Source organism: Pleurodeles waltl, chromosome 5 (genome assembly GCF_031143425.1).
Source record: "Pleurodeles waltl isolate 20211129_DDA chromosome 5, aPleWal1.hap1.20221129, whole genome shotgun sequence".
Lineage (NCBI taxonomy): Eukaryota > Metazoa > Chordata > Amphibia > Caudata > Salamandridae > Pleurodeles > Pleurodeles waltl.
The window spans coordinates 759641424-759785602 of NC_090444.1; the positions used below are offsets into that span (position 1 = coordinate 759641424).

At 43.6% G+C, this 144179-nt stretch overlaps 1 protein-coding gene across 1 annotated transcript; it reads left to right on the forward strand.

Annotated features, from left to right (window-relative positions):
- Positions 1 to 13012: 13012 nt before the first annotated feature.
- Positions 13013 to 74742, forward strand: VIP (vasoactive intestinal peptide). Its single transcript, XM_069234724.1, has 7 exons — positions 13013 to 13262; positions 15112 to 15228; positions 31002 to 31142; positions 35177 to 35281; positions 42036 to 42167; positions 62961 to 63075; positions 72534 to 74742. Exons 2-7 carry the CDS (start codon positions 15122 to 15124, stop codon positions 72540 to 72542), a joined length of 609 nt encoding a protein of 202 aa, XP_069090825.1. The 5' UTR covers positions 13013 to 13262; positions 15112 to 15121; the 3' UTR covers positions 72543 to 74742.
- The last annotated feature ends 69437 nt before the right edge of the window (positions 74743 to 144179 follow it).

Consider the following 144179-nt stretch of genomic DNA (forward strand, 5'->3'; position numbering starts at 1 on the left):
GTGATAAAATTCTCATGCAGTGAAGTAGCAGAATGATGCAGTGAAATGTTGTAAATTTCACTGCATCAGTTCTGTGTGTTATTTCCGTAGGAATGCCTACCTTGCATACATTATACCTGGGTCAGGTATAATGTGACACAAGGCTTTACAATGTGGCGCATTGGGCCCTATGCGTCAGTTTGTAAATGTGAAGCATCGAACACTGCTTGCGCCACCACTGCTTAAAAATAAATTACACAACGGTGGCACATCTAACAACTATGATCTAGCTCTCTGCCACATTTGGGGCAATTCCATACAGCAAGTTTTTGCTGTAGCACTTTTCAAAAATCACTATGGAAATTGCATGGGGAAACTGCATTTTTTGGCACAGAGACATATAGATATAGGAAGAGAAAGAGATGCACGGATAGATGAAAAGTGAGGCACTTTATACTATGACAGACAGAAAGACATTGCTAACTGATTGATACACAGATTCCTAGATACCGAGAGTGAATGAGAGAGAAATAGCTCAAGGACCATGGCCTTAACAAGTAGAAAGCATTAAGCCATCTGCTGCCTCCTACACAGTAGAGAAGACAGGTTTTAGCTCCAGATGAGGCAAAAGGCCACTCATAGGGACCACATCACTGGGCCTATTTACAAGACCCTTGCGCCACCTTGTGCCACATTAGCGTCATTTTTTTTTTACACTAATGTGGCATTAAAGAGGCATTTTTGCAACGCCATATTTACAAAGTGGCACAATGCATGCACTGCACCACTTTGTGTAACCCCCTGCACCACATTATGCCTGCGCCAGGCACAATGTATGCAAGGGGAGCGTTCCAGCATTAGGAGCCCTGCAAAAAAGGCGCAGTGAAATTTACAAGATTTCACTGTGCCGTTTTTTGCATCATTTTTAATACCTGCTCAAAGCAGGCGTTAAAATGATGCACCCATAACCTATAGGCCTTCTTGCACTTTACTACACTAACGTCAACATTTTTGACGAAAGTGCAGCAAAGTGCCACAATAGCAGCAAAAATTCTGACTCTATTGGCCTAACGACCGCCATGGTGCGCCAAATCATAAACATGGTGCTGCCATGGTGTTTTTGATGAGGGATTGAGGGGGGGCAAGAAAAGTGGTGCATCATCTATGATGTGCCACTTTCTTGTAAATATGCCCCTATATCCTTAAGATGTGCAAATGCAAAATTATATATACAATTATTGATGGATAATAGTGATTTACAGAAACATTTTTCACTGAGGTGCTCTGAGTGTCATCAAATAGACAATGAGATTTAAGCTCATATTGTCTATGAAGCCACTCATAACTCCAAGGTGAAATACATGCCGATAATTTTCATTTTACCCATCAATAGTTGTATGTTATGTATGCCCTGCAAAATCATCTGTCCCTGCTTTCAGCTACTGCCTAAGGGCAGAGGAGTAATGGCACAGCCATTCACAACATGATGTCTCCTCCCTGAACGAAATGTGAAACAATACCTGCCTGCTACCCTTAACCAACCCCATTACCTATATTGTCTTTCTTCCCTCTCCTGCAGCTGTACTAGCTGGTTTCACGCAAAGCAGACAATTATCAATGTGCTGACAGGCTCTTGGAGAACCCTGCCAGCCCTGCCTAGAAGGCCTTTATGATGTAGCAACAATGCATAACAAGTTTTGTTATGAATGGTGCCTTGTCATAGCAGTGAGTTATCAGACTTAGAATCTGATGTAAACAACAGAGGATTCCTTGGGAAGCCATGCATGACAAATCGAATTACAGCTGGATAACATTAAATTACAAGGATGTTACTAACCAAGGTGTGTAGACCTTGGCGAGGTGGCAAAACAAAGTAGAAGCAAATGCTTCCCCTATGTGGTATCACAACAGTGCTAAACTGCTTTGGTTGACAACTGTTGTGACATCACAGTAGTGAATAATTGAATTCTGACCTGGTAATTCACATTAAAGGTTCCCAAAAGAAGCCACATACTACAATACAAATATGCATACTAGGGTTGGACACGTTTTTCTCTAGATTATTTGTGTCTGATGCAATGTCAGATTGCGTCCTTTTTAAAAGGCTCACAAACCACAGTATTTGTACCAAATAGCATGCAAAGTAATTATGTGCATCCACACAAAAGAGTAACTTGGTAATAATAGCAGATGTTTTTTGGATCCAGGATTGAATAGACCATTCTGCCACTATGGCATTTCCCCACTAGGTAGCAGTTTGGAGCTGTTTCCAGAGGAGAATGGGCTGCCTTGACCCAAACATACCTCCATGGCCCCATTCTAGGTGTGCCTCCTGCAGAGCATGCTGGTTTGAACATATTTGTAAGGCTACTTTTGGTTTCCAGTATGGCCTTGATTGTTATCCAACCCAATTTCACTTATTTTATCGGCATCAGAGGATGAAAGGCTGAGTAGATCTTTTGGGCTTTGTACTTCTAGTCATGTGGTCAAGCACTGATCTCTGCAAAGAATGCATTGGTCAATTTTCAAGCTCTTCATTCTCAGTTTTGTATGTGCATCTGTTGGAAATGGCCCTTTCTTCAGGGTTATCTCCAGACTTTTTGCCTTTACCTACAGTTTTGTTGCTGTGTCTTTGTTGGCCTCAGGACGCCGAGCACTTTACCACTGCTGATCAGTGCTAAAGTGCATGTGCTTTTCCCCTAAAACATAGTAACATTGGTGTACCCAGCAATGGATTATTTAATTTACCTGTAAGTCCCTTATAGAATGACATACCATATACCCAGGACGTGTAAATGAAATGTTGCTAGTGGCCCTGCAGCACTGATTGTGCCACCCACTTAAGAAGCCCTGTTAACATGCCTCAGGCCTGCCACTGCAGGGCATGTGTGTGCAGTCTAACTGGCACTCTGACGTGGCACTTAAAACCTCTTGCCAAATCCAGAACTCCCCATTTCTTACATGTGTCACACCTAAAGGCGGCCCTAGTTAGCCCATAGTACTCGGTGCAATGTAAGCAATAGGCAGGACATATACTTTTAAGTTCCCATGTCCTGGTAATGAAAAACTCCCCAAATTCATTTTTCACGACTGTGAGGCCTGCCCCTTACACAGGCCAGCATTGGTAATTCCTTGCAACACATTTAATTCCTGATTTGAGAGGAGTAGCTGCAACAACTTTAGTACCATTGGAATAGTAATAATGAACCCTCTTTACTGGGAAAATTGGATTTATTAATACTATTTTAGAAATGCTACTTTTAGAAAATAGGCATTTCTCTGCACTCACTGCTGTGTGCCCACAGCCTATCTCCAATACACGTCTGGCTTGAGCTAGGTTACAGCTACACTTGTGCATTCCCTTCAGGCACCCACAACACAGGACACTCAACTGCATCTACAAACACTTCCATGCCGATGGGTCTTCCTGGGGAGGAGGTTGGGAAGAGCTCACACTTATACATCAAAGGGTGGTGTCTAGAGTCCACACAAAGTGGCTGATTACCTTCTACTGATAGTCTGGAGCTGAGGCTGACCTGAAAGGAAGACCTGTGCAGTTCACAAGAACTCTTTGTAATCACCCTCCCCCACATCAAATGCATTTTCTAGTATAAGTACTGAGTCCAACACTTCTGGACTCAAGGAAACTCTGCTGGAGTAAAGACTGCTGTGTGCCAGGATTGCCACTCTGTCAGGATTGACTTCTCTCAGGAACTGCTTCCCTGTGCCACCCTGCTTACTGCTGATCTCTGCCCACTACCCTAAGACTCATCCACAAACCCAGAGTGGCTCCGAGCAGCTTTTGCTTCCCTTTGTCGTTCGCCCTAAATTTAATCCCAAGTGGCTTTTGCCAAATTTCACTGCTCATAAATATACCCTGCGCAGAGTGGGCCTGCTTTCCTTAGCATCTCACCTTCAATTTCAACCAGAGCGGCCTTTGCCAAACTTCGGCGCTCACATCTGTAACCTGCCCGGAGTGGCCCTACACTCACTTGCCGCTCGCCTTTAATTTCAACCTCAGCTGCTTTTGCCAAACTACCTGCTCACATCTGTGTTAGGCCCAGAGTGGCCCTGCCTTTCCTTGCCGCCTGCTTTCAATTTCGACCTGAGTGGCTTTTGCCATACTTCGCCACTTGCATCTGTGACCTGCCTGGAGTGGCCTTCCTTTCCTTTGCTTCTCGTCTCCAATTTTAACTCAAATGGCTTTTGCTAAACGGTGCCATTCGCATCTGTGACCTGCCTGGAGTGGCCCCGCTTTCCCCTGCCGTCCACTTTCAAACTCAACCCAAGCAGCTTTGTCAACCTTTGCTACTTACACCTAGGAACCTTCTGGAGTGTCCTTGCGTTCCTTCACCACTCACTGCTCTCAGTCACACCAAGCAGTTATTCCCAGCCTAGCCACACACTGCTCCATGAGAGGAGTGCAACCAGGACCAAACTAGAGTCCATCAGGTCATTGCACACCCGTGCCGAGGAGTCATCAGCCCTACCCTTTTGATCTATCACATTTGCTTTTTAACCTTACTATTTTTGAGTCTACAAAGCCTATACTTTACTTTTTGTGAATTCTATCTGTATCGCTCTGAACCTAAAAGTAACCAAATAAACAAGCTTTATTTTTCTACATCCGTGTGAGGTATTTTTCTGTGGTGTGTCTCATAAGGTTATTATGTGTGTGTTGGACAAGTACTTTACACATTGTCTTCTAAATTAGGCCTGCCTGCTCTGTGCCAAGCTACCAGAGGGTGAGCAGAGGCTAATTTATATTGTGTTATTGATTTTCCCCGACTAGGATTGTGGTGCCTACATTGGACAGGGGGCACACCTCTGCCAACTAAAGACACAATTTATAACCTCTTACTAATCGCTACTATAACCACCCCATCTGTCCCTCTTCTATCTTATATGGCTATTTTGAATGCCATGCCTATCTTATAGATTCCATCCCTTTAGACTTCTTGACCAATAAACTCTGGAACGCCAATAGGATGGGTGAGTGGTGTAACTTCTCACCACTGAGATATGCGTTGAAGATCAGACAACACATCACAAGTTTAAATTCCAGAAACGTGTGCTCATCCTTTCATTCTTTGGTGGGGAGTTATTCAGGTAAAGGTAGATTGGAAAATCTTAAACACACATATTTCACTTATCTTCAGAATTTCTCCAAAATGCAATATGATATAGCAATATAGTTATAACTTTTGTTAGCCTCCTTCTACAGTTATACTTCTTATTTGAAGGCAACTGTCTAAAACAAGAGAAAGGTTCTTTAACACTAGTGTAGCCTGAGGTAGAAACCCCGTAATGCTATTCGAACCTTCTTTTCACTTAAGGTAGTATACTCTAAAATAAAAAGGGAGAAACAGTTAAACAAGCTATGAAATGTTGGAGCATATAGGGAGCGCTGTAGGTGCAAGGGCTTCTTCTGGTTAGACAAATAATTCCATTCTCCTAAAGAGCCAGGTGACACACAACTGTTGAGGCTCCTCCCTTTGATTTTGCTGAAAGAGAAGCTCTGTAATGTTTTGCCGCTTTGTTGAGCATGGCTAATCACTCTTGAGGGTATACAGGTGCTCAGTAGGGCCGACCGAGGTGGAAGAATGAGATCATGCCTGTTTCATCTAGAAGGGACAATCTTGAGGTTCCTTGGGAAGTCCATTAGGGAGTGGGAGGTTCTGAGGTGTTGTGGGAGGTAATTCCAGGTCTTGGATGTGAGGTATGAGACGCAGCATCCTCCACTTCTGGGCTTCTTGATGCAAGGGAGCAGTGCTCTTTCCTGGGACACAGACCAAAGGTTTCTGGTGGGTTAGTAGAAGTTGAGGCGGTGATTGAGGCACGCTGGACCAGTGTTTTGGAGCACTTTGTAGGCTTTGCAAAGCTCTATAAGTTAAACAAGTAGGTAAAAAATATAAAAAGAGCTCTGGGCTCCCAGGGCCCACAGCATGTTGAATGGAGACTGAGAAATGGTTGCCCAAAATGCTCCCCTTTACGGGCATGTAACAGTACCCAAATGCCACAAAGAGAGTATTCAGATTGGCGGCAAGGTTGCAATGTTCAAGACAGGGTGGTGGTAAAGCATTTTTCGGTTATGCTTTAAACAAGGTCAATAAATCTTTTCACCCAGCATGAAGGAGTGGAGAAATAGAGCAACAAACTCAAACAGTGCAATTCAAAATGACAGTATGACCCATGTGGCCACACAAGGAAAACTCCAGTCTGAAATAAAGCAAATGGTTTTATTACATATTCAGGCTCAGATTTATGTAAATGATTCTCAAAACAAGGTTACAAAGAAACAGAATCACCATGGATTGATCAAGGCGATGAAAAATATTCAAACTAACTAACTTCAAAAGGACTAAACATTCAACATTAGCAATGCAAAACATTAAAAGTATGATCTAATTGGTAGAAAAGAAGCACTGTTCAGTTCCTTTAAGCATTAAGGCAATTTAAAAGTGAATATAAGCTTAGCTAGCTAGGGAAAGGAAAATTCTTACAGATTAACAAGTCACAAGTTAAAATGTGCTGGGCTAAACCACATATGACAGAAAGTGAAAATAAAAAGGACAAAAATAATTTGGGGCAAAAGGTGGAAGTTGGCAAAAAGCAGGTAAACGGGAAGGTATCAGCATTTCAGAAGATCAGTCAAGAGTCTTCTTCTCCGGTCAAGGGACAAATCTCTAATTTCAGCAAAGTATTGAGAAGAAGGGCAAGGGTAGAGAGTTCTGTACCTCTCAGAGTCCAAAGGGTCTGCTCCTACAGGTGAAGGTGATAAGAATGCTGCAAATATAGATGGGGAATGGTATACTGAAGTCCAAAGTGCGAGATGAGTTGCTCAGCCATCACTCCAAATGACTCCGAAGGCATAACTGTCCAATCAAAGTCCATCATACGAAATGGCATTGAAGCATCATGAAAGATTCCTATTACCAACAAGGAAAAAAGGCATCCATCATCTATATGGGTTTAAACCAGTGTATGTAGTCCATTTCAACAGTTTTTTGATATACTGGGCTCAAGGTTATTTCCTCAGGCTCACTGTGAGTAACGCAATAGGACATCTATTTCCATGCTAACGTTTCATGGAAATGAGGTGTGAAACGAATGACACGTTAGCGAGAATGATTAAACATTTTTCTACACATATTATGACACTGGGCCTTGTAGGCCTCACTTAGGCTAACTAAAGTGAATTAAAATGGCACATTCATATATGCAAAATACTGCATATGTAACCTTCAAAATATTAATTCATCATTAATAAGCTTTGTCATTGTCCATGTTAAAGTAACTTTAAAAATAACTTTGTTAATACATTTCATTAAGTATAATGCAGGTCTTCATTTTCCACATTTCCATGTAACATTGAAAGCACTACTTTTCAGAAAAACATTATTGTTTTAGGGCAAAGTACTAATTAACTTCATAAAGAATCATATGGAATTGAATTAATTGGTTAAACATAAAGGCCCGTATTTATACTCCGTTTGCGCCGAATTAGCGTCGTTTTTTTCGACGCAAATTCGGCGCAAAACTAACGCCATATTTATACTTTGGCGTTAGACGCGTCTAGCGCCAAAGTATTGGCAAATAGCGTCATTTTTTTGCGTGAACGCCTTCCTTGTGTTAATGAGATGCAAGGAAGGCGTTCCCGTCTAAAAAAATGACGGTGACGCAAATGCGTCGTATTTATACTCCCGGGCAAAAATCACGCCCGGGAGTTGGCGGGTCAAAAAACCCCGCATTTGCGCCACTATTTAACGCCTGGGTCAGGGTAGGCGTTAAGGGGCCTGTGGGCTCAAAATGAGCCCACAGGTGCCCTCCCCTGCCCCCAGGGACCCCCCCTGCTACCCCTGCCCACCCCAGGAGGACACCCAAGGATGGAGGGACCCACCCCAGGGACATTCAGGTAAGTTCAGGTAAGTATAATTTTTTATATTTTTTAATTTTTTTTGGGTGGCATAGGGGGGCCTTATTTGTGCCCCCCTACATGCCACTATGCCCAATGACCATGCCCAGGGGACACAAGTCCCCTGGGCATGGCCATTGGGCAAGGGGGCATGACTCCTGTCTTTACTAAGACAGGAGTCATGAAATGGCGTCTGGGCGTCGTAAAAAAATGGCGCAAATCGGGTTGAGGCGATTTTTTTGCCTCAACCTGACTTGCCCCATTTTAAGACGCCCTAACGTCATTTTTTCCCAACGCCGGCGCTGCCTGGTCTACGTGGTTTTTTTCCACGCACACCAGGCAGCGCCGGTCTGCTTGCGCCGGCTAACGCCATTCCATAAATACGGCGCCCGCATGGCGCTTCAGAATGGCGTTAGACGGCGCTAAATTTTTTGACGCTAAACTGCGTTAGCGCAGTTTAGCGTCAAAAAGTATAAATATGGGCCAAAATTTGAGGGCTATACCACAACAGTTAAAATCAGTGCCCTGCAGTGAATGTACACTAACATAGACGTTCAGGTCATCACTTCACAGTCAATCTATTAGTGTTTCAGATAATAAAATGCAAAGATTGTCAAGTACTGATGATCACCGTGTCACTGGGACATCAAGAGTAATGACAACATTTCTACTACATCAGTGGTATCATTAATGCTTTTTTTCAACATTACTCTTGTTCCATCATTCACGCCCTTTATTATTTGAATCAAAGGGTTACTCAGAACATTTGGCTTCAATTACATTCTTCTGCTATAGCCTGAAGGCCTGATCTAAGTGCAAAAATATTGGGCTAAAACAATGGTAGACTTTAAAAAGATGTTTATGATGCACTTGTAGCTTCTCAAATAATATGCCCATTTGAAGAAACCGCAATGACCTAATTAAAATGCGCCAATCTCCCCATGTTTCACATATTTGGTGGGGGCGGAGCTACACACCTCTCTCGTTGCCCAGGCTTACTCGTTGCACTTACGCTCTGTGCAACGAAGGGAAGAATTTGACAGATTGCAAGGGCTGATTTTGGCCCCGCTCGAACCGAAAGACATTACTTTCACCAGGGTTAACATAGAATAAAAGTTATTTCTAATGTGACAACTGCAAAAGCGGCAGACAAAAAAAAAAAAAAAACAGGATAGAAACCGTGCTCAGCAGAGCATGAAATTGTATTCTTTCACAAAAAGAGGACGCACAGTCTGCTCAAGTCCTCGAGTGTATTCGTCATATCACTATATCTGGAAACAAATATCAAGAAGAAAAAATCGTCAATATGTCTTCGGTTATCTTGTTCAATTATTTTTTTGTATATCAAATTGGGCATAGTCATTTCAAAGCTGGTACGTCACCACTTACACTGCCCAGACAGTGTTAGGATTTTTTTTTTGCTTTTAACAAGATTGAAAATAAAGCGTTGCCTCTTTTCCATCGAGTAAACGTGTCGTAAGAAAAGAATCTCTATAGATGCTTTTGCTAAAAAATCAAACATTTTTTTAAACGTTCGCTAAAAAAACTACCCTATGCACCTCCAGGAGAAAAGCTAACGAGTTGAGCTGCGGGTGCAGAAGCCAGGTCGCGCATGGTTTAGGAATTGTGTTGGCTTAAAAAAATAGTACTCCGGTGTTGACCAGTAGGTGGCGCACTGGTCAACGCGCTGTAAAACGCTGTTGGACAACTTACTACATCCGATATCCGGAGAACACGCCACTATTCCTGTATCACGTTAAGGTACAGCACTGGAAATTCACTGACGTTCACTCGGACACTGGTTTAACGCTCTTGAACGCCCGCTTCTGGACTGAGACTTATCTCACCGCGTCTGTTCAACCTTTTCTGTCTAACTTTCACTAGAGTATTTATAAAGAATGTCTTAAAGTAGGCCTTTCTATTATTTATTTAAAGACTGCTTTGCCAGTCCTGCCATAAACAGCCATACACATATAAAATCATATTTTGAATGGGTATTGCTGCGTACACTTTTTTCATTGGCATGCGCCTTCCAACTGAGCTTCTTGCATAGAAACCAGCAACAGAAAAGAGCCCCTGCATTCAGCTTGTACACTGTGCAGCTGTAGGTAACGGTGGTTGAGGAGATTATTCACATGGAGGCTCGAATAAGTCCTCGGCCGCTTACTCCATTGCAAGTCCACAGAGCTGCCTTCTTCACTTCCAGTCAGCTCGGTAACAAGCAGAGGATTTCCTGGAATTAGGCCACGGCAGGAACTCTGGCTTAAGTCACAGCCGTCATCCCAGAAACAAATTTCCAGACATTTTACATATAATTTCTCTAATTTTTGTATAACTAGGTTAGGCAATGTGATTAAGAGCTGCATAACGTTCGCCGAGCGTATGATGCCTTAAAAGGCATGGAACAACAGCAACTATAGCAAACTACAGTCAAGAAACACAATAGATTTGCCTTCAAATTTATTTGGGAAAAATCACTCGATGAACAAACGTTTCAAGAGCACACATCCAATAAGCGTGTAAAAATCAAAGTAGTACAGTTTTGTCAAATTCATTGAGTAAACTCGGCTACAGTTTTACAGGAGTGGCAAAGATTTGCAGGTAAAATAATTTGTCAGGAAACCTGTTATGCTTCCACAAAACACTGCCTCAGTTTTGACGCATCAGGAAGCGCTTTGGGTGCCGAGATAACCCCGTGTGGCCAATTGACAAGTCCTTGTAGGAGTAGAGTTTGCAGTTTATTAATCATGGTTTAGTTAATTAAAACCTTTACATGATGTAAAAAGCACAATATTAGCGAGTACACACTCAGATAAAAGAGAAAAAAAGACACATGATGAAACCAAGGTCACCTCAATGGATGTCCTAGGTAATTCAATTGTACACCAGGTAAAATAATAGTTCATAAATTCTTCAATAATTGACCTTGCTGCTACTAAATAAAACTGAAGTAAGGATCACACTTTGCCAGAATAAGGCCTCTTAGTAAATATCCTGATAATTCAAGCATTCACATGGTAGAAATGCTGGTGTGTAAACTCTTTGATATTTAACCTTAGAACTACTTGAAAAGTTAATGCACAACAGGTAAAACTGTCAAAAGTGTTACGATTTGACAGGTTAATGTCACCTCAGTAAAAGTTCTATATAAACACATGCTGTAACATATGGTCACTTCAGTAAATGTCCTGATTCATTCAAATATACATAAAATAAAATGCTAGCACGTAAGCTCTTTGACAATAAATCTTAATGCCACTTAAAACCTAATGCACAGCAAATGAAGCTGGAGATGGGGGGAGCTATAACAGAATAAGGCAACTTCAGTAGATGTCCCAATAGAATCAGGTACATACAATGCACAGTGTCAGTGCGTGCGCTGTTCGATAATTGTTCTTAATAATATGCACAGCAAATGAGACTATGGAAAAGGTTGCAATTTAGCAGAATAGAGCGAATTAAAAGTGCAATTTGAATGCTATTCCCTTAAGGACTCTCCATTAGGTGTCCTTGGTTGAAACACACAAACACACAATGAAGTGTCGGTGCATGGAAGGTGCAGATGGATAAATAGGCAAGTCTCGTTAGGGTACAGTTCCTCATTTTATTGTATGACCGTGATACAGTTTACCAAGCATGCTATTACTTGGGGGTTCTGGCTTTGAAAGCAGAACAAGGCTTGGTGGCATGTTCTTACTCCATTAACAATATTGCTCAGAAGCTTTCTGCGACCAGTTGCAAAATGGGGCGTACGCACAGTATGTGCAGGTAAGATTCATCTGACCCCTGACACGGCCTCCTTGACAATGAAGTTGGTTCTGGGGTCCATGATGGTGCTGCGTCCTTTGTTAGTAACGAGTCCTTGTAGCATTGTCCCATATTATGCGATGTACATTTTTGGTAGAATTCCCCAACTCAGTTCTTCTAAGTAAAAGTGGGCTTCTTTACTATACAGTCTTACCTTGAGCACTACCTGATGTTGTTTTCTTCTAAGATGCATATTTCCCCCCATCATCCATCACCTGTGCCCCCTTTCTCCATTCATCTGCAAGGTGCACACTGGTATAAAATTCCAGCTGATGTCTACATAATGCACTGAAATGTCTACTTGTGTCAATTTGCCACTTTGAAACGTAAAATTTTCTTGGTTGACACCTGAAGTCATTTTGATTGAAAGGTGTTGATGCAAAATCACTTTTCACCCGAGAACATGTAAGATGCCCCCGAATGCAATCTCTAATGGCTGGAAGAAATAGGCAACCACATCGGCAACGTTTTTTGCAGCGACCTTCGGTCTACTGACAATTGACACCCGACTTCTACGAAACCCGTCCAAACTGTTAATTAAATTAGCACACATTGCATGGAGAAATACAAATGTGAGTGGAAGCTCGAGTTACGTACTTCTTAAACGACTTCTTACTATATCCGTGAAAACGTTGCACGTGGTTTATTTGGTGTTTCGGTCGATAACTATACCAATGCGGATATAACGTTACACCCAGAGCATGGTTTGCCAAAGGTTTTACAACTAATATAAAAGGGAAGCAGACTAACTGTTCATTATAACACAAATCAGAATGCAAAACAACACGTTCCGGTCTTCCACGCACCTGACCCAACTGAAAGGATAAACGTCCAGTTAATAAATATTAGTAATAACAATAACTCATGCTTCCACTGCCCTTGGCACCCAGGTAGTTTCATGGCGCTGCAGCGAAGGTGAGTATTTGAACCCTCTCAAAAGGATGGAAGTCTGAACACCCTCGCCAGCTTTGGAACCAGCGACTTTCATTACGTAACTGCACCTCTCCATTGGTTTATTAACCCATTGAACCATCTTGGCCTTGAGCTTTGTCGCCCCACCTGCTGCTACCGCTCACTCAGATGTACAACCTTGTTCACTGTGGAATTTGGGACTTGTTCGCCCAAGGACGGAAGACACCCACCGTCCTAAGTCAATATTAAAAGAAATACCCCCAATAAGTGCACGCGGGAGTTGATGACGTACGGAGCACTCCCTTGGGAGCAGCAGTGACGTCTCCTTGCTCAGTAACCTGATTGCCTTTTGTGAGGCAGATCCTGGCTCTATAAAACAAGCCCCCGCCATGGATGAGCAGAGCAGTGTAGGGAAGAGGGCTGGCGCACCAGAGACGCGAGACTTCGGTACAGGGACCTGCGGCAAGAGGGGCCTCCTGCGCTGTCACCGCCGCCCAGATTCTCACCACCCACCGAGGGCGGGTTCAGCACCGCGGAGCCCGGACAGTTCCCTGCTTGAGAGCACGGGGTAGAGGCAGTCCCCTTCCCAGCCTCTCAAAGGTGGTGGCGGATCCAACCCACAGGGAACCAGGAGACCCACACTGACATTGTGAGTAGCTTATTCAAACTTTTTATTCACACAAACTACGATGAACAAATAAGAGCTGTTCGCGAACTTTTTTGAAAAAAATAGAAAGTCTGCTTTGGGTATTCCTTAGTAGGTAATAAGTCAGATCTTGAAAAGAGACCTCCACATTGACGCCTCTTTCAATACCTCGCTCGACTTGACTTGTGGCTTCACATGAAATTTCGCGCGAATCTGTGCACTGCACGAGACATTTTAAGATATATCCAGTGCTTTAAATGGACCGGTACTGAGTACCGGCACTTTTTTTATTTCAAAGGGGAGACTGAGTACCGGCACGTTTTTCCTTCAAGGGGGAGAGTACCTGCACTTCTTAAGGAAAACGTAATACTTTTAATTGGAGAGTACCGGCACGTCTCAGAAACTAGCAGGTACTCTGGTACAGATTATCTTGTCTTCTATATATTCCATTTCAAGCAATGAATATATCTACTCATGTTGAAGTGAATGTCACTTTTCGACGCGGTTGCACATCTAAGTTTTGTGCAGAGCACGGTTTTCATTATCCTCCACCACCAAGAATAAACGTTGGCAGTTTGAGATTTAGACACAGTGCTTAGCTTTTATGCGTAGAGAACTAAGCGCACCTTATTAACAATGTTATCTAGCTGCTTTATGACACTTTTTCACCCACTCCTCAAAGCGCTGTAACAACAAGTGTTACAGCTGAGCGTGCTGAAAGCTCGCTGATAGCACGTGTGGTGATCGGTCGAGCATGATTTGGAATCCAAGCTAGACAAACTCTGACTTCTATCTCTCCAAGTGGGTGCAATGCAGTGGATAGTAGTAACATGTCTTAGTTCCATAGCCAAAACGGCAGGAGTGTGGTACTAGAAACTATACGAAGACTTATTGTTATTACATTGTTAATAGCCACGTGCCTCCTAAACGTTAAAGAACAGTCGCTTTGCTGCTGGGCACAAAAATGGTTTAATTGAAAGGCTACCAGTATCATCCTCGCAGATGCTGGAATTTGAACTTTCTGGCCAGGCGGGCGCCTGTTTTGTGAAGAAGCACAGTCAAAGTTTACACATTGCGCTTTTTTCAGATTTAACTATAAAACACAACTCTGGTTCGATGACATTGTTGCACTTAGCAAGGGCGTGTGTCGCCTTCTATTGTATTGTGATAAACAAGGTCTGTGAGCGATGGGGAGCGTGAGTGTATGGGGGCATCACGCGGACTTAGACAGCATCCTCGCTTTTATACGTGAAATATTAAAGTTTCTTAGGCACACTACACCGATAGCATGTTTTCATTGATTAATTCTGCGAGTGGCGCTTGCGTACAACTGTGGGGTGGAGTGAGACTTTGATCCCCTCGCCCTACGGTACACGGACACCGCCCTCCGTTTCTACCCCTTCGCGTTCCCACCCCTCAACATGTCTCTCACTCCCCCATCTGTTTTGTTGCGTTTTGTTCCCACCTATAAGCACTCTGCCCACTCTCTTCTGTTCTATTTTGTCCGAACCTTTAAGCGCGCGCGCCTTGCCCTGTCCCACCACCAGGAAGTCTTCTGCGCATCTCACTTCGAGCGCTTAAAGGTGCAGCCGTGCATCTTCTCACGCCGCAGCGGCGCCCCAGACAGTGCATTACACGTGTGCGCTTATTGCATGAATTCTGGCTTTTGACTGCACATGGGAAGATGCGGGGGCTTGCAGGGTCAAAACGTAAACATTACGCTGCGCTGTGCTTTCCCCTGCTGCTTACAGCTGCTAAAACCGACACACATTCAAAGATTTGCTTTGATTCTTTTCAACAACTGATGCCATCAAAAAGCCTGACGTGCCCTGTTTCTCCTTTTCTCTGTTAGACCCTCAGCGATGGAGCACCGGAGCAGCGCGCAGTTGCTGTTGTCTTTCGCTCTCTTTAGCTTCCTTTACTTCCGGGCTCACGCGCTGCCGGCGCTGGGGACGTACTCAGCCATGAGGTAAATGTTACAACCAATACTGCAACATCTTGCCAACAGTGACCACGACCAAACTTCCCTGTTACGAGGAAATCTAGTTTTATGGCTAAATGTCAGCTTCAATTTAGATACTCTTCGAAAAAGTAAGGCGTCTGCAGTTTAGTTTGTAAAAATGAATAAATAAACGGGTCAAACTTTTCCGAGAGGCTGCCTCCCTAATGCCAGGATTGGCGAATACCAATGCTGTTTTGGCATGAATTCCAGGTTATGTCTCCTTCGTCCACCACTATACACTTGTGTCTTTATCTCTCTGAAGTTTCTTTTTCATCCATGTTTTCTCCCTTTGCCACTGTCTCACTAACGTTCTCTTTCTCCTCCCTCCTCCTCCACCCTATTCTGCCCATCGCTTTCTTGCTCTGGGCCAACGTCTTATAATGAAAAATAACTCCCTTTCCATAATAATGAGTGACAGTGCCATCCATTTGCAGCCACTGGCAACAATTAAGCACTGTATGCCCGCAACCTCTCTCAAGCAGAAATGACCAAATGTTCACAGCTAAGATGTAATTGTCACAACAAAAACTAAGGGGCAGATTTAGAGTTTGGGGAATTGATTGCTCCTTCACATTGTAATGGATATCCTGTCTGCCGTATTTCAAGTGCAATTGGATATAATGCTCTCATAATTAGGCGAACAGGATATCTGTCACTTTTGTGACAGAGTAACCTGCCCACCAAATTCCAAAGGAGGCTCTAAGTAGTCTTGTTTTGGAAACTTCTAAAGTGCTTGTTAAAGAAGCACAGTACTGTCTGGTGACACAGCCTTATAAGAATTTAGGTCTAACCTAGAATTTAGTCATATGCCAAAGTTCTCCAGCATTTGAAATACAATCTAATGATTGAATAAAATGCACCAGCTGAATTCCCTCTTCGTTACTGTCCCTACAACACAGGAAATTTAGCTCGTGTTTTGTTCCCTACATCATGTTTCCTATACAAAATGGGTTATAGTCAGCCACTGTCTATCTGCAATAGAGGACCTGAGATCTACAAACATATTCCCTAACCCCAAAAGGCAGTGATAACTGCAAACCTCTGGAGGTTTGAAAACACCTTAACTTTTGCTTTCTCACATTGGTGATCTATTTTGTTTTATTTAACATTCTTTCATCTATGTCATAACTCACTGCCTACCCAAAACATCATGGTGTCGCCTACCTCATATTGACATCTGTTATTAAACCTAGAGTTGAAGGCGCTAGGTAATAAAATGAGGACAAGCAGGTACTCTTTAGCCAAGTTTCACACAATCTTTTTGACTTTTTAGTTATTTTTTTTCCTCAAAATTAAATACGAATCCCTTCAAATGTAAAGATAATACACAGAATGCAAAAGTACATTGTAATATTTAATTTCAAGGTTTATAAGGGATGCAAGCGTAATAAATAGTTTTGTAGATCAGTGGTTCTTACATTTTCAACTCCTGTGGACCCCCACATAATCATTACTGTAACCCAGGGACCCTCATTAAATCATTATTGGAATCTTGAGACCTTCACTGTGCCATTACAGTAAGCTGGGGACACCAGTATGCATTTTGAATAAATTAAAACGCAAAACAATACACACAGTTTATTATCGGAATATAGCAATTAGCACCTGACAGGTGACATGGTAGCTTTTGCGCAGAGCAATGTGTGGCCCTTTTCAAAAGTTATGCTTGATCTATTTGAGCCAGTAACCATGTTCCTTTTGTTGGAATTTTCAAATTATGCAGCAGATGGTGGATTATGTAACAAATGTGGTAAATCCATAACTATGCTGACAGCCACCGGATGGCATACTTCCAGGGGTCTTGTGAAGAGGTAATTCACAAGACTTTGTACATTATTGTCTTATCATAAACTCAAGGAAGTGGACGCCAGAATGTTGTTGGTTCCCTGATCCTTCAGACCCTGAAAAATACATGCTGCAGAATTAAAACCGAAATCAGAGAACATCAAAATACTTATAGGAAAGTGATTAAACCAAACCAGTTGTAAAGCCTTACTCAAACATACCATTATTACTATGACTTTCTATAATGAATGGTAAGTTCCAGTAAAATCATAATTTAACCCAACTGCTGCGAACACTCCTTAGCATGGTACACAAATTAGCTAACTTACTCCAGTAACTGAAGCTGAATCTTCCTCAGTCTTTTACCCAAATCCTGGCAATACTTTTCAAGAGTAAATTTTTCTAGAATAGCATGGAATGCTCTCTTCCAGCTCACTCAATCATCTGTTTGCTCATATGCTTGCTCATAAAAAAGTTTTATTCCAATTGAACCCACATCAAACATCCACCTTTCTAGTATGAAGTTGCAACATATTTCCACATAAACATTGGGCTGTTTTTTGTTTCAAAAAATCCAAAATTTGCACGTTTTGTGAAGTTCATATTTCAAGAAAAAAATCACAAAAATAACTTTGAAGAATAAAATCCCAGCAAAACCTCACTTTTCATAGAAATATTGATGCACAATTGTTTTTACAGGACACTTCTTCCAAAAAGCAATGATTGTAAACTTAGCAGAATTTTACTGGTGACATTTAATTAAATTTAATCCACCCTTATCATAAAATATTCTTTGTCCAAGAAACTTAAACTCGCCCCAATGTTTACATATTGAAATTAAACACAAGACTTCATGCTTCACTGAAAGGAAACTACAACTTAAGAGCAACGTTTAGCAAGAAATCTGAGACAACTAAAGAGGATATTTAGAGTTTGCCACACGTGGGGCATTGTCTGCTGATATGAGATCAACACTTGGGTGAGGTACCCTGGTATGTGCAGATTAGATTCTCTACATGCAAGGCAGAAACGTTTGAATTGTAACTGTTACGTGAGCATGAGTTGTGTAGAGACATTGTAGATTTGGGGATGGGTCTCACTTTTAACAAGAGGAAGGCGAGGTAACCAATAGGAATTTGAGCTCCTTGGAGTTTGAAAAAGTTGTAGGATGGAACTCTATCATAAATGATCATACAGTTGCAGTATTCAGGGGAAGAGGAATCCTCTTCATCATGATATCAATAGTTAATGCATTGATTCAGAGAAAGCTGAGCCCTGTCTCTTTATTGATGCGAGTGAAGCCGACCACTAATTATCAGTGATCCTCGGCACCATCTTGTAGTTTGAGATTGATCTGGATATCATTGTATTCCCCCTAATAAAAAAGAATGTAGCTATTGAGAATGTTCTCATGGTACATCATGTAGATTTTGTAGAACAGCAACAGGTTTTATATATAGCAGGCAGGGGTCAGTTCTCTATCCTGATAGTACTTTAAATGTTGTCTACAGCCTTTACTAATATCAAATTTAAGTTAAATAGCGTTTACTGTTCACAGAAACGCACAAAACATAATTTAAACAAGAAAATAAGATTAAAAACAAAATAGAACTTTTTTACAATACTTTCAATCTTGTTGCACAGTTTTTACCTCGGCACACTTACACCACCTCTCTTTGTTGCTGGCAGGTTTGTATTTTCCTGCTTGTAATACGTATAGTTTATTTTAAGCAAACAAATCAAGTAAACCTATCCAACACCAATGCCAGTCAGGCACATGACCGTACACACCTCCCCATGGTTGCCATCTTTCTTATCTTTTAAAGCATATATTATGCAAAATATGGCTAACTACAGTTATTTGCTGAAGAAACACAATTGTATCTTGAGGTAACACAAATCCAAAAAGAATGTGATAAGCTCCACTACAGGAGATTCACATTGGTTTGTATCAAGTTTGTCCTTTAACCTTTAAAAATCCCTTCTCTATTTCTATCATTGCAGTATTAATGTAGCAATTATATATTGCACAGCTCTCCTGCTGCATGACAACTGTTGGTTTCAATGATCCACACTGTTCTATTGCAATGCAACATGGTCACTGAGGTTGTCATGTTTGCTCCAGTGAATCTTCTGGTAGGTATTTCACTCTGGAGATACTCAGGAGATTGTGGTACCGCTAGTTTGAGATCATTTTGAAAGTCATATGTCATAATGTTTCAGAACTTGTTCCAATATCAGTCTGTGAAGAAAGGTATCATCTCTTTTCGTGCATACCCATCTACTCATAGTAGGGGGACAACTAGAATGAGAAATGTGTCTAGGGGACACACTCTAAAGGACAAGCAGCACTGTCTACACTGAATAAAGTACACAGAGAAAGAAACAAGCACAATTACAGCTCCTAAAGTATAGACTCCTGAATCTTGCAGAGCTTAAGCTCACTAACGGATCACCAAACCATACCATGTTCCCAGGCTTAGATAAAAAGCCTGAAACAGCGCTCCCAGTTGTTGATATATTCCCACTTTTAGGGAGCAATAACTATACAGCAAGGAAAATAAAAACAACAGAAAGCAATGTAATACACTTTTCATACGGTACAAGCACATTGAAAAAGTACTTTAGTTTATAAATGCTTCTTTAGGATTGCCCCCGCCAGCCAGTCTTTCCGGGTTGTCTCCCCAGACAAAAAAAGGATAGTGAATTCACTACCGGCAATAGGCAACCTAATTACTGTAACACAGTCTATAACAATAGCCCCCAGCAGAAAGACACCACCACCTCAAACAAATACACAACACTGCAGCTCGACAAGACACCATACAATCTAACTGAAATATAGAACCTCTCAATTCATTTCCACACATGATGCCCATGTCAGTTACTGCTGAACATGTTTATACTTAACCTGTCAACAGTGGGGGACGCCATACATTATGACTGTCCAATATATTTTATCATGCAATTGTATTCTTGTGGAAAACCTGATAAATGAGTTTCAAATATTTTGTATGCTTTCAGTTTTTTTGCCTCTACACTGTGGATGAACATTTTATTTGTAGAAGCCTTTGTTCGAGCAGAACGTCCTGAGTCAGCGCACCACTTTAGAAATTGTATGGAGAATGGAAAATACTCTGACATGTTATCCTGAATGGTTTTGCACACAGAGGCATATTTCATGTATAATTTTCACGCAGACAAGGCTCCAGTGGTTATTCGCCTGATACTCATTACCCTTACAAGTATTTAGTATGGGAAATATTTTTGCAGTTGTGTATATTATATTTTACACTAAAACGACTTTGCTTCTGGAACCCACTCAACTTACTACTGAGATCATTTACTGTCCTGCTATAATTTCAGAAAGAATTAAAAATACAGCGATTTTAGATGTGTTGTGGCATGGTTCACCGCTAATACATATTTAGTATGGCAGTTGGAGAAGCACACATAGCAACTTCTGTTGTTTGTGCACTATGGAATGTTTAAAACAATAAATAAATACATATAAATGTTAAATACAGTGAGTGGCCTTCAAAACATTCCTTCATTGGCATCTGCCTCTTGCTGAAAAAATAATGGGAGTCAGCTGAAATAACACATCCTCTTTGAGTGAACAATTGGTTCTGCTTCATACACTTGACCTGCTGGATAACACATAACATAACATGCAACTGATTAATGCATCTATCTTGTCGATGGAAATGCCCCAATATTTGTCAAAATGTTATGTGAAGTAGGGCTAGTAGTCTTCTTTTGCAGGGTCATAAATCTCTATTAAAGTGCAGTTAATATTTTCTGCAGTGTTGTATGTTGTGAAACCTTTTATTTGTACTAAAGAAATGAACACAACATGCAATACACCGAGCAGCATATTTACCAATGTTTCATGTAAAGCAGGGCAGTAAGCAAAGTTACTGCATTGCATGAAATGGAGAAAGCAGTAATGTGCCACATCTCCTAAGGTACGGCACACATCTGCTCCCTCTTATCGTTTGCAAGTGTGTGCTGTCTAGTGCCTACGCAGGCACCCTGGTGCCATGCCTCTAGGGTGCACTCATTAAGGCCTGGGTGTATGTTGATCAGTAAGGAATTTCTTCCGGCGCAAAACAATCCTTCGAGGAAATCTCCTCGATCTATGTGGGCTGCAGATTGCAGAACAGGTGAATAGAGAAAATAATGAGTTGAAATAAATATATTTTTCCTCGTTTGACTCTCTGTGCTAGGTGCATCATTTTGGTGGATCCCCAGGTTAACTGTCTTTAGAAATTCTGGGGTTGCATCAAATTCCATGGGTGGATGCACAAAAATGCCCATGTTACAACCATGGAATGCCTACCACAACAAATTGCAACACATCGAAGTTTCAGAGTTTCTCTTTTTTCTTACAAAGTCATGCAAGCCGGCACAAATAGCTCCTTGTATTGCTTTGTAATTACCATTTAAGGACCTGTGTTGTCTTGCAATAACTGCTGCCATGCAAGGACAACAGAAGTCCTTTATGAATCTGACACAGAATTTTGAGACTTCACGTCTTTACATGTCCCTTCTACTGGTGTAAAAACGTTTCTTGGTCTAAAACAGAGGCTTGCAAACTTTAATGACAATTGAGCACATGACTGAGCACACTAATCATCAACTACAATAGAACACAAAGGGCCTTTGTATTAACTTTTTTTTCAGTAATAAAAAAAAATCCAAATTAAGGTTTGCAACCACAAAACAGGGTTTTCCTTTGTATCAGTTCTATTTTAGAAACTGGTAAAGTTTTACCGACTTCTAAAATGGGATTAATTCTAGATACCGATTCAGTATTTGGAAGGAGCATTTTCACGTCACTTTGAAATATGGAATTTGTAGGCAATGTGTCTATATTTTGTGACCCTAAGTCTAGTTGCAAACTATTGAATCATTGCCTGATTTGGGGTGGTAGCTCTTCTGCAAGAGGTCCTGAGGCCTCTTTGGACCTCTTCTACCTTGTGAATTGTGGAAAAAAGTTTCTGTGAAAGTAGACAGTGATCCAGGGGACTGGGGCCAACTCTCAGAGAAATTTGTAAAAACTGATAACTTTATATATTTTTTTTAAGCAGCCTTTTATCTTTGATGCTGCTTAACAGTTGCTTCTTCATTTAAACACAATCACAGACATGATGGTCTGCTGACCTTTGCAGGACACCATCTCTGTGATTGTAACCAATCAGAGTGAGTCTCAAATTGTGACCTACCTAATGAATATTAATAAGGTGGGTTGAATTGCGAAGCAGTTCATTTCAGAATTTAGCAAGCTGACCTCTTACTACATAGGGTGGATCGCAACATGAAGTACTGCTTGACCAGTGTGATGATACCTCTGCCCAACGTTCCTGCCTTTCTCTTTCTAATCCTTTTTATTGCCAATTCAGAAATGGCTGCATGGGTTAACTAGTCACAGATTTAATCAACAATGATGTCTCATACTGAATCTCAGAGCTTTACTTCGGACTCCACATTGAACCTCAAACTTTCTGTTATGAAACTTCATCAATCCTATTTTTTCCACCTTCACTAGTTAAAACATTCTAGTTGTACACGCTATCAAGGATCTGAAAACAGTTGTCCAGGCATATTTCATCTCAGTCATAGACAATGAGAATGCTCTACTCTGGTGAAGTTAGGCAAGTCCTCCTTGTCCTGTTTAAATGCTTTGCTATATTCAACTCCTCCATCAGGCTGGTCATAGTCACCCATTATAATGACCACATACCCCTGCAATCTGTCTTGGTAGTCTGGGTTATCTAGCTCAAAGGGTGGTTGTCCTTGGAGGGCAGATGTTCTCCTTCTTTGCTAGATATAGACTTCTGCACAAATGGACACTTTTGGCTCAGAATTCTACAAGAGTCTGCCACCACATAGTAGAACTCTCATCTAGTGAAACTCATTCTGTCTGTTTTCACTTTAGGAAGCCGTTGAAAGCTGTTGTTGAGCTTTTCACTGAACCTATACATACGCATAATTGAACAGCTTATTTATGTGTTCTACACATTATTGTTAAGATGAGGAGTATTATTATTAATATTATTACCCTTAATATTATTATTATTATTATCATCATCATAATCTGTATTTTCGCTTCCTTTTTTGCAATTTTGAAAGTTCGTAAAGGGCTCTGACTCCTATGGCATAGTATGTACTCATATGCTCTAAATAAAAGTGAAGAGTCATTTTTTAAATTTATTTTAGTACTGACTAACAAACACTGAAAATTAAAGTCATGTGATCTCCTTCCTATTTTAAAATGTATTCTCATATTCACATGAAATAGTTTTACTGGTGTTATGAGCATTTTAGGAGAAACATACTTATAAGACTTGTATGCATACATAGTAGTCAGATAATAAGTTAATTCCTACTCTATACATGGAGTGCTGGAACTGTAGTTAAAGCAGATGCCTAGAATACTTCTTCATCACAACACTTAAATACCATGTTCGTTATGTTTATTTTTGGTTATCTATTTAAAATAAGATTGTATCCATGACTCCAATTTCTAACCTAAAAACGGCACTTACCACATTTTTGTTGGACATGCCCCTCTCTGCAGGGTCACCCCAAACATTTTGTTTTCAACCCTCATTTTTTCTGAACCCATTTTTTCTGGCCCTTGGGACTCTGTGCACTTTACCACTGCTAACCAGATCTAAAATGCTTATGCTCACTCCTTAAAACAAGGTAAAACTGTCCTAAACCTGATTGGCACATGTCATTTATTTATATATTCCTATAAAGTGGTACAACATTAACCAGGGTCTGTAAATTGAATGTTACTAGTGGGCATTCTACACTTGTTTTCCTTCAACATAAGTAGCCTTTTAAAACATGTTTTAAACAGACAACATAACCTGAGAAAAATAAACCTAAACCTCCCTTTTTTATACGTATAAGTCACCACTAAGGCACACCCTAAAATGCCCAATGTGCAGAGTGCAGTCTCTTTAAAAAGTTGGACACATACTTTTAGGTTTTACCTGTCTTGGAAGTGAAGAACTCCAAAATGTGTTTTTTGCTACTGTGAGGCCTACCTCATCCATAAAACATGGTACCTTATTATATTTAATAAGTGATAACCTTTGTTTGGAAATAGGTAGAAAAGTCATATTTGGTGTCTAAAGAATTGTAATTTAAAATCCTGCTAATCATAAAGCCAGATTTTGTGTCACAATCCTGAAAATGCCACTTTTAGAAAGTTGACATTTTCTTGTCCTAAACATTTGGTGCCAGAAGCCTATTGACTCTGATTAGAGTGACAGTTGATATTTGTATATTCCACCTAGACAGTGTAACAATGGGGGACTAGATGTTGGCAGGATGGACCATCCTACCAGGGTGGGAGAGTCAGAGCTGTCCCCCTGTCCCATTTACATTTCACAGAGGCTGCCTCAGCACACTCACAAAGAACTTCACACTAGTCTTTTGTGACCCCATATTTGTTGGAGCCAGGGCAGGGAGGAAGGAAATTCCAGAACCATCTGTGTTGGCAAAACCCTGGAAGTTTCTTCTACTTTAAAACTAGCATCAGGCATAAAAATAGGACTCTGAGACTCATTATTTTTCTCTCCTGGACTGCGGAGGACCCTCAGAAGGACTGTCTTGTACTTCACAGGACTGTCCTACTGCTTGAGACCTGCTTTGTACATCAGAGGACTGCCCTGCTGCTAGCAGAGGGCTGCCCTGCTGATTGAGGCCTGCATTGTAACCTCCGAGAACTACCCTGCTGATTTAGAACTGCCTTGTTGCTTAATCCCAGGACTTCTGGATGGACTCCAAGGGACAGTTGGTTGTCCTCTGTTCTGAGCTACAGGGACACAAGAATCTTGAGAGGCCTCCCTGCAACTGCCCAGCTGACCTGCTACAACTGGCCCTTCCTGGACCTACAACTGGAACTGCATGGACCAATAACTGGACCTGCATGAGCCCTGCTGGCCCATGCTGGAGTGAGTCCCCAATCTCCAAGAGGTGCCGCACCAGGACACGTACCATTGGGTGGCATCACTTGAGCTCCTCCTGTGAAAACCTGAAGTTTTTAACTTTGTAATTCAGACTTTTTAAAGGTAACCTTTATAGGGGGCTAACCTGGTCCCTGTATCCAGTCCACATTCCATGGTGGTTTACCTGAACCTGTGATTTTGTCCCAGTCTTGCTTGACCAAATTCCCACAGTTAGCACTTTCTACTTCTTGTGCTATTTTTACTTAACCTTTAAGACTGCATATCTTTGGTTCCACTGATTAGAAGTAGTTCGTTTTGGTGTCATCTTATTTATGACATTGCACTTTATTTGTCTGAATTAGTGTGGGATTTTCCATGTGTTGTGTTTTCAATTTCTTACCATTTGTGTGCTGCATAAATACTTAACTCGGTGCCTCTAAGGTGAGACTGACGGCTTTTGTGCTAAGCTACTTTGAGGGTTTAGCACAGGTTAATTTAGTGACTTTTGTGGTTCATCATAACAAGTATTGTGGTTGCTTCTTGAGAAGGGTTTTAACACTTTTCAATCAGTAACCCAATTCCTTGCAGTTTTTAAGCAGGTGAGTTATTGATTCTGCTCTGTTTATGAGAAATAATTTTATGAACAAATTGGTGCATGTATTCAGACTTATGGATATTAAGACACATAGGGGGTCATTCCAGTATTGGCGGGCGGCGGGCGCCGCCTGCCAAGCGGAAACCGCCAATTGGCCGCTCTGCGGTCAAAAGACCGCGGAGGCCATTCTGGCTTTCCCGCTGGGCCGGCGGGCGCCCGCCAAGGGAGCGCCCGCCGGCCCAGCGGGAAAGGCCCTGCAACCCAGAAGCCGGCTTGCAGGGGTGCAGGGGCAGTTGCACCCGTCGCGATTTTCACTGTCTGCTAAGCAGACAGTGAAAATCATGCTGGGGCCCTATTAGGGGGCCCCTGCACTGCCCATGGCAGTGGCATGGGCAGTGCAGGGGCCCCCAGGGGCCCCACGACACCCGTTCCCGCCATCCTGTTCCTGGCGGTAAAAACCGCCAGAAACAGGGTGGCGGGAAGGGGGTCGCAGCGCCGCCATGGAGATTCAGCCCAGACAGGGGAAATCCGGCGGGAAACCGCCGGATCCCCTTTTCTGACCGCAGCTTTACCGCTGCGGTCAGAATGGGCAGGGAAGCACCGCCAGCCTGTTGGCGGTGCTTCCGTGGTCATCCACCCTGGCGGTCGATGACCGCCATGGTTGGAATGACCCCCAAAGTACCCGATTCACAAAGTTTTAGTGTGACAGAATTCTGGTGGCACACCTCAATTCCAGTAATAAGCCAAGAGTGAACCAGTAGTACTCTTGGTTTACTCCTGAGATTTATGAGTAACCTGGGAGTACTATAAGAATAAATTGGATCTACTCATGCACCAAAATGCGATAAAATATTTTTTCCAACGTTTTTGGGAACTTCGGTTTGGAGGTTCTAAAACGTACATGGCTAGCCCCAAGAGATTGGATGGCCGTGACTACTCTGGTTACACTGTTGTGATACTTTCAATTGTTCTCTTCTTTAACACTGCTGTAAATAAATTCTGTTCTATGATCTTAAAAGATGTTCCTGCTATTGAACACTTAAATATTTCTTATTACCTTTATACAATGCCATCCACTGTATTTATGCACTGTGGACTATCTTTTTGACGCTTTCCTAATAAAAAAAATGGCAAAAACACCCCACCAGTCCATTTATATACAATTTGTGTACTGAATTAATACAGACAGACTAAACGGAAGTTTAAAAAACAGATTCTTTAAATTTATTACTTTATATTCTGCTCCGATTAAAACTGCATCTGGTATAATCAAATAACTTGTCTACATCCACAATGCCAGCCATTCAGGAATGGCCCTCTTCAATGGCATGATCAGTAAGTGTGAGCTGATGAAATACATTTTCTTTAATCTTTTAACCACTAATAAATCCTTTCTGAGCATCATAATTTACTGAAGGTAGGATTTCCTGCTCATGTTTACTTGCTCTTTCCCAAAATATGCTTGCGGATCCTCCGAATCTTTCAGATAAAGAGTTTAAAAAAAGCAAGAAGTAATTCCTGTCAGAAGGTTGGTATTAATACTCTGCTACCTGGTCTTAAATCAGAATTTAAGATGCATACTCTTTAGAGGATTGTTCTGCTCCTATAGAGCCAAGCCTTACAGGATTCCCATTAGCCACACCCTTAATGATTCCATTCATCTTTAAGTCCAGAGGTCTCTGAAAAGGTGAACACTTTTTGTAATACAAAAACTATCTATTAACCTGTCTCTTAAATCTGTAAATCAATCTTTAAAAACATATAGCTGTGAGTAGAAACTCCATTAATGATAAAATGCAGCCTTTGGGAACGATGTCCTATATTCCTTTAATCAAGACAAAGGGCCTGATTTGGAGTTTGGTGGTTTGTACCCCATCTGCTAAGCTCAGGATCCACCTGAGCATCAGATGTCTATTGGTGGTACCACCTTTGGCTCTTTTGGTGGAAGGTTTAGTCCGATTGTCTGACTGAGTTCTGCACATTGCGTGAGGGTATGACTCTACTGTCTTTTTTTAGTGCTGAGGTCTGATGTTCTTTTCTATTGTTCATCACAACCAGCGTAAACCAGAGAATGAGTAATAATGAATCCCACACCCAAAGAAAACACCTGTTGGGTGAAGAGGTTCTCAGCTATTTATTTTTCAAAAATAAAGTCCCACTTTGGGATCTTGTTCTTGAAAAACAAAACATTTAACTCATGTCCATTCAAACCAAATGCGGCTATCCACTCAACAGAGATTACCACAGGAAGAACGATGATTTCTAAATATGGTGGTACTCTATCTGGCAGGGTGGTGGATATAATGTCCTCCACCACCAAAGGGGACAGACTACATACCACCAAATTATAAATCTTTCTGGTATGTTTCAAGACCTTTTATCCCACCTCTGCTTTGCTGATCTACAAAACTTCAAAACATCTGCTAAATGCTTAGCCGTTAGTTTGTGCAAAGAAAATATTCCTTAACTTGTCCTGTTTTATGTTGTTGAGATTCATGTGGTGCTTGTGCCTGCTTGAGACCAATGGTATGATAAAGGATTCATGAAGATCTGTATTCACCTGCTTCAGCTCCGTGATTTTCCCCCACATTGGTTCTCTTCCTTCTTGCATCTTCCTTCATAACAAAATCCATGATAAAAGCTCTATGTAGGTCCAAGGAAATGCCTGGAGTTTTATCAAGTGTTATTTGTCGGCAGAAGCTCAATACATTGAGTTTTGAAATAAGAAGCAAAATAACTTGTGGGCAAAATAGAATGATTCAAAGGGTGTCACATTTATTTTATACTTCCCTCATTTGATGCTGTTAAACAAACTTCCATATAAATGTGTCTCTTTCTGTTTATGTCAACTACGAGAATAACTTGACATTCCAAACTATAAGCTTTTAGTGCATATTTTTATGAAAATAAGAAAGTGTGTTCAAAACACACAACCACTACCAGGGGTGACTCTAACAATCCGGGGATTCATAGACAGCATAAAAATGACAGAGACAAGAAGTGGTGTTCTGTGATATTAAGTGCAGTCTTAGGCATATAAAAGAGAAAAGTTTTACTTTTACATCACTTCATTTACTCCTATTTCAGCACTGATAAAAGTACAAAAAATGCACATTGTTTAGTTTCTTATGTATTTCATTTTGTTCCCCTGTCTTAGTAGATAGCAGCGTATTTGACAAGGTATATATTCCCAAGTCTTTGTTAGAGGAGTATACAAGGCAGCCTTTCTGACAAAGTAAATATTCATAAGATGTAACCATCAAGAAACAAGAAAAACATAGCATGAATTTGAGTATAGATTGTAACAGGAGAGAATGGCGCCTACGAAGTTATGGTTTTCTTAGCTTTTCAATTGAAAGTGCATTTTTTGTTTTTCTTATAACATTGGGACCATTTGAAAAATGTGCCCAAACCTTTCCAAAAAAGATTATCCATTTTGACTTCTTCATGGCAAGATTTATGCAGAACTGTTAAGCTGGGGCCAAAAAGAGGAGAGGAGATGGTCTCAAAAGTGACAATTCCTATTTTAACTCCAAAAGGATTGTTTAATCCTTGAAACAGAAAGTATGACTGAATGGAAATTCCACTAAACCTGATATGAAAAGAGATGTTAAGTCAAGGGAGTGCCTTTCCTTAGTTTGGTATACATCCAATCAGTAGGGTTTGAGAAAATAGCTTTTATAACGTGCAGTCTGGGAATGAAGAAGTTACATTTTGGAGATATCTGGACCGTTAATCAGCAGATTTGCAAATTAATGGAGGATTCATGGATTCAGTGAAAAAATAAAGGCACACCATTGGACTTGGGAGCTTTTTATCTCATTGTCCATTGTGGATTTGTGAATCTGCTCTTTGATTGGCTGACTATCACAGAAGTATTTGTTCTAAGGCTGCTTTTACCCAACATGGTCAACTGAGCACTGTGGTGAGGAAAATCAAATCAAAAGACGGCATAAGGGGGCACGGTGAGCGTACCCTGAACCCAAGGCCCACGTGTTTTCCTCTCATTGCAAACATTGGCTTGTAACATTAAGACAGAAGTTTGCATCCTTATAGAGTTTGATTACATTTTTCATTCAAATATATGATGTGGCTAGAGAAGTGCATCTTTGTTTCTGCTGATGGAACTTGAGTCTGCAGAACTGAGTCAGCATGTAGCTGAGTCATTGCTCTCAGGCAGGTCCCAAGTAAGAAATGAAAGAATTTATTGCTTGTCTTTGAAGTGAGGCATTTGCAGCTAGACACTGGACGGAGAAAGAAAGTTTGTCCCAATTCAAAAATATTTAGCTATGAGCAGGTTTGACTTACTCTTGTAGTACTCTTGACTTATTCTTAATTTTAAAATGAAGTCAGCAGAACTGTTGGCTCACTCAGGGGAATTAGTAGCAAGCCAGTAGTACTACAAGCACAATCTTTGTGAATCTGTCCCTTGCACATCCAAGAGTGTTGCTGAACGTGTTGTGTGTCCACATTCAGGACCAGAACACAATGGTACGGTGTGGAAGGATTGGTTTGTAGGTCGTTTCTGGCATAAAATAACTGCCTTAAGTAAAAACTGGGTTGTTTTTACCCTATGCCAGCACTGATGACAGAATTAACTTTTTTTTCTTGAATTTTGTGAATCTTCTATATTCTTCTGGAAAAGAAAAGCTAAGGTGATATTGGTATTGTTAGCTGTTCAGCTCTCAAAGAAATTTATGTGATTTCTAAAATCTTGAAGCTGTTTAAGGCATCTAGGAGTGAAAAAAGACATGAATGAGTATATTTTTAACACACGTGAAATTACAGTTGTCCCATAGTGAGTAATTCAATCACTGGGTACCTAAGCAAATTAAAAAAACTCACCCTTTACCATTTACTTTCACAAAGCTTTTCGGCTAATATTGGTATCTAGATAAGGGAACGTTTGTTTTTTATTCAGAAAAACACCAAAGAGAAGCGTATGTTTTTTTAGGGTAGTGATTGTTTACTGCCTGGCTGTGAGTTTAGCCCGCTAACAATCTGTCAGCGTTTTCCCACTTCCTCACTCTCCCTAAGTAAAATTTTCAGCAAGTATGTGTGATGACAAAGTCAGTGAGGATTCCAGACTCTTTTTGTGATCAAAGCATTTTTAATTGTGGTGAGCGTTGTCTTGGATAACTCCACAGGGTCTGCATTTCTAATCTGAATTCCAAGTTATCAACAAAAATCAGCATTTGCTGCTTGCCTGTGTTGTCAACGATAAATAGAACAGCCCTGAATGTCGTGTTATTTGAAAAGTATTTATCCAAAAAAACACCACGTAAAAATTAGATTACCCTTAGCCCCTTTTAAGAAGCATTGTGAGCTAATTGGTCAATAGTTTGTACTGGTGTCAAGACTAATAGATGTTTTTCCCGTCTGTGCTTCAATAGGTTGGGGAATAGAATACCTTTCGATGGAGGAAATGAAGCTGACCAGTCCCCAGGTTCACTGAAAGCTGATGCAGATATTTTGCAAAATACTTTGCCAGAAAATGATAAACTATATTTTGATATGTCAAGAGCAATAGGCAGGTGCGTATTTTGACATACTGCAATACAATATATGATTTTCTATTAAATCTATCTATCTATCTATCTATCTATCTATCTATCTATCTATCTATCTATCTATCGAATCTAGCTATCTCTGTCTATCTTTTTATCTACTTGTCTGTAATGTGATTGATTGATAGCTGTCTATTTTTATAGCCAAGGCCATAATTCATAAATCACCATCATATCCATCTATCCATTCCTTGTTCCATCTATCCGCCCATCCGTCCTCTGAATCCCAGCTGTTGACCTATTCCAAATCTCAGTTGCCATTGCATCCAGAACTATGGATACAATAGAACAAGATGTCTAGAAAGCTTCTCAGAACTAGCACAAAATCAAGAGGCATTGGTTCAGAACTCCTAAACCTCAAGATTCAGTCAAGGGAATGATTGCTCAAAAACTATTGACTTGATTATTATTTGCATTTTTAGGATGATTAATGTTCTTAGTTCCAGGTTGTTATATAAAACTGTATTTTGCATTTAATACCCTTTGTAATATGCAGAGAATCCAACAGTATTACTGGAGAAGCACTTCATTTTTAAATTATGACCTGCTCCATAACTGTCCGATAGACAGACAGTCACACTGCAAAAGGCCATACTTATATGTATAAGGACCGGCCATTGACCATAATGAACTACACACTTATTATTTTCACTCCACACTTGCCTTGATCCTGAGGTAGGATGTACCGCACATCACATATAACTGCACTTTTAAATTTTTGATTCACTCGCTTGAAAGTAGCTATACACGGTACTGGGACCTGTTCCCTTTGTGCAATTATCCTTGCAGAAATGGTGCTTGTCTGGCTTTTCTCATGTGTTACAAATACTGTGTAGGAAAGATATGTTTGTAAGCACTTATACATTTTGGAGTTATGATCAAGCGAATGTATAAATTAAGTATGTCATAGGGTGTCAGAAATGGAAAACATTTACTCAGGAAACCCACTAAATCCCACTAAAGGGGAAGAGCCTTGAATGACAAATACAAGGGACTAAACCATAACCAACTTTCCTGGGGAGCTAAGTCCCTAAGGTGTGTGTTAAACATGCATTTACACACACACAAACACACTTTTCAGAGTTTCAAATGGTGTAGAAGAGATACAGCACTCTGGGATGTTATGTGGTCCCATAGCATCTCCTTTATTGCAATTCTTGCAGGCACAAAATCATTATAGCCATATGCACACAAGCTTTCAGTATACCATTCAATTTCTCAACTGATTCTTCCTCTTGGGAATCTTTAAAAACGTCACCTCTATGTCCTTTGTGAGCCCACACACATTTCCTTACAGACTAGCTGAACTCCATTGTTTCTTACTATGGTTTTTGGTATTTCTTTTCTTTCAAACTCCTCTGCCAAACAAATTAGTCACCACCCAGGTATTAATCACACTCACACATTGCCTTCTAATCCATTTGTGTAGTCCACCCAATTAAACATTTACAAAATGTCTTGAAAGGCCCTACTTTATCTAAAATGAACTTTTTGCATGGTTTCACCTGTATGTCCTCCACAGACAAAGGAACATTTTAAGTAGCCTTACTCTTACTCTGTACACTAATCCCCAGAATGTTCTTACTAACTATGGGAAGTGGAGAAAGATTTCAATGGTAAACAGGATACTTTCTCCTTGGTTACTACATATCACTATAGGGCTGTCCTAGAACCCATTTTAACTAGTCAGCATTTGGCTACACTCAAGATCTTAAAGGTAAGACCTCAGGTTTTGTTCACCATCACATACCCTATTGGTATCATGCTTCATCATCAGGTCACATCCTGGTTTCCATTAAACAGGATGGGCTCAACCACATTCCAAGGAGCACTTCTGACATTATATTCAATGGGATCTCCTAGTGGGAAGTTAACACCCCAGTATCCCTTTAATATTGGGTGCCTCTTGTATGGTTGAAATATTAGGTGAATGTTAAAGGAATTTAGTATCTCTACACTGTAATATATGTTGACATGTTTCAGCCCTCGTGTTTAGGCCCTCAAGGGGGTCAGGGCCTTTGTCAGGTGCAATGTGGATGCCTGCTATTCAATTGTCACAGTGTCTAATGTCCTAGTTTTAAAATTAAAGGTCTTTGTCAGACAACACAAGGACATATATCATATATGCAGGCCAGAGCAGGATGAGAATAGGTACTGCCAGTGGCACAGTACCCTTGGAGTGAGTGTGGATCTTGGAGTGAGTGTGACTATAGAGGATATATCCCTATAGGCATCCTAACAAGCAAGCCCATCTTGGCTCCACATCTTCTACTTAAAGCAAAAAGGAGATGTAGATGATCAGTTCTATATCTTGTAGTTATCAGATCTACCTCTGAGCAAATACAAAAACATGGAGCAGCCTGCTACATATTCCTTGCAAATATATCTAGGAGTATTCGATGTGCTGGATTTAAGTATCATACATGAACCTACTTAAGAGTAGAGGACCTGCCCTTGTCTGGCAGGTTTTAAATATAGAAAAAAAGTTTGACAAGTTCATCTAATTTTGTATGCAGATGAGCACACAAAACAATGGAATAGAAAGAGTATAGACCAATTGCCCATAGTTCTGACTGTGTGAGTATTCTCTTTTATTCGCTTTGTACTGCCTCAGTGAAATGCCCTAAGCAGCATATGTGTGCTCAGGCATGGCTCTCAAACTCACATTCCACCATGGCTCAATCTACACTTCCCCAAATAGATCCAAAAATGATGAAAACTATGCTTAAACTTCAATCTGCTGTGCCTTTGCGACTCAGTATTCTCTAGCTGCACCTCACTGTCGAGTCACAACGAGGCTAATGTCATTGGACTGAAATGTGTTTGAATTAATTAGTGTTCGTCTCAGATTTATTTTTTTGGTAAAAATTGCCAGATCCGTTTTTTTCATGAGTTAGGTCCATGCCCGAGAGCACACAGATGAGCTCAATATAATAAACTGGCATACGTTGAGTGCAATTACCTTATTAGTAGTTTCAGACGGACTCACACATTTCTGTCCACCACTTCTGTTCTGTCTACTTGATCTAATGAAATCAACCTTTTAAAGAAAATTGTAACTTCTCCTGCGCATATGTTAACTCTGCAAGCGCATGCTTGCTAACACTGCTCAATGCCTATGCACCCGGGACATACTTTGCAGGAGGTGAGGATTCTGACAAGGGCATGCGATAGCAGCTTACTCACTAGTGTGCAGTGGATCACTGAGGCCCGCAATACCCCCTCTAAAATAGCGCATTCATCAGGTCCACCAAAGGGGTACCATTTTCTAGTCAATTACAGTTAGTGTGCTCCTGAGGGACGATTTGCCCATGTGCCTACATCTGTATTATGAAGCGAGCATAGGGGCACATACTTTCAATTGCATGAGGTCATGTGCCCAAGCAAATGAGACGAACACACTTCCTATTGCACTGGTGCTACTTGTGGTCCCATGCAATTAAGAGTACAGAAGTTGCCACGAAAGTGTCTGGGCCACTTCTAGTGCTTAATTTGTAAACAGGTGAGTGCTGGTCCCCAAGGTTCTATTGAAAAGTTGGGAATTTAAATATAGGCGTGCCGAACAGCAAGGTTTTGTGGTCTTACTTCCACTTCATGCCTCTTTGATTTACTGCCAGACACTCCCTGCTCCTTTATCTCATTCTTGCAGGTTCCTGCTTTATCCCTTGTGACAGTTTGTCCGTCTTTCTCTTCCTCACTTAAATGTCTGATGTAGAACAATAAGTTGCTGTCCCCAAAAGCTAGAGAAGGTACACCCACCGGCAACCACCAGCTCAAATTTAGCACTGGCCACTTCTGTGATACCTAACAGCCTGGGAACATACAGAATAAGTGTAAATGCCTACATTGCTCACAGGACAAATTTGCAGAATGGACCATTTTGTCACCAAAAGTGAAAACCTAGAAGAAACAATCAATTAAAGTAAACTACGAGATTTCAATTTAGTCATGATTAAGAAAATTTACTGTTTTCGTCATTTTGCTTCTGTTCTATGACTTAGAAATTCAAGACATGCTGATGGGCTTTTTACCAGCGGTTACAGCAAACTCTTGGGCCAACTGTCTGCGAGAAGATACCTAGAGTCTCTCATTGGAAAACGAGTGAGGTAAAGACCTTCTCACTACCATAATATTAGAAAGTTAGATATTTCAGCGTTAAACCTAAAAGCATCTCAGACGATGATGGGTTAAGCATGGGGGGAGGGCTTTATTGTGTGTAGGACTTAATATGTACTTACATTTTTACATAGGAAATAGAGAACTGATAATAGCTGCGAAATATCACTGGGTAGCTACATGCTTGTCAGCATATTGCACGGTTGTATAAATTACTTTTAATCAGAGTTTGTTGTAAGAGAGCACAATGTGTTCAGGGGACGGATCCTTACGTGTTCCACTTCACAAACATTACTGTTATGGGATTCTATCTCATGTCATATGATTGCACTCCAGGACTAAAGCAATCTAAAATTGCATATTGTAGAGTCTGACTGCACCACACATTCTAAACACATTTGATGGGTTTTCAGTGTCCTCATGACTTTTAATAAGTTAGGTGTTCCTCTGCAGGGGCAACTGAGATGCTTGCCGTTGATATTATTGAACTGCACACAAGTATTTAACTGCTGTATTTATCTGTTGAGTTTAAGGAAAATTGAAACACATCAGGGATTATAGTAACGGAATTGAATGAATGGATAACTGATAGATTGCAAGCATCAAAATACCAAGGAAGACATGAATCAAAAAGAGGAAACACGTGTCTAGTGCCACTGAGGTGTTAAATCGAACACGATTGTTCCAGGAAATCAATGACCAAATGACACATTCAAGGGTACATTTTTGTTACAGCATGTTGAAAGCTCTGCAGGATTCACCAATTCCTGCTGCTAGGATAGAATAAGGTCTCTGTGGCTCTCATTTCAGGGCACTGAATCAGTGCAGATAATCCTTTTGAAAATGTGCCTGGAGTGGCAGGAACAGTTGAACAGCATGCTATTATAGATAAATATGGACTTGCAGATGTCTCCAGATCAAAATCACACAGTTGTAGATTATTTGTAACACCCACATTAAGTCCACTCAAGCCTTGGGAATTTTTTTAAATATGCGAGTGAAAGTTGTGAGTTACGCAAAAACTGAATATTGCAAAAGTTCACAAATGCAACGTTTCTCACTTTTTTTTTTATATTGGTCAGTGGCGTGAGCAAAAAATTATCTTGTTGCAAACGTTGTTTGCGCAAATCAGTCTCATTCCTGGTATTTTGATTGAGGTATGAACATGGGATAAGCCCTTGCATTCAATTTTCATATAAGTAATAGCTACTGATTATGTTATCATTTCACACTGGATTGTTTGGTTTTCTGAGACCTCAAGAAAGTACTGCTAGTGCAGGCATTTACAGCATGGGGTCAATTTCAACAAGGAGCATTCCATGAAACCCAGATAATTCTGAGATGTAAAGATCATATTTTTTGTGTATGAGCCATAACATCTAATTTCCTATGGCTCACATACTTCAGGTTACCTATAAGTATAACAAAAGGGTAATATCCACAACAGATATTGTACAATTTGAATCTATGCAAATTGGGAAATAGAAAAAAGATTCATCAGACCAATGAATCGTATATACAGTCCAATGCCTTGTTACCAGTTCTAGGGTTTTGTTATGTCTTTTGAGGTGAGACCTAGTAGGGGGGGAATGTCCCTAATGCCCTAATTACTTTCAGTTAGGTAAGTTTACTTCAGAATAAAGACAGGTAAGATTTCACCGAGGAATATTCATTCTTCCGTTTCAACAGTTATAAAAATACTCATTTATGTGTGTAGAATGTATGTGGAAAGGGATTTGGATAGCGCATGCCTAGTTACAAAGAAATAGAGTGCAGTACAAGAGGGAAGCCATAAGAATATTAGTATTAAGAGGTGTAGAAAGTTGGAGGAGCAGAAAAGGCGACGAGCGGCACCAGGTCACAAAACATACGAGATATTGTTTGAAGAGAACGGGAATCTTATAATTTAGGGCTGTTCAGCTAAGAACACAGAAAAAACGATTCATAAAACGGACGAGAAAAGTCAAAGGTCTGCTCGCATGTTTACTCGTACAACTGGAGTAAATGTACTGCTTTATTTTGATTTGTGAAATAATATCTACGTATCTGGTGGGTATTCGTGTGCACTCAAGACATATCTGCTGCCTTATATGGAAATTTACCATATCTATCTTTCTGCAAACTAAACTTTCACCTATAAATACAATTGGAGAAAATCCTTTTTTTCCATTATTTTCTTTATTGTAACATGTTTTGATCGTTGGAAACCCCTTTCACATCCACCCACGTGATTTGGAAGAAGGCTGTTCCATCCCAATTGACAACCTGAAAACACAATAAATCCTGCTCTTAACATAAGCAAATCTGCAAGTGTTCCAGAGTGGGAAAAAGGCTACACAACTTTGGTAAATATCCACAAATGAATGTGTTTGTAGGTGTTTGCCAACTCGCATAAGTGTAACCATCCAGAAATGTCAACAAACCTAATCCTGCATCCAAATTTGCTGACAACTAAATTCCGCCTTTCTGCCAGAATTTTTCAAAATGCAAAACCTATTTGCTTGAATAAAATCCTACCAATCGTGAGTTTACAAATCAGATGTGCAAATACTAATATTTCCTAGAGCAATATCCCACATCTAAGTAGCAGCTGTGCAAAAACATTAAATAATTAGACTCAGACTACTTCATCAACGGAAGATGTCTTCAAGGTGGACATTTCAAACTATGAGATTTGCCTGTGTTTCGCAGGTAACATTCCCTGAAAGTTACAGCTTGACATGGTGGATGCAACCACAATGTATTACTCCACTGATATATTAAACACAGAGATTCTGTAGTACAGTGGTGGCAAATCACGGCCTAAGAGTAGTTTCAGATTAAAATTGGCGCGTAAGTGAGTGGTGGGGGAACATTTTGACCTATGGGAACACTAGCTAAAAAGACTGACCTTAAGATTGCTCCCACAGTTTAAGCCCCTTCCATCCTGGCCTCTAATATTAGCCACATTTTCTTTAGGAAAAAAATTGTTGGAATAATTGAGGTAAAGTGAGTGTGAAACAGAAAGCAAGAGCACAGAGAATGCATTGATGTGGCTGGCATCTTCCAGCAAGAAAGCATGATCAGAGAGGGGCTCTTGTTAGAGGTACACCAGAATAGGTGGGATACAAAAGACTGGAGCAACCAACCAATTACTAGTGAGTCTGCCAACACCCATAGCAGACAGAATGGTGCCAATACACCAGTTCCTGTGCCCGTCCTCCTTTTGATCTCACAAGGCTCTGTTTTATCAACCCCGCTTCGTTGTACTCCCTCCTTCCCCACCTGCATTCCTTGCTCCGTCAAGCAGCAGGTAGGCCCCATCTCCCTCTCCATCATCTTATTACACCCTCACACTCTGCCAAAGGGGCCAGGCTATAACTATTTATGCCTTTCCTTTTGACAACTTTATGCACTGTAAGCTGTGCATTCCATATTTGTGTTGGAGTTGGGTGCAGAAGACATTCTAGACAGAAGTTGGTTGTGCACTGTACACTATGCATTCCATATTTGTGCTTCTGGAATTGGGCTTTGGTGCAGAAGACATTGTAGACGGAACCTGGTTGTGCGCTGTACGCTATACATTCCATATCTGTGCCTGTAGAGTTGGGGTTGAGTGGAGAAGACATTCTAGACAGAATTTGGTTGGCAGAGCTAGGTGATGTATTTTAGATTTTAAGTATGATCTTCACGCAAATGCATGTCTTTAAGTCTTATTTTCCACTCAAGTAATAGTGCTTGTCGATCTTAAAGAGTGTGATGGATGATAGAGGGCAAGTTCGTTCTTTAGGAAATAATGGCTGATCCTTTGAATGTTATGATGGGCAATACAGAGCACTTTAAATGAGACTATAGCTGCTATTGGCCAGTCCCACAAAGAAAGTTCTGCATGTTAATAGGAAAAGTGAGGGAAGAGATTCCAAAAGCCGATAATTTCAGGCATAGCTCTGTTGCAAAGTTTTTGACAATGCAGAATAACTTCTTTATTTCTTTGCCCATAACTATCGATTATAGTGCTAGTGCCAGAGAGCCCATTGATCTCTGTGCACATTCTAAAAGCTTAATATAGCAAAATGTGTTTGTGTACGTGTGTTTGTGCTTTGGCATTATGTATGATCAAATGTCTACACACCTCAGGTTATAGTAGCTGTCTCAGAGATATGTGACATCACCGCGAACTTCTGTCTTTTGCATTATCCTTTGTGAAGTGAGGGAATTCATTAGCGAGAATGTAGATTGACATTGAGCAATTAAGTGTAAATCACTCCGTGGCTGCGTGATCATTTATTTCTCCTTAAATTCCTGTGTTTCATTCTCTTATTTCTTGTATGTTGAAGCATGTTTGGATATTTGACCATGTCTGTAGTTAGAAAATTAAGTTGGTACTCACCTGTGATCTTTTATTGAAAACTAGTAGTGACATCACAGCATTTACTCCTTTCTGCACTGGTGTGGAGGGCTTTCTATTTCCTCCATATATGATCTCACCTGAGATGTTCCACAATGTCCTTAAGGGCACGAAAAGACCTATAGGAAGAATGATAGGGGGCTTTGTTACTACCTGTCCACATTTGCCGGGGCTAGAATCAAAAAGTGTTTGGACTGAGAACAGTGCACTCAAGTTAAAAGGTATCAAACATGAACAGTGTATGTGGGACTATTTTTGGGCCTCGCATTACCAAAAACCATTTGATTTTCGTGTATATATATATATATATATACACACAACTCTTACTTTTATTGGCTTCTGGTCAGCCCATTTCATTCACTGGCCTTTTGTGTAATTCACATTTTTGTTCAACTCCTCATAGCATACAGCACGTGGTACAGTGTCTGCCTATTTCAACCTCAATCTGAGTGATGACATTCTACTCTTGCACACTATGCACTTACGTACTAAAGTGGTCCCATTCCATGCCATGTTCTTGTGTGCCAAAGAATCCTTTTTGAAACAATACAGTTAAGTTCTGTTTGATATTTTTTAAACTTTGTGAGTGCCTGGCTGATACCTAGACAATGGTACTGGATTCTCATCCCGCTTTGCAGTTCTCCATATACAATGTAGGAATTCCTATTATTGAATGGGCTTTAGAACCAATCAAAGATGGCTGCTGAAATGTGTGCGTGGTATGTCTAGGTGACCATATTTAATTATAAATACCAGTTCAAGATAGCCGCCTGTGTATACACGCATGGTCACCCATTTTTCATTATTTTTTGTGATAAACGTTTACAAACCCATTTCTAAATAAAACAAGCATTTGTAAAGTTAAAAGATTAGCAGCAATTGACAGACCAATTAAGGTTGCAAAGACTTATTATCAGCGCATTCTGGGTCGTGCAGGCTTGTGTTTGTAGCAGAAGATACACATCTAGAAGTTCTAGAATGCAAGGAAAAATCCAGCACTTAGTTGGATACTTTGTCTAGCTTAGTAAATTCCAGTTAAGGACTTAAGTTGCTTTGCGACAGCTTGCGTCACACAAGAGCAATGCATACTCTTAGTAAATCTGCCCCTTGGACTCCAGCTATGTGTCTCTGGGGCAATATAACACCTCAGTGGCTTTCTGTATGCACAATTAGGGGGCAGATGAATCCCTCCTGGTCATGGACCACTGTCCTGTACACATGAAACTCATTGAAGTTATTTTTAAAATCTTCTCTGCACTTCCTCACATTATGATTACAAAGTCTCTACAAATGTGTTCTGGCAGCAATCATCTGCAATTAGTAAATGGAACGAAATTGAAATGCTCTCAGGGAATGAATAAGTGTCACACAGTCACATGCCATGTTATCATCATTCTTATATGTTTTCTCTCTCATCTCACCCTGTACATTCATAAAATTATACAAAATTGGCAACTTGATATGGTGCTTGTCTTCCCTCCTTGACGAAAGGATGTCCACTATAGCAAGCATATAAAGAACAAGTAATGCCAAACCCAAATGGTCTGGAGATGGCTGTAAGCCTTAAGGCTGTATCTAGGTTTGGTTTGCTCTCGGATGGTTTTTGTAAAACTTTATTGTTAGGTGTGCTTATGGGCACTCAATGTTAAAAAAGCATTGGCTAAAAGCAAATTAAAACACATTGCATTAGTAGGCCCTGGACTAAAGGAAACTACTTTGTGGAGGGATATGCTCCTTGTCAGACAGAAGAATGCTGTGAGTCACCTTGAAGTTAACAAATATCTGAAGTTGCATGACTCATTGCCCTTCACAGTATGCTTTAAGGCCAGGGGCGGAAGAAAAATGTTAGTGACACAACTGATTAATGTATGAAGAGGGCTGGCTAAAAGTATATATTTACTTGTATTTTTATTAAAATCAAAAGGTAAGATGCGAAAGTACCTCGATGGGGGATGGTCCGATCTCAATAGGGCACTTAGAGGGAGATCATACAGGAATGCAAGTGAAGAGTTTCCCACTTATTGTATATTTTTGTTTTCATTGACTGTCCGACTGGTGTTAAATGCAGGTTATATGTTATAAATGAAAACCAAAATACAATAAATCTTGATAAAAACAAAGTTTGTTTTAGAGTTACATATATTTAATTAATTATTACACTTCAAATGAGTTTACAATCTGACGTTTTTCATAAAGTAACATATGTAAATTACTTGACAAATTACATCTCATGTCTTCTGCTGCATCAGAAATAATTGCAAAGTACTTATTTTAACTCAACGCTACACATCTCACTGTGCACAGGAAATGTTAAATATTAAATTCGTATATTTTCTCATATGTTCTCTACAAAACAGCAACAATGCCTTAGAAGACACGATGCCAGTGAAACGCCATTCTGACGCTGTGTTTACTGACAATTATAGCCGCTTTCGGAAGCAAATGGCAGTAAAGAAGTATTTGAATTCTGTGCTTACAGGAAAACGAAGGTATTGGATCTCTATAACAAAGAAACACACTGTTTTTATTAAAAACAGATATTTTCAAAAGTTAACATGTTGATTTCGCTTGTATATTACATTTTTGGTTATTAGAAGTCCTTGCAATGTATTTATTTATGCATTTTAATTGTATTTAAATTCTCGAGCTCACAGAGTCTTCCTGTTACTGCAGCTTTAAGCTCACAAATGAATTAAAAGGAGCCTTAACCCGTTTTCAGATATTTCCTAAAATTCAAAATGTTTGACTTCTCTTACAGCCGCAGTCGAAATGGGCATTCTCATTTCTGCTTAAACCAGCCCTGTTTTGGCTTTAATTAAAACGTATCCTGGTAATTCCACGGGCATTTGAAATAGATAACGGCAGGGGAAATATAAGCCTGCAAATGAACCCCTAAGGCGCAGACAGCAAGCGGAAATCGTCGTGGTTACTGTGTTTTCGTCCTGCTGTTTCACCTTACAGATGTTAAAACGTGTATTCGAACATCTGATTGTTGGGAGCTCCATTGGAAATAATGTAGTGCTCTGGGCTGCTAATGGCAGGTAGAAGCCCCAAGCTCCCTCCAACATTCCAATGTTAGCAAACAAAGGCCTCACAGTAGTTTTGTGTTTGTGCTAAATGGAGAGTCAAGTGAGTACAGGAAGCCATAGGCTGGGCAAAATGAAAGGAGAGCATTTCATGTGCGCAAAAGCTTTTTCTGAGATGCTATGTGTGTAGGAAAGTACCATCTTGCCTGGCATGTTACCCCCATATTTCACTGTATATATGTTGTTTTAGTGTATGTGTCACAGGGACCCTGCCAGCCAGGGCCCCAGTGCTCATAAGTGTGCCCTGTATGTGTTCCCTGTGTGATGACTAACTGTCTCACTGAGGCTCTGCTAACCAGAACCTCAGTGGTTATGGTCTCTCTGCTTTCTAAATTGTCACTAGCAGGCTAGTGACCAATTTTACTAATTCACATTGGCATACTGGAACACCCTTATAATTCCCTAGTATATGGTACTGAGGTACCCAGGGTATTGGGGTTCCAGGAGATCCCTATGGGCTGCAGCATTTCTTTTACCAACCATAGGGAGCTCTGACAATTCTTAAACAGGCCTGCCACTGCAGCCTGAGTGAAATAGCATCTACGTTATTTCACAGCCATTTACCACTGCACTTCAGTAACTTATAAGTCACCTATATGTCTAACCTTCACGTGGTGAAGGTTGGGTGCTAAGTTACTTAGTGTGTGGTGTCCCCATATCGTTCAGGGCAAATTCCCCGGACTTTGTGAGTGCGGGGACACCATTACACGCGTGCACTATACATAGGTCACTACCTATGTATTGCGTCACAATGGTAACTCCGAACATGGCCATGTAACATGTCTAAGATCATGGAATTGTCACCCGAATGCCATTATGGCATTGGGGAGACAATTCCATGATCCCCCGAGTCTCTAGCACAGACCTGGGTACTGTCAAACTACCTTTCCCGGGGTTTCACTGCAGCTGCTGCTGCTGCCAACCCCTCAGACAGGTTTCTGCCCTCCTGGGGTCCAGCCAGGCCTGGCCCAGGAAGGCAGAACAAAGGACTTCCTCAGAGAGAGGGTGTTACACCCTCTCCCTTTGGAAAAAGGTGTCAGGGCTGGGGAGGAGTTTCCTGGTGGTGTATGCTCTGGGGGTAGACTGCCTCCTTCTTGCACCAGGAGCTCTGAAGAAATCTCCCGTGGGACGACGGAATCCTCCCCCTGCAACCGCAGGCAACAAAAGACTGCATCACCGGTCCTCTGGGTCCCCTCTCAGCACGACGAGCGTGGTCCCTGGAACTCAGCAACTCTGTCCAAGTGACTCCCACTGTCCAGTGACTCTTCAGTCCAAGTTTGGTGGAGGTAAGTCCTTGCCTCCCCACGCTAGACTGCATTGCTGGGTACCGCGTGATTTGCAGCTGCTCCGGCTCCTGTGCACTCTTCCAGGATTTCCTTTGTGCACAGCCAAGCCTGGGTCCCGACACTCTAACCTGCAGTGCACAACCTCCTGAGTTGTCCTTCGGTGTCGTGGGACTCCCTTTTGTGTCTTTGGGTGAGCTCTGGTTCACTCCTCTTCCAAGTGCCTGTTCCGGTACTCCTGCGGGTGCTACCTGCTTCTGTGAGGGCTCCCTGACTTGCTGGGCGCCCCCTCTGTCTCCTCATCCAAGTGGCGACATTCTGGTCCCTCCTGGGCCACAGCAGCATCCAAAAACCCTAACAGCGACCCTTGCAGCTAGCAAGGCTTGTTTGCGGTCTTTCTGCGTGGAAACACCTCTGCAAACTTCCTCACGATGTGGGACATCCATCCTCCAAAGGGGAAGTTCCTAGTCCTCTTCGTTCTTGCAGAATCCACAGCTTCTACCATCCGGTGCCAGCTTCTTTGCACCCTCAGCTGGCATTTCCTGGGCATCTGCCCACTCTCGACTTTGTCGCGACTCTTGGACTTGGTCCCCTTGTTCCACAGGTACTCTCGTCCGGAAATCCACTTTGGTTGCTTTGCTGGTGTTGGTCTTCCTTGCAGAATTTCCCTATCACAACTTCTGTGCTCTCTGGGGAATATAGGTGCCCTTTACACCTACTTTTCAGGATCTTGGGGTGGGCTATTTTTCTAACCCTCACTGTTTTCTTACAGTCTCAAGCTCACATAGGTTTGGGGTCCATTCGTGGTTCGCATTCCACTTTTGGAGTATATGGTTTGTGTTGCCCCTATACCTGTGTGCTCCTATTGCAATCTACTGTAACTTTACATTGCTTGCATTACTTCCTTTTGCTATTACTGCATATTGTTGGTATTGTGTACATATATCTTGTGTATATTTGGCATCCTCATACTGAGGGTACTCACTGAGATACTTTTGGCATATTGTCATGAAAATAAAGTACCTTTATTTTTAGTATATCTGTGTATTGTGTTTTCTTATGATATTGTGCATATGACGCCAGTGGTATAGTAGGAGCTTTGCATGTCTCCTAGTTCAGCCTAAGCTGCTCTGCTATAGCTACCTTCTACCATCTTAAGCTGCTAGAAACACCTCTTCTTCACTAATAAGGGATAACTGGACCTGGTACAGAGTGTAAGTACCCCTTGGTACCCACTACAAGCCTGGCCAGCCTCCTACATTGTTTGTGCAGCGATGGGATAAGTACTTGCAACTACTTACCACTTTGTCATTTTGTACTTTTCATAAGAGAAAAATATACAAAACAAGTTCAGTGTATGTACACCTAACCAAAAAGTTTTGCTTTTCTTCTCTTACACTATCTGCTAAGTGCTGAAAAGTACTCCTAAACTTTCTAAAAGTTTCTAAAAAGTTGAAAAAGTTTTTTTTCTGTTTCCTTAAAAAAAAGTACTGAAACTTTTTCTCTCTTTTATCTGTCCCTAAACTTTTTCTATCATGTCTGATGTAGGAACTTCTACTAACTTGGTCAGCTCAGCTTATGACCACCTTAACTGGAAGGGTTTAAGGAGTCTCTGCATTGATAGAGGTTTAGGGGTGGGAAAGAATCCCTCTAGAGAATTGTTATCTAACATGCTTATTGAGAATGATAAGGCCTTAGCTGGCACATCCATTGAGAAGTTAGGAGATGGTTCACACTCTGACTCAGGGGCACCCCCAGTAAGAGTGTTAGACGGTGACCTTCCCAACCTGCCCCTTAGCAGACCACCTAGCATAGCTGGCACTAATGTGAGATCACATCACAGTAGGGATGAATTAATTCCTGCAGGCCAGGTTGTTAGGGTGCCAACTGTTAGGGGCAGATCTCCCTCGGAGCATTCTCAACATTCTTCTGTGTCAAAGCATGCCCAACCCACCCACCGTGATGACAGATTGTTAGAAAGGGAACTCAATACATTGGGAGTGGAAGAGTCCAGGCTGAAGCTTAAACAGCAACAGCTGGCTCTAGACAGGGAATCTTTAGACATAGAAAAAGAGAGACAGAGGTTGGGGTTAGGACCCCGTGGTGGCAGCAGCAGTTTTCCTGATAGTAATCCTGTGAAAGAGCATGATTCTAGGAATCTGCATAAGATAGTTCCCCCTTACAAGGAGGGGGATGACATTAACAAGTGGTTTGCTGCACTTGAGAGGGCCTGTGTTGTACAGGGGGTCCCTCAAAGGCAGTGGACTGCTATCCTATGGCTATCTTTCAGTGGAAAGGGTAGGGATAGGCTCCTTACTGTGAAGGAAAGTGATGCCAATAATTTTACAGTTTTGAAGAATGCACTCTTGGATGGATTTGGCTTAACCACTGAACAATACAGGATTAAGTTCAGAGAAACCAGAAAAGAGTCCTCACAAGACTGGGTAGACTTTGTTGACTATTCAGTGAAGGCATTGGAGGGGTGGTTACATGGCAGTAAAGTTTCTGACTATGAAAGCCTGTATAATCTGATCCTGAGAGAGCATATTCTGAATAACTGTGTGTCTGATTTGTTACACCAATATCTAGTGGACTCAGATCTGACCTCTCCCCAAGAATTGGGAAAGAAGGCAGACAAATGGGTCAGAACAAGAGTGAACAGAAAAGTTCATACGGGGGTGATAAGGATGGCAAGAAGAAGGATGGTAAGTCTTCAGACAAGGGTGGGGACAAATCTAAAAATGAGTCTTCATCAGGCCCACAAAAACACTCTGGTGGGGGTAGCAGGTCCAAATCCTCTTCTAATCAAGTAAAGAAACCATGGTGCTAGTTATGTAAAGTAAAAGGCCATTGGACAACTGATGCCAGTTGTCCAAAGAAAAGCACCAAGCCTCCCACTACCACAACCCCTACTGCTACACCTAGTGCCCCTAATAATAGCAGTGGTGGTGGGAACAAACCTACTAATAGCCAATCCAAGGGAGTAGCTGGGCTCACTTTTGGTAATTTAGTTGGGGTTAGTCTTGTTAGGGAGACCACAGAGGCTGGGCTAGTCTCTGAAGGTGCCATTGATTTGACCACCTTGGTTGCTTGTCCCCTTAATATGGATAAGTACAAGCAACTTCCCCTAATAAATGGCGTTGAGGTTCAGGCCTACAGGGACACAGGTGCCAGTGTTACCATGGTAATAGAGAAACTGGTACACCCTGAACAACACCTACTTGGTCACCAGTACCAAGTGACAGACGCTCATAACAACACTCTTAGCCACCCCATGGCTGTTGTGAATCTCAACTGGGGGGGGGGGGTTTACAGGTCCAAAGAAAGTTGTGGTTACCTCAGATTTACCTGTAGACTGTCTACTAGGGAATGATTTAGAGACATCAGCTTGGGCAGAAGTGGAGTTAGAGGCTCATGCAGCAATGCTGGGCATTCCTGGGCATATTTTTGCTTTAACCAGGGCTCAGGCCAAAAAGCAAAAAGGACAGGGTAACTTGGATCCTGGAACAATGGACCAAGTTCTCCCAAAAGCTAGGGTTAGTAAGGGTAAATCCCTACCCACTATCCCTCCCTCTACAGATGATTCTACTTCTGAGGAAGAATAATTCCCCCCCTGTGCAGAACCTTCACCAGAGGAGCTGGCATCAGACACTGCTGAGCTTTTGGGTGGAGGGGGGCCTGCCAGGGAGGAGCTGAGTGTGGCACAGCAAACCTGCCCCACATTAGAGGGTCTAAGACAGCAAGCTGTCAAACAGCAAAATGGGGATGTCAGTGACTCACATAGAGTTTACTGGGAGGACAACCTCTTGTATACAGAGGCAAGGGACCCAAAACCTGGAGCAGCCAGGAGATTGGTCATTCCCCTGCAATAAAGAGAGTTCCTCCTAACTCTGGCACACAACATTCCCTTGGCTGGACATTGAGGGCAAATTAAAACATGGGAAAGGCTTGTCCCCCTGTTTCATTGGCCTAGGATGTCAGAGGACACAAAAGACTTTTGTAAGTCCTGTGTGACCTGCCAAGCCAGTGGAAAGACTGGTGGCACTCCAAAGGCACCCCTTAATCCACTATCTGTGGTTGGGGTTCCCTTTGAAAGGGTAGGGGTTGACAAAGTTGGCCCCCTTGACCCTCCTACTGCTTCAGGCAATAGGTTTATCTTTGTGGTAGTGGACCATGCCACAAGATATCCTAAAGCAATTCCTCTAAGGACCACTACAGCACCTGCAGTGGCAAAGGCCCTCCTGGGAATCTTTTCCAGAGCGGGTTTCCCAAAAGAGGTGGTATCAGACAGGGGTAGCAACTTTATGTCTGCATGCTTGAAGGCCATGTGGAAGGAATGTGGTGTAACATACAAATTCACCACACCTTATCATCCACAAACAAATGGACTGGTAGAGAGGTTTAATAGAACTCTCAAAGGAATGATAATGGGACTCCCTGAAAAACTCAGGAGTAGATGGGATGTCCTGTTACCTTGCTTCCTTTTTGCTTACAGGGAGGTACCCCAGAAAGGAGTGGGCTTCAGCCCCCTTGAACTCCTATTTGGACACCCTGTAAGAGGTCCTCTAACACTTGTAAAGGAGGGTCGGGAAAAAACTTTAAAAGCTCCTAAGCAAGACATAGTGGACTATGTACTTGGCCTAAGATCCAGAATGGCTGAGTACATGAAAAAGGCCAGTAAAAACCTTCAGGCCAGCCAAGAGCTCCAAAAGCAATGGCATGACCAGAAGGCTGTTCTGATTCAGTACCAACCAGGACAGAAGGTGTGGGTCTTGGAGCCTGTCGCCCCAAGAGCACTCCAAGACAAATGGAGTGGACCCCACATCATTGTTGAAAAGAAGGGAGAAGTCACCTAGTTGGTTGACTTGGGCACTGCCAGGAGTCCCCTTAGGGTGCTCCATGTCAATCGCCTAAAACCCTACTATGACAGGGCTGATCTCACCCTGCTCATGGCAACAGATGAAGGACAGGAAGAAGAGAGTGACCCTTTCCCTGATCTCTTCTCTTCCACAGAACAAGATGCTCTAGTGGAAGGTGTAGTTTTGGCAGACTGTCTTACTGCTGAGCAGAAAGACCACTGCATAAATCTCCTGGGTCAGTTTTCTGAACTCTTTTCTACTGTGTCAAGCACCACTTCTTGGTGTGAGCACACTATAGATACTGGAGACAGCATGCCTGCTAAAAGTAAGATCTATAGGCAGCCTGACCATGTCAGGGACTGCATAAAACAAGAGGTTCAGAAAATGTTTGAATGGGAGTGGTTGAACATTCTGAAAGCCCATGGGCCTCTCCTGTGGAGCTTGTACCAAAACCTCACTCAAAAGATGGGAAAAAAGAAATGAGGTTTTGTGTAGATTACAGAGGTCTCAACCAGGTAACAAAAACTGATGCTCACCCTATACCCAGGGCAGATGAGCTCATAGATACACTGGCATCTGCCAAGTATCTAAGCACCTTTGATTTGACTGCAGGGTATTGGCAGATCAAGTTATCAGAGGATGCTAAAGCAAAAACTGCATTTTCGACTATTGGAGGGCACTGCCAATTCACAGTAAGGCCCTTTGGTTTGAAAAATGCACCTGCCACTTTTCAGAGGTTGGTGAATACAGTCCTGCAAGGATTGGAGGCTTTTAGTGCAGCATATCTGGACGATATAGTTGTCTTTAGCTCCACCTGGGATGATCACCTAGTCCACCTGTGGAAAGTTTTGGAGGCCCTGCAAAAGGCAGGCCTCACTATCAGGGCTTCAAAGTGCCAGATAGGCAGGGGAAAGTGGTTTATCTGGGACACCTGGTAAGTGGAGAACAGATTTCACCACTTCAGGGGAAAATCCAAACTATCATAGATTGGGTTCCCCCTACAACTCAGACCCAGGTGAGAGCCTTCTTAGGCCTCACTGGGTATTACAGGAGGTTCATTAAGAACTATGCCTCCATTGCAGCCCCACTTAATGACCTCACCTCCAAGAAAATGCCTAAAAAGGTATTGTGGACAGCTAGCTGTCAGAAAGCTTTTGAGGAGCTGAAACAGGCCATGTGCACTGCACCTGTCCTAAAAAGCCCATGTTACTCCAAGAAATTCATTGTTCAAACTGATGCATCTGAATTAGGGGTAGGGGCAGTCTTATCACAACTCAATTCTGAGGGCCAGGATCAACCTGTTGCTTTTATCAGCAGGAGGTTGACCCCTAGAGAAAAGCGTTGGTCTGGCATAGAGAGGGAGGCCTTTGCTGTGGTCTGGGCACTGAAGAAGTTGAGGCCATACCTGTTTGGCACTCACTTCATTGTTCAGACAGACCACAAACCTCTACTTTGGCTAAAACAAATGAAAGGTGAAAACCCTAAATTGTTGAGGTGGTCCATATCTCTACAGGGAATGGACTATACAGTGGAACATAGACCTGGGAGTACCCACTCCAATGCAGATGGACTCTCCAGATATTTCCACTTAGACAATGAAGACTCATCAGGTCATGGCTAGTCTTATTGTCCTTCGTTTGGGGGGGGGGTTGTGTAGGAAAGTACCATCTTGCCTGGCATGTTACCCCCATATTTCACTGTATATATGTTGTTTTAGTGTATGTGTCACTGGGACCCTGCCAGCCAGGGCCCCAGTGCTCATAAGTGTGCCCTGTATGTGGTCCCTGTGTGATGTCTAACTGTCTCACTGAGGCTCTGCTAACCAGAACCTCAGTGGTTATGCTCTCTCTGCTTTCTAAATTGTCACTAGCAGGCTAGTGACCAATTTTACCAACATTGGCATACTGGAACACCCTTATAATTCCCTAGTATATGGTACTGAGGTACCCAGGGTATTGGGGTTCCAGGAGATCCCTATGGGCTGCAGCATTTCTTTTGCCACCCATAGGGAGCTCTGACAATTCTTACACAGGCCTGACACTGCAGCCTGAGTGAAATAACGTCCACGTTATTTCACAGCCATTTACCACTGCACTTAAGTAACTTATAAGTCACCTATATGTCTAACCTTCACCTGGTGAAGGTTGGGTGCTAAGTTACTTAGTGTGTGGGCACCCTGGCACTAGCTCCACTTTGTGAGTGCGGGGACACCATTACACGCGTGCACTATACATAGGTCACTACGTATGTATAGCGTCACAATGGTATTTCCGAACATGGCCATGTAACATGTCTAAGATCATGGAATTGTCACTGGCATTGGGGAGACAATTCCATGATCCCCTGAGTCTCTAGCACAGACCCGGGTACTACCTTTCCCGGGGTTTCACTGCAGCTGCTGCTGCTGCCAACCCCTCATACAGGTTTCTGCCCTCCTGGGGTCCAGCCAGGCCTGGCCCAGGAAGGCAGAACAAAGGATGTCCTCAGAGAGAGGGTGTTACACCCTCTCCCTTTGGAAAAAGGTGTCAGGGCTGGGGAGGAGTATCCTCCCCCAGCCTCTGGAAATGCTTTGATGGGCACAGATGGTGCCCATCTCTGCATAAGCCAGTCTACACCGGTTCAGGGATCCCCCAGCCCTGCTCTGGCGCGAAACTGGACAAAGGAAAGGGGAGTGAACACTCCCCTGACCTGCACCTCCCAGGGGAGGTGCCCAGAGCTCCTCCAGTGTTCTCCAGACCTTTGCCATCTTGGAAACAGAGGTGCTGCTGGCACACTGGACTGCTCTGAGTGGCCAGTGCCAGCAGGTGACGTCAGAGACTCCTTCTGATAGGCTCTTACCTGTGTTGCTAGCCTATACTCCTTCCTAGGTAGCCAAACCTCCTTTTCTGGCTATTTAGGGTCTCTGCTTTGGGGAATTCATTAGATAACGAATGCAAGAGCTCATCAGAGTTCCTCTGCATCTCTCTCTTCACCTTCTGCCAAAGGATCGACCGCTGACTGCTCAGGACGCCTGCAAAACTGCAACAAAGTAGCAAAGACGACTACTGCAACCTTGTATCGCTGATCCTGCCGCTTTCTCACCTGTTTCCTGGTGGTGCATGCTCTGGGGGTAGCCTGCCTCTTTCTTGCACCAGGAGCTCTGAAGAAATCTCCCGTGGGATGACGGAATCCTCCCCCTGCAACCGCAGGCAACAAAAGACTGCATCACCGGTCCTCTGGGTCCCCTCTCAGCATGACGAGCGTGGTCCCTGGTACTCAGCAACTCTGTCCAAGTGACTCCCACAGTCCAGTGCCTCTTCAGTCCAAGTTTGGTGGAGGTAAGTCCTTGCCTCCCCACGCTAGACTGCATTGCTGGGTACCGCGTGATTTTCAGCTGCTCCGGCTCCTGTGCACTCTTCCAGGATTTCCTTTGTGCACAGCCAAGCCTGGGTCCCTGACACTCTAACCTGCAGTGCACAACCTCCTGAGTTGTCCTCCGGCGTCGTGGGACTCCCTTTTGTGTCCTCGGGTGAGCTCTGGTTCACTCCTCCCCGGTACTTCTGCGGGTGCTGCCTGCTTCTGTGAGGGCTCCCTACCTTGCTGGGTGCCCCCTCTGTCTCCTCATCCAAGTGGCGACATCCTGGTCCCTCCTGGGCCACAGCAGCATCCAAAAACCCTAACCGCAACCCTTGCAGCCAGCAAGGCTTGTTTGCGGTCTTTCTGCGTGGGAACACCTCTGCAAGCTTTTTCACGACGTGGGACATCAATCCTCCAAAGGGGAAGTTCCAAGTCCTCTTCGTTCTTGCAGAATCCACAGCTTCTACCATCCGGTGGCAGCTTCTTTGCACCCTCAGCTGGCATTTCCTGGGCATCTGCCCACTCTCGACTTTGTCGCGACTCTTGGACTTGGTCCCCTTGTTCCACAGGTACTCTTGTCCAGAAAACCACTGTGGTTGCTTTGCTGGTGTTGGTCTTCCTTGCAGAATTCCCCTATCCCGACTTCTGTGCTCTCTGGGGAATATAGGTGCCCTTTACACCTACTTTTCAGGGTCTTGGGGTGGGCTATTTTTCTAACCCTCACTGTTTTCTTACAGTCCCAGCGACCATCTACAAGCTCACATAGGTTTGGGGTCCATTCGTGGTTCGCATTCCACTTTTGGAGTATATGGTTTGTGTTGCCATTATACCTATGTGCTCCTATTGCAATCTACTGTAACTTTACATTGCTTGCATTACTTCCTTTTGCTATTACTGCATATTTTTAGTATTGTGTACATATATCTTGTGTATATTTGGCATCCTCAAACTGAGGGTACTCACTGAGATACTTTTGGCATATTGTCATAAAAATAAAGTACCTTTATTTTTAGTATATCTGTGTATTGTGTTTTCTTATGATAGTGTGCATATGACACCAGTGGTATAGTAGGAGCTTTGCATGTCTCCTAGTTCAGCCTAAGCTGCTCTGCTATAGTTACCTTCTATCAGCCTAAGCTGGTAGAAACACCTCTTCTACACTAATAAGGGATAACTGGACCTGGTACAGAGTGTAAGTACCCCTTGGTACCCACTACTAGCCAGGCCAGCCTCCTACAATGTGTTAAACTTGTCAGCCTAAGGGCAGTCTTCCCTCAAACTTTTTGCCTCACCTACTCCTGGTTTGACTGAATTTTGTTTTGTTGGTCTTAGGCCTCTGCACTTTACCACTGCTAACCAGTGCTAAAGGGCTTGTACTCCTCCCCTAAAACATTACATTGTCTTATACCCAACTGGAAAGCTTAATTTACATCTAAATCCCATGTGGAGTGGTATACCATACACCCTGGGCCTGTGAATTGAATGCTAATAATGGGCCTGCAGCACTGATTGTGCCTCCCACTTAAGTAGCACTCTAAAACCTATCCCAGGTCTGCACTGCAGCCTGAATGCAGTTTTAAAATGCCATATTGACTTGGCATGTAAACCCTCTTGCCAACTCGTAAACTCCCCTGTTATTACAAATACGTAATCTCTAAGGCAGGCTCTAGGCAGGGAAGGGTGCTGGGTAATTAAAATGTTGGGCATGTACTTTTAAGATTTACATATCCTGGTACTGAAAATTCCTAAATTAGTTCTCCACCACTGTGAGGCCTACCCATCCCATAGGATGACACTGGGGACTCCTTATTACATTTAATGAGCTGTAATTTCCAATTAGGAGCTGATAGCAATGTCTTATTGTGTGCTTTTGGAATTGTGGTGAAGAGCCATTTTTAATGGTAAAGTAAGTCTTTTGATCACAATTTAAAAATGCCACTTTTAGAAAGTTGCCATTTTTCTGCCCTTAGCCATTTTTCACCCGTAGTCTTGCCTGGGTCACATGGCTTGTTGTAACTGGAAGTTAGACTTTGTGAACTTCTCCCAGTCACACAAAAGAGGGATTAGAAGATTCTCAAAGGGCCATTTACTGGCAGGATGGGGCGGGTGCGAGATGAGTGCAGCCCCACTTACAACTGAATAGTCTGTGCTCTGCCTTCACAAAAAAGAGCCTAACAACCCTGCACTGTCACTGCAGTCAGATTGGAACCACAGCATGGGATTCAGAAAAAAATCCATGCACTTGGAAGCCAGGATCTAGAATCATCTCCCACCTGCCAGAACCAGGGCACAGGGGTATAACAGTAGGACCTAAGATGCCAACTCTTCAGTTCACTTGTAGACTTGTGAATAGTCTGCCAGAAAGAAGGACTGCTGTGCTGCTGGAAGGATTGCCATTCTGCTGTCTTGCTGGGTTGCTGCTCTATTTGTCCTTTTGCTCTTGTATATTCTGTCTGGGGACAAGGACTGGATGTTTAACTGTTCTAGGACTCCCAACTTGGCTCACAAGGGCTAGTTCACAGGCCTCCCGTTCAGAGCCACAGGGACAAAAAAGCTTCCATCCATCTTGAACTCACACCTGGACCAAGCCTGAGTGAGTCCTGAGCGTCCAAGTCGTGCCTCTCCAGTCCTGGACCCTTGGACATGGTGCAAAAGGTGCCCAAATAGCCAAAATCCAAAAAGTAGGGACTTAAAATATTTTCAGCTAAAAATTACACTGAGAAGTGAGAACCAGTAGGGGACTGGGACCAACCCGATCACCTATCTGCCAGAGGTGCATCGACAGTAGGATTGACTTTGCAGCTTCTCCTGCTACATTTTTCTCCTCAGCAGCAAGTCCATTTCAGTGGTTCTTTGCCAAAGGAGTATGCAACCTCATGAATTGTCTGCAGCCACAGCCCTCTGTCTCATCCCAATGAAGATTTTGAACTTCTGTTTTGATGACTGTCAGAGCGTAGAAATCCTCACCACTGCCTCAACCCAAGGCTATCCGTCAAGAATGCTCCTTCATTGAACACCCCTCAGTCTTTCTCTGCTGAATTTTACCTTCTCAGAACATTTTTCTCAAGAATCTTTCTAAGCCCGAAAGTAAGGGCTGACCAGGCCCAATAGACTTCTTGTATTCGAACTGTGCTCCATCACGGTCAACCATATTTTTCATCTTGGACCCGGTCTCGTGCAACTTGCAATGATCGATTTAATCTTTTGATCTCAATTTTGTCAAATAACATTAAAATGTACTATATTTTTCTAAATTGATGTGAGATTTTTCTTATGTTGTGTTTTCACGTTATTACTATTTGTGTGCTGCATAAATACTTTACATATTACCTTTAAGTTCAGCCTGACTCCTCTTTGTGCCAAGCTACCAAGGGATAAGCACAGGTTAATTTCGAGACGTTTTGTAGTTCACCCTGCAAGAGATTGTGGCTATTGCTTGACCAGGGTTCACCTCCCAGTCAACCAACAACCCAATTTATGACACTGTGTTCAGCATGTTTTTGGGCATCCACATCTTACTGTCAGTTCTGAGGTTTCTGGTCTGAGGTGTCGACCTGAGGGGTGTTCCGCAAGTTATTTATGTGCAGAATAGGAATAGCAGGGGCCAGAATTTCAGAGTTCGGTGCTGGGCCAAAGATGTAACCTGTGGCTTCCTCTTTGTTTGTGAGGAAGATGACCCAAAATTCAAACTGGGGCAAGAGCACACTTTTTAATCTGCCTTGCTTTGGATCGTATGTTAACTGAGTTCTCAATACAAGGTGAAGCAGAAACCTTTCCTCTCAGAAGCATATATAACAAGGCTCTTCCTGGAGAAAGGTGCATTGGAATGCATTTGCTCCCTTGCTTCAATCTTTATTCCTGATTTTAGCTGCTCTCAGTTTGATCTTTTAATGGATTCTACCTCTGGATTTTGCAAGCTCCTTTCTCTTTTCTGATGCCAGTAGGACTCCTTGTGTGCAGCTAATAATCTCTTCTCTATTGAGCTTCATCTTTATTCAAGACTTATATGATTGCCAAGGGGTTTTTTCACCACTTGTGAATTTTGCCTCCTAACTCTGACCCTCTTAAAGGGACACTTAACACTTTTAGTGTAAGTAATTCTATGTAGTTTCACACCATGGCTACAGAGAGGAGTTGCCATACCTTCAGGTAATCCATGATGGGACTCTTCTGACCATCCCACCATTCAACCTTTTACTGTTAGGCACCATCTACAGCTTATAAGTGTCGAGCAAATTGCAAATATTCTTAACATTTTGATATGCAAGATACATTAACTGCATAACACATGTGTATCAAGGTGGCAATATTATGTGGTATGACTGGGGAGTCTTACCATGCAATACTAGCACGTTACCCAGTGGTGGACCTCGGGTACACACGAGTAAACCTTACCTCAGTCCCGGTAATGTGGAAAAGAGCAGACAGGCTAATTAGAGGAACATGTGTAAAGCATTAAACAATACCAACATGGACAATAAGTAAATGACATGACTTGAAAAAAATCCAAATCCAATTTAGGGAAATTAAGATTATTTTATAGACATTTAGACACCAAAACAAACTTTTTTAAAGTTCTACACAAACAGAGTTATACGTTTAGAAGCTTGGTATTTTCACTGTTTAAATGGATCCCATTGAAGTCAATGGAAAAAAATCAAAGTGTGCACTCGGGCACTTTCAGGGTGAGTTCCAGGGACTTAAGGTTCTGCGGCACCCTAGACCAAGAGCCAACAGTCAATTTCCTATTTTCTTGCTGGGAGTTTGGGTGCAGAGATGCTTCAGCTGTACTTGGTGGTGATGGGTCTGTGGCTGCCCCACTTGGCAAATGGGTACTTGGGGGTAGATACAAACTCTAAGCTTTGGATATGGGGAACCAGGACCAGGTATCAACAGTTGGAATTTTGCCACAATGTCTGATGGCTCAGGGTGCAGAGGTGGCTTATGGCTGTCAATCACAGGAGCTGGTTGTGACAAAGATGCTTTGCTGCTCCTCTCGAGGTCACTCTCTTCAGGATCCAGACCCACAGGAGAGAGGTCATTGTAGTTGTTGGTCTCTCTGCTGGGGATCTGCTCTGGATGTCTGAGTGGCCATCGGTTTCCAGTTTGGTGACAAACAAGCCTTGGAAGCTGTAAAGGTGGTCCACTAGTACTTTGTCGGCTGGAGGTCGTCCGACCAGAGTATAGGCTTGAAACTTGGCAGAGACCTCAATTCCACTCTTTGGATGCTGGACATTAAGTTTCTTTATGCTCACTCACACAAAGTCTGTCAGGTTCTTTGACTTCAGCACAGCGTTTACTCATGCAGTTTACAGGGGAGTGGGACTACCAGTCAGGGGAGTCTTTTTTGCTTGTTTGGGTTCACTGGGGTTCCTCTTGCCGGGACCAGCAAGCTTTCACCTTGTGCACACCTTGGTCACTTGGTTCCAGTGATGGTCTCCATAGGTCACTTCGGTGTTCTCACTCCGGGCTGCAGCAGGATTCCAGGTCCTGTTGTTGGGGACAATGTCTTCTTTGTGCTTCTTCTTCATTGCAAGTAAGACTAACTTTTTGGTGCCAGGGGAGCACCTTAAAACCTGGTTTTAGGGCGCTTTAAGATTGAGGGGGACAGTGGCCAGTGGTCTGCTAGTCCCTGCTGCTAGCCTGCCCCTGTAGTGACCACTTCCTGTGGGAGCGGGTCACTTTCCTACACAGAATCCACAAGACCTAAGGGTTACTAATATGGCAGAACCATTCCTTGACTGTAATGACCCCTTAGCCTACCCTAAAGGTGTGGCTTTCCTTTTGGGGTGTACAACTCCTGCATAGCTAATTTTCCCACCGGTGTGGCTGGACAGGGTGGGAAGGGCTTTGTTCTCCTCTGGGGACAAATAATTACACCTTAAGGGTGGGTAAAGCCTTTGAAGCTCACCACGTTGATTACCTTTTCATACTAGCCAGCCGGAGAGGGAGGAGGTGTGACCTGCTGCCGACCCAGGCCCTTTGTCTCCGTACTGTAGAGGTGCTAGCAAATGCAGCAGGAGGGCAGACTCATGTCTGGGGTGGCAGAGGATTGAGAGAGCCAGCTAAAACAGCAGAGAGCTTGGTAACTCGGTGAGCTCCCTGTAATGGTGCCACCTGAACACATGCTAATTAATCCTGAGCAGTGGCATCATGCTTATGGTCAAAAAGCAAGATGTTTGATACCAAGCAGGGGAGGAATCAGCCAGGCCATCACAGAGTTGAACATCTGGGAACTGCCCAGATGCCAGTCCCTGTTATCCTATGGACCGCCGGTTACTCCCGGTAGTGTTTCATTTTAAATGCTATCACAGGGATATATACTCATGCATATATGTCCTCACTCATAGTACAGTGCACCCTGCGTGGTACAATCAGTGCTGCTACCCTAGTGACCCCTTTAACATCCTTGCCTGGGTACCACTGGTACCAATTACTAGGGACGTAGAGGGGTGGGAAGGTCTTTGCCAATTAGCCTATACAATTTGACATACAGTTTAAGGGAAAGAGCATACGTACTGAGGTCTGGTTAGCAGGCTTCAGTCACCAACAGGTCAAAAACAGCAGCATCAAACAGCAAAAATGGGGGCAAAATGTGGGGGCATCTGAAAAAAAGCCGGGTTTGCTACAGCCTAGGTCTGAGGTATCACAGACACTATTATCAAACTAGAAACCCTGACTGAAATACTCTTTCAGTCTTTTACAATTACTTCATTGTCTTCGGTTCAATACATGGGAACATTGGGTGGTTGGAAATTTGTAGATCCCAATAGATTCCTGAACTTTCTCTCACAGAAATCAGGGGAAAATGCATGTCCTTAGCCAAAATTTTAGATCTGTACACCATATGGGTAAGAAAAAGTCATAGGATACTCTGGAGTCAAACCACCCTGGACTCTCCTGGATGTCTAGTATATTGAAATATCTGTGTTTGGTGGTTTCCCTCTGTTGCAGCCGGGTCCACGTTCTGCAGCTACTCTCATCCCCAAACGGGTTATTTTTCTCTCAAATTTTATATTTCCATGTTGATCCTTTGGGTGTTTTGTGTTGTGGGCACTAGGCATAGCCACATAAGTGGGGCACAGTTTTATCTAGACAATTGTGGGAATGCTGAGTGGTAGTACATTTGTGGCTCCCTGCAGCTTCTACATCATTCTTTCACAGGAATGTGAGGAAAATGTGTGATTTAGGAAAGGTTTGGAGTGTGCAGGGCCTTATTCGTAAGAAAGGTTAATTAGAGCCATACAAGTCACACCACCTTGGCCTCTTCATTACGTTTAGGGCCTCATTTACAAACATTTGGAATAGGGAAGTGTGGCAAGCCTTATAGCTGCACTGCCCTTCGCCAAATCGAAAGGGCAGGAAGGCATTGTAATTACATGATGCAGTGCATTCCTGTCCTTTCAGCCAGTACCTGGGCAGAAATTGCTGTTGTGCACCAACGCAGGCACCCTTGCACCTGTTGCAAGGATGTCGACGCTAATGGCACAGTTGTTTTTTGTGCAAAAAGGGACACCTTCCTGCACAAAAACAATAAATGGAGGTGTTTCCTCTTTTTATGTGTGCTGCAGGATGCAGCACACATAGAAAGATGACATTCCCAGGTTTACAGATTCTTGTAAATCTGGTAATGTGTCAAAACCAACGGATGTTGCATAGGAAAGCCCATCACAATGCCCAAGGAATGCCCCCTTGATGTAGAGTAAGGCAACATAGCAGTTTGTACTGGTTTGCCTTACTCCATATCTATAAGGCCATGCAAAGTCACACACAGCATCATTAAAAGTGATGCTCTGATGGCGGAGGCCTCTTGTACATGGCTTTCTGTGGCTCTCTGCTCAAATGTGCACTAAGAAACAGATTTTGGATCTACTACTTTGACTCCATTTGTCAATTCTACAACTCAAATTGATACATGTTATAATATGGGATTCCTACGTATTGAATACATTGTGGGTTTCTCAATCCTTTATACTTCCAAGATATTGACTGGAAGAAGATTGGTCCATACCCTCATTTGACAACCCACAATTGGATTAAAATGGCATTTCAAAGGATGAGAGAGTTGGACCATAGCAGCACTGCTTCTTGAACTCTTGTAAATGAGGCCCTAAGTTTCCAAAAATGTCTGATTTATGTAGGTTTCTCTGGGTGATAGCTAAGCTAGGGCCCAAATTCTGAAGCAACACATATTTTTTAAAAAGTGTTGATTTTGCTGGGTGAAATGTGATGTGTCCAGGCTATGTTTTGGGGCCTTTTGTTTTGCCTGTGCTAGGCCCTGCCACTCAAGTGGCTGTTTTGATCAAGAGATGAGTAAGAATACAGAATGGTAGAACATTCTTTAATACTAATTAGATTTCTCTGCAATTTTGGCTTCCAAATGTAAGTGAATGTACAAGAAAGAACGCATTTTGCAAATTGCCCTTATTGACATGAAAGCAACGTTAGCCGGCAATTTAAAGGTATTCAAATAACCATTGTTATTCCCCAACTCAGTTGCTTGTGTACATTTCAGAGATATGTAGATTTAGTTCATACCCATTTAATTTATTTCATTTTACCATATGAATTGCTGCATTGGTCAGTACACAATGAAAACAATTAGGAAATGTTTACTTCATCTTGAAAAAATGCAAAAACTGTGGTGCAAAGTGTTTTTTTTACATCTCTGCTTCTGGTTGAAAGCTGGGAAGATGTTGATCCCATCACAGCAAGCCTTTTGTCTATGCCATTTTTTGAAAAAAACATGCTTTCTAGCACAGCACCTTTCCCAATTTGTCCCATAAAAACCAACATTTACCTATATTCCGACTATTTTCTCGGTTCCCTCTGCAGAATCTAGAAACCCTGGATATCTTTAGAAGCCCAATAATGTTGAAAAAAAGGATGCAGATTTGCAGCAGAAACATTTTGTGGAAAAACGTTTTAAAGAGTTAAGCACAAACTACATTAAATATCAGAAAAGGTCTTAGCATTGGGTGCGGGTAGTGCCAGTGAAATCCACAGCAGCCAAAAGGGTAACAGAGGCAGAAAATGTTGAGTGCACAAATGATGTTAATATCCTTTTTGGGAAATAAAGCCACATTGTACAAATGAGCCTGTGAACTACCCTCAAAGTAGAGGATAAAAGTGTTTGTAGATTTGACCTCCTCTGTGAACAACAAGCATATGATGGCTGGTGTAGCAAGAAAACCAGCATTGTATGAAAAAGTGCTAAATTATAACATGTCACTGCTATCTACCGGCAAAGAAAATAATGTAACAATAATCCGGATAATGTGAACATTTCACAAAATAAAAGCTTCTGTAGCAAGTTAAATTACCATAGTTTAAATTAACAGGAACAATTATGCATAAAAATAACTATGGCCATGACAGAGGGAAGCTGTCTCCACTTTAAAAAAGAAGACATAACAATTTGCAGCAGTATGGGTTTTGTGTTTTCCTCTTTTGATGGAACATGTTGATTCTGCAATACCAGAGTCCACTGAAGACAGACATTTTCAACCCCCATTTTTATCTGTTGTACAATCTTGCACAGTACTGCAGAACTTGCTGGAGTAGGCCAAGAACCAGGTGAACTAAAACTCCTGCCCTTGCCACCTGTGAGAAGGACCTGAGGAATTTGGACCTCCTTCCACTTGAAATCCAAGAACAGAAAGATATCCAAGGAACATAAGACTAATCCCCTGACTCCAGGATTATAAAAAAAAAACTTAAGACATTCCTGTGAAAACCTGGAACCTGGACTTAAACGTTGCTGTCGCCTATGGCCTGACTTAATGAGAGTCTCTAAGTGTTCCCCCTGAGCACCTGCTGGCACTGGAAGAATACAATTGTGGTTGTTTGGGGATCTAAACAAGTTTGAGAACTTTTTGAAAATGTTTGCTCCAGAGGTTGATGGGGACTGACCCCAAAAAGTATCTGATTGGCAGTTCAGTGACTTCAGAATTAATTTCAATTTTACCCCGCATGGATGGAGAATGAAGAGTTTTTTTCTCAGAAAACAACAAAATCCCTTTTCAGATTTGAATCTAAAAACGTATTTCAACTTCCCTACTTTCAGGCCAATCAACTTTTTGCACCCAACCAGGGCCCGATGTCGGTCGGTCTAAAATTACACCTTAGTGTCAGTCAGACCATTGACCACAAGTAGCAATTGTGTGCTTTTTCTTGGTATGTTTCCTTAAATCTTTAAACATCCATCTCTCTGATCTCCTTTATTGGAGTTGTGTTTTTTTATGTTATTTTATAATTAAAGTTCACTATAATTTTATAACTTGGATTGAAAGCTTTATTGTGTTTTCAACTTTTTAATTGTTTTGGTACTTACGAATGATTTTTGCTTTTTCTCAAAGTTAAGCCTGTTTCCTCTATGCAAGAGCTAGCAGGGGTTCACCTCAGGTTTACACTTCTGGAACTTTTACCTGGACCTAACAAATTACTGGCTTTAATATTGTTTGTGATGGACTAACATCCACTCCCAATTAATATTTCACTTTCTCATGGTGTTGTTGTCAGTGAAGACCTGACCATACAGTTCACATAAAAGCAGTGTCTTTAAAGTATTCTGTAAATATGCACTTTCTAAAAAATTTTCAAGCATTCAACAAAATGTTGTAACAAATAGATATTTTTCTTATCATTAAAGAAAGTGTATTATATGGTTATAAAACTTTGATGCAGAAATTAAAATCTATGTTTTTTCCCTGCAACAGTCAGGAAGAAATCAACCCAGCAAACCTTCGTGATGACACAGATCTCAGTGAGCCACCCTATTCGGAGAGTTATGATGATGGCATGGTAGATGACCTGCTGAACCACCTTCCATTGGTGTGTCTCATTTCATACTTAAAATTTTCCTCTTGGTGTGATTTATCATCATAAATGAGTGAATAATTTCCTTTTTGTGACACACGCTGCCAGTGCATTCATGGTGCTTGAGAATTTACCCAAAGCGGGATGAAACAATCACAACACATTTTCAGTTAATGTTTGTATTCACTGAGATACAAAGCAAGGCACTGGAAATGAAAGAGGTGGAGGAGAAATTGATAAATATACATATTAAGGGAGTTGAAGAAAAATAAAAAGGTTTCCAAGTAAAGAAGTAGCTGAACTGCAGAAATGGACATTCTAAAGTGTTTTATGTATGACTAGTGTGGCAAGTCTTAAAGATCAAGGTTTAAAGATAGAGTTTTATAAAGTCAGTGGAATTAAATTGCAGCAAATAACAGAAACAAATATAACAAAATGATGATTGGGTTCTAGGCAAAGTGTCTGAATATCTGCTAATTTATATGTAGGTGCCACCTTTCCTACCTCTGCATCATAATACTAAAAGGATACTCTCATGATGCTGCTGCCAGCTTGTTAGTAGGACAAGTGAGGTAACTTACATGACTGGAATGTCTGTGTCAAGAGAGAGCACCCACAAAGACAGGTATATCGTACTCCTCTTTCACTGCAGTATTCTCGTGAAAGAATTGAATGCAAGTAACTTTGGCAGTTTTACTGTCATTCATATAGGGCTGAATCTGAGGGCTAATACAGAAGGCTCATCCGAGGCTCTGTCTACTCCTATTTCAACCATTGTTAATATGGTCATAGTGGCCCCATTAGCCTAATAGGATGACTCACTGTGATGAGTGGAAAATGCCTATGACATATAAAGAAGTGGCACAGGTTACTTCATCTTACAGTACAGAGTCCCAAGCAGCAAAAACAGACAAAGACTATAAATGCAGAAGAAGGATCAACTATGATTTCTTTTTAAATCCTTATTACCAATGAAACAGTAAATTCTTCATAAATGCCAATTAAATACTCATAGTTGCATTCTTAAGGCTGTAGGGTTATCAGAGACTGCAAACTAAATGTTACCAATCAAAGGTCTGAACACATGCAGAATGTTGTGAGTACTTTTTGTTTCAACACTGATCAGCATATTGGTCTGAACTTTACTAACATAAAGAAACAGCAATATATTTGGAGGAAATCAACCACTGACAACAATGGGTGAACATTTACTCCTTAGGTGCACTTGTATGACACTGAAAAAGTGTCTCAGCACTCAATGTCCTGTCTCTGTTCATGACCCTGCTACCACCTAGGGACTTCTTTAAATCATGCTTGTGCAGCCCTTGGCCTTAGTGCTGACAATGTACATTTTTACTGGCCAGCCCCAATCTACAGAAGTTTCCAAAACAGAGTCCATTATGTAGTGTCAGCTACCAGGAGAAAGCACAGTAGAAATGATCACGGCTTTCAGTCATTCAACACAAATTAGGTATGTAAGCACAATTGATTTGAGGTTCAATTGTTTCTTTGATGAATGCATAGAAAGAACTCTTTTTCATTAAGCTCACCAAAAGCATCATTGTCAGTGTACTATTTTGTTTCCAGGCCAGGTCTTTCTGCTAACAATTCAGAGTGTTCTGTGAGTTGCAGTCTTCGTTCTGTTCATTTGAAACACTTACTTACTTTGTAAAAATATATTGCCAAGGTCAGAAAGATAGTGTTTTATCGACATAAATGCATCTGGTTACTTCACTTCAGTTCAATCCTAGTCATAAGTGGACACATTTATATTTCACATCCATAGCCTTTTTTTGAGGCCGAGAAATGCAAGGTTACTCTCACCAGATCTTGGGTAGGACAGATGTTTGTAATCTCTCTGTGTTTTTACTTTAGAATGGCAATGGCATGCTTGACATCTGAAGTTTGCTCTCCTTCAAATATGTCTAAACTCATGATTTTTGTTTTGCTGCTTCTGTCAAAAACTCATTCAGAAATTTTCTTTACCATTGTAAACATTCCAAAATAGGAAACTGATTGTTTACAAGTGAGATAGGTTCTGTTACAATCTATTGAAGCCCTCCTCCTTAACGTCCTTCACAATGCGGATTAACAGAAAAAAACAGAGTTTTTTTCTTTCTGTCAATCCATCTTCCATTTCAGGAAAAATCCAGGGGTGCCAGGTGTGCATGGGCAAAAAGGGTGTTGCCCTGCCACCCGTCTGGGAGAGGCAAGAACAATTCACAATTGTTCAATATAAACACAGAACAGTTGAAAATAAATCACTGCTCTGAGACAGTGTGCTGAATCTCTTGGGTGAACTCTAGTGAACTTTGCAGATGTCCTACTGTGCAAGTGCCAGCCGGGTAAGGTTTTCTTCAACCTGCAGGCAAAGGGTACATCAGTGACATCAACATGGAGGGAGTGCTGAATTAGAAACCAAGTGATCCGGTTGCTTTTGGGTCACATAAAAAGTGGCCCTGGGAGAAGTTACAAAACTCCATTCAATTCAATGGCTGGGGGTGGGTAGGCCAATGAGAACAAAGAGAGAGTGGGTGGCAACAATTTCTTGGTCACCACAGAGGGGCAGGCTGTAGGAAGGTGACAGGAGGGTGTTCTCCTGGCAGTAACACCTGTTTAGTACTGCATTTAGTTTCACTTTGAAAAATACATTATGAAACTGAGCATGACAGAGTGGTCCTTATCTCCATCATAGAGGCCCAAGAGAGGGAAGTAACCAGCTGCAGACAAGAATTGCACTAGTGGACTAAGAGGTAGGAGTGCAGTTAAACTTCTGTCTGCAACAGGGGCATTGTCAACCCCTCCTTCCCCCCTTCCTTAAGCGGCTACAGTGGGGTGGAGTTCTTGATGGGCCTCTTCTTTCTCCAGCTCAGCAGACAAAGGCTCATAATTAACTTGGGAGGGTGAGTGAGTTGAAGGAACGATGGGTGGATGGAAGGAAGGATGAATGAGTGAAAGGATGGATGTAAGAATGGAAGAGTGAAAGAGTGAAAGGCATGGAGGCTGTATGGGTGAAAGGCAGAATAGATGATGGATGCATGGATGAATGAGTGAAAGGATAAACATGAGAATGGAAGAGTGAAAGGCAGGGAGGGTTTATGAGTGAAAGGGAGGATGGATGGATGGATAGAGTGAAAGTATGGATGGGTAAGTGAAAGGATGGATGAGTGAAAAGATGTATGTAAAGATGGATGAGTAAAACAAAGGATGGAAGAGTAAAAGGCAGGGTAGATGGATGTATGGATGAAAGAAAGGGTGAATTGATGAATGGATGAATAAATGGATGGATGGATTAGTGAAAGGATGGATGGCTGAGTGATAGGGTAAATGGAAGGATGTATAAGTGGATGGATGGGTGTAAGGATGGATGGCTGATTGAAAGGGTGGATAGATGGTTGATCCCAAGGTAGGATGATGTATCGAGGAAAGGATGGATAGATGGAGTGAAATGGTGGATGGGTGACCGAACAGATGGATGAATGATTGGATGGGTGGGTAAATGGATGGATGAAATGAGGTAAATGAGTAAAAGGATGGATGATTCAGTGGATGGATTGGTTTGATGTGTGGGTGTCTGTGGACCAGTGGTGGCTCTCCTTTATGGGCTTCTCAGCTACACTACACCCTACTTGTTTTGTGGTCCATTTTTACTGTATCAAGAGTGAATAATAATTCACCCTTGATGTAATAAAAATAAAACACAGACCCACTTCAGGTCCAGCAACAAACTGAGGCAGCTAGTGACATTGTTTGATTGCTGACACAGGGGCATAAAGGTGCCTGTGCCAGCCATCAGAAATACTTTTCAGAGCTGGTGAAATTCCAGCACTGTGAGCATGTGTGTGTGAATATGTGTGTGAGTTAAAATTAGCATCAGTGAAGGAATGAGTCAGAGTGAGTGAGAATGATTGAGAGTAAGGACCAGTATGTGTGAGAATGAATGTGAGCGAGTGAGGGAGAATTACAGTGAGTGCAACTGGGTGCTACTGTCTATGAGACCGAGTCACAGTAAGACTGAGTAATTCAGAATGAGTGGGACTGAGTGAGACAGAGTAGAATGAGTGAGACTGCAAGAATTATTGAGACCAAGTGAGACAGTAAACTTAGTGCAAGAAAGGGTGAGAGAACCCTTCAAGAAAAAGGTCTTTGGATTTTAAGCAAAGGTTTATGCCCCACCACTTTTAAAGGTCAGCAGCTGCCACTGGAAGAATCCCACCTCAGAGCTGGGCCCCAGTCTTATTTTTCTAAAACATCTCAGAAACAATGGCTTTTGACAAATTCATACGCCTCATCTTTCTCCTAACTTTTATCTAACTAAATAAATTATTTAATACATAGATCAATAAATAGTAAACAAATAAATACACACACACTAAATAAAGACATTTTAATATTGAGACTCTCCACATTTGTCACCGCTTTCACAACCCATTTTAAATGTTCGTGGCATATGTTTGTACTTTTAGTAGATAATGCTGTTTTCTGACCCACACATCTTTTCTTGGCACTACATTTATAAATTCAATGTTTCCAACAATACTCCCAGTGCTTCTAAAATACGTTAATAGCTGTCGGTGAAAGGCTCTGTATTTTTCTACAATGACAAATCTAGGTCTACCAATTGAGCTAGGTAAGGATTATCTCTTCACTTCAAAATAGCCCACATTAGTTTAATTAGTACTCTATTACTTCACCTAATGCACCTACCTAGTTTTGCTGTTTCGCGGCCGCCTGCATACTGTCGGTCAGAATGAGGCTAATGTAAATTGAATTGGTTCACCCAGCTTCCCGTGAGATAGCTTGCGCTTTTGTTGACTCGGAAAAGTAAAGGGACATTGCTAAGCCGCTTGACTTCAGCTCAACCACTTTCCGAAATGTTAGAGGCCAGACACGAAAATAAATGGCCCTACTGCTCTGAACACGTGAAAGCAAAACACTCACCTCCCATCAGTCGCAGCACCTGAGACATGGTGAAGATATCTGATGCATGCAAAACACATTGGGTTTCAATTAAGGGCAACAACAATGTGCATCTTGTATTTGGACAGCATTATGACAATGTGTGGTGGGGGACTGCTGGAAAAAATAGCTATTCAATAGTAGGCACAATAATGGTGATGATTCTTTCTTCAAATCGTAATTTATTCGCTATACTGCGCCCAGCGGAAGAATGACTAACGCCTGTTATGCCACCTAAATGATTTATAACACTTTCTTTGCTGTTCTAGTTTTCCAGAACGCAGTATGGGAAAACCCGATATTGACTCATATAATGGGGCAAAGTGCTCTATTAAAATAGAGATGTGAGCAATTCGACCTTCTATATAAAAGCGATATGCTTCTGATTTTCGATTTGAAAATTTCCTTTACGAGCGCCTAGACCCATGTGCTCTGTAAAATAGGTATGCTTTCACAGTTTTAGTGCAGTCTCCACTGTGGTAGCAGAACAATTCCTTGTGGAGTGTTCAAGACACTGCCGGTGTAAACAAGCATCTATAAGCACTTTAAAACACAATTAAAAAAACATACTATCATTGTCAATCAATCAACACAAGCTGTATTCGGTCACATTTAACCATCAAAGCAAGAACAATTGCATCAAATAAGATACTAGTATACATAATATCATAAGAATAAGGAATAAAACAAAAATACGTATATGGCATGCGGTCGCAAGGGACTAGCTAGCCGCCTAAATAAAAAGGGAAAGAGGAAAAACTGTCACTCATCAACAACCTTAATACAGCTTACAATATCTCATATTACTTTTAACATCAATCAGAAAAAAGTCACAGCAATCATAAAACCTTAGTATATAATAAATAGATAAAAAGCTTAAAAAACGATAATCAATTGAGGACAAGTTAATTTGTTATTTTTAAAAAATGAGTACGAATGTACCATGCGGCCGCAAGGAACTTGCTGACTGCATAGATTAAAAGGGGAGAACTATCACTCATCAACATCCTATGTGCAACTTTACAGTGTCTCAAGCCCATTATCCTACAAACTGGGCGAATCCACTTTAGCCGAGCAATCCCATAAACTAGGCAAACAAACATAAAATGTACTATAGTTTCGGGGGTACAGTTGCAACTGGGGCATAGATCAGATGTCAAAACAGGTCGTCAGTTACCGGTAAAGGACTTCAATGGCAAACACCCATACCTAAAGCGGGCATACAAACTTTTACTTAATAAATCGGGGATTAAATCCAGGAAGGGTTCAAAATGGGGATACCATTTGAAATCAAGAAATTGTGATGTCAATCGACCAAATGACATGCCTAACACATGGTTGTTCCTAACGTAGGACCAGTAGACTGATTTCAAGTGTTGCTTCTGAGCCCTCCCTAGTTATAGGGATGGGTCCAGAAGTCCCCAAGTCCTAGAATCTGGAACCACCTTGAAACATGCTTGAGCCAGGGAATAGAAAGTGCATTCGGTCTGTCTAAGATATCTTGTAAGGACTCCTTATATACAGCTAACTCGGGGATGGCCCAAATGTGCACCCAAAAGAGTAAAGGTCTTAGTACTATTACATCGGAAATTCTGGAAAACCTGAGGTCAAGAAAAACTGGAATCAGTGGTGTATTGCGAGGGCATTCAAGAAGAGCTCTTGAGAAGTTATTTTCTCCTACAGTTAGTTTGCTAACAGTAGAGAATACCCAAATCTCAGCACCATAGGACACCGCAACTTTAAACATACTATCATTGTAATTTATTCTATGCCACCTTCAAATAATCAAGGATCAGAAATGATCATACCTCAGACTGACTGAGGGATGTCCAAAACCTTCAGATGAGTTCTATCTCATCAGGTCATTGAGAAGCTGAATGTTGGCATCTTGCAATGTGATCTCCTCTGATTCATAGGTCTTAGGCAACATTAGATTTCACATTGTAGTGCCCAGATCCTTCATTAGTTAATCGAAGGTCCCGCTCCTCACTTTTGCTTTGCTGTAGCCTTTTAAGCATTCCTTCCTATTCCTCACAGCCTTCCCAGTAATGTAGGTCTTCTCCACCTAGTCTGACTGTAATACGTTAATAGCGCACAAGGAAATTCATCCACCCAGTGTATGTTTTGGCTCTTCAGACATTTCTCTTCTGTCCCTTTTCTGTGCCCCTCTAGGCGGTTGAAACAAATCCTCTTTGCACCTCCACCTCTCAGACATGTCACCCAAGAATATATGTGGCTGAGAATCCTGATAAGCTACAATTAGAAATCCATCAAGTTTAACTCCTCAGTAAGCTGTTCAGTGTACCAATGCTCTCACTGGAAATTCAGATGTAGTGCAGTCAGACCCCCATGGCACCCAACTGCATTTATTAGTGCCAGGTCAATGTCAGAGCCTAGTGGATGAAGTCAATACCTCTGTCAGTGGAATTCTCTTCCTGTCAAGCTCCAGGGTGCCATCTTAGATTCACTGTAGGCCTGGTTTAGCTGCAGCACAGTGGTCTTGCCCTTTTCCATTTACCCAAACCAGTGTGCTCCAGACAGAGCGGCGCATGCCAGGCCAGACTCTCATTCCACTTGGCATCCCACATGGAGTTGTCGCCACTGACTCCTCCTGTCAGTGTGCATGGTGCTTGCCAACTCAGTAAAGCCAGGTGTGGGAGTAAGATAAGGCCCTTGCTATTTTCAGTGTAGAAATGTTCACGATTCTACCTTCAACAGAGGCACCACAAATTACCATTTATCTGTAAGTGTACTCAGGGTACCCTGAGAAGCCTCAGTAGGAATACGGTTGGGGCTCTGGCTAGGAGCATAGAAGAACCATGGCCTATTTGGCTCTGATTGCCCTGTCTCTCACTTTTATAGCATATTGGGCCAGATGTATCATCACGGCCCTTTGCGATTCAGAAATAGCGATTTTTAAGAAATCGCTATTTCCCACTCGCAAAGTGCCATGCATCACATTTGTGAATCGGTAATAGCGATTTCTTAAAAATCGCAAATGCTATTACCGAATCGCAAATTGCGATACCGGCCCCATTCGCAGCTATGGGCCTGTTGGCCCATAGCGGTGAATTTTTTGCATTTCCAAAATTGCGATTTCTGAACCAGAAATCGCAATTTTGGAAATGCAAAACCCCAGGTTGCTGGGGGGCTAAGGCCCCATCTGCTGTACCCCAAAAAAAATTGGGGGACATGTAAGGTGCACACATGCCAAAAAGGCATGTGTGCTTTACATGTACAATTTAAAAATGCATTTTAAATGCATTTTTAAATTTTGCACCTGGTTACCACCTGGTTTCAATTAATGGTATTTTGCATGTGCAAAATGCTATTCTGCGAAAAATCGCAATTTGCGATTTTTTGATGCATCTCCTTGCGACTTGGATTTTGCGACTCGCAATTTGCGCCTCGCAATTTCCTACTGGAAATACCGAATCGCAAATTGTGACTCGCAAAACCAGGTCGCAACGCAAAAAATCTCAATTTTTGCGATTTCTTATTTTTGGTCTGCGAATACCTTACATGCATCGCAGACCACTTTTTTGCACTCACAAACGGCCGATTGTTGCGATTCGCACCGTTTGCGAGTGCAAAAAAGTTTCATACACCTGGCCCTTAGAGTCTTCAATCATGGTAATGCTTTTTAGGTCCTTTAGCTGCTTTTTGTCAAATTCACTAATTTTATGAGGTTATTGTTCACCAGTGTTAGTTAGTTTGCCTTCTCTGGTTAAACTCATTATGGATAGTTTCATCAGGGCTTGTCAAACCATTTATTTTGCTAAAACATCATTTCTTCTCTGGCTTCCTAAGAGTTCTCACCATCCAACCAATAACGTCTTAGATGAGTTTTTCACATGTGCGCAGAACATTTTTTCATATTTTGCTTTTATATGTAAATTGTTGCTACAAATCCAGTCACCACTTCCCTATTCTCGATTATTGTCTTGAAGACTTCCAATATTCTTGGTCCTCTATATTGTATTTCAAGCTATATTTAGTTTCTGACCAGTGAACTTGGATGATTTTTCGTGTGATTATTCACCTGCAAGCCGAGACTTAATTAGGCAAAGGGCAAATAGGAAATGGGCAACTGTTTTGAGGTTGAGTATGAGAAACTGCAAATAGTGTAACAATATAAAACTTAAGACGTGGGTTTTCCCTTGCGATAGACGATACAGAAATTACTGAAAACTAATAATTCTCACTTCATTTTCCAAGATTAAACTTTATATCAATTAGCAACAGTCGATTACATTGTCAAATTCCATTAGTTTTGGGAGTAAAACATGTGAATACCTGGAATGCCGATATATTTGATTCATCATAAAATCAGCTGCTCCACCCCTAGCATTAGAGATAGTGACGTGGCAGCTTTCTTGTGTGCATTCAATTATATTTTGTGACAACATAGGTTCTGCTGGCGTTTTTGTTCACGTGCTACTTTTCAGTGATATCGCCTGAGTTTCATGAGCATAAATTGGCATTAAAACATACACATCTATTTTGTTTTGCAGAATCTCTAAAGGAGCTGCGACTGGCGCTACGACGAAAGCAACTTTACTATTTTTTTGATTTCAATATACGATTTCAAAAGGATAACTTCAGTATTAAAACCAAAACAAATCTGTCGTGAAGTGGAAAATGTGATAAATCTGGTTCTTATCTATAAATATAAACGTTGACGTTTACACTGTAAATATTACTTTTGAGATCTCTACCTAAAGCTGTAAATATGTATGCAAGCCGTTCAACCATGACCATCCTGTGACGTCATATGATGTAAATCCTTTAGATCAATAAATGCATTTGAAAGATTACTATGTGCTCAGGGGCAGTGTTGAGCTGAAGGTGACTTTATTTAAACCATAATGAGATAATCTAAGGCCTGCAAGGCTACTTCTCCTGTTGGCATCATCGGGCAAGAAGGCGGTATAACAGCTTTGTGCATGAGGGCCACGTGAATAGGGTGCAGGCCGAGCTACCTCCCAACTTGCTCCATTTTGGATGCAACCTGGTGGCTTGACCAGTCACTACACTACCAAGAATACAACGTATTAAGTGAACACGATCGACATTACAGAAGCGTTAACTACTACGCTGCAAGATAATTACCATGTGCAGAAAGTACTGAATTTTAGTTAATATTTTAAGTTAAATTCTCTGTCTTCTCAGATAGCACGATGTGCATAGAGTGATGGGAATAGTTGATTATTTACACTATGACATTGAAACTAATGCGATAAAACATTTCCTGATTAATTGGTGGATCACGGATCACGATTTTTTTTTTTTTACGTATCACTCTCACTGGAAGAAGTAAATCACTGGAGAAATACAATTCAGACTAAAGAAACATTGTTTTGCCACATTTAACCACTGTAGAGTTATAAACAAGTCATAGAGGAACTCTGTAACCCCCTTTGGCATGGATGTGTCCCTTTTTCAGTTGATCCTAATGCTGACCCAAAATTGGTACTCCTATGTTCTGCCCCAAACTGTTCTTAGTTCTCGAAACTGATTTTCCCCCTTTGGTGCCGACCCTGAAAATGAACACACTGAGATAAGTCATGGCAACTCGTAATGAGCAAATTGCGTAATACAAAGACCGAACCTCTCGAGATCTTTGAGCAACATTGAGTCACAATTAAAAAAATTAAACAAAATAGATAACAAAGATCAACATTTCCTTTAATGTAACATAACATAACATGCATTTGTAAAGGGCATGTTCATCCTTGAAACTCCTGGTGCCGAAATAACAGATGGTTATTGTTACCCACCAAATAGTACTCATCGTCTTTCTCTTCCAATGTTGGCTTCTTCAATCGTCCCACATACTCACGCTCCCGTCTGAGCGGTTCTTGGAAACCTGTTTATTAATTGATGAGGTTTTCTTTTAGAAAGAGTACACAGAAGCGAAACGCATGGCTGAGCCTTATCAAACTACGGCCCATATTTATGGGCCGCATTTGACTCATTTTTTGACTCAAAAGCGGGCAAACTTACAAAATATAATTATTTTGTAAGTTTGCGCCGCTTTTGAGTCAAAAAATGAGGCAAATGCGGCGCTAATAAAGTATAAATATGGGCACAGGTTTTGTCTAAGTTACATTTAGTCAAAGTACAAATGTGAATATTTGCATGTATACTTTACATTTTCTCCAACAGGAATAGTTACAGATACGTATCCCGAAAAAGGAACCGCAGAGCGGAAATAAATGTTCTCAAAATGTTTGCAGATACAAAAAGAATATGGTATTTTTTTCTCGTGTGACTTGCGCGCGTCATTGCAAGAGAGCGTCAATGGCCCATTCTCAGTTGCATACCAGTCCATCACTGCTCTACCAAAACGCCCTGCGCTGCAAGAAAACCTAATATTCAAAGCGAGACATTCATTATTTTATACAATACCCTATATCCAGTGCAAGCGCTGTCATGAGCATCCTAAATGACAAGGCTGATGATGAATTTTTAAGTGTAGAATAGCCAAACGCTGACCGAGTGATTTATGTATAGGGAAAATGCCCCTGGTTCACTTGCTGTAAAGCAGCTCAATGCAGCAACATGATGTGGTGATTAGATTGACTGTACATTTGTTGATGACATACATCTTTAACATATATCTATATATAAGGTGAATCCTGAGAGATTATAATATTTTTTCAAAATGAATGTAACTTGTGAAATATGCAGCCAATAAAGACATTTTATCATCACTGCAAATTCTGATGCTTTTTCTTGTTTGCTGCTTATGCTGCAGTATTTTTTCCAGATAGAACAGCATTTAACAGGTGCATGCGTGCTATATTCAATTATATTTGCCAGTAAAATTAATATTTCGTCCATTCATGATATAGTGTCTGTCATTAGGGTACAGTAGCTTTGACAACTTGAGGATATGAGTTCCATGGTGAGGCGAGTGTCCCGTTTCTTCCAGAAATGAATGAGAAGTGGAGCTAAACAGAGTTGTGTCTGGCTCTTGAGTGCATGATAGGAGATGGCTTGTCTTTTGGTCTCCTTGTATTTCTTGGATGGAAGTGTACTTATACAAGTGCTGTGTCAAGATGACTACTAAACATCGAGATCTAGTTCACTGTGTTGGGCATAATCCTAACCTAGTTTGCGCTGTAGGGTGTAATCCTAATGTTACTTGTTTTGTAGGGTGTGCACTGTTGTGCTTACACCGTTCATTAATCTCTTCAGTTTCACAAGCATAAGCATGCATATTCTTTTTCCAAAAGCAACATTTTTGGTGGTTAACTGTTGAGTATAATTATTGGTTCCTTAGGATTCATCCATAGTATACAGCCAGGAGGTGGATGGAACAGAAACAGAATGCTCATTCAAAGCAAATGTGGTACTGGCTCGGCGAGGTGAGTACCCATCACAAATATTAACCAACAACCTTTGTGAGGGTGACCCCTTAAAGTCCCTAAATTAACCTGAGCTCAACTCTCTATTAGCTATGGTACGGAACAGACAAGCTTAAGTTAGAGACAGTGTGTAAAGCCAAGAATGTAATCCGCCCGCCACATTTAAATGTGGGTGGACTTTCAGGTTATTCATGGTGGAGACTTCTCTGTGTCCACCATGATTAATCCCCTCTGATGGCATTGGGGAGCAAAGGCCATCAGAGAATGACTACATGTGTTCCCACCCAATTCAGATGGCCGAAATATAGTCATATCTTTTTTATGTTTTCTTACTGCCAGATAATACCTGGTGGCGAGGAAAGTAAAAACATTTCAATGCTCTCCCCGCCATGGGAGAATCCTCCCATGGTGAAGGGAGCATTACTTCTTTTCTTTATGAAAAGAAAATCCTATTTTGGGATTATCTTTTTGAAAATAAAACAAATATTCCCGTTTATTACAGGGCTGCATCATTCCGACGCAGCCCTGTAATAAACAGTAAAATGCATTGACAGGGGCCCACTGTGACAAAAGTTCCTGCCAACGTCTTTATAAATGATTACCTTCTTGGTGGTCATTTATAAATTTGGAGGGCAGAACAATAACGGCCTGGCGGCCGTAAAGTCCTCCACCAGGCCAATGGTGAATACTCCATCTGCCAGAATATAAGTCTCGCACTAAGTCTCTGAAATGGAAGTAAAAAATCCTCAGCAGGACAAGGCAGCAGGCTGTGGCCAAAGAGGGCTCCAAGTTGTTGGATAGCTGCCAAACGAGGTCTGTCTGAAGGTGTTGACTTTTGGGGGTTAATACCAGGTGGAAATTCACAGCCGAGAAGGTCCCTCACTGGTTGGATACTTTTCACTTTATAGTGTTTGCTGCCACAAATCAACATGGCAGCACTTTTCTTCCATACGTGTAGCCCCAGTGCACACTCTAGAGGTGGGGCCAGGAAAATGAGCAACCCCTCCTTTGTGGTCACTCAAAACTGGTTCTGGGAGCAGCTCCCATCTCATGGGACTTAGTGCCTGAATTGCTTGGTGGACAAATGAAGGGCTGGCCCAGGTTTTAATTACATCTGCCCATGACAAGGTACACCTCTTTGAAGGTAATTGAGTTCTCATTGACACAGCCCAGATGGTGAGCCTGACAGAGAAACAGAACACTCCCCACAACCAAAGCCATTTTCTCATCTCTGGGAGCAAAGTTACACCTCTTCAAGTGGACTATTCAGCTCCTGGATGACAGGTGGAAGCTTGTTCAAATAGGTTTCTGGACTCCTTAGGAGGTAATTGGCAACTTTTTAAACATACATATTCTTACGTTTACTACAAATCTGACTTTACCAATGAATTTGGTCTGTTGTATATATTTTTAAAAGTCCATACATGAACCTGTAGCTGTTTCCTAAGCTGAGATAGCAATATTAAATATAATATTGTATTCCAGTGCTTTCTTATTGGACAGCTAATCCTGCTTCAGTGAACTTATCCTTTTTGAGCTTCTCACTGTACGAAAATGTTTAACATAAAATTGTTACATGTCCTATGATTAAGTATCATGCACTCTGCCTTGATAGGTAGTAAGACCTACTTAAGAGTGGCATATTAATATTTAAAAGAAGGGTTCGGGCCTGCCAAAAGGGGTTATTTTGACAGGTTGGATTATCAGTTAAACGGGTATCAATGTGCTACACTTGGCAGGCCTGCAGTTCATGTGTGTACTGTTACTGCATCGGGTGGCCTAATATGTACTGCAGCCCACTGATGGTGATTAATTTGCAGGTCGTGTGTACACTTTAGGGAAGTATAGGTGAATTGAAGATGCCAGATTAGGAGTATGCCAGTTTCATCATGTTGAAATAGGGAGCCCATGCCCTTTACCACTAGTTAGCAGGGGTAACCTGCACAGAAATCTACAGCCAGCAAACCCAGTCAAGGCAAAAATGTGAGGATACATCACAAAAAAGATCATCATTTCCAACACTCCTAAATACCTATTGATTGAAAACTATTAATTGAAAACCCATATGCACAGCCTAGGAGGTGATTGCATGTGCAACACTGTGAAGTAAAATTAGCCCTGGAGTATTTTTAAACAACAGCCTCACCTTGTGCAAAACAAGCATTGGATGTAAGTCTGGTCCACGGCAATGGTTCTTGGTGTTCCTCAAACAATTATTTTTGGAAACTTAAGGCAAAAGAATGCATTTCTACTTCAGAATCTGCCACATAGTGATGTTCTGCTTCAGTATCGGAGCAGCTTTTTTCAGAAAAAGAAAGCAGTGGCAGCAGTAGCCAGTGATGGAGTAGGACCTAGAGTATAAGTGCCCTCACCTTCCCCTTACACTATCCAACAATTTATTCAAAATTAACTGACCATAAAACCTTTACTTGAGTAGCGTTGTCCTAAAGATTGCACCCAATGGAGATTACTGGTCCCTGGAGCCTTTACGGTAAAATTTGGCCTATTTTGTGTTCCCTGTCATGCACTGAATCACTTTACTGAAAACAGCCTGAAGATCGAGACAATGTGAGAGGCAACTGACATCTGGGATACTAACAAGCAGCAGACTTTGCACTTAATGATGGAGGTGCTAGAGTGTGCAACAAATAAGGGGCCAGCAGCTTGTGCTGACCACAGAAACCTGAAATTCCAGTTCTAGGGATACTGGGATGCAGATGCATATAGTAGACCAGGAGCCTTAAAACACCAATTTGTGGCACCCCTACACATCATATGACCTGCAGAGGCGTTCAGTTCATGGAGAGGTAGCAAACACTGATTTAGGACAAATGGGGTCCCTCTTGTATGTTGACCCTCTCACCTACTATCGGGCACCTGACAGTAAGTGTCCAGAAGCAGCTGAGGAGTATCTTTGCTCTACCTTTGCAAAATAGATTTTGCTCATTATGACTGTAGGAGGGACCTGCTGCCTTGTATTTTCAAGCTTATTGTACTACTACTGGTAAAGAACAAGTGTTATACAGTACACCACCTCATCATCACTGTCTGAATCTGGCTTTGGTGAGTCACCAACTGTAGGAAAGTACCATCTTGCCTGGCATGTTACCCCCATATTTCACTGTATATATGTTGTTTTAGTCTATGTGTCACTGGGACCCTGCCAGACAGGGCCCCAGTGCTCCTAAGTATGTGCCCTGTATGTGTTCCCTGTGTGGTGCCTAACTGTCTCACTGAGGCTCTGCTAACCAGAACCTCGGTGGTTATGCTCTCTCTGCTTTCCAAATTTGTCACTAACAGGCTAGTGACTAAATTTACAAATTCACATTGGCATACTGGTACACCCATATAATTCCCTAGTATATGGTACTGAGGTACCCAGGGTATTGTGATGCCAGGAGATCCCTATGGGCTGCAGCATTCCTTTTGCCACCCATAGGGAGCTCTGACAATTCTTACACAGGCCTGCCACTGCAGCCTGAGTGAAATAACGTCCACGTTATTTCACAGCCATTTACCACTGCACTTAAGTAACTTATAAGTCACCTATCTGTCTAACCTTCACCTGGTGAAGGTTGGGTGCAAAGTTACTTGGTGTGTGGGCACCCTGGCACTAGCCAAAGTGCCCCCACATTGTTCAGGGCAAATTCCCCGGACTTTCTGAGTGTGGGGACACCATTACACACGTGCACTACACATAGGTCACTACCTTTGTATAGCGTCACAATGGTAACTCCGAACATGGCCATGTAACATGTCTAAGATCATAGAATTGTCACCCCAATGCCATTCTGGCATTGGGGGGACAATTCCATGATCCCCCGGGTCTCAAGCATGGTACCCGGGTACTGCCAATCTGCCTTTCCTGGGTCTCCATTGCAGCTGCTGCCAACCCCTCAGACAGGTTTCTGCCCTCCTGGAGTCCAGGCAGCCCTGGCCCAGGAAGGCAGAACAAAGGATTTCCTCTGAGAGAGGGTGTTACACCCTCTCCCTTTGGAAATAGGTGTGAAGGCTGGGGAGGAGTAGCCTCCCCCAGCCTCTGGAAATGCTTGATGGTCACAGATGGTGCCCATCTCTGCATAAGCCTGTCTACACTGGTTTAGGGATCCCCCAGCCCTGCTCTGACGCAAAACTGGACAAAGGAAAGGGGAGTGACCACTCCCCTTACCTGCACCTCCCAGGGGAGGTGCCCAGAGCTCCTCCAGTGTGTCCCAGACCTCTGCCATCTTGGAAACAGAGGTGTTGGGGGCACACTGGACTGCTCTGAGTGGCCAGTTCCATCAGGTGACGTCAGAGGCTCCTACTGATAGGCTCTTACCTCTCTTGGTAGCCAATCCTCCTAACCTGGTAGCCAAACCTCCTTTTCTGGCTATTTAGGGTCTCTGCTTTGGGGAATTCTTCAGATAACGCATGCAAGAGCTCACCAGAGTGCCTCTGCATCTCCCTCTTCACCTTCTACCAAAGGATCGACCGCTGACTGCTCAGGACGCCTGCAAAACCGCAACAAAGTAACCAGACGGCTACTAGCAACATTGTAGCGCCTCATCCTGCCGGCTTTCTCGACTGTTTCCAGAAGGTGCATGCTCTGGGGGTAGCCTGCCTTCACCCTGCACCAGAAGCTCCGAAGAAATCTTCCGTGGGTCGATGGAATCTTCCCCATGCTAACGCAGGCACCAAAAGACTGCAACACTGGTCCTCTGGGTCCCCTCTCATCCTGACGAGCGTGGTCCCTGGAACTCAGCAACTCTGTCCAAGTGACTCCGACAGTCCAGTGACTCTTCAGTCCAAGTTTGGTGGAGGTAAGTCCTTGCCTCCCCACGCTAGACTGCATTGCTGTGTACCGCGTGATTTGCAGCTGCTCCAGCTCCTGTGCACTCTTCCAGGATTTCCTTTGTGCACAGCCAAGCCTGGGTCCCGACACTCCTTCCTGCAGTGCACAACCTTCTGAGTTGTCCTCCGGCATCGTGGGACTCCCTTTTGTGACTTCGCGTGGACTCCGGTTCACTTTCCTTCTAAGTGCCTGTTCAGGTACTTCTGCGGGTGGTGCCTGCTTCTGTGAGGGCTCGCTGAGTTGCTGGGTACACCCTCTGTCTCCTCCTCCAAGTGGCGACATCCTGGTCCCTCCTGGGCCACAGCAGCATCCAAAAACCTCTACCGCAACTCTTGCAGCCAGCAAGGCTTGTTTGAAGTCTTTCTGCATGGGAACACCTCTGCAAGCTTCATCGCGATGTGGGACATCCGTCTTCCAAAGGAGAAGTCCCTAGCTCTCTTCTTTCTTGCAGAACTGCAAGCTTCTTCCATCCGGTGGCAGCTTCCTTGCACCCTCAGCTGGCATTTCCTGGGCTCCTGCCCACTCTCGACACTGTCGCGACTATTGGACTTGGTCCCCTTGTCTTAGAGGTACTCAGGTCCAGAAATCCACTGTTGTTGCATTGCTGGTGTTTGTTCTTCTTGCAGAATCCCCCTATCACAACTCTGTGCTCTCTGGGGGTAGTAGGTGCACTTTACACCTACCTTTTATGGTCTTGGGGTGGGCTATTTTTCTAACCCTCACTGTTTTCTTACAGTCCCAGCGACCCTCTACAAGCTCACATAGGTTTGGGGTCCATTTGTGGTTCGCATTCCACCTTTGGAGTATATGGTTTGTGTTGCCCCTATACCTATGTGCTCCTATTGCAATCTATTGTAATTCTACACTGTCTGCATTACTTTTCTTGCTATTACTTACCTAATTTTGGTTTGTGTACATATATCTTGTGTATATAACTTATCCTCATACTGGGGGCACTCACTGAGATACTTTTGGCATATTGTCATAAAACTAAAGTACCTTTATTTTTAGTACTTCTGTGTATTGTGTTTTCTTATGATATTGTGTATGTGACACCAGTGGTATAGTAGGAGCTTTACATGTCTCCTAGTTCAGCCTAGGCTGCTTTGCCATAGCTACCTTCTATCAGTCTAAGCTGCTAGAAACTCCTCTTCTACACTAATAAGGGATAACTGGACCTGGCACAAGGTGTAAGTACCTCTGGTACCCACTACAAGCCAGGCCAGCCTCCTACACCAACACAGTTACTCATGGTTCAACAATACATTTTCTTTCATCAGCCCTCAGCTCCCTTCTGGATGGGGCCAGACTCTCTTTGAGGGCAATCTAGCAGTGTCATAAGAAATGGTCTGACAGGTCTGCGAGTGAGCTGGTGTTTTGACTTCCATAACTTTCAATACACCTATACTATATGTCTTTACAAGTTCAAAACTGCCCTGATTTGGGGAATGTGAGTGTCTTTTTAGCTCTCTCATTTGCTAATGATGGTCACTTTTATTTGGGTCCTAGGGCCTATTTTCTGCCAAATTGTGACCCTACTCCACAAGGGATTCAGAGGCATCCTCTGAGCCTTTTAATTCTAGAACACTGGAGCCTGTGACCAATGAGCTGGATTCTGCTGCCAGTCAAGCACAATGTGAGGTGCATCCAGCATACATTCATTGCACTGAAAACCCCAATGAGTACAGTATTCCACCCTTTAAGCATTTAAATCAATGCAGGGCTTCTAGCGGACAATGTCAGTTGTCTCTCACCTCTGCATCTGTGCACTCTAGAGGGAGCATTCACTTCAGCCCAATCAAACAATCAATGTAGTAGGTCACAGAGATTATTCTGTGTTGGTCCACCTACTGATATTGTATATCCTGTGCCAGGTGCAGCGAAGAATGATGTACCACTTAGAGGCCTGATGACATTAATAATTGGGGGCTGGGGTGACATAGGGTGACAGCAAAACCCTGGGTGACAAAATAGACAATGTTAGAAATGGGGTCTCTGATTGGCAGTCAGTTTGCACTGTATCCAAGCAGGAACCCTCACTCTAGTCAGGGTAAGGGAGATACACAGCTCAGATAACCCCTGCTCACCCCCTTGGTAGCCTGGCACGAGCAGTCAGGCTTATCACATAGGCAATGTAAAGTATTTGTACAAACACACACAGTACCACAATGAAAACACTACAAAACACTCAACACCAAAAGTAGACAAAATCTATCTGAGTAAAACAAGACCAGAATGACAAAAACCCAACACACACAAGCAAAGATACAAATTTGCAAAGATCAAACTTCATTTTAGCACTAAGAAAAACAGTAGCTCCAACTTGGTCTTTCACTGACTCATTGACGCAGTCGTTCCCAACAATCTGATTCCACTCACGAGAAGGACTGCACCAGTCACAGAGTCCTACAGACCCCTAGGTACAGTATGTTTGGTAACAAGGAAACAAGCTTGTGCACTGAGTCGGAGAGGTGAGGCGTTGTTGGATCAAGTGCAGTGTTGGTTCCTTACTGCAGGGCAGGGGAGGTGATTCAGCTTTGGTGCGAGGCATCGGTTCCTGATTATCTGGTGGGGGTCAATGAATCCAGCGAGTCAAAATGCAATGGGCGACTTCTCGGGTCGCGGTCAAACCATGGGGCTACAGGTGCTGAGGCGGAGTCAGGTGTTACAGATGTCGGTGACACAGCACTCAGGACTCACAAATTTGAGGGACATCAGCAGGGCTGCGTCAGGCCTGCGGTGTCAGTGGCAGTCATCACACTCCAGCGGGGACCATGGCTTTGGGTGCAGGTGGCATTGTGGAGTCAGGCAGCGGCGTCGGTCCTGGAGCCATCCAGAGTCAGTGCACCTGGTTCTTCTTGTTTTTAGGCCAGCTTTTACTCCCAAAGGCCCAGAAACGGGAATAGGTACCGTCTGGCTAGTGAAGTCTTTGATGTCCCTGAGACTTCTCAACAGGAGGCAAGCTCAGTCCAAGCCCTTGGAGAAACTTCTGAAGCAGGACGCACAGCAAATTCCAGTCTTTGTCCTCTTTAAGGCAGAAGCAGCAACTGCAGGCCAACTCAGCAAAGCACACACAACGAAGGGGCAGTACTCCTCCTCCAGCTCTTCAGCTCTTCTCCTTAGCTGAGGGTTCTCTTGATCTAGAAGAGTTCTAAAAGTCTGGGGTTTTGGGCCCACTTCTTATACTCATTTATACCTTTGAAGTAGGCAAACTTCAAAGGAAAGTCTCTGTTGTTCATAAATCCTGCCTTGCCCAGGCGCACTCCAGACACACTCAAGGGGGTTGGTGACTGCATTGTGTGAGGACAGGCATAGCCCTTTCAGGTGCAGGTGTCAGTGTTGCAGAGTTTCTCATTCTGCTAATGAGGCTACTGGATTTGGGAGACAGGATCACATGGATGGTGGGTACTTAGTATGATTCCGCACCACATGAGGCCTGTTGGCCTAATCCGGGTTCTCCGGCTAACTAGCAGCACCTCATTTCTGGCCAAGATGATTGTGGCAACCAGGCGCATGACAAGGAAGACTCCTCAGGGGAATCGTGGTCAATCAGATCCCATCCCTTTCTCTCAGTTACCGAAAGTTTCATATAGGCAAAGACAACAGAGGCAGAATATAGTTCAATAAGGATTTATTGAAGTAACTGCATCTTATATAACAAGGCATGTATTGCAATAACTAGGATGATAAAACACAATAAAAGCAAGCAGATTACTAACAGTGTAAAACACAAGAACAGTCCTACCATACTGTCACTAGGAGTGATATATATATTTCTCCTACTTACACTATGTTTGAGCACAGCATAATAAGCTTAATCTGCCCTTTGGGTTTCCCCCCGGGCTACATCATCCCTCAAACCTTGATGAAGAAGCCTGTAGTCTAGTGAGACACCATCCCCATGTAAATCAGGGGTCCGACCGTTTAAGCAAGTAGCTGCAGTGAAGCAATCAGCATACAGTTGTGGTCATCTGGCTGCAATCTCCCTCCAACGTGTCTAGGATAAAGGGTTGTTTTTATAATAAAACAACTGACATTCTAAGAAATGGCCCCCAAGCATGAGTGTGTGATTTTCTGTGGATGTTGGAGGCACAGCATACCACGTTTGTCAGCAACCCTATCTGACTGTAGCCTTGAATAAAGCACAAAGTGAAATAAATGTCCAACTAAGAACGGGATGCTTTCCTAGGCAAAGGTACAATGAGATAAAGAAAATAAAACAGTACCGCAAATGTGGCTATTCCTAGGAAAATAAAGCAATGCTGAATAAAATGAAACTGAATTAAAGTGCACAGTGGCGGGCCTAGTTAGCTAAAACAACGTGTCTAGAACATGGCTGAAATAGCTATACAACACCCTCCCCTTGCCGGTCAAAGGTGGTTTAAAGTTCAAGGTAAAAGAAATGTAATAAACTCTTACGCTAATAAATACCAAATATGTGAATAGTGACATGTTAAGAGACACAGAAGCAGGAAAAGGACAATTTGAACAAGTGATGAAAAAATCCAAATTCAATAGTCAGTGTCATTTTGGAAATCGTCAGTTACATCCAGGACAATTTAAGCCATTAGACGTTCTACTTCAGCAGGTGATAAGCGATCCAGATCATATCCTAGGAAATCCACAGAGCACTCGTGTTCCATAGCCTGAGCTCCATTTGAGGCAGCAGCATTTCATGTCATGCCCACCATAGAGTTAAGAGTTGCGGAATCCACAAAGGGCAACTCATAAACGGCTTCCCGTAACAAACGCACCCTCAACGTGCATGTCTGATAATGAGCCCTCATAGCTATACAACATCAGCTCCTCACTCCCCCTCTAGCCCAGAAAGACCCATCAGGATACCCAGGACACACCTTAGCTCCCTTTGTGCCACTTTCTAGAGGGAATTCACAAACAGCCCAACTGTCACCCTGTTCCAGACATGGATTTCACAGGTAGGCAGAGGCACAGAATGGTAAACCCCTTCTGTGCCTTGGACGAGGTGACCTCGTCCAAGGCTACAGTTCCTGTGTGCCTTGGACGCGGTCACCTCGTCCAAGGCACACGGGAACTTGGGGGAGCTCTAGCGCGCCCCCCCTGTGCACCCCTCTCCCCCCCAAGGTGGGGATGGAAGGGGAAGACCTTCCACCCCCGACCCCCCCACACCCCGCCTGTGACGTCAGCGTGCGAGCGCGCGCTGATTTGTCACAGGGGCCTCCGCGATTGAAAGAGAAATGCAAAGCATTTCTCTTTCAATCTCTGGGGGAGGCCCGGAGGGGCTTCAAAGGGAAGGAAATGTATTTCCTTCCCTTTGAAGTCTCTCCCAGGGTTTCAAAAGCCGGATTGCTTGCAATCCAGCTTTTGAAACCCCACTAGACACCAGGGATTTTTTTTTATTTTACAGAAATTGACATAAGGGAGCGACCCCTTGGGCAAGGGTCGCTCCCGGGGGGGCATTTTTCAGGAAGGCCTTACCTCTAGGCACCAGGGATCATTTTTTTTTGTTTATTATTATTTTTTTTTTTAGGTGGGGAGCGACCCCTTAGGCAAGGGTCGCTCCCCTAGGGGGCAAATTATATTTAGGATATTTCTGCCCCCCTTGGGGGCAGATTGGCCTATTTTGATGAGGCCAATCTGCCCCCAAGGGGGGCAGAAACCACTAGACACCAGGGAGTTTTTTCTTTGCGTGAATTTCACGCAAGGGGAGCGACCCCTTAGGCAAGGGTCGCTCCCTGGGGGGGGGGGGGGGAATTGTTTTAGGCCATTTCTGCCCCCCCGGGGGCAGATCGGCCTATTATTAGGCCGATCTGCTCCCAGGGGGGGCAGAAACCTCTAGGCGGCAGGGCAATTTTTTTTGTGTGTTTGTTTTTTTAGTGGTGGGGAGCGAACCATTAGGCAAATTGTATTTAGACCATTTCTGCCCCCCTTGGGGGCAGATTGGCCGATTTTAGGTCAATCTGCCCCCAAGGGGGCAGAAACCACTAGGCACCGGGGATTTGTTTTTTGGTGCCAATGTCACGCAGGGGGAGCGACCCCGTAGGCAAGGGTCGCTCCCGGGGAGGGGGGGTTGGGGGGGGCAAATTTATTTTAGGCCATTTCTGCCCCCCCGGGGGCAGAAACCTTTAGGCGCCAGGGCACATTTTTTTTATGTGTTTTTTGTTTTTGTGTGTTTGTTTTTTTAGTGGTGGGGAGCGACCCATTAGGCACATTGTATTTAGACCATTTCTGCCCCCCTTGGGGGCAGATTGGCCGATTTTAGGTCAATCTGCCCCCAAGGGGGCAGAAACCACTAGGCAGCGGGGATTTGTTTTTTGGCGCCAATGTCACGCAGGGGGAGCGACCCTGTAGGCAAGGGTGGCTCCCGGAAAGGGGGGGGGTTGGGGGAGCCAATTTATTATTGGCCATTTCTGCCCCCCCGGGGGCAGAAACCTCTAGGCGCCAGGGCACATATTTTTTGGGTTTTTTTTTTTTTAGAGATGGGTAGCGACCCATCAAATTTATTTTAGGGCATTTCTGCCCCCCCCTGGGGCCGGCTGAGCTAGATGCCAAAATCCACAGGTAGGCACTTTGCAAAAAACACCTCTGTTTTCTATGAAAAAATATGTTGTGTCCATGTTGTGTTTTGGGCCATTTCCTTTCGTGGGCGCTAGGCCTACCCACAGAAGTGAGGTACCATTTTTATCAAGAGACTTAGGGGAACGCTGGGTCGAAGGAAATTTGTGGCTCCTCTCAGATTCCAGAACTTTCTGTCACCGAAATGAGAGGACAAAGTGTTTTTTTGGCCAAATTTTGATGTTTGCAAAGGATTCTGGGTAACATAACCTGGTCAGAGCCCCGCAAGTCACCCCATCTTGGATTCCCCTGGGTTTCTAGTTTTCAAAAATGTGCTGCTTTGCTAGGTTTCCCCAGGTGCCGGCTGAGCTACAGGCCAAAATCCACAGGTAGGCACTGTTTTCTATGAAAAAATGTGATGTGTCCACGTTGTGTTTTGGGCCATTTCCTTTCGTGGGCGCTAGTCCTACCCACACAAGTGAGGTATCTTTTGTATCGGGAGACTTGGGGGAACGCTGGGTGGAAGGAAATTTGTGGCTCCTCTCAGATTCCAGAACTTTCTGCCACATAAATGTGAGGAACATGTGTTTTTTTAGCCAAATTTTGAGGTTTGCAAAGGATTCTGGGTAACAGAACCTGGTCAGAGCCCTACAAGTCACCCCATCTTGGATTCCCCTAGGTCTCTAGTTTTAAAAAATGCACTGGTTTGGTAGGTTTCCCTAGGTGCCTGCTGAGCTAGAGGCCAAAATCTACAGGTAGGCACTTTGCAAAAACACCTCTAATTTCTTTAAAACAATTGGATGTGTCCACGTTGCGCTTTGGGGCATTTCCTGTCGCGGGCGCTAGGCCTACCCACACAAGTGAGGTATCATTTTTATCGGGAGACTTGGAGGAACGCTGGGTGGAAGGAAATTTGTGGCTCCTCTCAGATTCCAGAACTTTCTGCCACAGAAATGTGAGGACATAGCCAAATTTTGATGTTTGCAAAGGATTCTGGGTAACAGAACCTGGTCAGAGCCCCACAAGTCACCCCATCTTGGATTCCCCTAGGTCTCTAGTTTTCAGAAATGCACAGGTTTGGTAGGTTTCCCTAGGTGCCGGCTGAGCTAGAGGCCAAAATCTACATGTAGGTGTCAAATAATAATCCGAGATGTATTTGTTTCAGACTTTATTTCTGCGTATTCCATTAATATTGCCATGTGCTCGACAAAGCTGACTCTTCATTTAAACTGTGTAAGTTGACTTCCCTGTGAACTCAGTTTTTGTCTAAAACCATTTCCTTCTCTGGGCCTCTCCACTTATCTAACCAAGCTGACTTTCAGAATACCGAGCCACAGCTACATCCTTTTTATCATTGTGCACGAACAGAACTGTACCTCTTCCCACCGCATTCCAGGGGCCTCCTGCAAGGGATATCCTCGTAAATTATCAAACCAACTGTGATAAGACTGACGTTTGACAAATGAACTGTCACTTTGCCGTGTATTAGCAGGATACTCCAGAGACAGTGGGAGTACAGGCAGGAAAGACTAATCAAATGTATGTACGTCAGCAGGATGCTCTCGGGTTAAAAGGAGAACTGTTTGAAGCTTTTGTGTTCACCAGATATGGAGGGGTGGCTTCCTGACTGAAAGGGGGGCAGCTTAACTATATAAGATTGTACGCTGCAGAATGAAGCAGCCAGCCTCCGTAGGAAAGTCATTCAGACTGTCCTGGGACACTGTGCTCAGCTCGAGCTATTATCTGTTTTACTAATAAAACTTTTATTTTCCTCATCAGTTGTGACTCCGCCTGTTGTGTTCTTTGCTGGTAAGAGACCCTGAAGGCTTAGGGTGTCCCCTCCACCGCTGGGAGAGGTGAGCCTGCCTTTCCCGGTTCTTCATAGGCACTTTGCAAAAAACACCTCTGTTTTCTTTAAAGAAAATGGGATGTGTCCACATTGCGCTTTGGGGCATTTCCTGTCGCGGGCGCTAGGCCTACCCACACAAGTGAGGTATCATTTTTATCGGGAGACTTGGGGGAACGCTGGGTGGAAGGACATTTGTGGCTCCTCTCAGATTCCAGAACTTTCTGCCACAGAAATGTGAGGAACATGTGTTTTTTTAACCAAATTTTGAGGTTTGCAAAGGATTCTGGGTAACAGAACCTGTTCCGAGCCCCACAAGTCACCCCATCTTGGATTCCCCTAGGTCTCTAGTTTTCAGAAATGCACAGGTTTGGTAGGTTTCCCTAGGTGCCGGCTGAGCTAGAGGCCAAAATCTACAGGTAGGCACTTTGCAAAAAACACCTCTGTTTTCTTTAAAAAAAATGGGATGTGTCCACGTTGCGCTTTGGGGCATTTCCTGTCGCGGGCGCTAGGCCTACCCACACAAGTGAGGTATCATTTTTATCGCGAGACTTGGGGGAACGCTGGGTGGAAGGACATCTCTGGATCCTCTCAGATTCCAGAACTTTCTGCCACAGAAATGTGTTTTTTTAGCCAAATTTTGAGGTTTGCAAAGGATTCTGAGTAACAGAACCTGTTCCGAGCCCCACAAGTCACCCCATCTTGGATTCCCCTAGGTCTCTAGTTTTCAGAAATGCACAGGTTTTGTAGGTTTCCCTAGGTGCCGGCTGAGCTAGAGGCCAAAATCTACAGGTAGGCACTTTGCAAAAAACACCTCTGTTTTCTTTAAAAAAAATTGGATGTGTCCACGTTGAGCTTTGGGGCATTTCCTATCGCGGGCGCTAGGCCTACCCACACAAGTGAGGTATCATTTGTATCGGGAGACTTGGGGGAACGCTGGGTGGATGGAAATTTGTGGCTCCTCTCAGATTCCAGAACTTTCTGCCACAGAAATGTGAGGAACATGTGTTTTTTTAGCCAAATTTTGAGGTTTGCAAAGGATTCTGGGTAACAGAACCTGGTCAGAGCCCCACAAGTCACACCATCTTGGATTCCCCTGGGTCTCTAGTTTTAAAAAATGCACAGGTTTGGTAGGTTTCCCTAGGTGCCGGCTGAGCTAGAGGCCAAAATCTACAGGTAGGCACTTTGCAAAAAACACCTCTGTTTTCTTTCCAAAAATTGGATGTGTCCACGTTGCGCTTTGGGGCATTTTCTGTCGCGGGCGCTAGGCCTACCCACACAAGTGAGGTATCATTTGTATCGGGAGACTTGGGGGAACGCTGGGTGGAAGGAAATTAGTGGCTCCTCTCAGATTCCAGAACTTTCTACCACAGAAATGTGAGGAACATGTGTTTTTTTAGCCAAATTTTGAGGTGTGCAAAGGATTCTGGGTAACAGAACCTGGTCAGAGCCCCACAAGTCACCCCATCTTGGATTCCCCTAGGTCTCTAGTTTAAAAAAATGCACAGGTTTGGTAGGTTTCCCTAGGTGCGGCTGAGCTAGAGGCCAAAATCTACAGGTAGGCACTTTGCAAAAAACACCTCTGTTTTCTTTAAAAAAAATGGGATGTGTCCATGTTGCGTTTTGGGGAGTTTTCTGTCGTGGGCGCTAGGCCTACCCACACAAGTGAGGTATCATTTTTATCGGGAGACTTGGGGGAACATAGATTAGCAAAACAAGTGTTATTGCCCCTTGTCTTTCTCTAAATTTTTTCCTTCCAAATATAGGAGAGTGTGTAAAAAAGACATCTATTTGAGAAATGCCCTGTAATTCACATGCTAGTATGGTCACCCCGGAATTCAGAGATGTGCAAATAACCACTGCTCCTCAACACCTTATCTTGTGCCCTTTTTGGAAATACAAAGGTTTTCTTGGTAGCTATTTTTTACTCTTTATATTTCAGCAAATGAATTGCTGTATACCCGGTATAGAATGAAAACGCACTGCAGGGTGCAGCTCATTTATTGGCTCTGGGTACCTAGGGTTCTTGATGAACCTACAAGCCCTATATATTCCAGCAACCAGAGGCGTCTAGCAGACGTAACGGTATATTGCTTTCGATAATCTGACATTGCAGGGAAAAGTTACAGAGTAAAACGTAGAGAAAAATTGATGTTTTTTTCACCTCAATTTCAGTATTTTTCTTTTTCAGTTGTTATTTTCTGTAGGAAACCCTTGTAGGATCTACACAAATGACCCCTTGCTGAATTCAGATTTTTGTCTACTTTCCAGAAATGTTTAGGTTTCTGGGATCCAACATTGGTTTCATGCCCATTTCTGTCACTGACTGGAAGGAGGCTGAAAGCACAACAAAATTGCAAAAATGGGGTATGTCCCAGTAAAATGCCAGAATTGTGTTTTCTGATTCAAGTCTGCCTGTTCCTGAAAGCTGGGAAGCTGCTGAGTTTAGCACCGCAAACCCTTTTTTGATGCCATTTTCAGGGGAAAAACCACAAGCCTTCTTCTGCAGCCACTTTTTCTAATTTTTTTTAAAACAACAAAATTTTCATTGTATTTTGGCTAATTTCTTGGCCTCCTTCAGGGGAACCCACAAAGTCTGGGTACCTCTAGAATCCCTAGGATGTTGGAAAAAAAGGACGAAAATTTGGCTTTGTTAGCTTATGTGGACAAAAAGTTATGAGGTCCTAAGCGCGAACTGCCCCAAATAGGCAAAAAAAGGCCTGGCACAGGAGGGGGAAAAGGCCTGGCAGCGAAGGGGTTAAGCAAAAAAAATCCACTTTCTAAAGGTGGCATTTTCAAACAGACAATCTAAAAACCAACTCTACCAATAGATGCATTTTTAAATTGTGAATTCAGAGTCCCCAAATTCCAAATGTCCATCTGCTCCCAATGGGAAACTGCACTTAAAAGATATTTAAAGGCAGTATCCATGTAAACCTATGGGAGAGAGAGGCCTTGCAATAGTGAAAACTGAATTTGGCACTATCAGGACATGTAAAATACACCAGTACATGTCCTACCTTTTAAATACACTGCACCCTGCCCACGGGGCTACCTAGGACCTACCTTAGGCGTGACTTACATGTAGTAGAAGGGAAGGTTTAGGCCTGGCAAGTGGGTACACTTGCCAGGCTTAATTGGCAGTGCAAGGCTGCACACACAGACACTGTAGTGGCAGGTATGAGACATGTTTGCAGGGCTACTCGGGTGGGTGGCGCAATCAGTGCTGCAGACTAACTAGAAGCATTTGATTTACAGTTCCTGGTCACCTCTGGTGCATTTTAGTAGGGACTTAGCAGTAAATCATATATGCCAATCATGGATAAACCAATCACCAATACAATTTAGACTGAGAGCATGTGCACTTTAGCACTGATTAACAGTGGTGAGGTGCCCAGAGTCCTAAAGCCAAAATAAAAAGGTCAGAAAAAAAGGAGGAAGGATTTAAACAGTTTGGGGGTGACCCTGCAACAAGGGCCAGGTCCAACAGACAATCTACATAATAGGCTGAACATCATAAGGCAGGCGGTGGCTAAGGTCTGCACACGTACTACTGACCTAGAATGCAGGTTTGTGGTAGCAGAACCCAAACATTTTACTGCACCCCCACATTTTAATCACACCAACATTTACATCTGGCAGCTCTGTTCCTGCAAACCTTGATCTTGCAATAAGTCACCACCCTTCTCGACATCAGACCCTCAAATTAACTTAGCAGAGTAGTAAATTAGTGACTGGGACAACTCAATAACTGAGTTCAAGATCATATGAAAATGTAACTGGTTTTATTACAAAAATCTCAAAATAGCTAATTCTGAAAAATGTAAATTAAATGCCATGAAGGCTACAATGTCAATAGTCAGAATTAGTCTCACCAACATTTTTGTCGATAGTCCAGCAAAGCTCCATAATAGTGTAAAAAATTCAGAGTCTATTGTCCTAATGTGCTTTATGGTGCGCTGTATTGTAAATACAGCACTACCATGGTGTTGTTAGGGGGGCATAGGGTGATGCAAGGAAACTGGCACATCTTAGCCGACTCGCCCCTTCCTTGTAAATATGCCACTTTGTACATTAAGAAAGTTTCATTCATAATACTTGCTCTTTAAGGAAAACAATCAATAGTGCCTCAATGTCCTGTGCCCTGCGAAGACTGTGGGGAGCAGGGGCATAACAGAGGCCCCCCCAGCCCCATTGGTGCAGGGGGACAAGGCATACCCATACTGGAGGGGGGCCCCTCAACCCCTACTGATGTGAGCGGGGATGACCCTACTGCACACCTTGCAATGGGGCACCATCACATTTATTTATGCCACTGGTGGGGGGAAATGATATGCAGCGGGTCATTGATTCGAATGGGTAATGAGCGGGAGCAAGATGAAGAGAACACTAAAATGGTTCCATATTAAAAATATGGTTTCTTGCATCCATATGGCATAATAAACTACATGACCAAACACCCTTCTAAGTCTCTATGTCAAATACTTGTAACTAGAATACTAATAATTCATCATTTATGATTATAGTCATCATAAAAATCATTGGCATTCAAAAATAATTTGTCTAAAAAAATTGCACATTTAGAAAAACCTTTGAAAGGGTAGTTTCACTGAATGGTGATGATGTCAGCTCCATTAACCACAGATTGACTGACCAAAAAAATCTATGAGATTCCACTGCGCCATAATCTATGAGATTCCACTGCACCATTTTTTGCAGCATTTTTAATGACTGTACAGAGCAGGAGATAAAAGGAGGGACACCATTATTTAAAAAGGGCCAAATGTACTTTGCAGGATTAGCAGCAAAATATTTGGAGCCAATCCTGCAAAGTACAACAATAGCTTCAAAAATGTTGACACTGTTGTCTCTTATGTGCGCCATGGTGCACCGTATGTTTAATTTGGCGCACACATGGTGGCGTATGGGGGGGCGCTAAGGGGCGCAAGAAAAATGGCGCTGCATATAATGCAGTACCACTTTTCTTAAAGTTGAGCCTAAGAGGGCTTGTGAAACTATTCTTGATGCTACTGCATTTGCTTTCTGGGTGCATGGAGTTCTTTATAAAGAATATCATCTGAGAACGTTTCCCTCATGGTAAAACATTAATGCATGGAGGTGAATACTGCTATGAGATGGCCTTCAATGAAAATTCCTCCTTGAAAGAAAACACAACATGTAATAGACTTCCAAACTTTAGGGATAAAGTTAATCTCTTCACTCCTGTCAGAGGTGCAGGTGAAATATAAAACTGAGATAACAAATTACCCTTCTTTCCAGACTTCTCTCCTTGGACCATGAAATCCAGGAAGGGCTCTCACAAGGATATGGGCACACTGCAGACACAGCGCATGCCGTGTATCATTGGCAGCTTTTTTCAGGTTATTTCTCATTGCTCCATCGCGGAGGATTCTTATCCTCAGGCCAGTTCTGTTGGATAGGGGCAGTGCTAATGTGCAGGCTGATTTTGATAGTCAAAAATTCCACTAGCTGTTTCCCACTATATTTTTTTCTCTGCCCTGGCTTAGATGCCCCTGGGTGCCTGAGGTTTAGATATGACATCAGTATCTGATTAGTTTAACCTTTATTCTTCTTTGAGTAGCCACTTTTGTATGGCTGGCCATGAAAGCAAGCTCCTCTTATATAATTAAATATGCACAAGCCACCATTCTAACAGCTTTCCCAAGGTATTTTTAATTTCTCAATGACAGGAATGCCTGTTTACTCTCTGGTTTATACATGGATGCCCACAATACGACACAGTTGCCCTCCTGTAAATGGTTCATTGGAGAGGAGGGTTGTTTCAGATTTTAGGACCAGTTGAGGACTGTGGTGGAAAAGTGAAGGGGACAGAATGGATGACAGCTATGAAACAGATAGAGTGGTATTGGCATTACATTACCTTATAACAGAGTAGCAATAGTTTGTTACAATGTTTACATGTGTCGGGGACTCTTTGTCTTCCCAGTACATTTGCACAATTATGTGAACGCCATAAATATAATGGTTTATATGAATAAGGGGATTAAATAGCCTTTTAAGAGACAAAAGGTTATTAAATATTCTGAGTAGAAAGTGTACAACTGATCTTTATTAAGAAGACACATCCATCTAGTGTGGATTCTGTCAAAGTGAGAAAAAAATAGGGAGGCAAAACGTGTTTTTGCTCATGTACAACCGCAGCCTTGGGCACACACAACTAGTTTCCAAAAATCATCCAAATCTATTTCTGCTTCATAGTGAGGTCACCCTGGGGCCACCATAAGTAGGAAAATGTGTAAATGCAAAAACCCCACAGAGCTTTATGGGGTGCTCCAGCAGGAGCAGTTAATATTTGATTAGCTGCTCTCCTGCTGTACCAGGGATAGCTGCTGCTTTTTCATTGAGAAGCAGTCTCACACCATGCATTTCTTTCCATTTCTTTTGGTGGGGGCAGTGTAGGGAGCCCACCCCTTCTCTGCCCTGCTGGCTCCCACGCAACCTCCTCCTCCATGGGAGCCTCATGTCTCTCAAACACAAGCACAGGGAGTGGGGCAGGCACATCACCACATAGGGGGCATGACGGTGCTCCCCTTGCCTTTCTGCCACTCTGGGATGATTTCCCAGTCCCATTCATGAGAAATACAACCAGGGCCAAAGAAGAGTTTGAGGACGGGGCTCCACACAAGCCCTCTGTTATATTCTTATTATGAGCACGTGAGTTAGAACCTTAAGAGGTTCTTAGAATGGTGAGGGAGAGCTGTGAGCGCGAGCTGCGAGCATGAGCGGTGGACATTGTGGAGAGAAAACTAGAGGCTGGGACGTTGCTTTAAGAAGATATTTTTAATGTAATAAAATCCAGTAAAATATCTTTCTAGTCTGTGGATTAACTTCAATTCAACACTGGCGACGAAGGTGGCTGACTCTGCGTGTTTAAGATTCCAGTAACGTCTCAACTCCGGCTTTTGGCAACAGCGGATCGTGTTTCTTTCATCACCGCTATTTTTGGCATTCTGCCAAGACAAGAATACACTGTGTTGGATTTTGACACTTCGGGCGGATCGTGTGTTTTTTTTTCTTCAAGACTGCTATTTTGACATTCCTGCATTGATTTCAGCACTACGGAGCGGTTTTGGGCTAAATTTGGATCGCGTTTTCATGACGCTGTTGCCACTGTCATTGGCATTCTTCTAAATAACGTGATTTCTTTTCCTGTCTATGTGACAGTAATGTTGCTCTCGGTCTCCTAGCAACTGAGTGACACCATTTCTGCTGTTTACACGCTATTTTCAATTTAGGATATTGACGCTGTTGTTGCTAGGTTGGTGCTTCCCAATTATCACGCCGGCTCAGCAATTTCTTTTTGTTATTTATTTTTTTTCTTTTCACTGTGCTCTCAGTTTCAAAGGAACTGTTACGAGAGACGTTTATGTTGCTTCCGCATGACACTGTTGCTACTTGACTTATTTTGAAAAAATAAGTATTATTTTTGGGGACTGTTCTGACTTTTATTTTCCCACAGACACTGTTGTGTTGTTAATATCATATGTTTAAGTTTTCTCTAAGAATTTATTTATGCTCCTTTCAAAATTAGTACTAAATGTAGGTTATCTAGGTTCATTTCACACAATGTTGTGTAGTGTGTTGTTTTTTTACTTATATGTTCGCATGTTATTAAGTTTGTTTTACAATATTTTTCACTGTATTTTAATAAGTACATATCATTAAGTACTGTTGTACTGAGGTACATCTAACATACTAAAAATGCAGAATGTTTCCTCCCCACCTTTCTTTCTTTCCACTCCTGGTGAACCCCCAATCAAATGGTCAAAGTGGAAAAAGGTTTTCGAGAGATACTCCAGAGTGTGTGGTACCTCGTTGAGCAATGAAAGGAGAACTGCTCTACTTCTTCATTGTTTGGGGACGGAAGGTCAAGAAGTTTTTGACCATCTTCCTGATCTTCCAGACAATGAAGCAATTAATTTAAATGAATATGAGATATGCATTAGGAAACTGGATCTACATTATCTTCCTAAAGTTAGCACAATTTTAGAGAGGTACTATTTTGGAAAACGTCAACATGCTGAAGGGGAAACTGTTGAAAATTATGTCACGAGTTAAGGCGTTTGTCCTCATCTTGTAAGTTTGGGTCAACGTTGGAAGAGAGGATCCGTGATCAATTCATGCTAGGGTGCAATATCGATAAAGTAAGAGATGAATTATGGCTTTTAGATGATCCTCATATTGATCAAGTTTTATCATTAGCCAAGAGAATTGAGCACTCTCTTAAGTGTGTGGAGGTGGTGAAACGCTGTGAGCCAAAGGAAGTGAATGTGGTTGGGAGTAGTAATAAGTCCAAAGTGACCCAGCCTTCTAGCAAGGGAATGTTCTCCAATAATAATGGAAAGAAATGTTTTAGATGTGGGAGAGGAGGTCATTTTGCAAATAGTAAGCTTTGTCCAGCCGTTAACAGCTTTTGTTTGTATTGCAAAAAGAAAGGTCACTTTTCGGTTGTGTGTAATCTTAAAAAGACAAAGCAGTCGGTGAGTGTGATTGATGATAATTCTCATGTCAACAATGATGAGTCTGACTTTGCTTGTGGTCAAATTGTACTTCAAGTTTCTAATGACAGCTTGTGTGGCCCTCTGGATTATATCACTGTAGAGGGAAAAAGAACCAAAGTGCTTTTTGATTCTGGCGCAAAGATTTCCATAGTTTCTAATATGTTTTATCAAGATGAGTTAAAGGGTAAGGTTAACCTTTTAAAACCTGATATTAAGCCTTGTGGATATGGTGGTGAGCCCATTGACTTACATGGTTATTTTGTTGGGTTGATTGAATATGACAATCGTTTCACTTCAGGGAAAGTCTATGTTTCAAAGAGAGGTGATAGCATCATAAGTTGGTGGCATCAGAAAGATCTTGGGGTGATGCTTGACCCTAATAATTCACCTCCCATTATAATAAAACCAATACAGGATTCAGATGGAGTGAGCGTATTAACCACCAGTGATCTCACTGAGAATTTACGTAAAGAATTCCCTAATGTTTTCTGTGGGAATATAGGGTGCATGAAAGGATACTCTCATAAAATTAAATTGCTTCCAGGTGCTGTACCGTTCTGTAGCAAAGTGCAGAATGTTCCCTTTGCTGTGAGGGATGAGTTACGATCTGAACTTAAAAAATTAGAAGATCAAGGTATAATTGAAGAAGTGGAGGGAACAAAATGGTTGTCTCCCATAGTTATAGCTAAGAAGGCTAATGGCAATATCAGACTTTGTGTTGACCTGCGCAAACTTAATAAATGTGTGATGGTAGACAGATATCCACTTCCCAACATATCTGAATTATTAACTATGGTGTCAGGTGCTAAAGTTTTCTCTACCATAGATTTAACCTCGGCATATCATCAGATAATATTGGATGAATCGTCCAGGAATTTAACGGCTTTTGTTACGCCTTTTGGCACCTTCAGGTTTATTCGTCTACCTTTTGGTCTAATCTCGGCTGCATCAGTGTTTCAGAGGGCTATGGAACAAATTATGCGAGGGATTAATGGTGTGTGTGTCTATCAAGATGACATTCTGATCTATGGCAAAGACAATGATGATCATAATGAAACTCTTAGAAAAGTTTTATCAAAGATTTCGGAGAATGGTTTAACTATTAAAGCAGAGAAATGCAAGTTTGCAGTTGAGTATATTGACTATCTAGGGCACACTATTACTGGAGGTGGTTTAATTCCTAAGAAAGATCTTGTTGACACAATTACGAGCTTAGCTTCGCCAACATCCAAAGAGGAGTTGATGAGATTTCTGGCTGAATATTATAATAATTTCATTAAAGATTTTGCTAGTTCTTGTTATAATATGATACTTCTGTTGAAGAAAGGGAAAGAGTTCATATGGAGTGAAGAGTGTGAGAAGGAGTTCATGATGTTAAAAAATTGCTTATGCAATGCCCCCAAACTAAAGAATTTTGATCCTGATTTACAGTCGATTCTCACTACGGATGCCAGTGGGAAGGGGTTAGGTGCGGTTCTACATCAGGGTATATGTAGTTCAGAGAACACAATTGCTTTCATCTCCAGGAGTTTGAAAGAAACTGAGACTAAGTACTCTGTAATAGAGAGAGAGGCTCTTGCAGTTTACTGGGCAGTTAGGAAATTTAAAAAGTTTTTGTGGGGAAGGCCTTTTGTAGTTAAAACTGACCATAAACCTTTGTGTGAGGTTTTTAAATCTAAAGGTATTGATACTGTCTCGAGCAGGATTACTAAATGGATTGTAGCTTTGCAGGAATATGATTATGTTGTGGAGTATGTTCCTGGATCTGACAATTACTCAGCAGATGTGTTATCCAGACTAGTATCACCGAATTTGTTAAATTTTGATGAAGTAGAAGATTTTGAACAATTTGATAGAGTATGTGAGGTGAGTTTTGAAATTATATCTGAGGAAAAGTGACGTGAGGATACTAAGTCTGACAGAGTGTTACAAGAGTTGGTAAATTTGCTGCGGTCTGGATGGAAACTAATCAATGTAGTAGAGAGTGCAGAGAGTTCTGGAGTGTGAGAGATCATCTAGCTGTTGATCGGGATTTGTTGCTTAGAGGGATGAGGTTGATACCACCTTCTAGTGTGAGAGGGTTACTGATAGATCATGCACATAAAAGTCACATGGGAATATCCAAAACAAAGGAGAGATTATGTTCATCGTATTGGTAGCCTGGTATGGATACTCATGTTGAGAGGGTGGTTCGTGAGTGTGTTCAGTGCGCTCTTAGTGAAAAGGCTATGAAGCCTAAGGTTCAACCTATGATTATAAGGGACAAACCAATAGGACCATGGGAAGATATAGCATTGGATATTTTAGGTCCTATATACAGCGAAGGGTCAGCTGAATATGTCATAGTGATCATGGATATGTATTCTAGATGGCCTGAAGTTTGTTTTACCAGGGGAATAGAAACTCGGAAAGTGATAGAATTTCTCACAAACCTCATTAGTAGCGAGGGTATTCCTTCCACTCTTCTTACTGATAATGGTGTACAATTGATTTCAAGAGTGATGGAGAGATTTCTTAAAGGGTGTGGAATAAGACATAAATTGTGTGCGTTATATCACCCTGAGTGTAATGGTTTAATTGAGAGATTCAATCGAGTTTTAAAGGAAACTATCACATTAGCCAAAGACAATCATCTAAATTGGAAACAGGAAGTAATTAAATAGGTGGCTGTATATAGGCATACTCCCCATTCAACCACAGGTCAAACTCCTTTTGTTTTATTTCGTGGAAGACGAGGGAACACTATTCTTGAGCCGAATTGGGTTAATGAGTTTTTAGGGGTGAAAGGAAAGAAGTTTATTGATGAAGGGTGGAAAGTCAGGGAACAGGAGAAATCTCTGATGAGTAAATGTAACTTTGATAAGAAGAAATCGGTGAAGAAAACTGTTGTAAATGTTGGTGATCGGGTTATGGTCAAGAATCCAGTTCTGAAAGGTTGTGGAAAGAAACTTTCCTCTCCATTGGAAGTTGTGAAACTTTTCACTAATGCTGTAAAACTTAGTGACGGTCGAATTTGGAATTTGAATAGAATTGTCAAGCTTCACGGTAACACTGTGAATTTGGGAACTCTGGAGGGACAGCAAGATTAAATCTCTCGTTCTGCTGATGAGATGAAACTAAGAAGATCTGAGAGGAACATCAAGATACCTCCACATTTAAAAGACTATGGGGGTCATTCTGACCTCCGCGGGCGACGGAAGCCGCCCGCCTGGCGGGAACCGCCAGAAGACCGTACCGCGGTCGAAAGACCGCGGCGGTCATTCTGAGTTTCCCGCTGGGCTGGCGGGCGACCGCCAGAAGGCCGCCCGCCAGCCCAGCGGGAAACCCCCTTCCATGAGGATGCCGGCTCCGAATGGAGCCGGCGGAGTGGAAGGGGTGCGACGGGTGCAGTTGCACCCGTCGCGATTTTCAGTGTCTGCTTGGCAGACACTGAAAATCTTGGTGGGGCACTGTTAGGGGGCCCCTACGACACTCGTTACCGCCAGCCAGGTTCTGGCGGTCAAAACCGCCAGAGCCAGGCTGGCGGTAAGGGGGTCGGAATCCCCATGGCGGCGCTGCTTGCAGCGCCGCCATGGAGGATTCCCCAGGGCAGCGGGAAACCGGCGGGGCACCGCCGGTTTCCCGTTTCTGACCGCGGCTGTACCGCCACGGTCAGAATGTCCATGGGAGCACCGCCAGCCTGTTGGTGGTACTCCCGCGGTCGTTGGCCCTGGCGGTCCATGACCGCCAGGGTCAGAATTACCCCCTATGTTTTAAAAAGACCGAAGGAGTGGAATTCAAACACTATGGACGTGAGGGAGTGTATGAGACCGAGGAGAAATATCATGACTCCTTCCCACTTAAGAAACTATGTGAGGATGTAAAAAAAAAAAAAAAGAAATATGCTAGCTTTATGTTTCGCTTATATTTTTGGAATGTTTCAGTATACATGTAGTGATGGTTATCTTAAAGTTTTTTGTATCTTTTCTTTATTCATACTGTTATTTGGTCTTCAATGAAAGGGGAGAGATGTGTTATATTCTTATTATGAGCACGTGAGTTAGAACCTTAAGAGGTTCTTAGAATGGTGAGGGAGAGCTGTGAGCGCAAGCTGCGAGCACGAGCGGTGGACGTTGTGGAGAGAAAACTAGAGGCTGGGACGTTGCTTTAAGAAGATCTTTTTAATGTAATAAAATCCAGTAAAATATCTTTCTAGTCTGTGGATTAACTTCAATTCAACACCCTCCCCCCAGAAAAATGGAAAGTGCCAGCCTCGAGGGAGACGAGGGCACCCAGGGGCAAGAACGAGCCTGGGGTGAGGTCCCGAGGTATGGTCCCTCTGGGTAAATAAATACAGGATCCTGGTACTGACCCCTGGACCTTGCCCCAGGGGTGTGATAAGAAATGGCAGCAGAGCCCCACACGCTCCATCTGTAAAAAGGTCACAATCTGTAAAATGCCACCACATGTGCCCTGTTGAGCTGATATTGACGATCAGGAGCTCATTTTATCCTGGTGGTGAACCCAAGCTGCCAGGGGCAGTTGCAGAAGGACTCCTCACCTCCCAAGAGGTGTAATCCACAGAAAACTGGTTCTTCTGGCTCCCTGCATTAGCCTTCCTGCTGGTTTCTGTCTCTAGGTGCAGAAGTGCAGGACTTTCCCTCAACTGGTCCTCAGGGTGTGCAAAGGGGCCAGCCTCTCTGGCCTTTGGGAAGACCCACTGATCCTGGCATCAACTGGGCAAAGTCCTTTGTCATTTGTTGGCATCGGGGATTCTTCCTTCCAATTGTCCATGGCAGCCTCGGAGTCTAGCATGGAACGCAAGATAAACACCGAGCAAGAGAGAGTCTCCCCTGTGTGCTCAGTCCCACCTGGGCACACCCATGCCTCCACTCATTGGGGAAGTTTATGGAGCCCACCCCTTCTCTGCCCTGCTGGCTCCTATATGGCCTGCACTTACACAGGAGCCTCATCTCTTCGTGGTGGCTGCCTGCTCCCCCAAACACAGGCACAGGGAGTGGGGCAGGCACCCCATGACAAGGGGGCATGACAGTGTTGTCCTTGCCTTTCTGCCACTTGAGGATTGGGGATGGGGTCCCAGTCCCCTTCCTGAAAAGTACTGCTAAAGTCAAAGATGAGTTTGAGGAGGGGGCCCCATGCAAGCCCCCTCCCCAGAAAACTTGAAAGCGTCAGTTCCTGGGAAGATGAGGGCCCCCGGGGGCAAGAATGAGCCTGGGGAAAGGGCATCACGTATGCCCCCTCTGGGTGTAAATAAATACAGGATCCTTGTGCCGACCCCAGGACCTTGCCCAGGCGGTAAGTTAGGAAACTGCAGCAGAACCCCAAATGTTCTATCACTAAAAAGGTTGCTGATCTTTAAAATGCCATACCTTGGGCACTGTTAGGCTGATTTTTAATGTCTTGGTCTCATCTTACTGCTGGTGGTGAGCTCTAGTCACAGAAGGTGTCTTCACATCCAAAGTAGTGAAATTCACAGAGAGATGGTTCTTCTGACTCCCTGCATTAGCTTTCCTGCTGGTCTCTGTCTCTGGGTGCAGAAGTGCAGGGTTTTCCCCCAACTGGTCCTCAGGGGGTCTAAAGGGACCAGCCTCACTGGTCCTGGCATCAACTGGGCAGAGTCCATAGTCACTTGTGGGCATCATGGGGTCCTTCCTTCCAGTTGTCCATGACAGCCTGCGGGTGCCGCACTGAAAGCAAGAAAAAAACCGAGCAAGAGAGAGTCTCCTCCTTGTGCAAGAGTTTTTGAAGGTAAATGGAAGGTTACAGAAGCCAGGTACCCCTGTCCAATCCCAGGATGCCATGTGACCTCTCCACCCCTGTCCAAACCCTCCTGCATAGTCAATAGTCACATGTTCTCTGGGGCCCCAGCAGCACCCCTCACTGACAACATTGCGGTGGGCCTTTCTCACCAAGTTTTCAAAGGGGACCCCTGTTTGTGTTGGCTCCAGAGGTCTGGGCTCCCCCCTTTGCTTAGTGGGTTTTGGCAGACCCATCCCTGGTACAATGTGATAACTGATTGATTAATGCAGATCCTTCAGTCCCACCCCTTCCTCTTCAGATGCTGAAAGAAGTGCTGTTAATGGCTCCCTTTGTGTGGGGATCCTTTGTTCCTGTTGTTGGAGAGAAAAGTAACTAACTTGACACAGCATGATGACAAAATACCTGGACTCTCATCCTGATCTGGGCAAGAGAAATATGACAATTCTGGATGACCAACACATTGTCCAGATGTCTTTGTGGAATTAGCAGATATGAAATTCTCCCACAGGTTGACACCACTAAGGCAGTTTTCCATTATGGGTATAATAAATTCTCACAACAGGCAATACAGTAAAACACACTGACTTTCCCTATTAGTGTACACTAACATTATTAGGCCTATCCTGGATCTTTTAACCGTTACTTTTCTTTTTTGTGCAAAATGTGTTTGTTTTAGGAAGTGTAAACAAAGCTAAATGTGTACAATTAGCAATCATATCTTTTTAGTTCTTAATTGTTATGGTATCTAATTACAACTTTATTTTGATTATATTTAGTTTTGAGTCATTTATCTAGTGACTATTTCATGTATTTAATATTGGTTCATATTTGCACGTTTCGGAAATTACAAGTCATAAATTCAGATTTCATTACCAAAAGGAGAGCTAAGGGATACCTTTAGGAAATGTTCTTTAGCCTCTATTGCATCTCTTGCTTAGTTTTGTGTGTGAACCTTGCCATGGCACCTACCAAAGTGTTTGCCACCTCAACAACTTCTCCATCACCTGTATTTCTTACAGTAATCGTAGTGAACACCCTTCCATAAGTTTTTCATTTTTACATGGAGCACAGCAATTTGATAATATCGTGTAAGGCACCAGTCCCTCCTCTCTTTCCCTTCCTCGTTGATGCACAACCTATTTCCTTCTCTCTCTTTCTGTTCTATTTGCAACATTACTTTTCACCCGTACTTGTAACTGTCATCTGCATTTAAATATGCCTGTATGTGTCATAATAGACTGACTTATTTTGTGCGCTCCGGCATCATTTTCTGCTTGGTGGTTTCTAACTCAGTTGTTGACTTTCGGTTTACATGTAGGAATTCCTAAAATGTATTTCTTGCAATTATCAATGTCAAGCAGATAAAATACTCAGAAGGATACAACCCTGCCTGAAATCAATAAATCAAGAGAAAAATAAGGCCCCTCCTGCTTAGCTTTTGTGTTTGACCTTGCATTTTCCTATCCTGAGCAGGAACTTCTTCCGCCTCAACCCGCTGAGAACCATCTGCAGTAGTTAAATGCTGAAAATATCTTGGTTTCTAATAGAGTTTTGTGTTCAATTGGCTCGGGGAATTTAAAAGGCAACCGTACAAAAATAAACTTTACTAAAACTGCTACATTTAAAAAGTGAACACTCACAAAATATTGCTAACATTGTCCATCTCGCCTAATTGAAAAATAAATATCAATTGGGTTACCTTCCCTCGCAAGACTGAACTGATGTTAATCCACCTATCTTTACATCCACTATACCATTTTTAATTAAATCCATGCTGAAATGGTCTATAGGAACGTTTCTTTTTGTCTGCTTCACAGTGTTTAGTTGAAAACAGCAGTTGTAAAACAGAAAGGCCCAGATTTATACCTTTCGATGCAAAACTGCGCAAACACAGTTTTGTCTCAAAAAGTATTACGCCGTCTTGCACCGTTCGCGGACGCCAGCCGGGCGCCAAATTTATGGAATGGTGCAATCTGGCGCAAAGGGTGGGCTAACGTCCGTGGAAAATGCTGTTAGCCGGGTGGTGGTGGTGGTATGGGAGAATGGTGTTTTGCACAAAAATATGACGTTAGGCTGGTTAGAGTAAAAAAATATCACTCTAACCAGCCTAGCGTCATTTCTTGATACAAAGCCAGCCATACAACATAACTCCTGTCTTATAAAAGACAGGAATCATGACCACCACCCCAACGGCCAGCACAGGGGACAAGGGTTCCCAGGGCATGGCCATTACACCCAGTGCCATTTATGGGGCCCAGGGCCCTAATGGCCATCCTGTGGTGTCCCTCTGATGTGGGAGGGGGGATTCCTGGGGCTTGGGGAGAGCACCTGTGGGCTCTTTCCATGGAGTTTGACCATGGAAATGGGTCCACAGGTCCCCTAACGCCTGCCCTGATCAGGCGTTAAAAAATGGCGCTAAGCAGGCTTAGGGCCATTATTTAGGCCCGCCTCCCTCCCGTGCACCATTTTTGTACGGGAAGATAAATAAGGTGTTATGTCTAAGAGTCATTTGTTTTATGGGAATGCCCACCCTGCACCTCATTGAGGCAAGGTGGGTTCACGCATCCAAAAAATGACATTAACTCCAATATTTTTACGTTAGACTAGTCTAGCGTCAAAATATAAATATGGAGTTAAGTTTGTGCGGAATTAGCGTTAAAAAAAAAATGCTAATTCAGCTTAAACAGGATATAAGTCTGGGCTCATGTTTATCCATTTTCACTCCCTTATACCGTCCAATTGGAAAGCAAGATGAATTCAACGTGTTACATGTCTAAAAAAATAGAATGAGGAGTTTTGTGAAGAAACTGACGGCAAGCAATGGGAACAATGTGGGATTAAACTTTAAAAGAGAAGAACAATAAACAATTGCAATATTCACAACTAAAATGATCCCCCTGGACACCAGCATTTTTATGTAAGGTAAACTCTAGCACTACTAAGAATATTGCCATTTTAAGAACTTCATTGGTTCATATACATAAATGCTCTGTATTTTCTTTACGTCTTTCTTTAAAACTACTTGTGTTACAAATGAACTTATTTTATGGATCTGGGGCCCCATGTACAAAGCAATTGTGCAGTCATAAATGGCAAAATGGCCTTGTACAATGTACCATCCCTATTTTGCGAGTTGGTATCCTGTTACTGACTCACAGAATAGGGACTGCGACTCTCAATTGGGAAGAGGCGTTCCAAGGGCGTCCCTTTCTAATTGGGAATCCCTTGGAACGACTCGCAGGCCCATGTATGATTGCTTTGTGACCGCTGACTGCTGTGAAAAAAAAAAAAAAACTTTTCATTTTTATTTTTTAAATGGATCCCGTTTTCCTTACAGGAAAACAGGCTTCATTTCTTTAAAAAAACTGCTTTATTGAAAAAACTGTAATAGACACGGTGGTCTGCTGAACCCAAAAGGCCACCATCCCTGTGAGTGTGACCATTCCCAAATGGGTCACAGACTGTGACCTCCCTCATGAATATTAATTATGCGGGTCCTTTGTCACACATTAGGGAATCGCTAACAGTGTCTCAGACACTGCTGTACATTACAGATTGCGACACGCAAAAAAATGCAAATTGCGACTCGCAATCTGCAATGGTCGTACATCCGGCCCCTAATGATTTCCTAGTTTCATGATATCATGAACTTAAAAAGTGTCTGAAACAATCTCAGACTTATTCACGATGCAATTTTTAGCTGTGAACATTCATTTTTGGCTACAAATACCTCTTATTTTACCTGCAAGGAAGGCCTAAATTTAATTTACTAGTGCAGAATTCTCCATCACAAGTGTGAAGAAATAAACAGTAATGAATCACATTCAAGTTGTAGGAAGTGGTTTGTCTATTAAGTGTGGGCACAAACATGTTTTTTTGTAGTCTCAAATTCTATTCTGACCCTTTTCCACTCTTGGAAATAGTCATAAGGATACCAGTTTCAGGATGGGAAGGAGGTTGCATAACTGCATATTAGATGGAAGTGTAAAAGAAGGTCTTTCTGCATCAGGGAAAGAAAAACAGCATGCATTTGAAAAGTGGGCTCCATTCACTCTGAGTGGAATATTACACTATATAGAATTTTGTACAGTGGAAAGAGAACCGAACCCATATGATAAGCCACATGATATTCACAAAAGTACTCCTGTAAATCTCACCCTTCACAACTTTGCAAGCATACTTATGGAATGTTTGTGAATAACAAAAAAACTACACTTCTCATTTGGATTGTTAGCTGTGGAACACAGCCCCACAGTTGGAAAACACTCTCAACTTGGGTCTGCCCACTCAGCATATACGTACAGTTTGCTCCTTTAGAGATCAAAAGGACAGGGCGGAACAGCTTCTCCTCCACATTAAACCAGGCTCCCCTTTGGAGCCCTGTCAGAAATAAATCCTAGACATTGTATTCAAAAGGTGTCACTTGTTCTTACCTCACTTGGTAATTAGTTCATAACTTTAGTAGCGGTGACTACCTGTTGGAAACAAGCCCTACTGCTTCAACTTTGTAGAAAATCATCAACTGACCTTTTGGTATATAGTAAGTTTAACCCAATATCTTTATTGCAACTAAGATCTTAGAAAGAGAGAACAACTAGCAAACTCCAAAAAATGTTGCATCTTTATTGCCACTTTGGCAAAATATTGTATATTTATCCTTGCTTGACCCCTCTCAGTCCAGTTTCAGACCATTTGAGAGCATGCAATCCTTTATTTTATTGTATTCTAAGACCTTATGCGTCACTTTAAACCATGGTAGTAAGCTATGCTAGTTTCCTTATATACTTATACTGCCTTTGATACAATATTGCATTATGCACTCCTGTGCCGTTTGAGTTCCTTAGGAATCCTAGGCGCAACACTAACTTGGTTCACTTCCTACCTCACATCTAGAACACAAACAGTCCAGTTCTTACCCTGCTCGCTTTGTGACACACTCTTAAATGTCGAGTTTCTGGAGGCTCTGCACTACTTATTCTCTGTGCCACTCCTCTTACCAAATATATTAATTTCTTTGACCTTCAAGTAGTTTCACACATAGATGACATCCAGATAATCATCACCTTCAACGTAGAGATCGAATCCACCACTTACAACTTTAGATCCTGTATGTCCAAAGTGGCTGGTTTGATTCCTGTAGTTATCTGATACTTAACAGAGATAAAAAAGGAGCACTTCTTTGGAGGCCGGCCTTCAGTCTGGCTCTCCAGCTGGTAGCCAAGTAAACTGGGTAAGCTTAGTACTTCTGCCACATCAGCTGAACACTTAGGGCCTGATTTAGATCTTGGCAGTCGCACCACCAAGCCACGTTGGCCACGGACCCGTGAAGACAGTAAAGTTGACAGTCTTCCACCTGCCCTATTTAGATGTTACAGCTCTGCAAGAGCATTGAATGGTGATGGATTGCTGATGGAGGGAGACGGTGGTTGGACCCAATGGACTTCATACAACAGCAAGGACTATGGAAGATAAGTAAGTGAGTCACACACTCTGTACCTTAGCCATATCTGTCCTCGGCACTACACACTACATAACACACCACATTCGCAAAATAGCTCATTGCTATTCTGACACAGCACAAGCTGTACATGCCAAAAACACACATTGACATACATCCATGACACAACATACACACACCATTGACACTACACCTACACACGACACACGACACAACTACAACAATCAACACATCTACACAGTCAGCTATACAAACACATTCACACACACAACTATACACATCATGACAATGTCTGCCACACAACAACCACACTTACCTGCTCACATGGCAACACAACATACACAACAACATCTGTCTCATATGAAAGTGACACATACAGATACAACCATATTACCCACTCCAGCGCTCTACACCTCAACCAGCCAATTGCACTGCATACACACATACTCATACTGACTCACATGCACAACTTGCAGCACAACATGACAGGTACAGGTCCTCTGACAATGAGCACACATGGACACAATTGAAAGGTGTGAATGTACCGTAATTGTGGAGTCAGCATTGATTTGCCAATAAATACTGGCACCACAAAGACAGTTGTGTATGTTTGGGATATGTATTGTGTACCAGTGTGTCCCCATCCGTGTCTGACCCACTTGTGTCCCCGTTATATGCATGGCACAGTGATTTATAAAAAATACTGTGACATATATATGCCTGCAGCTGTCCCACCCTCCTGTGCAGTGCCCTTCAGCATACCCTGGTGATGCAGCATCCATACTTTCGAGTCTGGCGATGGGGGGGGTTGTGTTTTTTCTGTGGGTCTGTGGCAGCCATGATGACAGGTGCTGTCCAGTTGTATCCAGTCAAAGACAGGGATGTAATGGTGAAAAGGTGAGTTTTCAGCCCTCCCACCCAACCGACCAACTCAGACATGGAGCTCTGACTGCCACTTTTTCCTTGGTGGTAGGGCACATCCAAATCTGCATGGCAGGAGGGTGTTTGGGAGCCTGCTGGCATCCCCATTTCCCTCTCCAGCTGTCCACGTGGGCAGTATTTCTTGAGAGAGGTTGCAGTTGCAATGCAGGCTTTCGTCTATGGGACCGCCGACATCTAAATAATGTGGGTGGACCATCACAGTGGCTGACGGGTTTCCGATAGAAAAGTCTATGCTGGGACCGTTACCATCAAACTCTAAATAAGGCCCATAGTTATCAAATTTGATCAACATCTTTCTTTTACTTCTCAAATCAATAAGGTTACTCCTAAATGTTTGTATTAAATACATCTACTGCACAGAGTACATCTACTTTTACTTTTGCAAGGTTGAAAATTGGTAATCCAGCTAATACTACTAACACGCCTGGACCACTGAAATTCTGCCTGGGCCTTCCCATCACCTTAATGAACAAGCTTCAGTTAACCTAACTCTGCCTGATTACAACTAGGAACTTCATTCCTTATTTTCATTACATATTTTGGGATACCCTTGTATGCACTAATGGCCTCCAATGCAGAAGCAATTAATATCTACTTGTATTTGTGACAGTGGTTTCACAGGTACTGGACCTCGGGACATTAGAAGGCATATCACTTCCTACCATCCTTCATTCACTGTGAGATATTCATCTGTCCAGTAATGTCCCCAGAATTAAAAAAATAAGACAAAGAGGAGGATCATTTTAGTAGATCTAAAGGTCCCACTGAATAATGGAATGATCTTGTGCCCCAGTTTAAAGCACATTTCAACAACCTGTCTTTTAGGAAAATAACCAAGATATGGTTGATCAGCTAATTATGTTTTAGTCTTTTAAAAATGCCAGGGTAACTGTTACACTATGTAAGTATTTCCATCCATCTATTCATTTGTTCGTTCATACAAATATGCTTAAGTTAAGGAACCATACAAGTATGAGACTGTTCTGCCCAGCCCCTTTTCCCAAGAGTTTTTTTGACACTACTAACGTGTGAGAATCTTGAAAATGTCAGATATGAGCCCTTTGTCATTATTTTTAGTCAGCAACCATCTTTCAAAAGACAGTATAAAGTTTAACTAAATGATGACAAAGCAAATGATGGTCCTAGATAAACAGAATCTTTCAGCGTCTAAAAAAAATCTAACCTCAGTCACTGAGAGGTACTGGTGCTAATTTTATCAAACATGTTATAAAGCCTGGGACAACCATATCCTTCCATCTACTTATGGGGCCATCTCCCAAAGCAGGAATAACGTTTTTGTTTCATGTGACCATGGAGAAAGGACAGGGAAATGTGAAAAGACTTTTTCACTGCCATCTTACACCAGACCGGCAAAGTGAATGTAGCTAACATAGATATGGAATGCCAAGTCCAACCGTCTTTGTAAGGGTAAGAAATTGGGGTATTAGATGTGCAGAAATTGAGGCCTGTGCTAGGAATAGGCCCACAACTGTCTCCATGCTGGAACCAAGCCCCTAATTGTATCACTTGACTCTCACAGGGACCATGGTCTTTGTTAATCGCTTTATTGCAGGCGACGCCCACACTACCTCCCTGGTGCGGGTCACGACCAGTGGAAGACAGCAGGAAGAGGGTTAAAAAAATCCTCCTCTACCGGCCCCTTTTTGACATCAGCGCCATGAGGCACGCTGACATCACTATCTGTTTTCTCCAGTGGAGCAGGAAGCGGCTGTAAGGCCGCTTCCTGCTCCGGTGTGGAAAACAGCCCCAAACAGCCTTCTCGATGTTTGGGAAGGCCTTGTTTAAAAGGGGAGACTCTCCCCTTTGAAACAGGGCCTTGCTGAACCAGTTTCCTCGCCTTTCATCACAGGACAGCTACGATCGAGGGTCAGGAAACCCCACTAGACACCAGGGATTTCACTTGGGGAGGTCAGCCCCCTAGACAAACAGACTGCCCCCAGGGGCATATTTTTCATTAAGAAAGGTAGGTTTACCCCTGAAGTGTGTGATCACGTCCGATCGCGCCCCCCAGGGATTTACAAATATATTTTTTTAAAGGCAATTAAAAAAATAAAAAATTGACAGAGGGTCGCCCGTGAGCAGGGGGACCCGTGTGGGGGCAATCATTTTTTTTAACAGGTGTATGGTTTCCCTGTGGGCCACTATGGCCCCCAAGGAAACCATACAGCTATTAAAAAAATATATAGATCTATATAGATAGACATATCTATCTATGTAGATAGATTTATCTACACTACATAGATAGATATATCTATCTATCTACAGAGCTAGATATATCTATCTATCGACAGAGCTAGCTATATCTAGCTATATAGATATGTATATATACATGTGTCTATATATATATATAGCGATCACTCATGTGTGGTTTCCCTGGGGCTACGATTGGGCTACGATCAGCCCCCAGGAAAACCACATCCACATATAAAAGTTATATATATATATATATATATATATATATATATATATATATATATATATATATATATGAAACACTGATTCCTTTATCAAATTGAAGCAATTAAGCGCATTCCAAAGTTGCCGTATATGCTGCTTCTTTATTTTCTGGGCTACAATTCAATTACATGCAATTAATGCTGCCTTACGCGTTTCGGTCTGCCAAGACCTTGTTCACAGGCCAATATATATACATATATATATTTTCCACAAGTTGTCTTGCAGTTGCAGCTTGCGTCTTCAAAGCAATGCACATACTTCAATTGTCGCGTTTCAACAGTAGCTTTTAGGCAACAATAAAAAAGTCAAGTAAATCTTGTGATTATGTTTCTGCTACAAAAGGATCAGAATTTTGTCTAGTGCCAGTTTTGATGCCATAAAGTAGCGCAGAAGGTTTATAATTCACTTGGTCAGCACTTTTATTAAACGGTAAGAAATACAGCTTTACATACATACAGCTTTTTCCTTCCAAATGTAAGACAGTGTGTAAAAAAGGCGTCTATTTGAGAAATGCCCTGTAATTCACGTGCTAGTATGGGGACTCAAGAATTCAGAGATGTGCAAATAACCACTGCTTCTCAACACCTTATCTTGTGCCCGTTTTGCAAATAAAAAGGTTTTCTTGATACCTGTTAGACTTGACAGCCTTAGGGTGGTCACCCCTAACTTTTTGCCTGCCTACTTCCACTTTTTAGATACTGTTTTTGCTGGTTTTAAGACTCTGCACACTTTACCACTGCTAATCAGTGCTAAAGTGCATATGCTCTCTCCCTTTAAACATGGTAACTTTGGATCATACCCAATTGGACTATTTAATTTACTTGTAAGTCCCTAGTAAAGTGCACTATATGTGCCCAGGGCATGTAGATTAAATGCTACTAGTGAGCCTGCAGCACTGACTGTGTCACCCACTTAAGTAGCCCCTTAACCTTGTCTCAGGCCTGCCATTGCAAGGCCTGTGTGTGCAGTTTCACTGCCATTTCGACTTGGCATTTAAGAGTACTTGCCAAGCCCCAAAGTCCCCTTTTTCTACATCTAAGTCGCCCCTAAGGCATGCCCTAGGTAACCCATTGGGCAGGATGCTGTGTAGGCAAAAGGCAGGACATGTACCTGTGTAGTTTACTTGTCCTGGTAGTGAAAAACTCCTAAATTTGTTTATATACTGCTTTGAGGCCTGCTCCCTTCATAGGCTATCACTGGGGCTGCCCTCATACATTGTTTGAGTGGTAGCTGCTTATCTGAAAGGAGTAGGAAGGTCATATTTAGTATGGCCAGAATGGTGATACAAAATCCTGCTGACTGATGAAGTTGGATTTAATATTATTATTTTAGAAATGGCACTTTTAGAAAGTGAGCATTTCTCTGCACTTAAATCCTTATGTGCCTTACAATCCACATCTGGCAAGGTTTATTTGACAGCTCCCTTGTGCATACTCTCAGACACACCCCAAACGCAGGATACGCAGCCTCACTTGCATACATTTGCATTTTGAATGGGTCTCCTGGGCTGGGAGGGTGGAAGGCCTGACACTTTCATGTCAAAGGACAGTAGCCTGCCCTCACACAAAGGACTGCCACACCCCCTATGGGACCCTGGTAGACAGGATTGAACTGAAAGGGGATTTTGTGCACTTGTAAGCCAATATTTAAAGTCTCCCCCACTTCAAAGGCACATTTGGGTATTTAAACAGGGCCTCTGCCCCTACCAACTCAGACACTTCCTGGAGAAGAAATTTGAACCAGAACCTGCAGCAGCCCGACTTCCTGAGCGGGCTTGATGCAGCGGCTGTCGTGCGGTAGAAAATTAGATGCAACGCCACTGACTCAAATCTGGTCTTGGATAGAGCTTGCATCCTGTTCCTTGAAGTCTCAGGACTAAAAAGACTTCATCTCTAAAAGAAGGACTCCTTGTGCCGCGAAATTCGATGCACAGCCTGCCAGAAACGACGCACAGCCTGCACTGCTGTGAAAATTTCACCGCACACCGAAATGGAACGACCAGCTCGACTTCACATCGAGAAGATCGACGCAGCGCCAGCATAGCGACTGGAAATTGGACGCATGGCCGACTGGAAATTGGACGCGCGGCCACCGGATTGACGCACAGCCGAGCTGGAACGACGCAGCCCGACTTCCAGAGCGGAATTGATGCAGCACCTGCTGTGCCGTAGAAAATTCTATGCAATGCCACTGAATCAACTCAGCTCCTGTGACTTCGTCCTGCCAGCGCAGGAGATCCGCACATTGTCCTCGGGCATCCAAAAACCCTGCAACCCGAAGAGTATCCATGACTGAGCACCGGAAATCGACGCACTGCCATCCCTTCGTGAAAACTAAATGATGCATCACCGTGTGCGGCCTGAGAAATTGATGCTCACCTCTTTGTTACCACGCATCTCCTCCTCTGCGGTTCTTTGCAGAGATTTTGCACGCAAACCAGGTACTTTGTGCTTGAAAGAGACTTTGGCCCTAATTACAACTCTGCCTTTTGGTGATAAAGCGGCAGTAATACCTCCAACAGGCCAGCGGTAAAAAACAATGTAATTATGACCATGGCGGAAACTGCTCAGACAGACAGCCACTTCAACATTCCGACGCCACGGCAGTAGCAACAAGCACCACGACAGTAACCACCAACAGCCAGGTGGAAGACAATGTACTGCACACAGTATTACAACAGGCCCATCCACCACCTTTTCCGGGGCGGTACCAACGACATCAAAAGCACAGCGGAAACAGAATAGAGAAGCCAAAAAACTCACCTCTGGACACTCAGGGAACAACCATGACGCCATGGAGCCAGAGTTGGGCATTTTCCCCATGCTCGTACAGTATATCTCTTCCTGCATTACGAGGAGAAATGCAGGCGAAGATGACCACGGGGAGTACTGTCGCCTAGCACACAAAGGGGGGAAGAGAGTTACACACACACACATGCAACACGCAACACCCCCACCCCCAACACCATACACACAACCAGATTCAGTAACTTTACATATTCAGCCCTTACCCCTGAGGAATAATGCAAGGACAAAAAGATTCAAAGAAATTTAGTGTAATACGATGAAATAACATGAATTAGTGCACCAAAATACAAACGTTAATACATATCTACAAATGTAGGGACATGGCCCAGTCCTCAATGTCCGTAGGCCACAGGGCCACAACGCATAAGACAAGGCCCCACCTCACTCCTGCAACAACACGGAGAGAACACTGCAAGGGCATCAGGTCGAAAATACACAGGCATCTCAGGGGGATGGAGAATGGGGGGGCACCTCAGCCGGAAGATGGTACAAAGACACTGGTCCTGGAGGGGGCAACATGCCCTGTGCTTGGTCCTGGGGAGTGCAAGGCCACAGTCTCTCAAGTGGGTGGTTTGCCCACTGCTTGGTCCTGGGGAGTGCAAGGCCACAGTCTCTCAAGTGGGTGGTTTGCCCACTGCTTGGTCCTAGGGAGTGCAAAGCCACAGTCTCTCAAGTGGGTGGTTTGCCCACTGCTTGGTCCTGGGGAGTGCAAAGCCACAGTCTCTCTAGTGGATGGCTTCTCCAATGGTTCTGGAGGGGGCATTGTTCCCAGTGGGCTTCATCCTGGCAAGGATGGGGTGAGTGGATGGCTTCTTCCACTGGGCCTGGAGGGGGCCTTGTGTTAAGTGTGCTTCATCCTGATAAGGATGGGGTGAGTGGATGGCTTCTTCCAATGGTTCTGGAGGGAGCCTTGTGCCCAGTGTGCTTCATCCTGGCAAGGATGGGGTGAGTGGATGGCTTCTTCCACTGGTTCTAGAGGGGGCATTGTGCCCTGTGATGCAGATCATGGGGAGCGCAAGGTCACAGTCTCTCACCTGGGTGACACACCTACAGGATTTACAGGGTCCAGGACACAGTACAGCCCATGGAGGCAGGACTACACACTGCCCGCCGGTGGTGACAGCTGCTCAGTGGTGGCAGTGGTGGTGCTGGTGTTGGGGCTGGCAGTGGTGGGGGGAGGCTTCAGCCCTTCCCCTGCAGCCTCGGATGGCTGCCCACTGGAGCTGCTGCTGCTGGCACTGGTGCTGGTGCTGGTGGTGGTGCTGGCAGTGGTGGGGGAAGGCTCCAGCTCTTCCGAGCAGCCTCGGACAGCTGTCCAATGGAGCTGCTGCAGCTAGCAGTGGTGCTGGCAGTGTTGTGGGGAGGCTCCAGCCCTTCCCCTGCAGCCTCGGACGGCTGCCCACTGGGGCTGCTGTTGTTGGCAATGGTGCTGGTGGCGGTGCTGGCAGTGATGGGTGGAGGCTCCAGCCCTTCCCCTGCAGCCTTTGACGGCTGCCCACTGGGGCTGATGCTGCTGGTGGCGGTGCAGGTGTCTGTGCTGGTGGTGGTGCTTGTGGCAGTGCTGGTGATGGTGCTGGGGCTGCTGCTGGTGGCGGTGCTGGCAGTGGTGGGGAGAGGCTCCAGCCCTTCCCCTGCAGCCTCAGACGGCTGAACCGCCATGGTTGGTGGTGGAGGCTCTGAATGAGTTCCAGCACCTGTCCTTCCTGCCTGCTGGTGCTGGCCCCTTGCCCTTCACTTTTGCAGCTGATGGTGTTACATACTGCGCTGGACTTCTCACCTCTGGATACCGAGTTGGTGAATACACCGAGGGCCATATTTATACTTTTTGACGCAAGACTGCGCTAACGCAGTTTTGCGTAAAAAAAAATTGCGCCGGCTAACGCCATTCTGAAGCGCCATGCGGGCGCCGTATTTAATCATTGACGTTAGCCGGCGTTAGCCGCTGGCGCTGCCTGGTGTGCGTGGAAAAAAACGACGTACACCAGGCAGCGCCGGCGTAGGGGGATATGGAGCTTGGGCGCCAAAAAATGGGGCAAGTCAGGTTGAGGCAAATTTTTCGCCTCAACCCGATTTGCGCCATTTTTTCCGACTTCCAACCCCCATAGAAATGACTCCTGTCTTAGCAAAGACAGGAGTCATGCCCCCTTGCCCAATGGCCATGCCCAGGGGACTTCTGTCCCCTGGGCATGGTCATTGGGCATATGTAGGGGGGCACAAATCAGGCCCCCCTATGCCACAAAAAAAAAAGAAAATGACTTACCTGAATTTACCTTAATGTCCCTGGGATGGGTCCCTCCAGCCTTGGGTGTCCTCCTGGGGTGGGCAAGGGTGACAGGGGGTGTCCCTGGGGGCATGGGAGGGCACCTCTGGGCTCCTTCTGAGCCCACAGGTCCCTTAACGCCTGCCTTTTCCAGGCGCTAAAAAACGGCGCAAAAGCAGCCGTACGTAATTTTTTTTGACCCGCCCACTCCCGGGCGTGATTTTTGCCCGGGAGTGTAAATACGGCGCACATGCCTCAGAGTCAATTTTTTAGACGGGAACGCCTACCTTGCATATCATTAACGCAAAGTAGGTGTCCACGCTAAAAAATGACGCAAACTCCATGGACTTTGGCGCTAGACGCATCTAACGCCAAAGTATAAATATGGAGTTAGTTTTGCGTCGGAATTGCGTAAAAAAAAACGACGCAATTCCGGCGCAAACGGAGTATAAATATGCCCCCAAGTCTTCTACAGGTTCTGGATACTCCCAGATAAGGGCGACCCCTTCTAGTAGCCACGGTGTCACTTGACAGGCTACGCCAAAGCAGACCGTACCTTCCAGAAGGAGTCCCAGAGGAAAAAAAAACAAAACTGGGGAAAACACCTCAAACAGGAACTCCTGAGGAAAAACAAGAAAAAACAGGACTTGACAACAGGAAACAAAAATAGGCAAATCTCCCAAGGCAAAAGCAGGAACAAAGAACAGGCAAAAATCTCCCAAGACAAAAAGCAGGAACAAAGAACAGGAGCGAACAGCACAACCAGAAGGAAGTGTTTGCAACGCAAGGTGGAACAACACTGACTGACTTATATACTGAGAAAAGGGAAGTGACATCACAGGAAAAGGAAATAACACCATCTTGAATTGGAAAGAGCCCATAGACCAGTATAGGAAAAAGAAAGTAGCATAAAAGAAAAACAGAGCATGCTGGGACAAAAACACGAAGAAGACAAAATGGACACAACATGGACAGAGACAGGCAAAAAGACCAGACAAACCCACCAACAACAACAAAAAGAAGAAAAAAGGGCTACAGGTAAGTAAAGCGTGACCGCGAGCGAAATATATGCTTCCCAGAATGTGTAGTCAAAAAACGCAGGGAACGGCACTCCGAGTATCGGTAGCGCGTTCCATCCACGAGGACAGAAAGAGACGCCGCATCTGAGCGTGCCGTTACAGTAGGTCCCCTTCCCGAGGCACCAGGTTTGTCAGGATGACTGTCAAAAAACGGGGGACCAAACGGGGAGCATGGACGGAGGAAGCATCCTCCCAAGAACAGTCCTGAGAGGGTATCCTTTCCAATGGACCAAAAACAGTAGTTTGTGTTGAAAAATTCTGGAATCACAGATTTCCTTGGCTTCATACTCAGGCTGTCCATTAATAGAAAGAGGAGGTGGACGCTGGAACTGGCGATGGCATGGATCAGGAACAAAGAGTTTTAACTGGGACACATGGCAAACAGGATGAACCCTCCAGGTATGAGGTAAGCAGAGATGCACAACTACAGGATTTAGGACTTGCGAAATCCGAAAGGGTCCATAAAAACGTGGCTTGAACTTATTGGTGGAAAACCGGGACGGTAGAAATCTGGAAGAAAGTGATACCTTGTGGCCCACATGATACAAAGGTGCAGCTTGTCGATAACGATCCGCCTTTCATTTCATTGCTTGTTTCGAAGCTAGGAGAGTTGTGTGAAGTAGGACCTGGATTCGACGGATCTGTCGTGAAAAACAAGTGACAGCAGGCACAGAAGAGGATGTTCCGGAAACAGTAGTGAAAGTCCTCGGATGACATCCGTAGGTACAATAAAAGGGTGTGGTCTTGGTCGCACTATGTTTATGTTGTTATAGGAGAAATTGGCAAGAGCAAGATACTCCGACCAATTGCTTTGTGTGGCATTACAGTAATATCTCAGATACTGCTGAAGTTCTTGATTCACTATTTCAGTTTGCCCATTAGTTTGTGGATGGAAACCAGAGGATAAAGAAATCTCAATGTTAAATAAGGCACAAAAGGCTCTCCAGAAACGTGATACATATTGAGGCCCTCTGTCCGAAATGACCTCTTGCGGAAGACCATGGAGGCGAAAAATATCCCACAGAAAAATGCGACTCATTTCTGGGGCCGTCGGTAGTTTCTTCAAGGCTGAGAAATGGGCCATCTTGGTGAATGAATCTACGGTCACCATGATTACTTGGTTAGCAGAGGAGGTAGGTAGAGGGCGTATGAAATCCATGGATAGAGTACACCAAGGAGCGGAAGGAACCGGTAAAGGTCTTAATAAATCTGCCACCTTAGTTTGGGGTGTCTTAGTCTGAGCACAGACTGGGCATGCTGACACATAGGTTTCAGTGTCTGTCTTAAGCGAAGGCCACCAAAAAGATCGCTGAAGCAGCTCCTGGGTCTTCCTGATACCTCGATGACCAGCTATAGGAGAATCATGGCACATTTGTAGAGCTTCTGTCTGCACTTTCTTGGTAGTGTCGCGTGGGCTCTCATTATCCTAAATGAGACTACTGGATTTCTAAGCAGCAGGATCGTTCACGGTGTGGGGGACTGAGTCTGGCCACATGGAAGGAAATCTGTCACCCTAAATCCGTTTTTTGCTCCGGCTAACTAGCAGTGCCTCATTTCTCCCAAAGGGAAGAGATGATTGGGCAGCCGAGCGCATGACATCTTTGGAACTTCTCAGGGAAGTCGTGGTCATTCAGATCCAAACCAACTCTCTCATTTACAGTATGATCTCATATACAAATGACAAAGTTTTATATAATGTTTTAATAAAACGACTGCATTTTAGACATTAAGGCGTGAGCCGCAATAACCGGAACCATACAACACAGTAGGATTGAAATAGTCACCAGGAGAGTAAAACATAAGAATAACGCTATCATGGTGTTTAGCAGTTTCTACTCTCCTTCTACTAGTTCTATTTCGAGCACAGCATGTTAAGCTTCTAACTTGCCTTTCTGAATCCCTCTGGAGACATAAACCCTCATACCTGAGCAAGGGCCTGTGATCTGGTTCAGCATCTGCAACGAGGCAGTCAGCGTCTAGTTGTGGTTTCCTGGTCGGAATCTCCCTCTTGCGTGTGTTGGGACAAGGAAGTGTTTTTATAACTAACCTGTCAGCGTGATCACAAAATGTCCCTACGCAGGAATGCCAAAGACTAAACTCCTACCATGTCTATCGGCAATGTACCAGACTGTATCCTTGACTGAAGCACAGAGCGAACAAGAATGTGTTATGGAGAACTCCCGTGCTGAAGTAGGCTAAACAGTGTGATATGAATATAAAACAAGACCGTAGAACTGGCTATTTGAAAAATAACAGTACGAAGCCTAATAGAAAGCATTTAGAGCAAAGTGCACAGAGGCTCTAAGCTGCAAGCAAATGAATAAAATACATCCAGGGCAAAGTGCACAAAGGCCTAAAGCCTGAAGCTAATGCGCAAAGGATGCGTAAAACTAACCACACTACACCCTCCCCTTGTCGGTAGCAAGTCGTTCTACTAATATAAAAGTATGCCACAGATATAAACAATACATAAAAATATATATTTCGACAAGGTCAGAGGACAACAAAGTCATAAATTTGGGAAGCATGTGACGATAAAGCCAAATCAATATAATGTCAATTAAAAAAAAAAAAAAAAAATCCAGTTGTCAGACAGAAGCAATAGAAAGCAGGAACTCCTCCACTTCGATATATGTCAATATCGGAAGATCCTCGCCAAAAAGCACCATGGAGCAGGTGTGTTCCAAAGCCCCAAAATCATTCAGGGCGGCACCCCGTGCAGGGCCTATGAAGGAGACAATACCATCTTCCTCCAGGAAGGGAATCTCATAAACTGCCTCACGAAGCAAACGCAACTGCAGTGCACAAGTCTGGAAATGAGCCCTAATCGGGAACATCAACAGATCAGTGTCAACCACTGGAGGGCGCTGCAATGAGAGACAGAGAGCCAGTGCATGTTCAAACGAGCACCAAAGGCACCGAAACACGGGCTGCACACAATCCAAAACTGGTCGGAATGACAGAGACCAGTCACACTCCAAATGTCCCAGGAGTGTTGCTCCAAAATGCTGCATCATGCGTTCACGACACAGCTGCGCTGACGGGAGCATCAATATAGGATCTCGTTGTGGCGGGACAGCCATTGCGGAAGAACAGCAGCAACAGCAAGACTCCAGCCAATAAAGCCAAAGTAATCGGGAAACCCCCAAAAATGCTTCCGAAAATAGAGTGTATAGCCGAAGGTATTAAACCGAATATGGAAGAGAAGGTGTGAGCAAAACCAACACCAACGGCTTTGAAAAAATGGGCAATTCCAGCAGTGCTGGACGCATTAAATATACGTCCCACAAGTTCACCGAAGTGAGTCGGAAAGTTTGTATTCAAAAGGGACTGTATTTCCGCCGACGACCTTGCCACTTGAAGTGCGTAGGTCTCGCTAGCAGATGTAAGGGCCACATGCTTTTGAAACAATAAAGCCTTTAGTCGACTCAACTTGTCGAAATTTACCTTGGAAGTAGCAATATGAGGCCAGATGTCTGCTACCTCCCTAATTTGAGTGGGGGGAAACAACACATTCCCGCAGCACGTAACGGCCTTGGTGACAACGACCACGTAAACTATTCCGGCACGCATGCCACAGCAGCGTTCGCTGTTAAGAACAATGTAACTGCCGTTAGAAAGCACCTGGAAAGTGTTTTTAATAACCGGGACTGGAACTCCCTTCAGATAACAAGCTAAGTTAGCAATCGAAGCGTTACACGCCCCGTGCAAGGACAGCTGTTTACAAACCATGGAATGGCTGACAGAAGTTTCGCATTCACTACCGCTAAGAAAAACCTCCCTCAAACCATTAATACATCTGTATAGAAAGGGAAGCTCCCACACCTCATGTATGTAACTGTCTCCCAAACGTTCGTATCTACCCACCGGAATGTGCTTCAAACAAGAAGTAAATTGCAGAGTGGAGATAGGCAAATTAATAACCCCATGAATCAACCACTCAGCAGACGGAATCTCAGCAACCGTAAAAGGCAGTTTCTCCAATTTTTCAATATTTAACATGACATACGTCGCTTCCTTTTTAGCCATCAGCTGTTGTTGACGAGTCAAATTAAAAGAAACAAAGATCTCTCTGGCACGAATGTGCTGCATCGGAACGCGATCTGCCTTCAAGGTCTGTAGAGTCCAACCGAGCTGCATGATGGACCGCGTCTGACTCTGCCCATGATATAAAGAAGACATGTCTGATTTAATAATGTCTATAGCAGAGGAAACAATGCTGTCAATTGTGTAAACACGGTCAGAAAGGGTATGTATCCCATTATCCACAACAGACAAAGCCTGTATCAGGTTATCCTGATCAATTTGTCTCAACCGGGCCGCTGCCTCTTGTTGTGAAAGCTTCTAAATCTCATTATATACTTCATAAAAAAACATTTCTTCCGAGGTACCTTAGGTCCTGACAAAAAATCTTGTAAGTCAGTATCATTAGACAGTAACGTGAGATGTGATTTAACTGCATCCAGCGTTGATGACTTCAACCATTGCTGACAAAGCTTCCCCACGCTGTATGTAGTTATGATATCAGCATGTTCTGGTGATATGTAGCGAGGCTCTGCCCTACTAGTCCTGAACCCCCCTGAAGAGGTGACAAAACGTTGATGACACCTATTAGTGTCTACGGGCCATAATAACCACCCGCCTGGATGTATCAATGAAGTGTTAAGCGTACCATTCTGGACCCAGTGTGTAAACTCACTAAACGTGGCATTAACATATCGCTGCCAATTGTTCAATTTGGAAGGGACAGGTATACCAGGCAAATTCAACTCTCTAATCGTTGCTAAGCCCAAACAGCTAGTCTGTTGTACTGTGTCATTGAGGAAAATTATCTGCACAGGGATAATACATGCCCTAAATAATGTGTCCCTGCCACACATTTGCCAATTTTTCGTTCCCCAGACACTTTTTAAATCAACAGTCTTGGACCAATATTCATACCCTTCAACCGAAAGTTTAGATACAAACAAATTTGAATACAGTAATTTAGTATCGGTCAATAACATTTGCTTATTAACATGCAGAGTAACTTTAAAATAGTAAGACTTAGCATTCTGTTGATTATGCCCAGAAAAATATGCAAATTTATCATAATACGTTTTAGAACTCCCCTGTGGAGGAGTAGGGCAATGTTCCCATTGCACATATTCAAATATCGACTTAGGGCTACTCGCTTTATGAATAAAGTGGTGTCCATAATAATTGTAGCAAAACATGTCTCCATGATTATCTCTAAATAGGTAAGCATCTTCATCGTCATAGACAGTATAATATTGCAATTCTGTCAGCATAGAATCTACTGTCTTCACATCCCAATCATCAGAAACAATGCCTGGTATAATGATATCATTCAATGATAACTTGAGAACATACGGTATTTGAATCAATTCAGTGGGACCATATATATCAAACATTACTTTATCCCACACAATCCCATCGGGAATCGGTATTGCAGAAATGTTTACATTGGACAAGTCTCTTCGGACCATATGAGACGAAAAATGTGGTTTCAACACCGTCTCCACGTGCTCAATGTCAGATCGTTCAGGAAGAAAATGACCATGTATTACTAGGAAAAAAGTAACCACAAATCCCAACCACAAAAAAAGAGTCATTACAGCCATAAAAAGCCACAAATAGTTCCAAGGAAAAACAAAATATGTGCGTTTAAGCCAACACAGCAGCTTGCGTGTACATCGGATTGAAGATATTGAGGATGAGGAGTCTGACACAGCATCATCAGTGTCGTTGAAGCAGCCAGAGGCAGTTCTTGCAAAAGGTGCAACAGTGAACAAAGAAGCAGATGGAGGCTCTCGCCTTGGCACACTGTAAACCACAGGTTCAGAAATATCAGTAGAACATACAGCGACTTGATCAAAAGATTCCAAATTAATCGTCGTCTGTGAAACAATCGCAAGATCAGCTTCCACCCTCCCCAAGCTCGGAGAGGAAACAGCATCGGTGCAGATCACCTGCAGCGGGACTTCTTCCCCAGTAGTGAGAGGGATTCCGGAACTACTGGGTGTCCCTCTTGGTCTGCTGTGCTGAATCGGCCACATGTTGTAATTTGACATTATCAATGGAAACAAAGCGATTTCCTTTGGCCCCGCGCAGCGGCGGTAAAATCACAGTTCTCGTGCCGCTAACCCCTAACACAGCGACCGGTGCTCGATAAGAAGGACCAAATTCTTTTTTTTACCGCGACCTTTTCACGCACTAGATCCCCAATCCTGGGTATCCAACCAGTAGGCGTTACTGGCTCATCCTTAATTCCTGTGGAGGTAGCACTCGCAGAAGAGTTATCTTCACGGAATTGTTGCAAATCCTGCAAAACAGTGACACGATCATTTATGTCAAAGGGCGTATCTGCCGCCTCCACACCAGGACCATCTAGATCAGGAGCATACATTCATGTTCCAAACAGGCACTCATATGAAGTGCGTCCCCTCAGGGACCTTCTAGGCAAGTTATTAAGTGCTCTCTGTACTCCATACAGGTGGGCTAGCCAACTATTACCCGTACCTATAACTCTGGCCGTTAAGGATTGCTTTAAATCACGATTTAAACGCTCCACAACAGAATTTCCCTCGGCATGAAATGGAGACGAGAATTGGAGTTGGACCCCCAACGAAGCCATGGTGTCCCTGAATGCCTTAGAGGCAAAAGCAGGGCCCTGGTCCGAATGAAAAGCCGCAACTGCAAACGTATCGACAAAGATGTGCAAATCTTTAATAACAGTCTGAGCGTCAGCCGAGCGCTGTGGCCAGACCCACACAAATCTGGAGCACGAATCTACAGCAACCAAAATATATTTGTATGCACTATCTGGCGTCAGCGGACCACAATGATCCAAGTACACACACTGTAAAGGCTTATTTGAAATCAGAAGGGGTGTCTGCTGCGGGCGTCTAGCCGTCGAAGCTTTAATTTGTTGACAGATGTCACAACAAAGGACGTATTGCTTTGTCTCCTTATAGAGACCAGGCCACCAGGAACGAGCCTGTAAAAGTGAAATCGTGGCAGCCACACCAGCGTGTGCAGATGCCGCCCCCTCATGTGCTGCAGATATTAATCGAGGTCTCTCAATTTTATTTGGCATTTCACGTACACCAACGCCTGGAATTTTAACAACAGCATTTAGCATACTACCCAAGGAGGAACTATATTTAGAAGGGAATCCTTTAGGAAATGGCGTGCCATCAGCCGTAGCTTTTATGGCAGCTGAAATCTCTATGTCTGGTTTGGAACTCGAACGAGTCACTGCAGCCACAGTGGCAACTGCCACTGTCGACTTCGTGGCTTCATCAGCCAAAGTATTTCCAGCTATGTGTATTCCAACGCGCTGGTGTCCAAGTGTATGTACAACATGGACTTTAGGAAGCGTTTCCTTCAGATTCGCAACCTTCCCCCACAGGAATTTGTGTTTAATGGTGTTGCCTTTAGAATCTCTGAACCCATTCAACCTCCAGTAGTGCAAATATTCATTGAAAGACTGAACACAGTAGTAGGAGTCACAGACCAGCAAGGTTAGTATCGCCGGATCCGCGTGTTCCAATGCTAACAATAGAGCTTTGAGCTCAGCCAACTGTGCTGTACAATCTCCCAAGGTCTGTGTATAAGTATGCCGGGGGCAGAACACTTCCCCTTCCATAGTGCCGCTCACCACCGCACATGTAGCAGAATACTGTTGTTTAGTCCCAACCGCTGGTTGCGCAGAGCCATCGGTATACATGACCACCTGATATTGGTCAATAGGCAATGTGACAGCGGGAACTGGGTACTCCATTTCATATTGAAGACATTCTTGAGTCTACAGCTTAGGGTCAAATATGTAATCTACATCAGTGGCTGTCAAAGACATAGCCCATTGTATCCATCGCGGGTGTAAAGCTTTCAAATTAGGAACACTCACTTTTGTAACAGCCTCTAAGGCTGGAATTGGGGAAACGACAATGATGCGTTGGCCCTGGGCAAGAGGTCGTTCTTTAATAACAGCCATCTGTACTGCAGTGAGAATTTTCTCTGTTTGTGCAAAATGTTGTTCTGCAGCCGAATACAAGTGAGACTTGTATGCTATGGGGACTGTCTCACCCTCATTAAAGGTGACATAAGTAAATCCAACGGCACCAGGTATAACCCTGATGACCAAATGTGTTTTATTGTCCCGTGTGTGTAAATGCTTTACCGCTAAGAAATCAGTTTGCAAATCTCGAAGAATATGTGTATGCACAATCGTCCAAAATCTACTAGAAAAATTCAGGCGAATCAACTCGTATAAGAGTTTGATACGTGTAGCATAATCAGGAATGTAAGTTCTGCCAAAATTCAGAAACCCCAACAATGACTGGAGCTTCCGAACCATATTAGGAGGCTGCAATTGAGCACATTTCTCCAGAAAATGCGGCGCTAATCTCTTGCCCTCATTCGACAACTCATATCCCAGGAAAATGACGCTGAGGAAGGCAATCTTTGACTTCTTAAAATTAAACTTATATCCAATTTCAGCAAACCCCACAACAATACATGCTACACGCTTTAGATGTTGCAGAATCTCATCATCCGTCAAATATATATCATCAACATATGATAACGCCTCAGGGTCCAACTCGTGCAGAATTTCAGTTACATGAGCCGAAAATAGTCCTGGGCTATTCTTATACCCCTGAGGCAAATGACAAAACTTTTTCTGAGAGCCAAACGCACTGAAACTGGTATAGTTCTGACTTTCGGGCGCTATATTTTGGCAGAAAAATCCATTCGAGATATCTAATGTTGTTTTGTATTTTTTACGCACAATATTATTCATAAGCGCTGCGCTGTGTGAATTCTGTATTGCATATGTGCGTGTGTGTCCAGTTAAGTGTCTGTAATGCACCACTATCCTATATGAATGGTCCGGTTTAGCAACTCGAAATAAGGGATTATTCATCGGCGAGACACAGGGTTCTATTACACCCTGGTACTCAAATTGTGTAAGAATTTTCCTAACCGATGCCCTTGCTTCAAATTTGATAGGATACTGCTGCTGCGGCTGAGGTTCGCCCATTATTGGAATTACATGATAAGGTGATTGTCTATCCCACCCCACGTTATTTCTATATAGGGCGGGGGCCTGTGCTAGAGCCCATGATTTACTGTAGGACTCCGCTAGTTCTCTCGGAACAAGTGGTGAGAATGAAGGTGTAATAACCTCCTCCCCAACCGGACAGTCGCGAACAAAGTCAGGTTGCCAATCTTGTTCGGCCAGCACAATGTCATACAATTGTACCAAATGGTCCCAAAAGAGGGCCTGTACAATGCGGTCAATGTCCCCTTCTAATTGCAAAGTTACTTTATATACTCTATCGGGATCAGAGACACACATATCAGCCGTTTCGACTTGTATGAAGTCATCAGTTGCTTTCACCTCCAGATGCTCTAGAAGACTCCGGCGTACTATTGTGACCTCTGCCGCGCTGTCTAACAGTGCCAACGCCCATGTCTTGTTCGTCAAGGGAACTCTCTTCTTGAGCGGCATGTCTAACTGAGACGGCTGCCACTTTCTTCTTTTTAAATTGTTGCTTTTGTTGGACTGGTTTCTCTTCCTGTTTAATAGAAACATCCGTTGAGCGTTGTGATTCCTGTCTCGGTTTCAAGTACTCAGTTCTCCGCTCTGACTGCCCACCTCTCTCACTTCTCTTGTCGAGGAGTCCTGAAAGGAACAAGATTGGCGTGTATCAGTATATTGATATCTATCAGGCGTCTTCAAATTATCCCTATTCCTGAGATTATACCTATTCTGCGGGGTCTCCGGTTGCGAAACTGTCCCCCATCTTTCTTAGGTGTTTGCTGTTTCTTTTCCCAGCGCTTTTTAGTGCTTTCAGGTTGCTGTTGTTTAGCATTTTCTTTATTATTTTTACCCTGTAGTTGGAGTTTTTGTGGTCTAGCCCCTAGGCTATCGCGACCAATACTAGAATACGTTTCTGCAATTATTCTCGGGAGTTCCTGCTCTTGATTAATCTGCGGAACTTCCCGAAGACGCATTCGCACTGCTAGTGCTACTGCCTCTCCCTTGAGATTACTCAAAATAATAGAAGAAACTGCGGCAAAATTGCCCATCAACTGCATGCCTAAATCTAAGGCGGGAGCAGCCCCATATTCATCTTGAATTTGTTTAAGCACTTCCGGCAAATTAGCTAATGTTGGTGTACCGTGTGCTGTAGAGTAGATCGCGGCAAACACCGTGCCCCATGTATTACAAAGGTCCACTGGAGGAACCATTCCATACGGCAAACACATCGTCAATATTCTATGTTTATCCTGAGGTCCCGTATGGGGAACTACTGCTTCCAGTGTATTAATTTTTTGCGCCAGCCAAAATGGAGTCTCCTCACGTTTAGCCGGTACCTTACCCATAACTGAGTGTACAGTGGCCGGATTGATACCCGGAACCACTGCCTGTGGGAGCGCCGGAGCAGCACGCGCTGCATTAGTATTTAATGCCTGCATTACAAACTGAACCAGTCATCTGTATGTAGTTGCTAAGTCTATATATAAACGACGCACGTCAGCCACTGCCAAATTAGCAACCGCAGGATATGGTGTGTAAGTAGCCAATAAAGGCCAGGTCTGACCATCGTTACTCAGTGGACCTAACCTTACCTGTGCTACTGTGTGTGGGAGGGCGCCATCAAGCCAATTATGGTGTTCTTGATAAGATAAAGGTATCTCTAAGTATGCATAAGCCCTGTACTGTCCAGGGACATTCGCAACAGTGTATTCGTGAAAAGTGTTCAAACCCCCATCAACTGCTGGAAATACGACCCAAGAATAAAAAAGTTCTGTTCTATAGGGTGCATGGGCGTCCACCACAAAAGTGACCGGACCCCCCTGGAGCATCAGGCCATGTGCTGACAGATGTCCTGTGAGCGGTTGGCGCATATTAAGCGCTACTTGCACCACTACCGGATTCGCCATCTAGAGAAAAACAGCACCTGGGCAGAGAAGGCACACCAATAACGGGGTTTTTCCTTTCAAAGTTCAAGGTTGAACAACCGACCACTAAGTAATAGGATGCACCTATCCCGTGGCGGCGGAAATCCTCAGCCCCACGGACGTCTCCGCTTACGGAACAGAGGAGTCAAAATATATATGAGACCGAGAGAGTCAGCCGGACCCAAAAATTAGAGCCTGACCAATCGTTGGCGGCGCCATATCACGTGGGCTCTCCTTATCCTAAATGAGACTACTGGATTTCTAGGCAGAAGGATCGTTCACGGTGTGGGGGACTGAGTCTGGCCCACGTGGAAGGAACTCTGTCACCCTAAATCCGGTTTTTGCTCCAGCTAACTAGCAGTGCCTCATTTCTCCCAAAGGGAAGAGATGATTGGGCAGCCGAGCGCATGACATCTTTGGAACTTCTCGGGGAAGTCGTGGTCACTCAGATCCAAACCAACTCTCTCATTTACAGTATGATCTCATATACAAATGACAAAGGCAGTATAAGTTTTATATAATGTTTTAATAAAACGACTGCATTTTAGACATTAAGGCGTGAGCCGCAATAACCAGAACCATACAACACAGTAGGATTGAAATAGTCACCAGGAGAGTAAAACATAAGAATAATGCTATCATGGTGTTTAGCAGTTTCTACTCTCCTTCTACTAGTTCTATTTCGAGCACAGCATGTTAAGCTTCTAACTTGCCTTTCTGAATCCCTCGGGAGACATAAACCCTCATACCTGAGAAAAGGCCTGTGATCTGGTTCAGCATCTGCAACGAGGCAGTCAGCGTCTAGTTGTGGTTTCCTGGTCGGAATCTCCCTCTTGTGTGTGTTGGGACAAGGAAGTGTTTTTATAACTAACATGTCAGCATGATCACAAAATGTCCCTATGCAGGAATGCCAAAGACTAAACTCCTACCACGTCTATCGGCAATGTACCAGACTGTATCCTTGACTGAAGCACAGAGCGAACAAGAATGTGTTATGGAGAACTCCAGTGCTGAAGTAGGCTAAACAGTGTGATATGAATATAAAACAAGACCGTAGAACTGGCTATTTGAAAAATAACAGTACGAAGCCTAATAGAAAGCATTTAGAGCAAAGTGCACAGAGGCTCTAAACTGCAAGCAAATTAATAAAATACATCCAGGGCAAAGTGCACAAAGGCCTAAAGCCTGAAGCTAATGCACAAAGGATACGTAAAACTAACCACACTACAGTAGGTAGGAAAAGAGCATGTTGATGATAGAAGTAGTTGTCCTTCTTCTGCAAAAAAGGAGTCACTCTATCCTATTCTGAAGCAGACAGATACTGGTACTCAGATTGAACACGTTTTTTAAAAGATTGAGTAGCTCCGATGATTCTGCTAGACTCAATAAGATGTGGAGAGGAGTTCTGGGCTATGTCAGGATATCTGCGGGATAAGGCATCTGCCACTGAATTCTGGGAACCAGGTATGTACGTGATCACAAAATTGTACTGGCTCGAAATCGAAAGCCCATCAAACCTGATGACTATTGCAACACTGCAAACTCCGAAGACATTGGAGATTACGATGATCAGTCCTGGCTTCAAAAGGCTCTCTGGAACCCATCAAGAAATGCCTCTATTCTTCACAAGCTACATTGAGAGCGAGTAGTTCTCATTCCAGTACAGAATAATTGCGTCCAGCCTCTGATAGGATATGAGACACATAAAAGATAGAATGTTCCAATCCATCGTTGTCTTGTTTCTGAAGCAGAACTGCCCCAATAGCTCTGTCTGAGGCATCAGTCACAATGATAAATTTCTTGGTATTGTCAGGATGACGCAACACGGGTGCTTGGGTAAAGGCTGTCTTCAATTCTTGAAACACGCGTTCAGCATGTTTGGTCCAAACGAAACCCTTCTTCAGGTTCTCTTTCTTAATTGTTTGTGTTATGAAACTTTGTAGGTGGGCAAACTTCTGAATAAACTGACGATAAAAGTTTGATAAACCAAGGAAGTATTGCGTTTCCTTAATGGATGTTGGAGAAGGCCAATCTAATATGGCACTGACCTTGTCAGGATCGATGGATATTCCGTGTTGATTAATAGGGAACCCCAAATACTTTACTTCAGATTTATGGAACTCACACTTCTCAGGTTTACAAAACAATTGTTTTTTTTTCTTGAGTCTTTCCAGGACTTTGAAGACATGATCTATATGTTGCTCAGGATCATGGGAATATATCAAGATATCATCCAAATAAATGACTACATATTGGTTGAGTACATCAGAGAACACTGAATCCATAAATCGTTGAAAAACAGAAGGGGCGTTGGTCAGTCCAAAAGGCACAACACTGTACTCATAGGGCCCAAAAGGGGTACGGAAAGCTGTCTTCCATTCATCTCCTTCCTTGACCTGAAGTAGATGATAGGCACCCCTTAAGTCTAATTTGGTAAACATCTTGGCTCCTTGAATGGCATCCAATATATCTCTGACTAAAGGCAGCGGATATCGATCCTTAATCGTTATTCTGTTGAGTTCACGAAAGTCAACACAAGGACGCAGATCCTTAGTCTTCTTTGGGAAGAAGAAGAGAGGAGCCCTAGCAGGGTACGTGGAAGGAGCAATCAAACTGTTGTGTAAGTTATCATCTAAATATTGCTTTAGCACCTTCTTTTCTTGGTTTGTCAGAGAATACATTCGACCAAATGGGACGACTTCATCAGGAATTAAAGGAATAGCACAGTCATAACTGCGATGAGGTGGCAAAATAGGATTACTAGGTTTCTGAAAAATCCTGATATATTCCTGATAACAATCTGGAAACCCCTGGATCATATTGATAGAGTTTTTGTTATCTTTAGTTGACTGACAGGACCTTTTGGGAGTCCAATAAGAAGTAGTGGAATAACAATTCTGTTGACAAAATGAAGGCTATGAGATCGAAGGCAACATGTTCTTGATGCCCCCAAATGTCAAACAAAGAGTAGGAGTTGAGGCCACCACAGGTCCTGAGGTTAACGGAGAGCCATCCACTGTGTGAACCTGCTCAGGAGTCTCTTTAAGAATGCAGGGGAATTCCTTTACTCGTAGCCCAGGTCTCATCCAGATAGAGTCCACTGGCTCCACAATCAAGGAGAGCCAGAAGGTGTTCTTCTTGATCTTGTGAACTTTGTAACTTGACCGAGAGGATAAACAGGGTGGACATGCTTTCTTTGGAGGAACATATTGATGGTACTTCAGCTCCTCCCGTCTCCTTCCTCCTTACAGGGGACGGAGCTGGCGTTTCCCGCAGGTCTTGAGGGACGTACCGGACAACTATGGATCAGGTGGCCAGCCTTACCACAGTACAGACAAAGTCCCTTTCGTTGTCTTTCCTCCCTTTCTGACTCTGTCAATGGACCACGAACCAGATCTATCTGCATGGGTTCTTCAGGGGGAGGTGGAGAGGCTTCAGCTGGAATATCTTCCGTTTGCCGACTGCTAGCACGAAAGGTACCAGACTGGTTTAGAGCTCGCGTTCTACGTCTCTCCATCTTGCGCTCTAAATTCAATGTTCATAGATTGATCCATTAATTCCTTCAAACAAGAAGCTGGAGAAGAATGTACAAGCTCATCATTAATTTCTTCATGCAGGCCTCGGCGGAAAAGGGTTATGAAGGTGCGTTCCTCCCAGGAGGTTTCAGCTGCCAGCTGTTTGAAGCGGGTTATATACTGCAGAACATCCTGATTACCCTGCTGAATGTCACATAAGGCTTCTTCAGCTGCTGCTTCTAACCCAGGTCTCTCAAACATTTGTTTGAAAAGATTCAGGAAAGCGGAATAGTTAGCCAGGACTGGGTCTTCTGCAGAAACCAGAGGAGTCACCCAACAAGCGCCGGACCAGACAAGGCACTGATCAGATAGCCCACCTTAGCCTTATCCGAAGAAAACTGGAGTGGACGAAAGGCAAAGAAAACCATCAGGGTGTCCCAAAAATCCTTCATCTTTAGAGAATCTCCAGAGTATCAAGGAGTAGTGGCACATACGGATGGTATGGCCATTGATCGGGAAGACAAGACCTGTCGTAGCGCAGTGTTCTTTGCCCGTAACTGTTGTAACTCTTAGGCTTGTTGTTGGACAGTCTGCAACATGGCTTGAGCATTTTCTAATACCTCTCTCCGTGGATCTTCCATGGCACTCTCGCAACGCGGAATCTTTTGGCATTGCAATCTGTTACGTACTTCGCTGGACTTCTCACCTCTGGATACCGGGTTGGCGAATACACCAAGGGGGTCATTACAACATTGGCGGTAAAAGGCACTTACCGCCGTCCAGAAGACCGCCAATACACCGCCGCGGCGGCATTCCGCCACAGGTATTATGACACACATCTTGGAATCCGCCGAAATTGAGACACCCACACAAGACCGCCACGCCAAAGGTCAGTGATAAACTGGCGGAAACAAATCCTCCACCTCCACGCCAACAGAAACACGCCCATGCTATTACGACCCACAAATCCACGCAGCGGTCTTTCAACCGCGGTATTCCATTGGCGGTACACACTGCTGCGCTAAAAATACACACACATCTCCAAAACACCGCCACATTGGAAAATTCTAAATACACACATCTGACACACATACAAACAACACATCCACACACCCAATACAATATAAAACACACACCCACATCACCCACAAACCCCTACGACCAAAAATTTGAGACGAAGGCGACAGAGAGAGAGCACAGAATAGACAACCCCACTACACAGAGGCACACAACACCATCACCCACATAACATCCACGCATAAAACACCACACACCGCTACACTCACCACAACCATCACCACATACACCACCCATATATCACCCACACCACCCCATGTCACGCCAAAGACACCCCCGCTTCTCCGAGGAGAAGCTCAGGGTCATGGTGGAGGAAATCGTCCGGGTAGAGCCACAGCTATTTGGCTCACAGGTACAGCACACATCAATAGCCATGAAGATGGAGTTATAGCGCAGAATAGTGGACAGGGTCAACGCAGTGGGACAGCACCCAAGAAATAGGGAGGACATCAGGAAGAGGTGGAACGACCTACGGGGGAAGGTGCGTTCAACGGTCTCCAGGCACAACATCGCGGTACAGCGGACTGGCGACGGACCCCCACCTGCTCCCCCACAACTAACAACATGGGAGGAGCAAGTCTTGACCATCTTGCATCCTGAGGGCCTTGCAGGAGTCGGTGGAGGATGGGACACTGGTAAGTCAATTCTTAACTATCATATCCCCCACCCTACCTGCATGCTATCACACACCCCCTCCCTCACCCCCTCCCCTATCACTACAACTCCTCACTAATGTACCCATGACACAAACCACCCATCCCAACACCAAGCCCTGCATTACACAACTAAGCATGGATACCCCTCACTAAAGCATGCCCACTGCACATACCCAGTACACCCCCCCAACCATCACCACACAACCCCACACAAAGGAATGCTTGCACTGGGGTACACAAACACCCACCCATTGCACACCATTACACACACACACATGCAATAATCATGCTCTTATGCCCCTGCAGGAACCCGAAGGACCGTCACCACACCAGAGGGTCCAGACAACACCACTCCACCCCCAGAAGAGGCCCACAGTGACGAGAGCAGCTCTGCCCTACTGGATCCTGATGACCAGCCCGGACCATCGTGGGCCTCGGGACAGTCGGTTCCCCTTGCACAGGCACAGCCCAACACCGACCTTCCACCCTCTGGTAACACCAGCAAAACACCCACCCAGCGGGCCCAAACCTCCCTTCCCAGGACAGGTCAATCAGCGGTGTGTCCACCACTACAGGGCATCCAGGGTAACCCACCACCCCAACAACAACAGGGACCTGGGGGCAGTGGTAGTGGGCACACGGTCCAGGGGACGGAGGCATAGGAACACAGGGGAACTGGGAGGGCTGCTGTGCGACAGGGAGCGGACAGGCCAAGGGAACCCACTCTCCACGAGGCCCTCTCCTCCATCATGGGAGCATACCACCACTCCCAGGAGATGATGGCGACGGTCCTGGACAAGTTGCAGGAGACCCTGCACCTGCCGGACGAACTGTATTTGGGGATTCAGGGAGGAGCTCAGGACCATCAGCTCCGCCCTGGGCACCATTGTAGGGGTGCTGAAGGACATACAGCAGACCTTGAGCGACACCGTGGCACTCCAAGGGGCCCCTGATACTAGCCAGGACAATGAACTGCCCAGCACCTCCGCCGGCGCTAGTGGACAGGACGCCCCGCCACAGGACCACCACACCAGAACCCCACCCCCTGCAGACGGACAACCACCACGCAAGCGGTCCCTGAGATCCAGGAACAGGACAGAGCAAGATGGCAAGACCCCCGCCAGGAAATGAGACAACCCTGATTGTCCTCCCACTGTCCCACTTTGTTACCCTGTCCATACTTAAACTGCCCCAGCTCCACTTCCTATGCCCAGATGGGCAGTGCACCTGTGAGACTAATAGACTGGACTCTGCCATGGACATTCCTCCGCCATCACCCATCCTCATTTTACAACCCTCTCCCATTTCTGAGCACTTCAATAAACACCCTTGAAACACAAAACAATCTGGAGTCAGTCTGTGATTTAGTAAAAATGTATTATCAATGACAGTGTCATAATGGGTTTACCATTGTAAAGCTAACATACCTATGTCACACATCGCAAGCCCTTGAAGGATGCAAGCAGTTGACACGTAGGTAACCACACCTGTGAAACCGTAATGGAAGGGTACAACTCAGTTACCAAATAGTGATTTAAATCGAGAAACAGGATAGAGGTAGACGTGTGAAAGTTAATGTAATGCTAAAAATGAAAATGTTCTCACCTGTGTATCACTGGAAATATTGCTGTATGACTGACACCCTGTTGTCGTTGTCTTCTTCCTCAGCTTCAATCAATCAATCAATAGTTTATTCGGTCTAAATTTAGACCATTTAAAAATTTAAAAATAGTCGTACATACAAGAGGATGAAAGTCATAAACCATCACATAAATAAAAGCATTAACAGTTAGTACACTGCTTATCGAAAATGTTCATAGTACTGCATAAAAAAGTTCCATAAATAATTAAAACAAGACTTTTACAATGATACTAAAATCTTGCCCTATGCAAGGTGCTGAGTGCTAAGATAATGCAAATCAGTTTGTTACTAAAAGAGCGCATAAAATTTATTCTGAAACAGATTTCTACGTAGATTAAATCATAAAAACTTCATGCAATAGCTCCTGTTTATAAGAGTTAGAAGTCAGGAGTCAGACGATGGAAAAGGGTATCCTAGATTGGCCAGTTCTCTTAAGTAAATTGATCAGATAAATTGCGTCTTGCCATTTATAAAATGGTATATAGTATATGCTAAGGAACTATAAGTCACTTTAATTGGGGTAGCCCACTGGGCAACATACACAGAGATGCAGTCTGATATCCTCAATAGATCACACTATTAGTTATATTTAAAATCCCAGTCTGTTGTAACAGGGCACTAGTCCGCTAACTACTGGACCGTTCTTCAACCGGTGGATTAAGATCTGTGATAATCCTGCTACGGATTATCCATGCTGCTGCCAAGTATTTGGAAACAGAGCTCACTATCAGCATGGAAGTGTCATATTTACATATTCTATATACACTAGTTCGGTTTTGTGTTAGCAGTGTTTTGCACAGAGGAATGATCCACTTTCCTCAAGGGCTTTTGTACAAAGGACAGAAAAATAGGACATGCTCAGAAGTTTCCTTGCATAGGTGACAATTTATACATTTGTCAGACAAAGGACTATTGGACGACCAACGAGCCGTGAAGCTGTTGACCGCCAATGTTCCGTATCTGAACTGCAGTAGTAAAGAGCGAGCACAGGCTGGTATAGGGAGATCGAGGAAGCTTTCAGGCTAAGGTTCGTGCTTAACCAGTAGAAACTCTGCTGTCAGCCGACCTAAACCATTTGAGCCAAGAGATTCCTCATGGATTTTTCCCCAATATCGGTCTTTAATCAGCAGCCTAGCGTTAGCAGGAATCATCTCGGGCCTCTCCCAATAATGGGATAAACCCAATTTGACCCAAGCTGCTTTCATCTCCCTTAACCAACGAACTTTTTCCCATCCATAGCAAGGTGGCAATAGATCTTTGACTGCTGTCCTAAAAGATTTGAGTTCTTCCGTTTTCCATAATCTAACCCAGTACAGAAGTGGCCTTAAGTATGCAGTATCTTTAATACTGTTTAAGCCCAGGTCCAGTCTTAGGGGGAGCATCGACGTGCCCTTCCCTAGTCTGGATATGAGTCTAAGGAAGTTATTTTCTTTGGATTGAAGGGTGTCCAGTTGTCTATGTGATCCCCAGAGTTCCGCTCCATAAAGGGCAGCGGCACGGATTTGGACTTTGTAAATTTCAGAAATAAGAGTGAGGGGGGGCTTGCTGCAGTGCTATCACTCCACATCTTTGGCTGATGGTAAGTGCTCCTTTCCTTATAGCTGCATCCCAGCTGCCCTTATCAGATAATCTAATACCCAGGTAATCGTATTCCGTTACCCTCTCCAGGTGAGTTGAATCCATCTTTATATTTGCTCTAAGCTTCTTATTCGGGGCACTGCATATCATGAGTTTGGTTTTCTTAACATTGATATCTAACCCGTAATCTCTGCAGAATGCACAGAACTGGTTAACTAGATTCTGGATTCCCATAGATGTTTTCGCCAGCAGTATAGTGTCATCCGCATAAAGTAAACATGGCACTTTGATCCCGGCCAACTTTGGGGAGTCATTAGTGCAGTTTACTAAATACTTGATACAGTTATTTATGTATAAAAGAAAAAGGGTGGGGGCCAAGACACAGCCCTGTCTGACTCCTCTCTCAATAGCCACTGAATCAGTTAAGTCACCATCCTTGCCACTCCTAATTTGTGCGTAGGTATTCTCGTGTAATCGGATGATGAGTTTCAAGAGGCCATGTGGGATACCCATATTGGCTAGTGTCAGCCATAGCTGGTTTCTGGGGACCAGATCAAACGCGGCTCTAAGATCAATAAAAACTACAAAAAGGTTACCCCCTCCTACTTCCACAGTCTTCCATTTGATTGATAAAAATCTTAACACCTGATCTATAGTACTGTCTGCTGGCCTAAACCCTGCTTGTAGGTCGGAAATAGCATTGGATTCCAGAATCCATTCTTCTAAACGAGACAAAATTTGCTTTGCAAAAAGTTTTTGGAAGTTATCAAGCAAAGAGATTGGACGGTAGTTAGCAGGGTTAGAGGGGCTGCCTTTCTTAAAGATGGGGACTATCTCCGCTCCCATCCAGGAGCTTGGGACAGGCGCTCCTGCAGCTACTGTGTTGGAAATCAGGTTCAGATATGGGGCCCATATATCTGGACTTGTCTTGTACAGATCGCCTGGAATTTTATCAAGGCCGGGAGCCTTTCCCCACTTCAGTGAAGCAATGGCAGCCTTGGTTTCTGCCAGGGTAAATTCAATTTTGGGGGTCTCAAAGATCATAATATGATTCAATTCCATGGGAGTAACACCAGCGATCTCAGAATATAGTCGGGAAAAGTGATCTGTCCACTCTACGGGGAGTATTGAGGCACCAGGCGAACGGTTAGGTTCTTCACTGGCATCAGCCACCAAGTTCCAGACTTTCGAGATGTCTTTTGTTTTAGCAGACTCCAGGAGGGAAACCCATCTGGATTCATCCCATCTCCTACGGGCTCTACTTAGTTCCTGTTTGTAGTCTTTCCTGGCTTTCCTTATATGGTCTGGCTGACCCCCTTTTAAAGCTCTCAGTAATTTGTGCTGTGTTTCCCTGCATACAGGATTGAACCACCTTGCGTTGCACTTCTTTTTAGCTTTTTTGGCAGACTCTTTAGTAAAAAGATATTTTAGAGAATTAAATAGTTGTGTGTGGGCTGCTATAAGCCCACCACTATCTTCTAAAAGCTGAGGTATGCGTTCCATATGATCCGCCAACTGCCTGTACACAGATGCCAATGTGACTAAGTCAGTACTCAAGGATTCCCATTTAACATTTCGTCTATTATTGGTCAATGAGAGCTGTTGCTCGTGGGTCTTGAGACAGGAGGCTTCAAGTAGGGGTAATAGGTTCCTAAGAGATAAAATCAATGGCTCATGATCACTTTCCTCATGTTCTACAATGTTCATGTCGACCATATAACCCCACAACCGGAGATCCATCAAAATATAATCTATCTGGGTCTTCTGTGCTCCACGTCTAAATGTAGGGTGAAGATCAGGGTCCGAACGAGAACAACCATTGCAGGCCCGCAGGCCATGCGCAAGTGTAATATCCACAACCTGATGTGTTAATCTGTTCATTTTTGGTCTTTTACTTGACACCAGTTGGGGAATACCCCAGTAGGCGTCCTCATCTTTGTATAGTTCCTGAGCCAGCGGGTAGGGTTCAAATGTGACGTTAAAATCTCCTGCGATAAGGATAAAGTGGGAAGGTGATTTGCAAGAGAGGAGGCTATCCAAAATAGTCAATGTGTCCGACTCGTATTTGCTACCCAAGCTCCTATTATAAATGTTAATTATTAGGAGTGGTTTCTCACTGAGATATGGTATTAATAAACCCATCAAATCAGGACAACCCAAATCAATTGTTTCAATCCGACATTTAAGGGAACAGCTGAGCCATATAAGCAACCCACCTGAAGGTCTCCCTGAGTTCACCTTAGTTGCTGGGACCCAGTAACTTTTGTAACCAATTCTGTATTTGGGTTCCAGTGCCCACGTTTCTTGAAATAGACATATTTTATGTTTATCTATGAATTTGCCCCACTCAGGATTACTCATCTTGTTCTCCAGCCCTGCAATATTCCAGCTAAGAACGGTGTCTAGACCATCTATTTTGTCTTGGGGAACTTCAGCTACAAGGTTCTCTCTTGCAAATGAAGTGTCATGAGGAGATGTTATACCCTTTTCGATCATGTCTATACCAGCCTCATTGGAGTTTCCCACTACAGTCTCGCCCAGAATATTACTTGCCCTGTCAGAATCGGGGCGTGGCGTAAGCAGTATGGATGTCTGAAATGGTTGTGTATACTCATAATTACTGAAGCCTATTGGATCCGGGGCTAAATTGGTCTCATTTACCTTGCCCTCCTTACTTGCTCCCCCAATACAAATTTCCAAACTCTGGTCACAGAAGGAAAGCCAGATACTGGTTTCCATCTTAGAATGGTCTAGCTGGGCAGGTGCGGAGGTTGGTGTGGACTCTTTGGTGTCTGAAATAGGGGTCTGGTCGGCCTCAGAATCGCCTAACCCTATTTCATATGTTCCTATATTTCTGACTATAGGGTGCTTCTTGTCCCGGTTTTTCAAACCTTGAGGCTGGAGTGGGCTGTATACAGTGCTAGTTTTTAGTCAATCAATTTCAGAAAGCGAGAGGGGGCTACATCTCAACTGGGGGTCAGGCTGCATCTGCAAACCAGTGGGACCTCTGAGTGGCATTATCGCCCCCCTAGTAGATGGTGCAGCATTATGAGGGTAGAAAGCCTGGAGCCTACATAGAGAAATTTCTCCCCCAAAAGGGTTAGATTGGCGCACAGTCAGGGAAAGCTGTTGGACAAGGGAAGGTGCATTGAAGTTGATAACAATACAATCTCCCGTGCCGGGGTTCTTAAGTGTGCCCACCCAACCCACCCTCCTCACCATAAGTATTGAGGGTACCATATGAAAAGCAAATCTAGCGTATCTGTGTAGCCAGTGAATGACCTTATTTTTCAATTCTGTAAATGATTCGGGAGTGTTGGGTTTGAGCTTAGGAACTCTCGTGATAACAAGTACATAAGGGCAAGCTTCCGGTGGTAGGTGTAAAGTTCTCATATTAGTTCCTTGATCCCTATGCATCCGATCTGCTGGAGGGTGAATCTGATCAGGGGTATCTTTGTAAAGTTTTGTGCCCATAATATTAGAAAAAGCAATTTCGTTGATCCCCCTTGAGAAGAGGGGATCAGTCTTAGAGCACTTAGTTTTAGGGGAATTGACCAGTCTAACAGTTGGAGCCTTTACTGGTTGACATAAAGAATCAAAACAGATTGTTCGAGGGTTATGGACCGTGTTCAGTGGTAAGGGAAGGCTACTGGTACTGTGAGCTGGGGGGCTCGGGGGAAGATTATGATGGGAATACAGTGGATCTGGAGAGGAAGAGATGGTCATCTGGTTGAATTTGATGAGACCGTCAAGTTTCCCCTCAATGGCTAATAGGCGGGTTGTTATAGGATATAATATTTTAGCGAGCTTGTCTTTTATGAAATCTATTATAAAGGTTGTATCTAAACTGCCATTGTTGGTAGCTTGGGTAGGTATGCAGTCCTAGGTTCGAGTAGGCACGGCATGATTGGGGGAGTTCAAAACACGGGCCCGTTTGTTCTTTAAATTTGCCTCCCCTCGTTTTCTTTTGCCCTTTGAGCTGCACTCAGAGGTGGGTGCAGGCCTATCTGGAAGGGGCTGTGTAGATTCTGGGGGCTGTATAGAGTTTTCCAGGGACTCTGCAGCAGAGATTTGGGTGGTTGGAGGTAGAATTGCCAAGGCAGGTTGAGAAGCGGGTGGGTGCAGAGGTTGTTGACAGGTTTTCGGTGGAGCCTCTATCAATGGGGGGGCAGTTAGACGACGCTCCACCAGTTCAATTTCTTTTTCTAGTGCCCCTACCGCTTTTTGGAGGAAACCGTCAAGAGTCTTATTGTTGCCGGCCTTTTCCAGAAGCATCCCCCCCTTCCGTCTGCCCATCTTGCTTTGACAAGATGCTTAAGTCCAGCCCCAGAGTTTGGCAGTCTTTTCCTGTAGGTGCTTTTCCTCCCTGTTCCCACCCTGGTTTCGCACCACTGAGGCTTTGTTAAAAAGGCTAATACAGCAGGAGTGCCTAAAGTACTGCTCACCTGTGTTGATAAGGTGTTCAGGTAACTAAAGAGTATTCGTCCGATAGTCACCAACCTCAGAAGTCAGGATGAAAATGGTGCGGCCCAGCCCGGCCTCCTCCGGTCGCGGACGGGCGCAGGATGGGCCCGCGCGCGGCCTGCGAGGCGGGAGCGCTGCCGCAAATTTAAAGGGCTCCTGCCCTGGAGAGAGTTTGCCGCCTCCTTCCCCCTCCTGTAGAAAGCGCGTCCCGTGAGGCGGGAGCTCTGCCGCAAATTTAAAGGGCTCCTGCTCTGGAGAGAGTTTGCCGCCTCCTTCCCCCTCCTGTAGAAAGCGCGTCCTCAGCTTCATCCTCATCACAGTCCACAGGCTCCACAGACTCCACAGCTGCTACATCACCGTCATCGGGATCATCCTCCTGCAGAAAAGGCACCTGGCGTCGCAAAGCCAACTTATGGAGCATGGAGCAGGCGATGATGATGTCGCACACCTTCTTCGGTGAGTAGAATAGGTATCCACCTGTCATATGGAGTCACCTGAACATGGCCTTCAGGAGGCAGAAGGTGCATTCGATCACCCTCCTAGTCCGCCCATGGGCCTCATTGTACCGTTCCTCTGCCCTGGTCCTGGGATTCCTCACTGGGGTCAATAGCCAGGACAGGTTGGGGTAACCAGAGTCCCCCAATAGCCATACACGTTGCCTCTGGAGTTGACCCACCATATCAGGGATGCTGCTATTCCGCAGGATGTAGACGTCATGCACTGAGCCATGGAACATAGCATTTACCTGGGAGATGTACTGGTCTGCCAAACAGACCATCTGTACATTCATGGAATGATAACTCTTCCGGTTCCTGTACACCTGTTCACTCCTGTGGGGGGGGACCAGAGCTACATGAGTCCCATCAATAGCACCTATGACGTTGGGGATATATCCAAGGGCATAGAAGTCACCTTTCACTGTAGGCAAATCCTCCACCTGAGGGAAAATGATGTATCTCCTTACGTGTTTCAGCAGGGCAGACAACACTCTGGACAACACGTTAGAAAACATAGGCTGGGACATCCCTGATGCCATGGCCACAGTTGTCTGAAAAGAGCCACTTGCAAGGAAATGGAGCACTGGCCGCACCTGCACGTCAGGGGGGATTCCAGTCAGATGGCGGATTGGTGACATCAGGTCTGGCTCCAACTGGGTACATAGTTCCTGGATTGTGGCACGGTCAAACCGGTAGGTTACGATGACATGTCTCTCTTCCATTGTCAACAGGTCCACTAGCGGTCGGTACACCGGAGGATTCCACCATCTTCTCATATGTCCCATCTGACGGTGCCTACGAAGGACAACAGCGAAGAACCAGTCATTATTCCTCCAGGTATGTACCCACAGTTACACACAAGACTACACCACTCACAAAACCCTTCCTGTATGTGTGTTGAGTGTAGGCCTAGCTATGTGTGACGCAGTAGTAAATGAAGCCTTGTGGGTCCCTGAAATTGCGGTTGCCTGACCTCTAAAGTGGGACAATGGGATTGTGGGGTAACTGCGCTGGTGTTGCACACCGTCGTGGTAGGCGGTCGTAGACCGCGGCGCAATGCTGCATTGGTTAACATAGGACCCTATGGGTCCCAGGATCCAATGAACAGGTGCGCTGGCGGTGATGATGCGCACCGCCGCGGACGTCACCGCCATTTTCTATCTGTTCAATCACTAGATACCTGACCTTCGACAGGAGAGGACCTACACTGCAAGTGCTGCTGTGACCTCGGTCTGGAAGCGACGATGGCTGCTGCGTCTGGGGAAAGGGCCCCTGCCTTCACTGCACAGGAGTTGGAGAAACTGGTAGACGGGTCCTCCCCCAGTACACGCTACTCTACGGTCCTCCAGACCAACAGGTTAGTACACAGGGAGCACGTTGTATGGGCTAGGCCTGGGTGGAGAGGGCTGGTTGGAAGAGGGAAGGGGGCAGAGTTCATAGAACATTAATGCATGGGAATGAATGGGCCAAATGGCCAGAGTAGGGAGGGAGCCACTCACAACGACGGTGCAGTTGGTAATGACTGTTCCTCTTCCCTTGTGCATGTCATGTAGGTCAGCGCCCACCAGAAGAGGGACATCTGGCGTGCCATCGCCAAGGAGGTCCAGACCCTGGGGGCCCACCAGAGACGGGCACCCACTGCCGGAAGAGATGGGAGGACATTCGCCGCTGCAGCAAGAAGATGGATGAGGCTCAGCTGGGGATGGCCTCCCAATGTGGGAGGCGTGCCCGTCGCACCATGACCCCCCTGATGTTCCGGATCCTGGTGGTGGCCTACCCGGAGTTGGACGGGCACTTGAGGGCATCACAGCAGACACAAGGGGGTGAGTACACTCTCATTCTGCGG

Bases quoted from the DNA above. Each gene is read 5' to 3' on its own strand.
- VIP (XM_069234724.1), top strand. From the start codon at position 15,122: ATGGAGCACCGGAGCAGCGCGCAGTTGCTGTTGTCTTTCGCTCTCTTT. The intron at 31,143-35,176 runs GTGCGTATTTTG...TCTATGACTTAG, and splicing joins ATGTCAAGAGCAATAGGCAG to AAATTCAAGACATGCTGATG. The intron at 35,282-42,035 runs GTAAAGACCTTC...TCTACAAAACAG, and splicing joins CTCATTGGAAAACGAGTGAG to CAACAATGCCTTAGAAGACA.